General features: G+C 53.1%; 4 protein-coding genes across 8 annotated transcripts; 1 reads left to right on the plus strand and 3 right to left on the minus strand.

The window, feature by feature from the left end:
• Positions 1-6518: 6518 nt before the first annotated feature.
• GPR142 (G protein-coupled receptor 142) lies at positions 6519-15685 on the minus strand. The gene is given in 6 exon segments (XM_073005068.1): positions 6519-11135; positions 12202-12360; positions 13302-13416; positions 15133-15153; positions 15454-15657; positions 15659-15685. Coding segments are annotated over 6 exon segments (1398 nt in total). The 3' UTR covers positions 6519-10263.
• BTBD17 (BTB domain containing 17) lies at positions 11113-26594 on the plus strand. 3 transcript variants are annotated; one of them, XM_073005067.1, is made up of 5 exons: positions 11113-11372; positions 20148-20320; positions 20751-20934; positions 22792-23068; positions 25280-26594. In XM_073005067.1, exons 3-5 carry the CDS (start codon positions 20847-20849, stop codon positions 26352-26354), a joined length of 1440 nt encoding a protein of 479 aa, XP_072861168.1. In that variant the 5' UTR covers positions 11113-11372; positions 20148-20320; positions 20751-20846; the 3' UTR covers positions 26355-26594. The 3 variants fall into 3 exon arrangements, with proteins under 3 accessions (XP_072861168.1, XP_008010071.2, XP_008010075.2); XM_008011880.3 differs by having other exon boundaries at positions 20148-20934; XM_008011884.2 differs by lacking the exons at positions 11113-11372; positions 20148-20320; positions 20751-20934 and adding an exon at positions 20950-21301.
• A 579-nt stretch (positions 26595-27173) lies between these two features.
• Positions 27174-56837, minus strand: KIF19 (kinesin family member 19). Of its 3 annotated transcripts, XM_008011892.3 has the most exons (20): positions 56643-56836; positions 54552-54632; positions 41385-41495; positions 40665-40752; positions 40221-40357; positions 39045-39170; positions 38440-38634; positions 36868-37014; positions 35492-35614; positions 34020-34185; positions 32467-32641; positions 32137-32335; positions 30891-31161; positions 30688-30809; positions 30074-30207; positions 29727-29832; positions 29448-29535; positions 28440-28837; positions 28055-28214; positions 27174-27814 (listed from the first exon to the last, which is right to left on the minus strand). In XM_008011892.3, exons 1-20 carry the CDS (start codon positions 56679-56681, stop codon positions 27684-27686), a joined length of 2997 nt encoding a protein of 998 aa, XP_008010083.2. In that variant the 5' UTR covers positions 56682-56836; the 3' UTR covers positions 27174-27683. The 3 variants fall into 3 exon arrangements, with proteins under 3 accessions (XP_008010083.2, XP_008010085.2, XP_072861170.1); XM_008011894.3 differs by lacking the exon at positions 35492-35614 and having other exon boundaries at positions 56643-56837; XM_073005069.1 differs by lacking the exon at positions 56643-56836 and having other exon boundaries at positions 54488-54574.
• A 10607-nt stretch (positions 56838-67444) lies between these two features.
• On the minus strand, positions 67445-102539 carry DNAI2 (dynein axonemal intermediate chain 2). The gene is made up of 13 exons (XM_037993474.2): positions 102349-102539; positions 99288-99449; positions 96717-96838; positions 94089-94231; positions 92762-92875; positions 83878-84017; positions 82244-82366; positions 78241-78464; positions 72942-73077; positions 72165-72311; positions 70067-70294; positions 68051-68201; positions 67445-67735 (listed from the first exon to the last, which is right to left on the minus strand). Exons 1-12 carry the CDS (start codon positions 102529-102531, stop codon positions 68106-68108), a joined length of 1818 nt encoding a protein of 605 aa, XP_037849402.1. The 5' UTR covers positions 102532-102539; the 3' UTR covers positions 67445-67735; positions 68051-68105.
• Between the last annotated feature and the right edge of the window lie 18708 nt (positions 102540-121247).

Genomic DNA, 121247 nt, shown 5'->3' on the forward strand with positions numbered 1-121247 from the left:
TTGAGGCCAGGAGTTCAAGACTAGCCTGGGCAATATAGTGAGACCCCACCTCTAAATAAAGAAAAACAGACAAAAAACACAGAACCCAGTGCCTGGCACATGGAGACGCTCACAGGCTGTCTGTATTCTGTTAGGTGCCTCCAACGGCGAACTCTGTTTCTCCTGCTTCTACTCTGAACTAAGGCTTAGGTGCTTCACGGAGAATTGAAGTTTGGCAACATTTAACTAATTAATTAAATTATTGCTTAAAGACGGAGTCTCCCTCTGTCACCCAGACTGCAGTGCAGTGGCAAGATGTGGGCTCACTGCAACCCCTGCCTCACGGGTTCAAGTGATTCTCCCATCTCAGCACCACACCCCTGGTTCCCCAACCAGCATCTGGGATTACAGGCACCCGCCACCACGCCCAGCTAATTTTTGTATTTTTAGTAGAGATGGCGTTTCACCATGTTGACCTGGCTGGTCTTGAACTGCTGACCTCCGGTGATCCGCTTGCCTAGGCCTCCCAAAGTGCTGGGATTACAGGCATGAACCACCGTGCCTTCATGAGGTTGGGTAATAGAAGTGACCACAGATTTCATCTAGCTCAGCTTGCATTTTGCAAGTCAGATAACTGAGACTCTGAGATTAGAAAGGACTCTCTCAAGATCACATGGTGAGTGGGTCTGGCGGAAGGGCCTGGAATCCTGGGCTTTTGTACGTGCTTTGCCTCAAATCACAGAGCAGCTTACGTGCCTTTATTAACTTACTTTTATTTTCCTCTGGAAATAATATCAAGTCAAATGGTGTCCTTATAATTTGCAGGTACTAGGAGAGGGCCCTTTGGAAAAGGGTTGCATTAGCTGCCTCCCTGAGGGTTCATGACACAGAAAGTTCTAGAAAAGTGATGCCCCCTGGTTAGGGGAATCAAAACAGGATCAGCTGGCATGGCTGGGTGGCAAGCAGACCCCGGGTTGCTTCCCGAGTGGGCTGCTGCTAACTGTGGCAAATCAAGTCTTTCTCTGTCGGCTGGAGAAGCAGCTACTCTGGTGTGCAGGTACCCAAGGCCTTAGCAGGTGTGGCTGGAATGCCACTGGGTAGGGAAAATGAGGTCTAGGACAAGCAGGAGGCTCTCTTGGGTCTAACTGAGCTGATCCATTCACCTGGGAAGAAGAAGAAAGGAGGAGCCGTGGAGATAAACCAATAGGGCCAAGCCCTTTGTCCTGGCCCCTGGGGACAATCCTGGGGCTGGAAAGTCAAGATCTGCAGAGTTATCCTTCGGTCCCAGGCAAGGGTACAGGCACTCCTGTTGAAAAAACAAGCAAGCAAACCAAACATCGTCCCTGTGAACTGAACCTCCAGAGGTCCCAGGTACTTGGAGGAACTGGAATATGGTGATTCACAGGTTGCCATTCTTAAAGTCAAAATACAGCCCTTAGCAACCAGTCCCGCCTAGCGGCTCCCTACTGAATACATTGCTCTCCCCCAGGGCAGAGCCCTTGGAAATACTCTCCAAGGAGAATGTAGAAAACCTGTCTGCCCCTGTCTCCACTGGCCACACCCGAGGTGCTGTCCCAGAATGAAAGCGCAGCTCTGAGAGCGTGGTCGCCTGGACTGGCCAGGGCTGTGCTCCTACGGTGCTCCCTGGTCAGGGGTCCCAGCCATTTCAATAGGTGGTAGGAGCTCTTCCAGCCAGCCCTGCCCCATCACCTTCCCCGTTAAGCTGTTTCCAGCCCTTTTTCACAATCCTTCGACCTCCCTAGGAGACAGAGTCATTGGGCCCTTCTTTCATGGATACAGAGCAACCTCCTCCCCCAACCCCACACGCAGGGCCTCAAAGTCCTCTCTGAGACCACAGCCTTCCCTAGGCTGTGGTTAAAGCCACTTAAAGCCAACTCACATACCTGCCCCTTCCCTCCATTTAGATGGGTCCCCTCCTCCATCCTACCTGGCTCCCGTGGCACTGCCTGCGCACCCCTCCCTCTGAAGAGCAGTGTGGTAAGGCAGGGGCTGCGGTGCCAGGGCATTTTGGCATGCCTATCCCGCCCTACCCCGCCCTGCCTGCTAAATATATATCTTGGAGGAGTCCAGGAAGGAGCCACCACAGATGTGATTAACTCTTTCACCTCCAGCACCGTGGAGAGAGGGCAGGCTGGAAGGAGCAGTGGGAAGTGGGGGTACCCAAGTCCAGACTAGAGGAGCCCCCCGGCCCAGGATCAGCTGGGGGATGGGAGAACTCGGCCCCTCACACCAGGTTGGGAGGAAGGGGTCCTGGGATTCTGGGAGGGGGCTGGTCTGTGGGAAAGAGACCCCGAGTGCCCTTACTGTCCCCACCCACCCAGCCCACCTCCACTGTTCAGAAGGAGGAAACTGAGTCAGGAAAGCTCAAATCTCATGGCAATCGTCTGGCAAAGTCAGGCCCTGACCCACTTTCTCCAGAAAGAACTGAAAGAAGACCTCAACGCTCTTTTCAAGAGAAGGAGAGGGAGGCCAGGCAGGGAGTGCACCTTCCCCCAGGTGGGCCTCTTCCCAGGCCCCTGAAGTGAGGTGTGCAGGCCTCAGATGGAGGAGGTGGGTGACTCAAGGCAGGGCTCTGGGTTGCCCCTCACCTTCCCCTCTTTCCCGAGTGGCAGCACCCAGCATGGCCCCTCACTGAGAGCTGCCTGTGCGCCCCCTGAAAGGCACCCCAGGGGTTCACTAGGCCCTGCTATCTAGGTTGGGGGGTGGCGGACTGGAGAGGGTTGGGGTGGGGGGAAGCAGGGAGGGGAAAAGACTCTCCCACTTTTGCCTGGTGACAGAGGGAGGGTGTCAGCTCTAGGCCATCTCCAGGAACAGACCCCCAGGGTTCCCTGTCCGCCACTGCTCATGACCCACCCCGGGCTTTGGCCATTGCCCTCTCCTCACCTTCCTGACCCTTTCCCTACCCTGTTGGGTGGGACTCCTGCCAAGGCCCAAACACTCTTGGAGGGCAGGATGCCTAAAGCTGCCGTGCACAGGAACCACTGACCTGGGTGGATCCAGGTGGAACTACTGGGTGGGGCCAGCCAGACCCCAGAAACTCTGACTGAAGCCCTGGGGCTCTGTAGCCTGGCAGGCCAAGCTCCCCAGAGTGGGGAGGGCAGGTGAGCAGAACCCAAGGCCAGCAGGAGGGGCTGGCGGGACCCTGCCGAGGAGAGTGGAGAGAGGAGGAGGATGAATGATGAGAGAGGCCCTTCACGCCACTGTGCACAGGAAACCACCAAAGTCATCTGAGAAAATTGCAGGGCCCTGTAGCCCCGGAGCTGGCCAACCCCAGCTTGGCAGACGTGGCTTTAGGGTGGAGGAGACTGACAGAGGGTACAAAGCCTTCCCACCCAACCAGTTAGTGCTGGCTGACGGCCCGGGGCAGGCTGTTTCTTTGCAATAACTGGGATCTTCCTTTGAACCTGGCTTCAAGGCCTGCCCTCCCACTCCCTGGCCTGATTGTCCAGCCAGTCCTGCAGCGCCCCCTGCTGTCTGAGTTGACAGGGACATGCAAAAAGGGAAGGTGGGCAGAAAACCAGCCAGGGCGCTCAGGCCACCCCCACCGACAAGAAGGCCAGGGAGGAAAGATTTCCAAGACACCCCCATGCCAAGGGCTGTCCCTTGGTCCCTGCCAGCCAGCACCTCTGTCATCTGGCCAACCAAAGGGCTCAATGTTTTCCTCTTTTTTTGAGACCGTCTGGCTCTGTCGTTCAGGCCGGAGTGCAGTGGTGTGATCTCAGCTCGCTGCAGCCTCAGACTCCTGGGCTCAAGTGATCCTCCGACCTCAGCCTCCCGAGCAGCTGGGATTACAGGTGCCCACCACCATGCCCGGCTAATTTTTGTTTTCTTTTTTGTATTTTTGGTGGAGACAGGGTTTCACCACGTTGCCCAGGCTGGTCTCCAACACCTGGTCTCAAGTCATTCTCCTGCCTTGCCTCCAAAGTGCTAGGGTTATAGGCCTGAACCACTGTGCCCAGCTGGCTAAATGCTTAATTTGGAAAATATGGTCTTGCTCTCTGGGCCAGGGTGCTGAACGGATTCTGCATGATCCCTCTGGAAGCTTGTCTCCCTGTCCCCATCATGTCACCCACCCCACCACTGGTAAGCCATCTCCTAGGCCCGGGCATGGCGAGAGGAAGGGAGCCCTGTCGCCTGGTCAGAATCAAGGGACACTCATGTCTGTGGACTTGAGCTCCTATGAAAGATCCCAGAGCAGAAGCGACAGATGTGGTTCCCTTTTATCCAGCCAGCATGCCTCCTCTTTCAGACTGAAAGAAAGAGGGGAAGGGGTAGAGGAGCAGAGCACTCATGGGGGAGGACTAAAGTGAGCATGGGAGTCCGAGAGATGGGCGGAGGCTGCGTGCGCAGTGGGGCCTGAGACCATGCTCTGGAAGCAACCTGGGTGCATTGATATCCATTCCAGAGACAAAAAGAAACATGCTGCTAAGGCCAGGCATGGTGGCTCACGCCTGTAATCCCAGCACTTCGGGAGGTCGAGGTGGGCAGGTCACCTGAGGTCGGGAGTTCAATACCAGCCTGGCCAACATGGTGAAATCCCATCTCTACTAAAAATACAAAAATTTTGTGTGTGTGTGTGTGTGTGTGTGTGTGTGTGTGGGTGTGCTGGCACACACCTGTAATCCCAGCTACTTGGGAGGCTGAGGCAGGACAATAGCTTGAACCCAGGAGGCGGAGGTTGCAGTGAGCCAAGATCGAGATCACGCCACTGCACTCCAGCCTTGGCGACTGAGCAAGACTCCATCTCATTAAAAAAAAAAAAAGAAGAAGAAGAAAGAAAAAGAAAGAAACATGCTGCTAAGGGGGAGTGTGCAGTGATAGCACTGCAAACTGGAGCAACTGGGAAACCCAACAGAGGGAAATAGCTGCTTGAGGTCTGAGCAATGAGGAACCCAGAAAAGGTGCCAGCAGCAGCAGGACACCCCACCAGAGATCCTGCTGGTGGCCGAGGGAAAAGGGGGCCTGAAACCCAATTGTGATTAAGAAAATCAAGAAGGCCAGTGCCGTGGCTCATGCCTGTAATCCCAGCACTTTGGGAGGCTGGTGCAGGAGGATTGCTTGAGCTGACGAGTTGGAGACCAGCATGGATAACATAGGGAGACCTCGTCTCTACAAAAAAAAAAAAAAATTAGCCAGGCATGGTGGGTGATGCACGCCTGTGGTCCCAGCTACTTGGGAGGCTGAGGCCAGAGAATTGCTTGAGCCTGGGAGGTTGAGACTGCAGGGAGCTGTGGTCGTGCCACTGCACTCTAGCCTGGGTGGCAGAGGAGACCCTGTCTCAAAAAAGGAAAAGAGGCCTGTAATTTCAACACTTTGGGAGGCAGAGGCAGACACATCACTTGAGCCCAGGAGTTCAGGAGCAGCCTGGGCAACATGGTGCAACCCCCATTCAGAAAGAAAGAAAGAGAGAGAGAGAGAGAGAGAAAGGAAGGGAGGGAGAGCGGGAGGGAGGGAGGGAGGGAGGAAGGAAGAGAACGAGAAAAGAAAGAAAAGAACCTTTTCTGAATGAAAAGATACTCTGAGTGTGGAAATTAACAGGCCCGCCTCCAGGTACCTGTTCAACAAGGTCGAATCTTCAAAAACTTCAAGATCTTCCAGGAAGAAAGGAGAGATCATGTTTAAAGATCCAAGACTGGCTTTGAGTCCTGCTACGCCAGCCAAGGAGAAGAGAAAGGTGGGGACGGTTCGTATACAGCCAAGAGAAAAGTGACTTTTATTAAAGCCTGGATCCACAGCCAAGGAACACTTGTCTTTAAAATACCCATAGTTTCCCCCGAACCAAATTCATATGTTGAAGACCTAATCCCCAGTACCTCAAAATGGGACTGCATTTGGAGATAGGGCCTTGAAAGAGGTGATGAAGTTCAAATGAGGCTGTTAGAATGCGCTCTCATCCAACCTGACTGGCGTCTTTATAGGAAAACATTAGGACATGCAGGGACACTGGAGGTGTGCACGGAGGGAAGGCCATGTGGGGACACAGGGAGAAGAAGGTGGCCTTCTGCAGGGCAAGGAGAGAGGCCTCAGAAGCAACCCAAGCTGCTAACACCTTCTTCTTTTTCTTTTTAGACAAGGTCACCCTTTACTCTGTCGCCCAGGTTGGGGTGCAGTGGCGTGGTCTTGGCTCACTGCAGCCTCGACCTCCTAGGCTCAAGTGATCCTCCACTACATCCAGTTATTTTTGTATTTGTTGTAGAGACAGGGTCTTGCTATGCTGTTTAGCCTGGTATTGAACTCCTGGGCTCAAGTGATCCCCCTGCCTCAGCCTTCAAAATTGCTGAGATTATAGATGTGAGCCACTACATTTGGTCAATACATTGTTTTGAACTTCCAGCCTCCAGAACTGTAAGAAAACACATTTCTGGCCAGGCATGGTGGCTCACGCCTATAATCCCAGCACTTTGGGAGGCTGAGGCAGGTGAATCACTTGAGGTCAGGAGTTCGAGACCAGCCTGGCCAACATGTGAAAGCCTGTCTCTACTAAAAATACAAAAATTAACCGGGCGTGGTAATGGGTGCCTGTAGTCCTCGCTACTTGGGAAACTGAGGCAGCAGAATCACTTGAACAAAGGAGGTGGAGGTTGCAGTGAGCCGAGACTGTGCCACTGCACTCCAGCCTGGGCGACAGAGCGAGACTCCATCCCAAAAACAAACAAAAACACGGATGTTGTTTAAGCCACCCAGTCTGTGGTATTTTGTTATGGCAACGCTTGAAAACTAATAGAGTCCAGGAAACAATTTGTCAACCAACTTCCAAACAGCAAAAATCATACATAGGCTCGGGAAGAAATGAAAGACACGTGAGCAATAACCATCCTCAGATATTAACAAAGGATGATTGATAGACAGTAAGATCAACCAGCACATCAAACGTGTGGAGGGAATTGTTAGGAAAGAAACTCAGAATCTCAAAAAGGATTTTCTTTAGCTAAGATATTTCAGCAGATGGGTGGGTAGGGTATAGAGGGAGAAGGGAAGAACAATAAACTGAAACCATTTAAGTCTTTCTCTCCTCTAGAAACCAGTTGAGAGATTGGCAGATTTAATAATACTTTTAATTTACATTTCAGTGACGTGCTTACCAAGACGATTACCACTTCATTTTATTAAAGGTTACACAAATGCTAAAAAGAAACCGTTACCTAGTGTGTGTGTGTGTGTGTGTGTGTGTGTGTGTTTTGAGTTGAAGTTTCACTCTTATTGCCCAGATTGGAGTTCCATGGTGCTTCCATGGTGCAATCTTGGCTCACTGCAACCTCCGTCTCCTGGATTCAAGTGATTCTCCTGCCTCAGCCTCCGAGTACTTGGAATTACAGGTACCCACCACCACGCCCAGTTAGTTTTTGGACTTTTTAGTAGAGATGGGGTTTCACTATGTTGGCCAGGCTAGTCTCGAATTCCTGACCTCGAGTGATCCGCCCACCTCTGCCTCCCAAAGTGCTGAGATTACAGGCGTGAGCCACTGTGCCTGATCACCTAATGCATTTTATTAGGAAAATGTGATACTGATTCTCACATCTGATAAGCCCAGCACTAGAAAGTTCTAAGCAATGCAAAAGATCCCCGAGAGTGATCTGCCTCTAATCTTCTGAGATGCCTCTAATCATCTGAGAGCACCTGCAAGGTGTGGGGTGGAACAGACAATGGACCGGGAACCAGGAGACTTGGGTTTGAGTCTCAGCATTGCTCTTGAGCAGCTCTGGGCTAGAGGCATACCATTTAATCTCTCTATGCCTCAATTTCCTAAGTTTGTAAAACAGTTCCAATACTCCGGATGCAGGGGTGTTTGAAAACACGGATATTGCCCTAGCCTGTTGGTATAAGTGAAGTTATAGCAATATTAACACCAGGGTTATGGTGACTCAATGCAAAATTGTCTCAACCAGCCTGGCCAACATGGTGGAACCCCGTCTCTACTAAAAATACAAAAATTAGCTGGATGTGGTGATGGGCGCCTGTAGTCCCAGCTACTCGGGAGGCTGAGGCAGGAGAATCACTTGAACCCAGGAGGCGGAGGTTGCAGTGAGCTGAGATCGCGCCACTGCACTCCAGCCTGAGCAACTGGGTGACAGAGTGAGACTCCATGTCAACAAAACAAAACAAAACTGTGTCTTGAAAGAGCCTCCCCAACAGTTTCTGGAAGTTCCTGGTTTCACTGGTGCTCAGAGACAGGTGAGCCAATCTTGCAGGTGGCTTCCTGGAAGACAGCCCCCCAAGACAGCTGAGGAAGGCATCCTGCCTCTGGCCTAGACCCAGCTGCTGTTGCCACCCATGGAAACACAGATGCTCTTCCCTGATACTGGGTTCTCTCCTGCAGGGTCCCTGCAGGTTGTTCTATTTAGTTCTTCATCCATAGAACTTTGTGCTTGCTTCTCGTGTCCGCTTCTGTAGGGCAGGCTCAGGCTGGGCTGGAGCCGACATTGTCCCCTGCCTGGGGACACATCTGTGTGTGCACATGGAGGTGCAGGCAGGGGGAGTCCTCCATCCTCAACAACTGCTCAGGGTCAGTCTAGACCATCCTGGAGCAGAAATGTTGGGTTTACAGGTCCTCAATCCTTTCTCTGAACTCGGCACCACACGTGTCTTGGAATTCAGAATACGTCAGAGCAGAGGAAGGTGCTGTGTGGATCTAGTGGTGTGTGTTCGATCACTATCTGTGGGGTGTGGACAGCAGTGCATGATCACTCCACTAGCAGTCCCAGGTGGGGCTGGCAGGATTCACAATCACAGGACAACCTCAGGACCAAAAATCACCTCACATCAGTTCAGGTCACATTGTGCCACTACATGTGTTTGTGGCAAAGTTTGGAAACATGTTTTGGTTTTCAGAGCTTTTTGGAGTTGAGAATCATGGCTAACACATTGGAGACCCACATTATCCTCTTTCTGGGTTAGCTGAACCTCCCCGTCTGGACATCCCTGCTCTGGGGAGAAGCAGAGAGGCAAAGTGGAAAGCCAAGCATTGATTCTGCATTGACTGTGTGCTGGGAGCATTGATTCTGCACTGACTGTGTGCTGGGAGCACTGATTCTGCATTGACTGTGTGCTGGGAGCACAAACAGCTCTTTCACTGATGTCATCCCACTAAGAGGGTGGGGGCAGGTCTGAACCTCCCATTCAGGACAAAGGTCAGCTCAGCCTGACCAGGAAGCAGAAAGTGGTACTGGCTGAGCGCTAATGTGTTTACCCACAGCCTGAGCAGGTGGGAGTTCCATCTGCTAATGCCTCCCAGCTGCCTCTCTGGGATGGTGGTGCTGAGACGAGAGAGGGGCCCTGGAGAGGTTCCCTGGAGAGGCTGGAGGTGCTGAGCAGAGCTCCTCATGGCTCTGATCGGCTCTGCCAACTCCCGCTTCCCATTGGTGGAGGAAAAGACCTTTCCCCAAGGGGTGTGGACTCGGGTCGCTCAGCAGAATCTCAGGGTCATCTCCAGCTAGGTCCTCCTTTCCTGTTCTCCTAGGACCCTGGGTGAAGAGACCATTTTCTTTCTCCTCATTGGCAACAACAAAAACCACAGCCCCAGTGCTGGTTCTGGGCCCATGAACCTGTTCTGGCTTAGGGCAGGGAGTAATGTGGAATCAAACCAGGGTGTTTGAGACCTAGGGGGCTGTGTCTCCTGTGGCTGGACAGACATGGGCCTGGGCTCCTCACATCTGATTTAAGATCACCCCTTTCTGGCTGGCCTTGGGGGCTTTTGTCCTCCAAGCAGTCCCCTCCCATTGCTCAGCTCAACCTCTTTGATTCCCCCAGCCTAAGAAATGCTTTAAGTCCTGAAGATCTCTTCCTTTTCAAACTCTTGGCATTGCCACTGGGAGCTGGAGAGGTGATCCATTCAGGGAATGAGAGGCAGGCACCAGGAAAGGGGGGTGGGCTGGAGACAATTCACATCCATCCATCCATCCATCCATCCATCCATCCATCCATCCATCCTTCTGTCCATTTTTCCATCCGTTCAACCAACATTTATCTGCATTCATGATGAGCCAGGCAAAATGCCCCCCTCAAAGGAATGCCCACAGCACTGATGTTATTAGCCTGTTCCTGGCAGTGCCCTTTCATCTTCCCAGGAAATAGGGATTGCTGGTGAAGCAAATGTGAGCGTTGGTTAAGTTGTCCTCCTCTCTACCTGGAGCCACACCCAAACGAGTAGCCTCACCCCCACCCAAGGAAAGCAAGGTGTTGATAAACGTTTTTTGAGCACAACCTCAAAGGCCCCAGTACATGTGGCCATGAGCCACCCTGAGCTCCCCAGCTGGGCCCCTTTCTCTACACTTCTGCCCCTTTGGGGAGTCCCGGAGGCTCTATCACAGGCTTTGCCGCCATGCCCTCTGGTTGTGATGCCAAAGTGCAGGGCAGGTAGGCATCGTGGATGACCTGTCGGACAGTGGCCCGGAAAGTCTTGCTGACAAAGCAGTAGAGGCCAAAGTTGACTGCCGTGTTGAGCATGGCCACCATGTTGGCCACATCCAAGGCCAGGTGGACCCTCCAGTCCCGGTGGACAGGGGCCACATACATGTGGTAGAGCATGACAAAGACCCGGGGTGCCCACAGGAGGGTGAACAGTGTGGTGATGCCCAAGAGGATGGCTGTGCTCTTGCCCACCCGGGGCTGCAGCCCACTCTGGCCCCTCCTCCGTAGACGGTGGATGATGGCCGAGTTGGTGACCAGGAACACACCACAAGGGATGAAATAGACAGTGAGACAGTGAGCCCACTTGAGGACCTCGTCCAGAGTGCTGGGTGAGTCGGCATCTCTCCACACGTCCAGCCACCAGTAGAAGGGGATGCCGGTCAACAGGGCAGCACTCAGGACAGCAGCAATGGCCCGGCGGGTCCGGCCTGGGGACGAGGCGGCCCGATGGTGCAGGGGGTGGCACAGGGCAGTGTAGCGGTCAACTGTGAGCAGGATGGCGATCCAGACTGAGGCGTGGTTGGCAGCAAACTCCAGGATGTTGGCCATGCGCACCACAACCTGGGGCACCTGGCGGGCCAGCAAGGCTCCCTGCAGGAGGAAGCCCGCGAACACGATGACCACCTGGATGATGATATCCGAGGCCGTGAGTGCCAGAAGGTAGTAGTAGGAGGGCTTCCTGGTCCTGGTGGCAAGGCGGCCCAGGGCCACTGCGGTCAGGAGGCTGACTGGTGGCAGCCGAGGTCGGGGAGGGGAGAGGCAGAGGCATCAGAAGAGAGTTCAGACTCTGCTTTCCAAGGTGTCGCCATTGCCCCTCCCCATCTGCGTGTGCAGAGGCTGTGCTGGCTTCTGTTTTTTCTCCTTCCAGATCCTTCTGAAACCCCACTTTGCCCAGAAGGCAACCCAGGCCACCTCTGCCCTGTCCATCCACTGCAAGCCACTGGCTGTACCCCAGTTATACACAGGTAAGTGCACATGGCAGGGTGTCCTCGGAAGCCACCTGTCCTGGCTGGGCGTGCTGGCTCACGCCTGTAATCCCAGCACTTTGGGAGGCCAAGGTGAGCAGATCACCTGAGGTCAGGAGTTCGAGACCGGCCTGACCAACATGGAGAAACCCCATCTCTATTAAAAATTAGCCAGGCATGGTGGTGCATGCCTATGATCCCAGCTACTTGGGAGGCTGAGGCAGGAGAATCACTTGAACCTGGGAAGCGGAGGCTGCAGTGAGCTGAGATCACACCACTGCACTCCAGCCTGGGTGACAGAGCGAGACTCCATCTCAAAATAAATAAAGAAATAAATAAATAAAAGAGAAGCCACCTGTCCTATGGCATTGTCCTTCAAGTCCTTTTTAGGTTTTCTGTGTCCTCCAGAGTGGAGGCGTCCCTGGACACAGGCATGGGTTTAGCTATCAGACTTGGGGAAAGCCCCAGGGCTGAGACCACCCATTCTTCCCATATCCGTGCACCTACCTCTGCCCCCAGCTCTGCTCTCTGAAGGCATGGGCAGCACAGGGAGCTTGGTACTGAGCTCAGCCAGTTCCTATGTGAATTTTGTTATCCTAAGAGGGTGCTCACTGCTGGGGAAAACTTGGGTTTAGCTGTGAGCACCCCAAATCCTAGCCCTTTACTTTTATTCCCCTCCAGTGACCCAGAACACCCTGACAATGGCAAGGAAAGACCAGGGGTCTACGATCCAGGGCCTCAGGGGTCAACACAGAGGACTGGCACCCATTGAAGAAGGGTCCCCATTTCTGGCCAAGCCCAAGTCCCCAGACCCCAGCTCCCCACTCACCAGGCAGCCCCAGGCCCAGCAGGACACTGTAGTAGATGACAGGGATGACGCCAGCTACACACGGGGACCTCTCTGGGATCTCTGGCCAGTGGCTTTCAAACTCCTGGCTCAGCCCACTGCCGTTGGGTGTGGGCAGCAGGGTCACTCGTGGCTGGCCAGCTAGAAGGGGCGGACGGGCAGAGTCAGAGCCTCTGGTCTATTTCTAACCTGGCTGGGCAGCAGCCCCGCCCTGACCTGGGGTCTTTCTAGTCGCCCTGCTCTGTGCAGACCCTCTAGTCAGACCCAGCTGAGTGCACTGTCTGTTGCTGTGAGAATTCTTGACAAGACCACCCTCACCCCCACCCCACCTCACCCCACTCCCTCAGTGGGCCCGGCTCCCCCACTGATGGGAAGTCCGTGGCAGCACGGCCTGCTGCCATAGAGACCACTGCTCCCCATGGGTCCTCACCCTGCCTAGGAGGGGCTCTGAAACAGGATCACGGGGGCACTTGTGGAGATGCAGGCTCCTGGGCCGCCTCTGGGCGGGCTGGGCCAGAGGGTCTGAAGCGGGGTCACAGCAGCTGTGCTTGTCATCAGCATCTGGGCGATTCTGACCCAGGTGATGCCGGCCACACACAGGGACCTCTCTGGGAGTCCCACAGTGGAGGCCCCAGGGCTGCATAGCACCACTCAACAGCTGTCCCCCTCTAAAGAGAGGCTATTGCTAGGGCCCCCTCTTTTCTAAGCTAAAGAGGCCCTCTTCAGAGGTGAGCACCACTAAAGCTGGAATGGCCCAGGTCCACAGATGGGGAAACTGAGTCCACAGGGGTAAGTGGCTGGTCTAGGATGAGCACCGTCCACTCTGGCCCCTGTTCCCCTGAAACCACACTGCACATCTCTTTCAGGTAGAACTCCAGCTTTTCATTTCCTGCTGCAGCCTGGGGGCTCACTGCTCACTCACTCTCAGCTTCGGCCCCTACTCCACCCTCTAGGTCCCTAACCTGCCTCCTGTTCCCTTCTGCCTTCCCACCTGATTGCCCCCAGCACACCGTACTTCAAGATGCCTTACCTGTCTCTCCTCCCTCAAGCCTCATGCTCTGGGGCCCTGAGTCCTGGGTCACCTGTGGCTTTTCCTGAGGGTCCCCGCAGCTCTCTGTCAGCATCGCCAGCTGCACCTCTCACCCCTTGGCTCTCCAAGTGGTTATTTGCCCCAGGATCCTTCCCGAGACACGGAGCCTATTAGTGCAGGGGGGTGGGGCGGGGGAAGGAGGAGGAAGGAATCGGTGGGCGGAGACACCGGGGAAAGAGCTAGGGTAGATGCTGGTAGAGCAAACCAGGGTCCTCTAAGGCGTGCAGGCAGGAGAAGGGGTCGGGCTGGGCAGGGGCTTCAGCTTCAGGAGAGACGAGCTGAGGGTGGCGTGAGGTTCACAGGTCTGTCTACGCCTGGGGGAGCAGGAAGTGAGGAGAAGAGGCAGGATGGCAGGATGGGGGTTCTGGGGGGCTGCCTCCTGCCCCGGGGCACTCTGTGAGCTGGCCTGGGCTCAGCTGGGGTCACATCCTGAGGCTGAGGACTTTGGGGACAGGCAGAAGGACTCGGGGTGCTGACTCTGAGCATCCAGACTGGGAGGGGAGAGAGAAGAGCACCTCTGCGAGGAGTTGGGGGAGTTGTGCCAGGTAGGAGGGTTGAGGCTGCCACAGACAGGGCTATGATCCTAAGAGGCCCAGGGGACCAGGTGTACAGGGTCAGTCCTGCAGTGACCATGGTGGGGGAGATGGAGGCTGCCCCCAGGGGAAGGATGGCAGGCAGTCGTGCACAGGGTGGGGCATGCCCTGGGAGCAGCCAGACCAGGCTGCCTGCAGCCGGTGCTGGGAAACCACAGTCCTGCAAGCTGTTGTTTTCCTGGCCCTAGTGAAATGGATCATCCCTCAAGAATATCAATCCCTGGCAAATAAACACCAGCCGGTGCCGGTGAGCACTCAGAGGCCAGAATCTGCAGCTCTGGCTCCCCTGCCCTAGAGGAAGAGTGACTGGAGCAGCCCACAAGCAGCCACCCGGTACATAGATGCCCCAGACGGCCTTGGGAGGAGAGCTCAGGTCCCCCTGGAATCACCTCCCACGGTCTGTCCTCTGGGAATGCAGCAGAAAATATGGCAGGAAATATAGGGAGCTTCCCAGCTTTGGGAGTTAGATCTCACATCCGAGCCTGGAATCCCCCGCCCCAACACTCCCTCGGACACTCACAGCAGAGGCTCTGCTGCCCCCTGGTGGCCACATCCTGATCCTGCAAGCCTGAAAGTCCCATGGTTTGGCCAGGCACCCCGGGTGGCACAGTGAGACTGGAGAGGGAGCTGCCTGCTCAGGAAAGGTCCTCTGGTGGAGTGCTGGGACCCCAGCCCCAGAAAGTGCAAGGAGCACAGATGACGCCCCAGGTCACCACCTCCTTGCAGTGGGAGGTTAGGGGTGAGAGAAGGCAGGACCTCTCTTCAAGGAGCTGCCATGGGTGAGGGGCAAGGAGGGTCCCAGCCAACATTTACCGATTGCCTACCCTGTCCCTACACCTTGTTTTTTAAATTTTATTTTATGTATAGATATATAGCGAGTTTGGGGTCTCGCGGTGTTGCCGAGGCTGGTCTGGAACTCCAGGTTTCAAGTGGTCCTTCTGCCTTGGCCTCTCAAAGAGCTGGGATTACAGGTGTGAGTCACCATACCAAGCCCACTTTGTTTTTTTGAGGGATGTACACTTGATTGGAAACTTTAAATATTCTTCAGACAGAACACAATGGTTTCAACTGAGGCTCTCACAAAACTAGAGCTCCCTGGATTGAGAGAGAGGAGAGGGAGAGATGGAGGAGGGGGACTAAGTTTGCTAAAATTATGCCCCATGCACGTCCTTCCAGCAACTTAGAATCCCACCCCATAGAAGGTCTGTTCTGGGAGACGGCTGGGTTCACCTGGCAGAAACTGCTGGAGTCCTTGGATGGTCTTTTTTGTTTTTTTTTTGAGACAGAGTCTCGCTCTGTCACCCAGGCTGGAGTGCAGTGGCGTGATCTCAGCTCACTGCAAGCTCCACCTCCCAGGTTCATACCATTCTCCTGCCTCAGCCTCCAAGTAGCTGGGACTACAGGTGCCCGCCACCACGCCCGGCTAATTTTTTGTATTTTCAGTAGAGACGGGGTTTCACCGTGTTAGCCAGGATGGTCTCAATCTCCTGACCTCGTGATCTGCCAGCCTCGGCCTCCCAAAGTGCCGGGATTACAGGCGTGAGTCACCACGCCCGGCCCCTTGGATGGTCTTATTTGGAGGTCCCAGCTTCCCCATGTGACCTGTGGAGACCTCAGCCACCTGGAATGGCTGAGCCAAGAATGCTGGCTTTTCTGTGCATGGGACACTATTGATTTGTCTTCCTCAGTATATGCTTCCGTACCCAGGACAGCAGTGATGTCCTGCAGGGAAGTGGGGTCCCACTGGATCTTGTGCATCCATGGGCAACACCATAATACTCATTGCTGACAATGCTGGGATCCATGGTTCAAGAGGTGGAGCCTGGAGATGTCCGGCTCAGTGCCAGCAGCAGACAGGACAGGGCAGCCAAGTCATCAGCCAGCACACAGCCTGTACAGAGGTGAGAGGCCCCTTCTTGGTGGTGGCGATTCTTTCCTACATGATGTGGTGTCAGTGGCCAGGGTAGGCTGCTAGCCCATGGTGGAAGGGATTCTATCTACCAAGGCAGACAGCTCTGAGTCAGCCTGGGCAAGGTGAAAGATGTTATGAAGACCCAGCCGTACACCTTAACTTTTTTTTCTTTCTTTTTTTTTGAGACGGAGTCTCGCTCTGTCACCCAGGCTGGAGTGCAATGGCGTGATCTTGGCTCACTGCAACCTCTGCCTCCTGGGTTCCAGCGATTCTCCCGCCTCAGCCTCCCAAGTAGCTGGGATTACAGGTGCCCGCCATTATGCCCGGCTAATTTTTTGTATTTTTAGTAGAGATGGGGTTTCACCATGTTAGCCAGGCTGGTCTCGAGCTCCTGACCTCAGGTGATATGCCCACCTGGGCCTCCCAAAGCGCTGGGATCACAGGCATGAGCCACTGCACCCAGCCACACCTTGACCTTTTTGGTCTCTGAAGTCTTCAGCTCTGATCAGTCCAGCCAGAGCTACCAGGCATGAGCACAAAGGTCTCTCTCTTTCTCTCTCTCTTTTTTCCTTCTGCCTCCCCACGCCTCAAGATAGGGTCTCACTCTGTCACCCAGGCTGTGGTACAGTGGTGTGATCATAGCTCACTGCAGTCTCGAACTCCCAGGCTCAAGCAATCCTCCTTTCTCAGCCTCCTGAGTAGCTGGGATTATAGGCATGCGCCACCACACCCAGCTAATTTTTGTATTTTTTGTAGAGACAGTGTTTCACCATGTTGCCCAGGCTGGTCTCGAGCTCCTGGGCTCATGCAATCCACCTGCCTCGGCCTCCCAAAGTGCTGGGATTACAGATGTGAGCCACTGCACGTGGCCAAGGATTCCTTCTTATTTAAGGTTTTTTGTTTATTTGTTTGAGACAGAGTCTCGCTCTGTTGCCCAGGCTAGAGTGCACGGGTGCAATCTCAGCTCACTGCAACCTCTGCTTCCCGTGTTCAAACGATTTTCCTGCCTCAGCCTCCCAAGTAGCTGGGATTATAGTCACCAGCCACCACACCCGGCTGATAATTTGTATTTTTAGTAGAGACAGGGTTTCACCATGTTGCCCAGGCTGGGCTTGAACTCCTGACCTCAAGTGATCCACCTGCCTCAGCCTCCCAAAGTGCTGGGATTAAAGATATGAGCCACCGTGCCTGGCCTCATATTTATCTTTATGTGCTCCCCTGAGTACACGGGTCCTGGAACTTAAACCCATGATTTCCTGTCCCCAATCCAAGTGGCCCAGTGACTCAGGGAACCCTAAGTCAGGACAGGAGGCACTACAGATGCAAAGGAGGATGCCAGGTAGGGCCAGGCTGCGTCTGGAGCCCACCCCTCTGAGGTGTTATCACAGTTCAGTATCTGATCACCCCCTTTGCAGATTCAGAAACTCTTCATCTGATCCCAAGCTTGCAAGAGTTTTCCATTGCTTTTATAATACTAGAGATTCCTTGTCCAAAGGGATCACTTATCACAACGGGAAAAACTTCCCCCAAAAGACAGCATGGGCCGGGCGCGGTGGCTCACGCCTGTAATTCCAGCACTTCAGGAGGCCAAGGCGGGCACATTATGAGGTCAGGAGATCGAGACCATACTGGCCAACATGATGAAACCCTGTCTCTACTAAAAATACAACAATTAGCTGGGCGTGGTAGTGGGTACCTGTAGTCCCAGCTACTCGGGAGGCTGAGGCAGGAGAATCGCTTGAACCCGGGAGGCAGAGGTTGCAGTGAGCCGAGATTGCACCACTGTACTCCAGCCTGGTGACAGAGCGAGACTCCATCTCAAAAAAAAAAAAAAAAGACAACATGGGGTTGTGCAAAGAAAAGTCAAGTAGCCAGGTGCAGTGGTTCACACTGTGGTCCCAGCTACTTGGAAGGCTGAGGCTGGAGGATTGCTTCAGCCCAGGAATTTGAGGCTGCGGTGAGCTATGAAAGTGCCATCACACTCCAGCCCGGGTGAAAGGGTGAGACCCCATCTCTAACAACAACAACAAAATCAGAAGAAAGAAAAGTTAAGCAGAACTCAGAACTCGAAAAATAAATCCTGCCTCTGAGGTTCCTGGTCATAAGACCTCGGACACATGGCTTGGGCTACAAACACTCCCGTCTGGGGCGGGAAGTAACACTCCTCTCTGGGATGGTGCTGGCTTGTGAACTCATCAGACTTGCCTTCAAGGAATTATGGAGCTCCCAGATCCACAGAGCCAATATATGTGTGTGTGTATATATATATGTGTGTGTGTGTATGTGTATATATATGTGTGTATATATGTGTGTGTATATATATGTGTATGTGTATATATGTATATACATATGTGTGTATGTGTGTATGTGTATATATGTGTGTGTATATGTGTGTGTATGTGTATATATGTGTATATATGTGTGTGTATGTGTATATATGTGTATATATGTGTGTATATGTGTGTGTATATATAAATATGTTTGTGTATATACATGTGTATATGTATCTATATATATGTGTGTATATACCTATATATGCAGTGCTGCGGATCCTTCCTCTCAAAGACTTGGCCAAGCACTGTGGCCCATGCCTGTAATCCCAGCACTTTGGGAGGCCAAGGCGGGAGGATCACCTGAGGCCAGGAGTTCAAGACCAGCCTGGCCAACATGGTGAAACCTTGTCTCTACTAAAAATACAAAAATTAGCTGGGCATAGTAATGCACACACATAATCCCAGCTACACAGGAGGCTGAGGCAGGAGAATTGCTTGAACCCAAAAGGTGGCGGTTGCAGTGAGTTGAGATGGCACCACCGCACTCCAGCCTGGGCGACAGAGTGAGGCTCCATCTCAAAAGAAAAATAAAAAAGACTGCTCAGGGCAAACACCTGGCTTCTTCTCTCCCGCCCCAGGACACTCTCCACACATAAACATGCAAGTACACACACCACACACACATATCCACAAATATGCATGCACACACAACACACACACACATATATAAATATGCACATGCACACACTGCATACACACGTGTGCATATGCATAACACACACACACACACAGACACTCCAGCAGTGCTCAGTTAAGAAAATGAGAACAGAGCATGCCTCTATGTGGAAAGCTAGTTTCTAAATCATTCGATTTAGGGCCAGGGATAAGGGAGGTTAGAAATAATGGGAGGTGGGGCCTGCCAGAGATGGGGAGTCAGAGGTGACTCTCCCGGATCTTCTTAATGATCCAGGGCCTCCCAGCTTCCTTCACACTTGAAATGCCACCAATGTAACTCTAGTAGGTAGAGCTTGTCTTGGGGTGCATGTATCAATTGTCTGGGAGTACTCAGAAAATACAGACAGCCAGACCCTGCCCCTGAAAATTCCGGTTCCAAGGTGGAGCATGGGAGATTCTAATGCAGGTGGCTACCCTTCAAGAATGACTGATACAAAATTAGCTGGGCATGGTGGCACTGCCTGTGTCCCAGCTACTTGGGAGGCTGAGGCAGGAGGATCACTTGGGCCTAGGAGTTTGAGGCTGCAGTGAGCTATGATTGCGTCACTGCACTCCAGCCTTGGTGACTGAGAGATTCTGCCTCTGGAAAAGCAAAACAAAACAAAGAATGACTGATGCAGAGGCTGAAGGAGGCTGGAGTTGAGAGGCACAAATATCAAACGACAGTTTTCTGAGTAGCGGGTTCTCTTATCATCAAAAACATCCCTATTGAAAGCACTGTGCTTGGAAGCTGGGATGCCCTCAGGGACAAGGGCTGCCCTGCTGCATGGTGACTCGGACTTGCTGGGTTGAGCCAGGACATGGTACAGCCCATGGGAAGGGCAGGCAGGCAGCCAGTGGGCAAGGGATAGTGGATTTGGACAAGGGGAGCCAGGCATGAAAGTCAGGGCAGCCGGAGGGGTTTCCGCTGGGCTGGAGATCTCCGACTCTGCCAACCCGGACGAGGCAGGTGCCAGACCCAGTTCTTGCTCTCTCTGTGGCTCCAGAGAGGGGGTGGAGCTGTTGGGTCTCTGTGCCAGCCAGAGGCAGAATCAATGCATCGAGCTGGCCCCTGGGATCCAGAGAGCCAGGGAGAGGAAGATTCAATTCATCCCCAACCCAGAGCCCTGCCTCCGAGTCAGATCCCTTGGGAGCCACCCACTTCAGTTAGCCAAGCTCAAAAGAGTCCCTCCCACGAAGAAATGGGGCAGACCCTGCTAGCTCCCCACAAAGGTGAGGACTCACACCATGCCACCACACACACACACACACACACACACACACACACACACGCTTCCGCTGAGCTCCAGACCTCACCTTCCTCTCTCTGTTGCCTTTGTTTTTAGAAGAGCACTCCTCTGCACTAACCCAACTGAGACTGCAACCTAGCTCCCTGCCTCAGTCTCCCGACAGTGGGAGTGAGACACCAGGCCTGCAGCATGCCTCCTCGGAACTCTGGAAAAGGAACAATTACAGGTGGAAAGAAGACAGAAGCTGGTAAAAGAAGCCTTCCAAGGAGGTGAACTCAGAGACCTGAGGCCACTTGGAGAAGGAGAATTCAAGTCAGGAAACAGCAGGGCAGACAGTACCCAGCCTTAGGCTGGCTGGAGCGCAGAGCTGGAAGGTGGCCAGCTCCGCTCTGGGCAGGGGTCGCCCATGCAGTGGTACACGGGGCAGGGGGCATCTGCTCTATGCCCAGCCCTGCCACCTGGCTCAGCTTGCCCCTGAGGGAGGTGACAGTCACAGTCCCTACGGAACTTTCCTACCAGCCCATCACCCTCCCCACAGCACTCCGGGAACCTTCTCCAACAAAGAATGTGCAACTGATACCAGTTACCCATGGGCCCCTATTCGAGAGATGCCTGAGCTTTTCTCTGAGGAGCTGACCCACCCCAAATGCGAGTGGGGGAGGGGTGGGAGCCTCAGCCGCCTCTCCTCTCCTCTTCCAGGCCCTTCCTTTGCAGCCGGCTCACCATGGTGCTCCAGCCACGACGCTGCCAAGTGTGCTCCGTGCCAGGGCTGAGGCCTGGGGTTGGGGGAGGCCAATGGCTGCCAGTGGTCCTGGAGCCCCTCGCCTATTCTCCAGAGAGCCTGAAACTTTCCAGGGAGAGGCACGGCTAGCTCTGCTGGGTGGTAAGGAGATTGGGGGAGGAGGGTTCCGGATCTGTTCCCCTTGGGGGCCCACAGGCAGCACAATAGCCCCCGGGGCTGCCGCTCTCTGGCTTAAGTGGTTGCCTGGGCAACAGCTGGGGCCAGTTTCCACCAATCCATGGAGGAGGCTGAGTGGGGGAGGGAGGCCAGGCAGGAAGGGGGGTGCCGTCCCCTTGTGCTGGATCGTATATAAGGAAGAGGGATGTGAGCAGAGTGGTCTGGGCTTCACCGTCCCTCCAGTGGACTTGGGGGCTGAGCACAAAGATGCCTAGGAGAGGCTACTCCAAACCTGGGTCCTGGGGCAGCTTCTGGGCCATGCTGACCTTGGTGGGCCTGGTCACACGTGCAGGTGAGTGGGCAGTGGGCCAGGTGCGGGGCAGGGTGGAGCAGCAGGACGTCTCAGCCCTGGCTGCACGCGGCCGGCCGGGAGGGGGCGGTGTCCAGCTGCTGGGGAGAGCCCGGGGTGGACTGGACAGCTCCACAGACTCATCTCTCTGAAGGAAGGAGGGGCCAGGCGGGCAGGCGGGCAGGGGTCTTAAAGACAAGAGGACCCTCCCTTGCCCATTGTCCTGGACAGAGGCTGAATGGGGATGCCATCAGCATTCAGGTCCTTCAAAGTGACAGCTGGGGGAGGCAGGGCTGGGAAATGCACTACCCGCTTCTCTCTCACCCTCCCTTTCTCCCTTGGCCTCCCTCTCTCATGCACAGATGCTCTGCTCCTGTGTGAGCCTTCTCTCCTGTGTGCACCACGGGCCTGCATGTGATGTGCGTGCGCGCGCATGTGGCCGGGGCCCATCTGCTGCTATCAGGCCCCTGCCCGCCTCCCTCTGCAAGGCTCCCCTTGCTGTTCTCGGCTTGGGAAAGCTGCTGACAGTTTCTGTAACTGAGTGCACATCCCCATCTGACTGTCATTCTCATCCCTGGAGCATGAGAAAAGGGCTGGCCTAGCCAGCCTCGATGCTCAGTTACCCAGGAAGTTCTCTTCCAGCACCAGCTGGCCCTGTGCACTTTCTCCTGTCCCCTGCTGGCCACCCACAGAAAGTGGGCTTCTGTCTCAGAGATCAGGACCCAAGAGGGAAGGGCTGGGCCTGGAAAACAGCTTCCCTTCCACACCTGCAGCCTCGTCGCACACCCTCTCTCCTGCCACTGCTCTGGCCTCCCTAACACTCTCTCTGCTCCCAGTACCCCAGGCCCATTCCCTTCAAGGGCCTTTGCAGGGCTGGATCCCACCTTGGCACTGGTTCCCTGGCTGGCTCCTTACAAACTGGAGTGCTTATTTCTGTGCGTCTTACCTGTCTGATATGTCAGTTTGTGCTTTTATGAGCATAAGAACTTGGCTTGCTTTGTCCACTGCCATATCCCAAGCTCTTAGGAGAATGTTTAGCATATAGTAAGTGCTCAGTAAATATTTGTTAGTGAAGGCACCACTTCTGACTACTGCTGCAAGGGGTTAGATGGACAGTTCTTTAGGAGGTGAGAAGGGTGGGACCACGAGTTTCCTCAACCCTTGCCTGGGGAGCTGGCAGCACGGAGGCGAGTTCTGGGCATGTTGTCCCAAACCTGAGCATAGCCTCTCCCTGCCTGAATGCGCCCCCGTCCAAGAGCATCCTCTTGGGGTTTGCACCGGCATGACCTTCCCACCCAGCATGTGTTTGTGTGTCACAGATGCATCCACGCGCCTCGTGGGCACAAACAGGTGTGCACACACAGTCTGCCTAGGCCCATCTTGCCCTCTGCTCACACCCATGCATATGTCTCCAGCTGGTCGCTCTCCACCCCCGACTGAGGTCCTGGGCCTGGACGCCCTCTCAGGCTGTGCTGTGCTCCTTCCTGCTGCAGCCCAGAGAGCCGATGTTGGCGGGGAGGCAGCTGGTACCTCCATCAACCACTCCCAGGCGGTGCTCCAGCGCTTGCAGGAGCTGCTGCGACAGGGCAACGCCAGTGACGTGGTTCTGCGGGTGCAGGCTGCGGGCACCGACGAGGTCCGGGTCTTCCACGCCCACCGCCTGCTGCTGGGACTACACAGTGAGCTGTTCCGGGAGCTGCTGAGCAACCAGAGCGAGGCGGTGCTGCAGGAGCCACGGGACTGCGCCGCGGTCTTCGACAAGTTCATCAGGTGGGACGGGGAAGACTAGGGGGAGGCTTCATCCCTTCCTCAGTCCCTGGCTCCTCCACCTACAGGGTCAGGGAAGCCCAGGCCCTTAGAGGTTGTTATGTACGTTTCCCCAGACATCACTGGGATGACAGTGACCCCTGCATCCCTTCGTCCACTGTACAGCTCCCTGTCTTTGCCTGTGTCATCTGCACAGTTTGATGTCACTTTCGGTTCCTGGTAACCCCCTCAGAGCTGTTTCCAAACCTGGCCATGGGACAGCTTTTAAAAACTACAGTTTTGGGGCTGGGCATGGTGGCCCATGCCTGTAATCCCAGCAATTTGGGAGGCCGAAGCAGGCAGATCACCTGAGGTCAGGAGTTCGAGACCAGCCTGCCCAACGTGGTGAAACCCTGTCTCTACTAAAAATATAGAAAATTAGTTGGGTGTGGTGGCGTGCAACTGTAATCCCAGCTATTCGGGAGGCTAAGGCAGGAGAATTGGTTGAACCTGGGAGGTGGAGTTTGGGTTTGCAGTGAGCTGAGATCATGCCACTAGACTCCAGCCTGGGCAACAGAGCAGGATTCTGTCTCAAAAAAACCAACCAATGAACCAACCAAACAAACAAAAAAACTACAGTTTCATGGGTCCCAACCTGGATCATCAGTTTCAGGTCTAGGGTTAAGGCCAGCAATCATTTTTTATTTTATTTTATTTATTTACTTTTTATTTTCCTAAATATTCCATTATAGAGGAATAGTTTTTATTTTAAAGCATCTCTGTGGTTTTGGTGTTTGGCCAGGTTTGGAACCACAGGGCTAGGGAGTTGAAAAAGTTAGACAGCTCTCTCCTGCCTCCTGCCATGGTGCTGCACAGGGAGTGCCATTCACACTAGTGTCTAAGAAAGTAACTCTGTTCTAACGGCTCAGACGAGATGCCTGCAGAATTCCATACATTGCTTCCAAGTTCCAGGCAACAGGAAGGGGGATAAGACAGAAGGGCAAAAAGGGTCTTCCTGTTATCCTGAATCAGTTGCATTTAACCAGCCTTCCTGCAAATCCCAAACTGTGCCCATTGACCAGCAGTTAGTCACATGGCCATGCCCACTATCAGGGAGCCTGGGAAATGTGGTCTTTTATTCCCAGAGGCAATCACGCAGGGGAAAAGGGAGAAATGGATGTTGGGGAAGATGGCTGGCAGTGGCTGCCGCACTCCTATAGGGGCAAGTGCGGTGCCGTGTGCCAGTGGGGACTGGCAGGAAGGGTGAGCAGCGGGACAGCAGCAGATGAAGTGAGAGGGAGAGATACTCAGCACAAGTGATCATCAACAGTAGGAGAGGAAAAACAAAAGGCGAGGTTGCAAAAAAGAAATGCAGGCTCACACCTGCATTCCCAGCACTTTGGGAGGCCAAGGTGGGAGGACTGCTCAAGTCCGGGAGTTTGAGACCAACCTGGGCAACACGGAAAGACCCCATCTCAAAACAAAACAAAACACAGCTGGAGTGTAGTGGCATGATCGTAGCTCACGGCAGCCTGGAACTCCTGGGCTGAAGTTATCTTCCTGACTCAGACTCCCAAGCAGCTGACACTACAAGTGTGCACCACCAAGCATGACTAATGTTTTAACTTTTTTTTTTTTTTGTAGAGATAGGGTCTCGCTATGTTGCCCAAGCTGGTCTTGAACTCCTGGCCTCAAGCAGTCCTCCCATCTTGGCCTTCCAGAGTGCTGAGATTCCAGGTGTGAGCCACTGGCACCCACCTGGCCTGTAGCAACATTCTTTATTCTCCTCTGGTTGTCACAATAACCCTGAGGGGTGTGTGCCACTCCCCCTTTCCCAGATGATTGATTAACCTAAGGTTCATTGAAATTAAGTGACTTGCCCAGACTCATGGCAAGGAGAAGGCAGGCCATGGATCTCAACCAGACTGTAAACCGCAATGGCAGGAGCCACGTCTGTTTTGTTCCGGTCTAGAGCTGCAGGCCTAGTACAGGCACAGTCAAGGCAGGCAATTTCTACATCACCACGGAAACGGAAAGAAGAGCCTGTGAAGTAAGAATGGCCTGGAAGGGTCCTTGAAAGGAAAACATGAGAAGCCTCAGGGTGGGGCTTCCACTGTGTTTGCACCTGAACCATGAAGCTCCAACTCCAGGCCGGGTCCCCTTGGACTCAGAAAAAGCTATGCTGGGAGGTGGGTACCGCCCTGACCCCACCCCACCTCTTGGTCTCTCCCGCAGGTACCTGTACTGCGGGGAGCTGACTGTTCTGCTGACCCAGGCCATCCCCCTGCACAGGCTGGCCACCAAGTACGGCGTGGCCTCCCTGCAGCGCGGCGTGGCCGACTACATGCGCGCGCACCTGGCGGGCGGCGTGGGCCCGGCGGTGGGCTGGTACCACTACGCGGTGGGCACCGGGGACGAGGCCCTGCGCGAGAGCTGCCTGCAGTTCCTCGCCTGGAACCTGTCGGCCGTGGCGGCCAGCGCCGAATGGGGCGCCGTGAGCCCGGAGCTGCTGTGGCAGCTCCTGCAACGCTCGGACCTGGTGCTGCAGGACGAACTGGAGCTGTTCCAAGCGCTGGAGGCCTGGCTGGGTCGCGCGCGGCCGCCCCCTGCCGTGGCCGAGCGGGCGCTGCGAGCCATCCGCTACCCCATGATCCCACCCGCACAACTGTTCCAACTGCAGGCGCGCTCGGCCGCCCTGGCGCGCCACGGCCCCGCGGTGGCCGACCTCCTGCTGCAGGCCTACCAGTTCCACGCCGCGTCGCCGCTGCACTACGCCAAGTTTTTCGACGTCAACGGCAGCGCCTTCCTGCCCCGCAACTACCTCGCGCCCGCCTGGGGCGCCCCGTGGGTCATCAACAACCCGGCCCGCGACGACCGCAGCACCAGCTTCCAGACGCAGCTGGGCCCGAGTGGCCACGACGCGGGCCGCCGGGTCACCTGGAACGTGCTCTTCTCACCGCGCTGGCTGCCCGTCAGTCTGCGGCCCGTTTACGCGGACGCCGCGGGCACAGCGCTGCCCGCCGCGCGCCCGGAGGACGGCCGACCGCGGCTGGTGGTGACGCCGGCCAGCAGCGGCGGCGACGCGGCGGGCGTGAGCTTCCAGAAGACCGTGCTGGTGGGGGCGCGCCAGCAGGGCCGCCTGCTGGTCCGCCACGCCTACAGCTTCCACCAGAGCAGCGAGGAGGCCGGCGACTTCCTGGCGCACGCCGACCTGCAGCGGCGCAACTCGGAGTACCTGGTGGAGAACGCCCTGCACCTGCACCTCATCGTCAAGCCCGTATACCACACCCTTATCCGGACCCCCAAGTAGCCTCGGGGTCGGGGAGTAAAGGCCTGGCCTAGGTGCTCCTTGTGGGTCTGGGAAGGGCAAGGCGAGTGTGGAGGTGGCAACAAGCCTGGTATCCTGGATGGCCAGGTGCCGGCCACCCTAGGGCTGGGGTGGAGTCCAGGTGAGGCGTGGTAGACAAGATGCCTGGTTTCAAGAGCTGATTTCACAGCTGACTTGAAGGAACATTCTTGGTCCTGAATAAACCGATGCTCAGAGTGGTAAGGGGATGATTGAACCACTCAGTTTCCGGGTAAAAACAACCTGGGGAGGATCCCACAAGCCAGGGGGTTTAGGGGTTTCACTCCCCTTTGTTGAGCTTTCCCCCCACCCAGACACAGAACTAGGCTAGGTAAAAGCACCCACGTGGTCACAGCAACCCACCTGCCTGGGAGACAGGGAGTACCCCATTCCCCTTGCAGGGGAGTCAGGGAACGCCCCATTCCCCTTGCAGGAGTTTCCTCACTTTGAGGCTGAGGGGCTTAGCTGGGCAGTTTCTGAGCCCTGACCTTGAGGAGCAACCGCCTCACCTGGGTTGTGAGACTTTCTGGCATCTGGGCCGCTCCAAGTCCCTGATCTCTCCTGGGAGGGTGCCTGGGCAGGTGTGAAGACCAGTGGGATACGGACATAATGGATCTTGCCAGCCCTACCCTGGGGAGAGGCCTCAGGATCTACAACAAAACCCCTCTCCCCCAGGTATTTGTAGGTTGGTGTTATACAGTGAGCCAGGGGTAGATGGGGACGGGGGGGAGGGGGAGTTGGTGGAACCACATTCCAGACAAGGTCAAATTTCCAACACAACCATCAAGACCCAAATGAGATTTTATTGTTAAAAAGGAAAGGGGAGAAAAGGCCACTGCCAAGTAACAAAACCAGATTCCCTCCCTCACCCACATCCCCAATTGTAATAAGTGAAGTGCCTGTCGGCGCCTCCCCAACCATCCCGGATGCCCGTGCCCCACACGTGGGCCAGGAGCCCCGTCTCACTGCCAGCTGCTTTCCTCCATTTCCAAGGCCAAGGCTGCCCTCATGGCTGTGCAGGGTTTTGGCAACAGCATTCTGTCCAGGGCTGGGAGGCCAGGGAGCCAGCCATCCCAGCCATGTCCCCTGGCCTCACCTCTTTTCCCCGGTGGCACTGAAAGCATGGGAGGGTTGGGTAGACACCCCAGTTCCTGGGTCTCAGGAGCCCCGGCCTGCTGAGATCCTGAGCTTCTACTTCCTGGTCATCTCCATCTGCCCAGCCTCCACCTCCCATGCCCTGTTAGGCCCCATTCAGTCTTGGGGGGCGGGAGAGCCAGTTCCAGGCAGGGCCCCTCAGTTATGCCGGGAGCATCCATCTTTGCCATGGGTGCTTGTACCGTGGGGCAGGTGGGGCCCACGGGTAGCCCGTCGAGAACCACCAGCTGGGTTGGGGGGAACAGCCAGGGGTGAGGAGTCCCCCGGGCCTGCAACAGGGAAAGGGGCAGGATCAGTGGTTTCAGAATGCCTCCCCAACTCCTCTCCCATCACCCAGTGGCCTTGAACTCTCTATGGGCACAATGACAAGATGCCAGTCTCATGAATATTCTGCTAGAACCATGCTTCCAGCAAGGGGCAACCAGAGGCGCAGGAAATGCACTGTGTCTTCTCTGCTGCCCGGCCTGGGGGAGACCTCCCCTCCCCATCCCCTCCTTGCCCATACTGACCCGTGTTCTGGCTTGGAGGGAGTCTGACTTTGGCCAAAGGTAGTGTGACCTTTCCCAGATGCCGGATACCAGGGGCTGGGTGCCTGCACACTGGCATCCTGTGGTCTGAGATGCGCTCCGCCTGATGGGACCCCAGGAGGTGTGTCTTGGGGCGGGAGAGCTGTGATGGTTGAACAGTGGGGTGAGGATGAGAGCGGCACAGGGATCTGCTACCAGGATCTGTCCCAGCTACTAGACCAGGCTGGGGACAGAGACTTTGTGGAGGGTGGTGTCTCCAGGTGTGGGGCAGGCTAGAGGTGCCCTGGAGCCTTTGGAGAAATCCAGCCCTCAGGCCCCCAGCTGCTATGGGAGTGCCTAGACCCCCCCACCCTGCGCCTTGCCTCACCCCTTGCCCGGCGACCTCGAAGGATGGGGACCTCCGCTTCCTTCTCTTTGCCTCCAGCGACTCCTCCCTTTTCTTGCCCAGGTTTTTCTTCTGGCCACGCAGCCAGGGCCCAGGACCGTCCCCATGATGCCCGACTGCCCGAGACGGGGCCTCGCCCGTGCTGCTGGACAGGTTGTCCTCACTGGCAGCATGCTGCAACATGGGGCTGGGTGGCCACTTGCAGGCCAGCGGGCCTGGTGACCGCGCATCATCGCCCTCGCTCAGCGAGTGCAGGGATAGGCTGCTGCGCTCTGTTGCAGGTGCCAGCAGGTGTCGCCCCTCGGTGCCCAGGGCCTGCGAGCGCCGCCGGGCGGCCTTCACCGAGATGCACTTGGTGCCAGTCATGATCTCCTTCCTCTCTGCAGCAGGACACAGGGAACCCCCAACCCAAGATCAAGGCCACCTCTTAACAGCCTCCTCTGACATGGCAGACATAGGTAGGAGCCAGACTGCCTGGGTTTCAACCCCAGCACTTTCCAGGGGTTTGCTATGCAAGAAACTTGGGCCCATTTCTGAGCCTCACTTTCATCTGCAAATGGGGGATGGCAAAACTAATGCCATCGGGTTATTTCCAGGATTAATTGAGAAAATGGGCTCAACCTACATTTTCCAGGGGGGAGACATTGAATTGATATTTGCTATTAGAGTGATGACTGAGTGGAGGTGGCGGCGGGGGTGTGGGAGACACCATTCTCCATGCCACATGTCTTTTCTAATTTCCGGTTTTGCCCCGGTCTCTCTAAAAAAGAGACCTTTTTGCCTCAAGGTCTCTCCTTGATGTAGAGAGGACCCTTAAGTGTCCTTGACTGACTAATCCTCAGGGGCAATGGTGCCTCTTCAGAATGTGTAGGACCCAATGCACGGTTGCACTTGGCAGTGAAGAAGGCAGGTAAGGGCTTTGGACTGGGTGATCTGAACAGTTTAGACAAGGCCAGGCGAGGTGGCCAGGGCAGCAGAGGGCACACATACCTTTGTGGGACAAGGGGATCTCCAACAGGATCTCACTGCTGTCGGGGGAAGAGCTGATCCAGCTGCCCAGGCTGTCCTGAGCCGGGGCCTATGAGGTGGAGTGTTGGGAGGAGGGAACCCTTAAACACAGCAGGGACCCCATGCCCCACTCAGCAGAGATAGCGGGGCCTCAGGCTGGTGCCGTTTGGGAAAGGCTCCATCCCAACTGCTGCTGTCCACCCCCGTGTCCCGCACCCACTGCAGCGGAGCTCGTGGGGCCATCAGGTACTGAGAGCTCACCTCCTGCATCACCAGGCTGCCGAGCTGGATGGGAGGTGGGGTGGGCACAGAGGAGCTTTTGGCCTGCCAGGCCCCAGTACCAGCCTTGAACACGTGGTGGCCTTCACTGAAGTTGGCAGAGGAAGATGAGTGGCTGTAGACCAGGCTCTCTCACTGAGGTCCCACCCCCACCCCGGGGAGAAGCTGTCGGTGTGAAAGGAGAGAGAACCCAGGAGTCCTGGCTCCAGACCTGGGCCACCTGCTCCCTCTCATTGCTGCTCCGTATTCACCATTTAGCCTTAGTCTGGGTTGGCCTCTCTGGGACAGGGCACAGGGTGGGGGCTGGGGCAGGTGGCCCCCCTTCTCACCTCTCTGTGCTGAGGGGAGGGAGAGCGCTGTTCCGCAGGCGCTGGGCATCAGAGCTCAGTGTCTTCACACTCTCTGGGTCAGAATCTGGGGTCAGTGAGGTTCCTGCTGGGGTAATTTTGGGCAAGGAGCTGTCCTGGGGAGGAGGGAGTCAGGATGGACAGTTAGAAGATTTGGTCCTGGACTGAATCAGCACAGAGTCACAAAGGCTCACAGGGTGACAAGGGTTGTAAGATGGCCTGGGAGCCCCAGAAGGGCAGTGGGCTGGTGTTTGGGTCCTCGGGGGTAAGCTGTGGTCTGCTAGGCATCCCCAGTGGCACTGCCTGATGCTTGGTCTCCTGGAAGGGCACCTGGGGCCATTTGTGATATCTCAGATGGCCAGCCCTGACCCTCAGACCCTGGGTGGGAACAAGCGATGCCTAGGAGTGCTCAGGGATGAGGGTCTTACTCAGGCTCGACAAGGCTTTGGGTGGGGTAAGAAGGAAAGGGAGTCGACTCCCTGGGGTGCCAGCCAGCCTGGTCCTGTCCCCTCCAGCTGCCTGCAGGCATTGCCTTGGTCATCAGCCCCTCCCTGGGCACACGTGCCCATGTTCAGGCCACCCAGGCGCCCACCCACCTGCAGGGCCCTGGAGGCCACTTGGTCCATGATGGTGGCCCGCTCCAGGCTGCCCTCCTCCAATTCCCGCAGGTACACTTGGTAGAGCTCTTCCAGGCGCTGCGGGACAGCCAGGTTGTAGTCTGCCGGGGAAGGGGCAGGGCTCAGCGAGTGCCAGCGGCCCCCCCGCGGGTGGCTCAGATGCGCGGGGGCGTGGGCCCTACCGTCGATGATCTGCCGCTGGCCCTGGATAATCTCGTCGCAGAGACTGCGGTGCTGCTCCAGGCGGCGCACGGCCTCGTGGCGGTGGCGGAGCGCACCGTCGCGGAGCAGCGCGTGCGACTGCATCTCGGTGTTCTCCACCTCGAGCTCGTGCACGCGGCACAGCAGGCTGAGCACCTCGCGCTGCTCCTCGGAGCCGATGCGCCGGGGCAGGGTCTCCTCCAGGCGCCGGCCCCGCACGCGCAGCTCCCGGCAGCGCTGCTCCAGCGCCAGCTGCAGGAGGCGCACGTCAACACCTGGCAGCGGGGAGAGGGGTCCGATCCGCCGGCCCAGCCCGTCCTCGCCCCTCCAGTGCCTGGACTCCAGGCATCTGTCTGGAGCTCCAGGCTGAGGCCAACCCTGAAAGCTAAATCTTGGGCTTTACAATCAGGGACTACTCCAAGGTGGCCCCTCAGTGTCCACTTTCTTGCCATCCTGACCTCAACCCACCCCTGGAACCAGCTTGGGGGATAGCTACTTAACCGCAGCCCATGTGACCCCCTCAGGGCTCATGACACCCTAAAGCCCCCCTGGTCTGGGTATGCCCCAGAACAGAAGGCAAAAATCTGTTATTGGGAAAACCCTAATTATTATTATTTTTTTTTCTTTTTGAGACAGGGTCTTGCTCTGTCACCCAGGCTGGAGTGCAGTGGCGCTATCCCAGCTCCCTGCAACCTCTGCCTCCCAGGTTCAAGTGATTCTTATTCCTCTGCCATCCGAGTAGCTGGGATTACAGGCATGAACCACCACACCAGGCTATTTTTTTTTTTTTTTTTTTTTTTTTTGTATTTTTAGTAGAGATGGGATTTCCCCATGTTGGCCAGGCTAGTCTCGAACTCCTGGCCTCTCAAGTGATCAGCCTACCTCAGCCTCCCAAAGTGCTGGGATTACAGGTGTGAGCCATGGCGCCCGGCCTGGAAAACCCTCATTATAACATTAGTTACCATTTTTTGAGTCCTTGGTATGTGCCAGGCATTTATGTAATCTTCCCAGCAACCCCATGAGGGCTGCACCATGGACTGCTCCCATTTTACAGGTGGGGAATGTGACACACAGAGAAGTTAAAGAACTTAGCAAAGTCACACAGGATTTGTGGCCTGAGTTCCCAGGTCTCATGGCTACCCCCACCCCGGCCCCTCCGCCTTGCCTCTCAAACCTGTGCACCCTGTCCCCTAAACCCGCTCTCCCTGCCCCCCAAACCCTGGACACCTTCTGCTTGCACAGCTGCTTCTGCTCGCCCACCAGGGCTGCGATGCTCTCCCGGGCTGCAACCACCTCGGGCGGCTCCAGGATGTCCGGCTGGTCATCGCCTGTGTCTGAGTCCTTCTCACTGTCGTCCTTAGCGTAGCACTCCTTCCGCTGTTCCTCCCGCCACTTGAGGGCCCTGCGGGACTTCTCATGCTTCCAGCTGCCACAGCCCCACCCAGAGAGACAGGGCATTCAGGCCATGGGGGCAGAGCACAGTGCACAGCCACAGCTTATGCTCCTGTGTCCCAGGCACAGGGGTGGGGCCTGGAGGGTCCTGGGCGGGGGGCTTACCCAGCGATGGTGAGCAGGTGTCGGGAGGTGTCAATCTGGACCTCCATGGCACGGTTCTCCAGTTCCAGCAGGCGCCTCCGCACATCCATCTGCTCCTGGAAGGCGCTGACAAGCTGCTCCCGAAGCTGTCCCATGCCAGCCTGCTCACCCTGCCCGCTGTGCAGCTGGACCTCAGCTGCCAGTGAGGGTGGGTAAGGTAGAGGAGGAGGCAAGTTCAGCTAGGAAAGCCTGGGCCCACCTGGGGCCCTCCCCTCCCTTTCTTCCCAACTCAGTGCTCCCACTTCCTGTCCAACTATTTCCTCCAGGAAGACCCCCTAGATTACTACATCCTCCCACATCCCACTCCCGCACTGAATCTTCAAGCTGTTGCCCAAAAGCGATTTCCAGCTCCTTGGTATGAACTGGGCTCCTGCTAACCCTTTTTTTTTTTTTTTTTTTGAGACGGAGTCTCGCTCTGTCGCCCAGGCTGGAGTGCAGTGGCCGGATCGCAGCTCACTGCAAGCTCCGCCTCCCGGGTTCCCGCCATTCTCCTGCCTCAGCCTCCCGAGTAGCTGGGACTACAGGCGCCCGCCGCCTCGCCCGGCTAGTTTTTTGTATTTTTTAGTAGAGACGGGGTTTCACCGTGTTCGCCAGGATGGTCTCGATCTCCTGACCTCGTGATCCGCCCGTCTCGGCCTCCCAAAGTGCTGGGATTACAGGCTTGAGCCACCGCGCCCGGCCTCCTGCTAACCCTTACAGCACCTCTGTGCCAACAGTAAAAAGGGGTGCCCTTAGAAACTTTACTGTTTGTGGCCAGGTGCAGTGGCTCACACCTGTAATCCCAGCGCTTTGGGGGGAGGCCCAGGCGGGCAGATCACCTGAGGTCGGGAGTTCGAGACCAGCCTGGCCGATATAGCGAAACCCTGTCTCTACTAAAATTACAAAAATTACCCAGGCGTGGTGGCGGGCACCTGTAATCTGAGCTACTTGGGGGTCTGAGGTAGGAGAATCGCTTGAACCTGGGATTCAGAGGTTGCAGTGAGCCCAGATCATGCCACTGTACTCCAGCCTAGGCAACAGAGCGAGACTCCGTCTCAAAAACAAACAAACAAACAAACAAAACCTTTACTGTCTGCCTCTCTCTTTATATTAGTAATTATTTTTTAAAAAAGAAACTTTACTGTCTGTTGGAAAACCATCACAGCAAATATGCAGGTCTGTAAGGAAACAGAGCCCATTCCGGTGGTGCAGGCATGACCTCGCAGTCCTACGCCAGAGGCCTTAGTGTGTGCCCTGCACAACTCATTGCTCATGTGCCTCTCCTTTGTGGGATCCCACCTACTCTTCCAAGGTGGGTTGTAAAATGGGGTTGTGATCTCTGGCAACTGTCTGAAGCAGAGATCACAACCCCATTTAACAGTCGAATGCTAGGAGGCTCAGAGCTGGTGAGTGCCTAGCCCAACCACCCAGCCAGAAAGAGCCCGATTCTGGATTTAAACACAACATGGCCTGATCCCAGAGCAACGTGAGGCTGCCTGGAGGGGGCTGCCACTCACACAGACCCACAGGCGCACCTTGGATGTGGCGGATGTCACCCCGATCCTGCCGGCCCCGGGCCTGTCCCCGCCCAGTCTGCTCATCAATCTTGCACTTGAGTCGCTGGATCTCGCCCCGCAGGTCAGCGATGATGCTGGTGTACTGGGCGATGTGGTAGGAGACGTTCAGCAGGTTCTGCTTCACCTGCAGGGAACATGTAGGGAGTGGAGGGGATGCAGTCACCCAGGGTGCCAGGCCCTGCCTCCGTGCACTCACCAAGGCCTACCTGCAGGGGCCGCCTTTCTTCCCCCTGCCTCTCCCAGTCTTTCTAGCTGATAGTAGTGGCCTCCTTTCCTCCACTTCCGCAACCTCTTGTCACAGTCACTGCTGAAACTCATCAACCTTCAGTAGCTTCCTGAAGGAATGAGGGAACGTCCTCATTCCTCCACCCATTGTTGAAGGGCCACCCCCATCTCTCTGTTTTTCTCTGGGCTCACCGTTCCTGCATGAACATCTCGCTCCAGTCGAAGACCTGTCCTGCTCTCCCCATGCCCACCACAGATGCTATCCCCTTCCTGCCTTTGGAACCTGTGCCCTCCCTGCTCCTACCCTTCTGGAATGTTTTCTCAGCCTTCAGGGTCCCACTTACAGTCTCCAGAGAGTTCCACTGGACCCCAACAGCCCACCCCCACCTCCTGTTCCTGTTTTGCCCCAGCACCTACCATTGGCATCATTTACCTGCTATTAGTAATATTCTGAACCATCAATGAGCTGTTTCAAGAATGTGTCTCCCGTCCCCCATTGAGGGGTTGGAATAAAACGTAAAGCCCTTAGGACAGCAGCTGGCAAGCGTTAGGTGTTGGGAGAATGTTCCCTGCATGCTATCATACATGTATCCATTCCCACTCCTCTGCACACGGACAGGCAGAAATGGATTTCTAAGTGGATGGCAAGGGTTCCGACATGCTTACAGACAGGTAAGGACACGAACTTGGAAACGGGACAGATCTAGTGTCCATTCTCAGCGCCATCACTGACCAGCTGGGAAGTCACTTAACTTCCTTAAACCTTGCTGTCCTAATCTGTACATGGGAACAGCAGTAACACTGCTGTTTTTTGAGGATCAAAGGAGGTAGCATGTGAAAGGGCTGAGAGCAAGGGCTCAGTGAAGCTTGCCTCCTGTGATGACCGTCATGAAGAGGTACTTTAGAAATGCAAAGGTCTAAATGAGCATATGAAGACGAGGAAGGTAAGAGAAGAGGGGGTGAGGCAGGGGGAGCACAGTCCTGGGACTGGAGGAAGCGGGGACCCTTCGGAGCTCTCGGCTTCCAGGCAGAGGAGCAGGGTTTGGAGGTGCAGGGAAAGTGTACAGGTGACAGTCAACTAGGGAATGAGGCCAGTGCAGCAGTGGCTGGTTCCAGAGAGTGGGGTGGGGTGGCAGGGATCAGCCCAGGGGCTTGAATCTCAGCCCAGGAAGCTGTGCCCTGGTGGACAGTCCAGGGGCCCTCACCCTAGTCTTAATGTTCTTGGCCCGGCCGGCGTACGTCAGGGTGTTCCGGGACTCCTCAAAGGCACTACTCGCAGGACTGATGTGAGCGATCATCACTGTGCGGCTGTTTCCTCCCAGAGAATCCTGGATGGGAGGTGGCTGTGGTCAGTGGGAACTGCCTCCCCAGGCCTTCCTCCTGCCAGGCTGTTCACGATGCCCTCCCTGGCGAGTGCAATCTCTCTCTTTACACTCAAGGGACCCGGCTGCTGAACGTCATATGGCGTGAGGCTTGGGAGGAAGAAAGCCCTGCTCCAGCAATTACCAGCTGTGTAAACTTAAAAAAAGTCCTTCACCTCTTTAGTTCTTTTTTTTTTTTTTTTTTTTTGAGACAGGGTCTCGATCTGTCGCCCAGGCTGGCGTACAGTGGTGCTATCTCGGCTCACTGCAACCTCCACCTCCCAGATCCAAGCAATTCTTGCGCCTCAGCCTCCCGAGTAGCTGGGACTATAGGCGCCTGTCACCACACCTGGCTAATTTTTGTATTTTTAGTAGAGATGGGGTTTCACCGTGGTGGCCAGGCTGGTCTTGAACTCCTGACTTCAGGTGATCCACCTGCCTCGGCCGCCCATAGTGCTGGGATTCCAGGCGTGAGCCACCACGCCGGGTCTTCCTTGCTTTTTAAGGGTACAGTCCTTTTGCAATTGTCCCCACCTCCCCGGCTTCTAGGTGCAGTCATGACGGCAGCTGATGGCAATGTTAAGTAAGCGGTGACTCTGATATTAGACCAGGGAGGCCTCTGACTGGATCCTACTTCCAGCACTTACTAGTGTGAGCCCTTAGGAACGTTACCTAACTGCGTTGTGCCTCAGTTTGCTCATCTGCAAATGTAATCCCTCACACTCATAGAGTTGTTGACAAGATCTAAGGAGTTAACAAAGTGAAGTACTGAATTCAAGAGTCCAGCCAGGAGTGGACACTCAGTGATGCCGCTATAATTTAAGGCCAAGGACACCCCTGCACAAAGAAGGCCACCCCCAAACAGCAGACCTGTGGGGCCATGAGGCTGACTGCCCACCTGCACCCCCAAATCCAGATGGCTCTGACTCACAGCCCTGGGTGGGGGTATCACATGCTCCTCTCCCTTCCCGTTGCCCAGCCTTTGGTTAGGGTTGCCAGATAAAATATGGGATATCCAGTTCAATTTGAATTTCAGATACACAACTAATTTGTTTTAGTATAAGAATATCCCAAATATTGCATGTGACATATTTACACTAAAATAAATTTTGCTGTGTATCCTAAAGTTGGAATTTAGCTGGGTGCCCTGTATTTTCATTTGTTCAATCTGGCAGCCTCACCCTCGGTGCCCAGTACCCAGGCCCAGCTGTGGCTGGTACCTTGAGGAGTCGGGTGAGCTTGCTGTCGCGATAGTTGATGTACTTGTTGCTACCCTTGTCACTCAGGGCGTTGATGCAGTTGCCCAGTGCCAGCAGTGAGCGGTTGATGTGGGCCCCCTCCTTCATGCGCTGCCCACGGTTCTGTGTCTAGGGGGCAAGCAAAGGGCACAAGTGCGGCCTGATGAGGCAGGGGACTGGGTTTCTCCCCAGCCACCCCATTGATGACCTGGTGATCCTGGGTAATAAACCCCCAAGGACCTTGTGGCCGTCCTCCCGCCAAGGCCATTGAGGGCATCGGAGAAGGTTAAGAGACCCGGAGGCCTCTGAACAAGAGTGATGGGCTGACAGCTTCTGAGGAGGGCTGAGATGGCCGGTTCTCCCCAGGGCAGGTGCTGTGGCACAGCCTGACACACAGTGCCATGGATGAGATGGGAGCGAGGTTGCTTTCCAGGCAGCTCAGTTGGGAGCCAGCAGGACCACAGGCACTCCAGAGGGTGCCCCAGGGCGCAGGGAGGGAAGTACGTGCACACGCATGCAGAATGTGCATGGTGGCGGAGGGCAGGCTCCTCTCCTTTTCTTGGGCCTGCAGGAGCATATCAAAGCTGAGGAGGCCCCTCCTGCAGCTCCCTGTAGGAGGTGGCTCTGCCCAGCCTGGCGAAGCCGGGACCCGCTGGCTCCAGTGGCTGAAGGGCACTCTCCTCCCAGGCCTCTCCTCTGTATGCCTTCCAGGAAGCCCCCTAGGCTTTACTGGATGGGAGGGGTGAGTTTCTTGAAACTGCCCCGTTCAGATCCAACCCCACATGTTCAAACACGAAAGACTGTTCATTCTTTCTGGTGCTATCATTCCCCTTGCATTTGTTCCAGTGCCAGCAATGGTGACATCACCCAGCCTCATTGCTCAGGTGACCCTAAAACCCCCAAGACTGCCTGCTCGAGGGAGCCCAGACCTACACCAGCAGGGTGGTGCTGCCACCAAGGCTGCAGAGCCCAGCAAGCAGGGCTTCAGGGGAGGGGACAAGGATGCTGCCACGAAGCCAAGCTCCATGAGAGGGGACAAAGATGCTGCCAGAAATGGGTGACGGGCACCTTCTCCTCTTCGTGATGTGACTGGCTGGGTCCTCTCCCAGGATGTCCCAAGTCACCCCCCAGTCAGGGGATACTTGTCTCTCCCTGCCTCCAACTACTCCTTTGGGTCCATTCATTGTCTTCCCGGATCTCTCTCCTAGGGCAGCCCGTCTCCTTCCCTGGAGAAACCCCCATCCTCTTTCTCCTTCCCACAAGAGCCCCTTGGCTTTTCCTGCGATGCCCTACCCCATCCCCCCCCACCCTGCTCCTCTGGGACGTTCCTCACTTCCTTAACCCAGGGGTCTCCACTCATCCCCGCCACCTCACTGTGACATCCTCCCCGCTCCAACTCCTAGGAAGCTGAGATGCCAGCATCCCTGTCCCCACCTCCCAACCTTTCTCCCCTGTTCCTGTGGTGCTGGCCTCGCATGGGAGTCACCGTCCTTGCCCTCCACTCCTCCCTGGGTCAGCCCTCCCTCCTCTGCCCAGCCCAGGTCCCAGCCTCACCTGGGAGGCACGCTCCGAACCCGCCAGGTCGACCATGAACAGGCGGCCCTGCCGCACCTCCTGCAAGATGTTCTTGACCCGGCTGCGCTGGCGCACGGCCACCTGCAGCACCGCGTGGGAGCGGGAGGACGTCTGGTTGGCGGCCGTGGGCTCCTGGGTCCTCTGCCGGTTCCCCTTCATCAGCAGCTGCATGATCTGGGTGGGAGGGAGCAGAGGCAGCTCTTAGCGACTGCTGGAGATGCTCCAGCACAGAGGAGCCCAAGGGGGCTGGCAGGGAGGGTCCTACTTCTGAGCGGTTGGGAAAGGGCAGGCTGGAATGGGCTGGGCTCCATGCGCCGAGAGGCCTGGGGTGAGCTCGGCTCTCTGGAGGACAGGGTCTCTGGGTAAATGGAGAGGCAGTGTTGCCTGGTTACCCTCCCAGGGTCAGCGTGGTGGGGGCATTGGGGCAGGTGTGAGTCCCCTCCTTGCTGCCACTCAGGGTTCTGCCTGTCTGTCTCAGCCTCAGCTGAGTGGGCAGCAGCCCCCTGGCTTCAGTCCCTGCCCCTCCTGCCCCTCAGGCAGTGAGCTTCCTCTCAGTGGCTCCTGGCTGGCTATACAAAACTCGCCTCCTTGGCATTGATGGTGGAGACTTCGGTGATGCCGGCCACCTGGATCACCCCCTTGGAGTCCTCCCGTAGCTCCAGGTAGCCCAGGGAGGGGTTCAGCAGGTCCCGGATCATCTCATTGTAGATCTGATGGGACAGGTGGGGGAGGGATGGGGGAAGGGAGACTAAGGGCAGGAGATCAAAGTCAAGACCGAGTCCCCTTTCCTTTCGTGCAAGAAAGGGACAAGAGTTCACACTTCCTGAGCCCAGGCTCCTCTCAGAAGAGCCCTGACTGGGAGGAAAGGCCTTTTCTTTCCTATGGGGTCAAGGGCTTCAGCATCCACAGGAAACATCGGGCTGCTGGAGCCATGGTTACAGGAGGCTTCAAAACCAAGGATCACTCCTTTCCAGACAGGGTGGGCACCGGGCAGCACCCTGAGTTTGAATCCCCACCCCCTCACTTACTGTGTGACATTGACCTAGTTGCATGGGGACCTGACCAATGACCAGAACCCCCTTCCCCCACCCAGTGAGGAGCCCTGTTCATTGCTAGGCAACCCCTGTGCTCTTTCTGGGGGCACCCCACCCCATAAAGCGAGTCTTGCTGGCTGAATCAACACCTTGTTGGCCAGCAGCTGCTGGTGCTCTGCCTCACTGCCTTCTTAAGATGTCACCCAGGAGATTATCAGCTCCTGGAGGAGCCAGACGAAGTCCAACCTCCCACCTCTTCTGGACTCCATGTGTTCCCCCAGCCCCTGATATCCCATCACTGTCTGGTGATAGTACTCCCACGGGGTGGGCACCAGGAGGCTGTGGCTGGGTGGCAAAGGCCTATAGGTTCCAGCCTGTATGTGTATGTTCAGTTTTCACTGTACCCACGTACACAGAGTGGCTGGAGGCAGTCTGGCAGGGCAGACAGGGTCTGCTCTAAGGAATGGGCCCGTGAGGATGGTGAGGTGGTGAGCCTGGCACAGAGCAGAAGCTGCAGGGTCCGGCGTTTGAATCCCCACCCCCTCGCTTACTGTGTGACATTGGTCTAGTTGCCTAACCTCTCTGATGAGCCTACAATGTTTGTAAAGTGGAGCTCACAATAGGCATGTGGGAGGGCAGCAGTGATGAGTGCCCTGAGAAGCTGCCCAGTGACCAGCCCCAGGGAGGTGGGCCAGCCCCATATGAGCCTGGACTGGGGGGACTCACCTCCAGGTAGGACATGGAGACCTCATACTCCATGTCGTTGCTGGTCTCCTCGATGGCACGGAAGAGGTCATTGAGGGTCCGAACGTAAATGCCGGGCTCCTGGTCTGTGCCCAGCATGGTGTAGGTTTTCCCACAGCCTGGGGCAGAACAAGGTGGAGGGTGACCAGGGTGGAGTCGGGAGGGAGGCTTTGCTGGGCAGGCACTCCTGGAAGCCGGGGTTTGTCCTCAAGGCTGGGCCCTCTCAGATGGCCAGGGAGGTGGTGGGGAGCAAGGCGGATGATGCCCCTGGCTCGGGATGGGGCTTCTGGGGCTGGAGGGCCCTGGGTGAGATTTGGAGCGACCACATCCTTGATTCCTGTCCCAGCTGGGGTCAGACTAGTTGGAGGGTGACGGGGATTACAGGAATATTGCAGTCCTTGCCCACAGTCTGGGTGTTCCCCTCACCTGTGGGGCCATAGGCAAAGACAGTGGCATTGTAGCCTGAGATGACGCCTTCGATGAGGCTCTTGGTGGTGGCCTGATACACCATCTCCTGTGAGGAAGGAAGCCTGTCAGGGGCCGGGACACAGGCGGGGCACAGCACAGGCACCCACTGGCTCATCCTGACCTCTGATAGGAGAGGTTTCTGTCCCTGGAGCCCCAGCCCCAAGGTGAGTGGGGGTGGGGGAGGGAATGTCTCTGCTTACACTCACGGTGGAGGACGCCAGGCTGAACGAGAGCCCAGGACACCTGAGACGCCTCCCTGCACAGCTGCCTCCTGGCCCCCAGCCCTGAGGATGCATCACATCTGTTCCTGGAAGCATCCCGCAGATGGGCAAGATGGGGGTCCCCAAGGAGGGTGTCAGCTTCGCTGAACCAACCCTCTGTCCCTGTCCTCGCACCAGATGGCCGTTAAGCTCCTTTTCCAGCTCGGTAGGAGCCAAGCGAGGTGTACTGTGTAGGGTGGTGTCTGAGTGCCAACGCCAGTGCATCCGTGCAAGAGGCCGGGTGTGTGGGCCTTGTGTGCATGAGAACCTTCCTGACTGGGGAGGGCTCAAGGAACAGAGGGTGAGCAGGTGGAGTGGAGGCTGAGGTTCAAAGGCAGGGACCCTGGAGGGCCCCTTCTGAGTGGGGCTATGGGTAGGGAGGGGCTCCTGCATGTCTCCAGCCCAGGCCCTCCCTCACCTGGGTGGCAGTGAAGTCAAAGGCCACGTCAAACAGGTAGGACTTCTCCCGGGAGCGATGTGCCCGCAGGATGTCGTCGGGATCCTCCATTGGGTCCATGAGAACCACCATCTGCAAAGGTCCCCAGAGGGAGGCCCACGGTCACCTGGGATCCCTGGGTCCCCACGAGGTCAACCCTCAGGGATTAACAAAGTTAACCCCTTTGTCGATCAGAGTTAACAAAGCCCTCCTGGGCTCTGACCCTAGCCCAGGACATGGGCAAGGGATGGGAGGGGCCAGAGGCCAGAGTCCAGGTCCCAGGTCCCACTGGAGGTAGGTCTCAGAGCCACAACCCAAACCTGTCCTCTTCAGCTTTCCCGTGTCGGGTCAGGCTCGCCATCACCTGGCCTTGGATGCCCAAAGGGGACACCTTCCTGACAACAAGCAATTACCCCTACAAGGCCAGTGCAGTCCCAGGGGAGCAGAGCACACACAGGTGATGCCCAGGCTACCCTGGGGGCCTGCCCCTCACTGCAACACCACCCCCCACGCTGCCTCTGCCAAAGAGGAGCAACAGCAGAATGGAGGGCATCTGTCAGGGTTCATTTCGTGTCAGGACCTGTTGCAAGCACCCACACACACAGTGTCTTTTATTTATTTATTTATTTTTAAGACGGAGTCTTGCTCGTTGTCTAGGCTGGAGTGCAGTGGCATGATCTCGGCTCACTGCAACCTCCACCTCCTGGGTTCAGCGATTCTCCTGCCACAGCCTCCCGAGTACCTGGGACTACAGGCGCATGCCACCTGTATTTTTAGTAGAGATGGGGTTTCTCCATGTTGGCCAGGCTGGTCTCAAACTCCTGACCTCAAGTGATCCACCCGCCTCAGCTTTCCAAAGTGCTGGGATTATAGGCATGAGCCACCATGCCTGGCCTCACATAGTCTCTTTTAACCCCAGCCATGACCCCAGGCTAAGGCCAGCTATGACTCCCACCTTACAGATGAGGAAATCAGGGTCCAAAGGAGTCACACCCCCCAGGTCGTCACACATCAGCAAGAGGAGACCCAGGGTGCCAACCAGGCTCTGAGTTCAAAGTCCACTGACTCCTATCCACCTCCTATAGCCCTGCCTGCCCCGCCTCACCCCTTCAGGGCAGACCCTGGGGCAGGGCAAAGAGTCGCAGGCAGCTGGGTGAGGGACGAGGTCAGCACGCTGGGCTTGGGGAGCTCCGCTCGCGACTGAGAGGGGTGAAGGAACTGCACCAGTGGCCCTTTGCAGCTTTGAGCCTGAGCTGGGAGTGGAAGGGAGGCAGAGGAGCTTGGGCTGGCAGCCAGGACAGGGCACGGGTGGGCCAATCCCAGCTGGGGCTCCCCTCCCTGCAGGGTAGAAGTGGCAGCACTGTGTGTGTGTGTGTGCGCATGTGCACACCTCCTGGCATGTGTGTTGAGACACAGAAGGGTCCTGGCCGGGTTCTTTCCCTCCTCCAAAGGTGACTGAGGGACCCATTTTCCACTCTGACCCCGCCTCTGCCCCTGTGCCCTTGGTGTGTGCTGAGCCTCATCCTGAGCTCTGTGCAGAGATGCAGAGGAAGGAGGCTGCATCCTTGCTGGGGGCCCTAGTCTAGGGTAGGGGTGGGGACAGAGTCAATGCCAGACTCGTGGAAATAACAGGAGACATTCAAAGATGCGTGGGAGGGCTTGAGTTTGGAGGATTTAGGATGAGGGGAGCAGGGGCAGCAGAGGAGAATCAGGGCAGGCGCTGAGGCCCTTGTGACCTCTTATTGGCAGTCGGGCCTGGGTGTAACCTGCCTGAGCCTCCGTCTCCTCCTCTGTCAGAAGGGACAGCAGCGTGATCCACCTGCAGGGCTGGGAAGACCCTGGAACAACGTGTAACGTGCTTGGGCACAGGGCCGGGCATGTGCCAAGAGCTCAACAGTCTTTGTTCAAGGGGCTGTTAAGAGGGCAGGGGTGGAGCCTGAGAGTGGCCACCTGCTCCCTGCACCCATGACTCTGCCATCAAGTCAAGGCCCACAACCCCACCCTCACCATGGAGAAGGTCACTGGGATTCCACGGGTCCTGCACCTGCCTGAGGTCCCTTTGGACCATAGTCCCTGTCCTTCTCATGCACCACCCCCAACCACTGCACCGTGGAGGTGCCCCCTGAGAAGCAGCTGGCACCTCTAAATGCTGCTCTGTGCCTGGGGGTGCCTGGGCTCCCTGGGGTCCTGGCTCATGCCAGCCAGGGGAAAACGAGCCACCACTGTGCTCTTCATGAGAAGGGAGGACGCTCCCTGGGGCCATGGGTGCTGAACAGAGTGCATGACGGCAGCCTCAGCCAGCATGGGCATCTCATGGGTCCCCTCTTTCAGTGGGAGGGAAGGGGGCGAGGGAGGTAGGGCACGAGCAGCCTTCATTTCCAGCCCCTTCCTCCCAGCACAGAATCACCATGATCATCGTGACTGAACCCTTCAACTTGAGTCATCACGATGATGATTCTCAGACGGGGAAGTTGAGGCACAAAGTCATGTTGCTAGGAAATGGCAGAGCCAGGACTGGGGCCTGGCTGTCTGGATCCTGGCTGGCACTCTGCCTACCCTCCTAAACCACCTCTTACGCACACACTTCCACCCCTACTCCCACGGGGGGCCTTGTGGGGTAGGGTAGGTAGGGGAGTTCCCATCCTATTCCTCAGTAGTTCCTATAATTCCAGGAAGTCCCAACACCCACAGTGCGCATTAGCCTGACCTAATTCAACCGGGGATAAGATACTGTCCAAGGAGCTAAACCGAGTCCTAACAGCGGGCAGGGCACTGAGGAGGGTGGGCTGTTATAGGGGTGCCCCATGGAAGCAGAGACAGGGGCTATGCTCCCTTCCTGGGTCAGCAGGGGAGCCAGGGCTGGTGACAGTCCCAAAAAGGGCTTGGGAACAGACAAGGCATGAAGGGTGGCCGCTCCGGGGTGAGGAGAGGTGGTGAGGGAGCAGCAGGCAGCAGAGCTGTGAACACAGCCGGGCTCCGTGTATCCAGGAGGTCCTCGTAGGTCCCTCTGGGTTCACCCAGATCGAGCTCACGGATTTAGGACGCCCAGTCCCAGGAGGATGACAGCCCTGGGGCTCCCAACAGACTCCCGCAGCATTCTACGTGTGCCCTGGGTCAAACCCCCTTCCTTCCCCACCTGGACTCCTAGCGTAGGCTCATACCTGTGCTCATTGCATCGAAACTAACCTATCACTGTCAGGTATCTGGCAAGGCCCCTTCTGGGATTCTCAGTGGAGGAGGGGAGAGGGAGGCGGCTTTCCAGGAGGCCTGACCCTGGCAGCCTCATGTGGAACTCTTTCCCAATCAGATGGGATTCCAGGTCAGCCAGCTACAGGAGAGAGTTCTAGATAGGATGGACCAGGGGGCTTTGTGTGGAGAAAAGAATGAGGCCACTCATTCAGGCTCCCTGCCAGCTGGCCAAAAGCTAGGTGGTCACAGTGAGCCTCTTCCAGGATCTGGACCCTGTCCCAGGCCCCAAAGCTAGCAGCATGAGCCCTGCTCTAGTGTCAGACCCGACTGAAGGTAAAACCTGGCTCCAAGTTCCCCAGTACAGGTTCCTATGGGATGCAACCAGAACCCAGCCAGCTGCTCCCACTCTTATCTCAATGCCAGCGGTCTCCTGTGGACACAGGCAGGACCAGTGGCTGGAGGAGCACCCCCTGGGAGAGGGGCCTTCAGTGCCAGGGAGGGTGAGCGGCATGCACCAATGCCCATCCCACCCGTGACCTTCAGACACTGCCAAGTTCATGGCGTCCTGGGCATTTGGTTCCTTTAGCTAACCAGGCTCCTGCAGTACAGTCAGCACAGCTGCCATGATCCCCGCTTAAAGAGGGCTTTGTCTGGGTTCCATCTGTCTGTGCTCCAACCCCCGCCCCACCCTCGAGAGCATCACCCTATTCCTGTCCCCTCTAGCACACAACGGAGCCCTTGTGCCCCTCCACCAGATGAGCTGGAGCTGAGCTGGCGAGGGGTGGGGACAGGTGCTCTGAGCTGCCCGGGAGACCAGCGCGGGGTGTTCAGGCCAGGTCAACACACTTGCTGAGCAAGGTTTCAGGGAGAGAGTGCAAAGGGAGCCCAGGTTTCCTGCCTTCCGACACTCAAGGATCATTTCAATAACCAGGAAAGTGCGGGAGTACAGGGAGGCACCTAATCCCACCCCTAGAGGAAGACTTCCTGGAAGAGGTGGCACTAGCATTGAGTCCTAAAGAATGAGAGACGTGGAACGGAGAGAGAATTTTGGACAATTACATGAGCAAGGCAAAGAAGCGATGGGCAGGCTGTGGCACTGGTTCTCAGCTCAGATCACTGGGGTTTCTTGTGAGAAACACAGGGTCAGGAAGAGAGGGCTGGAGCTTCGCCTTCCATCCTCCATGCCAGGGATCTTCACTGCACAGACCTGGGAACTGATGTGTGCATCCACAGAGGCCAGCGCACGAGTACCTCACCCACCCAAGCACCCCTCACCCCCATGAGCACACGCAGTCCCTACTCGGGGAGGCTCCTCTACGCCTCTGAGCCTCCCTGTAAAGGCTCCCCTGGTTGGCACACAGCAGATGTCCAAGGGACGTGTGCTGAATAAAGCTGCCATTTATGGGGAGTGGTGATTGTGCCAGGCATGGTGCCAATGGCTTGGCGTGTGTTTTCCCTGACAGCTTAAGAGTGGGCACTCTTGCTAGGCATGGTGGCCCATGCCTGTAATCCCAGAACTTTGGGAGGCTGAAGTGGGTGTATCACTTGAGGTCAGGAGTTTGAGACCAGCCTGGCCAACATGGCAAAACCCCGTCTCTACTAAAAATACAAAAATTAGCTGGGCATGGTGGCACGTTCCTGTAGTCCTAGCTACTTGGGAGGCTGAGGCAGGAGAATCGCTTAAACCTGAGATGCAGAGGTTGCAGTGAGCCAAGATTGCGCCACCGCACTCCAGCCTGGGTGACAGAGCGAGACTCTGTCTCGAAAAAACAAAAACAAACAAATAAAAAAAGAGAGGACACTCTTATTATCGCTTGCCTGGAGATGAGGAATTGGTTGGATTAAGTAAATGACCTAAAGCCATACTGCCAAGTGCAGAGTTGGGCAGATTCAGAGCTGTGGGTCTCAGAACCCAGCCTGCCCACCATGCCTCTCCAAGTGCACCAGTGGACAAACAGCTGCCTGGCTGGGGGGAACACCCGCTTGTCACAGGTGGAACTGTGCCTCCCCCCAGCCCCCCGGATTTCATGTTGTGAAGTCCTAATGCCCAGTGCCTTAGAATGTGACCTTATTTGGAAATGGGGTTGTTGCAGGTGTGATCAGTTGAGGAAGGATGAGGTCATATTGGAGTAGGGTGGGCCCTTTATCCACTATGACGAGCGTCGTTATAAAAAGGGGAAATTTGGGCACAGATCTGCGTAGAGGGAAGCCGCTAGGAAGAGACACAGGGAAAAGATGCTCGTCTAAAGCCAAGGGGAGCCAGGCACGGTGGCTTACGTCTGTAATCCCAGAACTTTGGGAGGCCGAGGTGGGTGGATCACCTGAGGTCAGGAGTTCAACAGCAGCCTGGCCAACATGACAAAATCCCATCTCTACTAAAAGTACAAGAATTAGCTGGGTGCGGTGGCGGGCGCCTGTAGTCCCAGCTACTTGGGAGGCTGAGGCATGAGAAACGCTTGAACCCAGGAGGCAGAGGTTGCAGTGAGCTGAGATCATGCCACTGCACTCCAGCCTGGGCCAGGGAGTGAGACTGTGTTCCATAAATAAATAAATAAATAGCCAAGGAGAGAGGCCTGGAGCAAACCCTTCCCTGCTGCCGTATGGGCTGTGGACTTCCGCCTCCAGAGCTGTGAGACAGTAGGTAGCTGTGGTTGAAGCCACCCAGGGTGTGGCACTTTGCTACAGCAGCTTGCAAACTAATATGACATCCAAAGCAGGCTCACCTGCCGTAGGGAGCTGAGGGCTGCCACACACCAGGTGGGGCTTCAGCCAGCCCCTCCCCCAGCCTTAAGCAGGTGGGCTGAGCGTGGGCATTCTCTCTCACGGCCTTCCGGGGAATGTATTCTCATGCTCACCGCACATGGGGCACCTGTCTCTGGGAGGTTTCAATGGGAACTTTGCTCATATGGGAGGTGGACAGCTTCATGCCAGAGCTCTGCCCCTCCACGCCCATCTGCCGCTGCAGCTCCAGGCTTCCAACTCAGCAGAGGCTCTGGCTTGAGACTTCATCTCCATGGCCTCCTCTCCCAGCCCTGCTCTTAGTTCAATGCAGATTTTGACCTTTCCAGAGTTCCAGATGGAGTCGGAGTCTTTGAGCCTGGAAACTCAAGATCCCGTAGGGAAGTGGGGGCCTCAGGCCAGGGAGAGGAGGTCTCCTCCATAAGCTGCGTACCCATCAGGGGACCAGGCTCATCCCAAGCATCTCCTCGGTGAGAAATACTTTGCACATAGCATGTCACACTACTAAGTTGCAGCTGCATTTATCAGCTTTGCAGTTTTAACAGGATTTTTTCTGGCCCTCAAATGGCTGAGCACGGACCAGGCTTTCTCAGGCTTGGCACTGTTGACATTTTGGGCTGGATCATTCTTTGCTGTGGGGGCAGTTCTGTGCATTGTAGAATGTTGAGCAGCATCCCCGGCCGCTACCCACTAGATGCCAGTCGCACCCTTCCCCCTGGTTGTGACACTGCCAAATGTTCCTGGGGGCAAAATAGCCCTGGTTCAGAACCACTGACTTAGATCATTCCTCCTGCAGCCTCCAAGGCTAATGGCAAAAATCTCCGAGGGAGGGGGTACCACCAATGAGGCTCAGTTTGACATTGCTGTGTGACTTTTAGGAAGCTCCAACACTTCTCTGGGCCTCAAGTTTTTCCTGGTTAGAAGTCAGGAGGACCAACAGGGCTGTAGCTTTGAGAGAAGAAATCATATTATATCAACACCCCCATCCTAGTCAGGAAGCCTCAGCAGAGAATCTGGCTCTGGCTTTATCTGCAGCAAAGGGGGGCCAGGCCACAGCCCCTTCATTCTTACAGGTAAAAACAAACCAGAACAAAACCTGATTCTAGGTGGACAGCACCCTTGTAAGGCTGTTCTGTTTTTGTTTTGTTTGTTTTGTTTTTGTTGTTGCTGTTTTTAAAGGAGAATTTGCCGCTGGTCACGTTTCTAGTTGTAAACATACCATCCTGGGAGTCCTCAACAAAGGCAACGTTGATCCCAGGAAGGGTATCCTTGGGGCCTGTCAGCCTTCAGGCTGGATGGAGAAGGCCAAAGTTGACCCTGCTGAGCTTATAAAGCTTAGCTTCATGCCCAGCTGGCTGCTTAGGACACAGCCACACCTGGCCGATGTCCTGGGCAGATCCCCACCTTGTTATAGGATTCTGAGACCTGGAGGCTTAGGATGGGGAGCATGTATAATCGAGAATATACTAGGGCTGTGTCTCTCAAAGGGTCTGCAGATACCTTCCCCAGAGTCAGCCAGGGAGCTTAGAAAATGCAGATTCTCAGGCACTTCCCACACGCACAGAGTCAGAATCTGGGGGGAAATGGGCCCATAAATCTGCATGTTAACAAGCACCCTTCATTGTATCCATCCAGACACTGAGTGTAAGGATCCTTGCAACCTAGAGGATTGTGCATAGCAGCCAAAAAGTGAGAACAACCCACATGCCTATCAACTGATGAAAAGATAAACAAAACACAGTGAATCCACACCTCCGACATTATTCAGCAAAAGGAGTGAAGTTCAGGTGACTGGATACAGTGGCTCACACCTGCAATCCCAACACTTTGGGAGGCCAAGGCAGGAGAATTGCTTGAGCCCAGGGGTTTGAGACCAGCCTGGGCAAGATGGCCAGATCCCATCTCTACTAAAAATTAAAAATCGACTGGGCATTGTGGCATGTGCCTATAGTCCCAGCTACTCAGGAGGCTGAGGTGGGAGGATTCTTTGAGCCCAGGAATTCAAGGTGGCAGTGACAAAGTGAGACCCCCATCTCTTAAAAAAAAAAAAAAAAGGACTGAAGTTCTGGTAGGAGCTATAATGTGAATGAACTTGAACTTCAAAAACATTAGGACCAGTCGGGCACAGTGGCTCATGCCTGTAATCCCAGTACTTTGGGAGGCCAAGGCGGGTGGATTACTTGAAGTCAGGAGTTTGAGACCAGCCTGGCCAACATGATGAAACCCTGTCTCTACTAAAAATACAAAATTAGCCAGACATGATGGCACACACCTGTAATCCCAGCTACTCGGGAGGCTGAGACAGAAGACTCACTAGAACCTGGGAGGCAGAGGTTGCAGTGAGCCGAGATAGCGCCACTGCACTCCAGCCTGGGTGACAGAGCCAGACTGTGTATCATTAAAAAAAAAAAAAAAAAAAAATTAGGCCCACATAATACATGATTCCATTCACATTAAATGCCCAGAATGGGCAATATGGAGATGGATAGTACTTTAGTGGTGCCTGGGGCTGGGAGGGGCTGGGGACACAGCGGGGTGGCTAAGCAGGGAGAGGTAAAGAATCCCAACCTCCTCCGCCAGCCACTCTCCACCAGCTCAGCTCTTCAGGGCAACAGGGCCAAGAAGCGTCCAGATGGTCGGTGTGCAGGGAGTTTCCCCCCTCGCTGCCCCCAGGCAGGCAGGTGGGCTAAAGACAGCTGCTCCCACAGCACTCCCAGGCTTGGGCTGACATCTGTCACCTTATACTTTATCTTTCCCAACAGCCTCCAGTTGCGTGGCTGCAGCACCCCCCTTATATTATCTCCTTTAATCCTCTCGACAGCTCTGAGGGTGGGTGGGGCAGGTTTCCTGTTCTCCTGTCTTCTGATGAGGGAGCAGAGGCCCAGGGAGAGTTTCAACCTGCCCACCAGTATGCGGCCAGGATGACATGGCAGGGCTGAGAAAGCCTGGGTGCTCTGGTTCGCGGGTCCCAGGCTGTGTCGCCCCTGTTCTCGGGAGCCCAGGGCTCCTCTTGCCTACATTTCTCCTTTCCATCCTAGGAGTCGCACTGTCTGGCCCGATGTCCCCCGGTGGCCCTTCTGCCTTCACTCCTCTTTCCCTTCCCACTCTCACCCTGCCCCCCTGGCCAAGGCCCCACAGTTGGGCCTGGTGGGAGCCCTTACCTGGCTCCACAGCACCCCGGGAGCAGAGGGGGATGGCAGTTGGACTTCCAGCAGATAAAATGCTAATGATGGGATTATACACATGGTCCGTTGACTTAAATCCTGCAGACAAACACAGCCTGGGAGAGCTGGGAGGAGGGCCCACGGGCTGCAGGCTTTGGGAGGGATGGGGGACGGAGGAGCTGGCTGTTTGGTCTGTAGTTTTTTCCCCCACCTGGAATGCTGGGGCCCCACCAGCCTCTCAGGCTGTCCCTGGCTCCTCTCGGGCCCCAGAGGTAAATGAAACCAGGCCTACCTGGTGCTTCCCCACTTCCTGGGTTTACGTGTTAGGGTCTGATCTCACCCCAGGAGCTACTAAGACATGGAGCTCCTACCATACTTCCAGGAACACACACACACACACACACACACACACACACACACACACACTGAGGTGTCCATCTGGGAACTGTCCTGAGCGCTCTGACACAGGAAGAGGGAGCAGGAAGGCTCAAGGGCCAGGTTTTGTTTACCTCTGGGACCCGAAACCATCCCATATTTCAGCCCTTGAGATACATTCACATTTATTAACCCCTATGTAGACACGTGCCGGGCACTGTGTTATGCACTGTGCCTACGTTAACCACAGGGACCCTCTAAAGAAGGCGTTGTGACGACTAATGGAATTGAATGGGGCCCTGGAATCACAGGCCTTCCAAGGCACCTGGACTATCCCCATTAAAAATCCAAACCAGCTGGGCGAGGTGGTGCACACCTATAATCCCAATAGTTTAGGAGGCCAGGGCGGGTAGATAACTTGAGGTCAGGAGTTCAAGACCAGCATGGTCACCATAGCGAAACCCCGTCTCTACTAAAATTAGAAAAAATAGCTGGGCATGGTGGCACACGCCTGTAATCCCAGCTACATGGGAGGCTGAGGCAGGAGAATCGCTTGAACCCGGGAGGCAGAGGTTGCAGTGAGCCAAGATCGTACCACTGCACTCCAGCCTGGGTGACAGAGCAAGACTCCATCTCAAGAAAAAAGGAAAAAAAAAAAAAATCCAAATCTGAACTCCAGCTTCCCCAGAATCCAAGCACCCTGGGCTCCTATCCCAGAGGACCCTCCGTCTGTGGGAATGTCCCCTTCTGCCAAGCCTCATTGCCACAATCTCCCTCCTTTGAAGTGTCCCCAGGAGAACAATGCCCAGACTAAAGAAGGCTGTCCTAGGACCCCTCATGGTGGCCCAGCCCAGTGGGTTACTGCATCCCCAGCCTACCTCTCCCCACTCAGGATGCACATGTCCTGGCTCAGCTCCCAAATACACCAACTTGCCCATGGGGCCTCCAGGCCTTAGGAGGAATGATAGAGCTTCCACTGGCCAGCTGGCCCCATCAGTGAAGCTGATGAGGACTGGACCCCCGAGCCTCCCTGTGGGCCAGGGCTGTGGGCAACCTACAGAGCCACTGGAGTCGGGTGAAGGTCGGGAGGTGGGGGGACTGGTCAGGTCGGCGTCAAGGGTAAGGGGGGTCCATGTCCATTTGTTATTAGGAGGGTCCCAGCCTGGTAGTTATGACTGCTCCTGAACTGCAGTCCTCCATTAGAAGGGCTGGGCTGGGTCCCTGGTGTGAGCCAATCTTTGAACCCACTGGGGACAGAAGGAGCTTAGGGCCAGAAGCCCGCAGGAAGTTTGCATGGAGAGCCCTCCTCAGTATCAACACAGACAAGACTCTCTGCACCTCCAGCTGACAAAGGAGCAGCCCTGTTAGAACCGCCCAGCTCGGAGGCCTTCTCGGAGGTGGAGGCGTAGCTTGGCTGGATTAGGCCAGACCCAGAGAGGGAGCCCCTCCCGCTCCACACGCAGGGATAGAAAGGAACCAGTGTTTGCCATGTGTGGGCACACAATGGGCTGTCCCCTTGACAGGGAGCGTTTCCATCAGCACCAGTTAATATTTATCAGCCCCCATGCAGGCTAGGAGCCAGGAGTAGCAGAAAGAGAGTCAGCATTGTCCCAACCCCAAGGACCTGATGTCTTCGGGACAAGTTGGACAAGCAGAGTGGCTTTGCCTGGAAGGAGGTTTCTCCTCCTGAACTCTATGGCTCCTCTCCTGGGCCAATCCAGCAGCCCTGGGGAATTTCAGTCTCTAACAGACGTTGATAAATGACATCTATGAAATTCTTCCTACGTGCCAAGCACTGGGTAAGCAAGTGCATACATTAGCCTACAAAGACCCTCTAAAGAAAGCATCATGACGTCTGTCTCCACTTACACATGAGGCAACTGAAGCTCCTGGAAGCAACCCCGTCCCCTCCCCCCCCGCCCAAGTCTGCACAGCTGGCAAATGGCAGAAGTCCTCAAACCACTGTTGATGTGCATTCATTCTGCTCCAGTTGAGCCTGACCCATTTAGACAGGGTCTTCCCAGTCATCCCCTGCTTTCCCCAAGGTCTTTGAGGAAGCCCACCCTTTTCCAAGGAGGAGTATGGGAAAAGAAATGAGGACGCGCTACCCATGGCTCTACTGTGCCCACAGTTCCACTATCACTGCTGAAGAAAGAGGCTTGAGTGGGCCCCTCGCCCTGGGGAGCCCAGAGGCAAGCAGGCATTGGAAGTGTGCCATCCGCCTCTGGTTTGCTTATCCTGGGCCCAGGACTTCATGAGTCCAGCCCATGGGACCTGAGCCCAGGCGCCTCAGGTGCTCCCGTGTGCCTTTCTCTGCATTGTGCCGTGCCACCCAACTTCTCTGAGCCATTAGCACAGCCTACCACCACGATGCTCCTACCTGGGCACCAAGCCCGCCCCTGGTGCCCCCACCACTGTGCCTGTGCGCATCCCAGCACGAGTCCTCAACTGCCTACCCGAACAAACATCCTGGCCATGGTCTACAGGGTATGTGGTTTGGCCCAGCCCATTTACACCTCTTGCCCCTTTCCCTCCTCCTTGAGCCACACTGGCCTTTTCTCAGCTACCCAATTGCATCCCAGTCCCTCTCGCCACAGGCCCTTTGCACATGCAAGCCCCTCAGGTCAATATTTCTCCCCTCATGCACGCTACTAATGACCTCTTCTTCACCCTTTATGTTTTCAGCTCAAGCACAGTTTCTTTTTTTTTTTTCTTTTTTCTTTTTTCTTTTTTTTTTTGAGACAGAGTCCCACTCTGTCGCCCAGGTTGGAGTACAATGATGCGATCTCGGCTCACTGCAACCTCCACCTCCTGGGTTTAAGCGATTATCCTGCCTCAGCTTCCCGAGTAGCTGGGACTACAGGCACGTGCCACCACGCCCAGCTAATTTTTTGTATTTTTAGTAGAGATGGGGTTTTACCATGTTGGTCAGGATGGTCTTGATCTCTTGACCTTGTGATCCAGCCTCCTCGGCCTCCCAAAGTGTCAAGCCCAGTTTCTTAAGGAAGCCCTCCCTGACCTCCAGGCTTACGTCTTATCCCCTCTTACCTATTCTCATGCCACTAAGCATTTCTTTGCAGCCCTTGTTAGCTGCAAACTCATGTTTGTTTGTGATGCAATTCTTTGATGAATGCCTCATCTCTCCACACTAGACTTAAGGTAATGGAGACAGAACAGGGTCTTTTCTGTTTACCACAGTTTCCCAGTTTCTAGCACAGTACCCAGCATGCTGCTGGTACTTGATAAACAATTATTGCCTTGTGTGCCCGCCTTCCTCATCCTGGTGACATGAGGACCAAGATTGCAAACAGAGAGCCAAGGATTTTGCCACATGTGAACACCCTAGGGGCGAGTTTTAGCTCTCGACCATATACATATGTGCTCTGTGGGCAGTAGGCATATTAGGGTAGGAAAGTCAAGCAATGGGCATATGAATGGTAAAGGATCAGGGCCCACCCAGGTAAGGGAAGCTCCCAGTTGTCCTTGGATCTATCTAGGAAGGCTTCCTGGAAGAAGGGCCCCCAGCTTCCTGGGTGGTGTCATCAATAGCACAGTCAAGAGTTCAGGGAGTAGAGGAAGGATGGTGCTGCAAGCCACAGGGGCCCTTTCTGCCCTCACCAGGTGAGTTGAGCCATCTGAGCAGACCTCTGTACTGTAGCTCCTGCCGCAGCGCCCTGCATACCTGCTCATCCACTTTATGGGCGATGAGGGTAGCTCCTTCCTCCAGCTCTGCCACGCTGATGGGCCGGACCCGAAGTGCCACCTGGGAGGGAAAACCAAGCCCCTGGGATTAGAGGGAGAGGACCATACTGGCCTTAGAGAGACCCCAGGCAAGAGCCCCTGGCTTCTCTAGCATTCAGCCATCTCAGGCCTGCTTTGTCCTAAGGAAAACTCTGCCTAGGTCAGAGGACAGCAGGTCCACAGAGTGTTGGACTGTGTCTGAGTTGATGAGTCTCCCCAGGAGCCCTGGCCTCCGGGAGAGCCCCAGGGGAGAGAGTTGTCTGCTCCTCCAGCCTGCCTCAGCCTCCTGCCCAAATAAAACACTCGCAGCTCCCCTGGGCTTGAACTTGGGGCCCCAGCACTGGAGCAGCCTGTCTGTGTTTCTGTGAATGATGTGCTGCAGGGGCAGGTGCAGGCACCGCTCTGGGATGAGGCCTGGTAGGTGCGATGGAGCAGGGAACATCCCCCATCATCCTAACAGCCTGTGACCACATTCCTACGCCGAGGAGAGTGTCACCTAGAGCCCCCACCTCTGTCTGTCCTCCAGCCAGTGCGAAATGGGTCTCATCCTGTGCGTGAATCTCCCTAAAGAAAGGGGTAGAGTGGAAACATGTGTTCTGCTGATCAAAGGGAAACAGCTGCTGGGTGTGGGGGTAGAATGAACGGCCCTCTGGCTGAGTGAAGACTCCTTCAGGCTTGGCGTGATGGCTCATGCCTGTAATCCCAGCATTTTGGGAGACTGAGGCGGACGGATCCTGAGGGAGTTCGAGACCAGCCTGGCCAACATGGCGAAACCCCGTCTTTACTAAAAATACGAAAATTAGCTGGGCATGGTGGTGCATGCCTGTTATCCCAGCTGCTCGGGAGGCTGAGGCAGGAGAACCACTTGAACCTGGGGGGTGGAGGTTGCAGTGAGCTGAGATCGCACCACTTCACTCCAGCCTGGGTGAGAAAGTGAAACTCTGTCTCAAAAAAAAAAAGTCACTTTCAGAGGGACCTACACTGCCTGACGGGGTCATCTTTATTGGCCTCTTCAGCCAAATCCCACTGGCAGGAGGGGAGAACCCTTCGTCCCTGCTCCCAGGGGCACACAACACACGCCAAGGCCAACCATTTTCAAAGAGACACATTCTAAACAGCCAGAGAGGAAGTGCTAGAGCCCAGGGCTTGCGTGGGGGCTGGAGCCGAGGCTCCTCTTTGGAGAAGCAAGCCCACACTTGACAGACAGGGGACTCCGGGGGCAACATTATCCTCCAGTTACCTTACTGTCCACCTTCTAGTGATGAGGGCCCTTCTCCAGATCTCAAAAATTAGGGGATGAGGAAGGGGCTTGCTGAGAGAGACACCTACCCACCCACAGTCAGTGGTGGCCTCAAGGTCACTGAGTCATCCCCCTTGTTGCTCCGGCTTGGGCACCACTGATAATCAGGAATTCGACCTTCTCCTCCACAGACCCACTCTCACCTCCCCATCTGTCCCAGGCCCCCGGGCTCTGGGACCATCACAGCTGCATCTAGCACTTCTCTGAAAGATTTAGAGTCCGGACTTGGACAGCATCTGTGTTGCAGCCCAAGAACCAGGCACTCCGGGCCCCAACCTGATACCAGGGGCCCTTGTCTTCCTACTGGTGATCCCCTTTAAACTCCTGACCTCACCAGGGCTGGGGCAGCCTCTGCTTAACCGGGAACCCCCCACCTTCCGTCTGGGGGCAGTTAGGTCAAGCCCTCCCTGCGCCTGGCGTTTCTGAATGACAGAACAGAGATTCATCTGCACACGCTTTGGGGGCGGGATCCCCCAATGGGAGGGTGGAAAGGTGGGGGTGGGGTTGAAGTTGGGGTCATTTTCAGGCTCAGGAAAGTCTAAAAAGGCCCTAGTGCCTTCCTGACACCCATCCTGCAGGACTTGGGGAAAGTTGCTGTGAAGAGTCCCGGCCCTGGCCGTTGCCTGCCCTCTCAGTGGGGTGGCGGCGAGGGGACAGGACTCTCTGTCTGCTGGAGGCCGACTGAAGTAGACCACGGAGCGGGGTGGGGAGGAGGGTCTGAAAGGGTCTCACCATAAGTTGCTGGTCCTTGGAGTCCCCGCTGTCCTTCATGCTTGCAGCAGATGGAGGGGCTCAGGCCGCGCCACCAGGCATGGCCCAGCCGCACCCCCACCGCCGCCGGGTCGCGTCCGCCCGCTGCTCGCTGTCCGCAGCCTCGCCCGCTGCCTGACAACCCGAAACCAACAACGCGCCAGCGGCCAAGGACGCTGACCGGAGGCGGGGCGGGGGGAGGGCCCGGACGGCGCCGCCCCGCCCCCGGCGCCCGCCCCTCCCCGCGCTGAGGGCGAGAGTAGGCCGCCTCCACCCGGGAGGCCCCCGATCCTGCGCCGCTGCGCGACGATGTGTGCCCGGCTGTGAGGCCCTACGGCCCTCCGTGCGTCCGTGCGTCCGCCTGGCGCCTCCGCGTCGGTTCGCTAACTCCTGCGCGCCCGCCAGCGCCCCTCGGCTCGCGGCGCGACCCCGTGCCACTGCCCTTTAGGGCGCGCCCCGCCGCCCCTTGGGGCACACGCATCTGTAGCCCGCCCGTCTGCCTGTCTCTGGGGTCTCCAGAGCGGCGGCTGGCAGCCTCGGGTTTCCATGCGCGCCGCGTGCATAGCCACAGGTGCCTCTGGTGTGGGTGTCTGCACCCACTGCGCATTGGCATGGGTGGTAAAAAGTTGTCCCTGTGCTCAGGCCACCGCCCAGTGGTATGGAGCGAGCACCTCTATTACCTGGGGCGTGCTACAGAAGAGCCTGACTCAGTGCACCCCACTAGCAAACAAGTCTCTACCCCTGAACCCAGAATCTAGGTCACGATGACTGGGTCCGTGTGCCCTGCTGGCTCCCCGCCTGCTGCTGGAAGAGCCACAATACTGTGCAAGCAAGTCTACGTCTGACGCTACCGCCTCCATTCTTGGCGACAATAACAACGGTTGCACTCCCAGGGAACACAGGGAAAAGTTTCCTGTCCTCAGGAGGCCCTGGGAAAACGGGATTTGGGTCCCAGCTCTGCCTCCAACTCGCCCAGCCACCTGGAGCTGGTTTTTCCTGCCTCCCTGGGGCCTCAGTTTCCTGGAGGATGTTGGAGCACCTCCCGATTCTGATGTCCATCCTCTGTGTCCTCTGCCCCCACCGAAGCTGAGCCCGGCAGCCCCAAGACTGGGAGAGGAAGCCACGATGGGGTTCACTTTCCAGGGAAGGGGCTGGGAAAGGAAGCACTCATGTCCCCAGGGCTGCCTCAGACTGCCTGGGGCCCCTCAGAGGCGGAGCGTGATGCCAGCCTGTGCCCTGGGACTGGCTTCCCCGGCTGCCCCGGAGGAGCCTGTGTTGGGAATGGTTATTAATAAACAGCAGCAAGAAGCAGTCGTCAGCCTTGGCTTTAATAAATAGATAAACCCAGGTAAAGCTTGGTGGAAACCAAACTCTCCTGCAGGGGATCCCAGATTTTGTCCTGTTCTTTGGCCTAGGCTGCCCCTCAGGCTGCACAGTTTGCAAATGGACATGCCGTGACAAGAATCGGGTCGGGTTTTTTGCTTTTGTTTTTTTAAGACAGGGGTTCACTCTGTCACCCAGGCTGGAGTGCAGAGGCACAATGGCACGATCATGGATGGCTCAGTCATGGATGGCTCACTGCAGCCTTGATCCCTCAGGCTCCAGTGATCCTCCTGCCTCAGCCTCACAAATAGTTGAGACTACAGGTGCGCACCACCATGCCTGGCTAACTTTTTATATTTTGTAGAGACAGGGATCTCACTATGCTGTCCAGGCTGGTTTTGAACTCCTGGACTCAAGCAATCCTCCCATCTCAGCTCTCAAAAGAGAATCAGGTAAGTTTTAGGGGTGTGTTGTGTTTGCATTTTAGACTCCTGAAAAGAACCTATTTGGATCAGTCAAAGAGGCCCCTGGTCAATTGAGCTATCGCTGTTTTCCTTTTTCTTTTCTATTCCTCCACATGCATCAGTCCCATCCAGAATGGCCCAGAGTTGTTTTTGTGGTTTTGTGGGTGGTTGTGTGTGTGTGTGTGTGTGTGTGTGTGTGTGTGTGTGTTTGACAAGATCTTTCGCTCTCTCTCTTTTTTATCTTCTGCCTCCCCAGCCCTCAAGACAGGGTCTCACTCTGTAGCCCAGGCTAGAGTGCAGTGGTGCAGTCACAGCTCACTGTAGCCTGAACCTCCTGGGCTCCAGCGATTCTCCTAACTCAGCCTTCACAGTAGCTGGGATGACAGGCGCATGCCATCACGCCTGGCTCATTTTTTTTTTTTTTAAATTGTTGTAGAGGCAGGGTCTCGAACTCCTGATCTCAAGTGATCCTCCTGCCTCAGCCTCCCAAAGTGCTGGGATTACAAGTGTGAGCCACCGCACTGGGCCTATAGCGATTGATGGGTAAAAAATAAGAAGCTTCTTGACTGGGCACAGTGGCTCATGCCTGTAATCCCAGCAGTTTGGGAGGCCAAGGCGGGCGGATCACTTGAGGTCAGGAGTTCAAGACCAGCCTGTCCAAATGGTGAAACCCCGTCTCTACTGAAAATACAAAAATTAGCCAGGTGTGGTGCCAGGCACCTGCAATCCCACCTACTCAGGAGGTGAGGCAGGAGAATCGCTTGAGCCCGGGTGACAGAGATTGCGATGAGCTGAGATCGTGCCATTGCACTCCAGTCTGGGTGTCAGAGTGGGACTTCACCTCAAGAATAAATAAATACATAAATACATAAATAAATAAGAAGCTTCTAAGCAACAAATCCCCACCCATCTTACATAAAGACTCATCACAAAGTCAGCTGTGTTCTCAAACAGTGTCCTCTGCTTGACTTCTGGGTTTCGTCAATTAAACCACTATCCCCTTTGTACCCACCCCTTTAAGGCACTTTTTACTGCCTCTTTTTTCTCATCTTCTACATTTAACTCCTGAAGGTTCTACATCTGCAAATGTTTCTTCTCTTCATCGTCTCTTGCCAAGCCCTGGGCTCCAGTTTTTACCCCTTCTCACCTGGACAATGTCATGGCCTCTTGCTGTGCCCTGGCCCCACCGGTTTTTGTTTGTTTGTTTGTGTTTGTATTTTTTGTTTCTTTGAGACGGAGTCTGGCTGTGTCACTCAGGCTGGGGTGCAGTGACGCAATCTTGGTGCACTGTAACCTCCAGCTCCCGGATTCAAGTGATTCTCCAGCCTCAGCCTCCTGAGTAACTGGGATTACAGGTGCCCACCACCACGCCCGACTCATTTTTGCATTTTCGGTAGAGACGCGGTTTCACCAATTTGGCCACAATGGTCTCGAACTCCTGACCTCAGGTGATCCACCTGCCTCGGCCTGCCAAAGTGCTGGGATTATAGGTGTGAGCCACTGTGCCTGGCCCCAGCCCCACTTTTGAAAGGGGAAGAGATCTGACAACAGAGACCTTTGAAAGGGGAGAGATCTGACAGGCAGAGACCTCCTATGTTCTCTAACACAGAAGTAAAGGCAGACACCTTACTCTCCACAACCTTCTTTTCAGCCTCCTGCCCGGCTTCATTTAAACTCGTTCTGTTCTGTGGGCTTGGCCTTCCACTCACCTTCACTGCTTGCTTATTCCCAAATGTATACTAGAGCCAGGCCCTACACTGGGGTCTTTGCTTGTGCCAGTCCTCCAACCTGGTATACCCTTTCCAGCTTACTTCTGTCAAATTTCTCTTCATCCTCTGTATCAGACCCCTCCTCTCCTGGTCCACGCAACTCTCATTATGCCCTTACAGAGCCGGAATCAAAGTAAGCCTTGCACAGGCAGAGACCTAGGCACTTGGTGTATGCTCAGTCCGTGTGTTCTGCATCCTGGTCCTGCCCTGGAACCCGTTCCTGTCCCTCCTCTCCACTCCCATCACTGCTGCCTGCATCCTGGGACTTCACAGTTTCTCAACTGGATGACCACATACACTGCCTGGTCTCTTGCCCTGGTTTCTTTGCCTCCAGTTTGGCTCCATTCCCTCACTGCTCTAGGATAGATGGGTGTCATGACCTTACGTGAAATCCTGCCATGGTGCCCCATTGCTTTCTGTTTGGGGTTGGCCCTTTAGCCTGTAGTTGCAGCCTTCCCTGCTTCCTCTTGGCTCATCCCCTCCTACCACCCTTGCTCTGGCCATACTCAACCACATGTAGTCCTCTGCATGAGCAGCTCTTCTCTCCTCCCTGGGCTTTGTTCCAGCCGCTGTGTCCTGGAAGTCTGTTTCCACTTATCTATCTGGCTAACTCCTTCTTCCAAGCTCATCTTACATGTCACTTCCCCTTTCCTTGGGGGAACTGCCTCTTCTCTAGTCCTTGTCATTCTGGTGGAGCCCATCACAGCATCCTGTTCCACTCCCAGCCATGGCAGAAGGCATGCAACCCAGGCTTGGCCATGGTCATAATGATTGGTCCAAGGGGATGGGCTATGACCCACATTAGGCCAATCAGAGCCTTTCCCTGGAATTTTGTTATACTGGGAGGGAGGAGCTCTCTCCTGCCTTTGGGATTACTGGCTGAGATGACTAAAATCGGTGGCGGGGAGGGTGGTGGGGGTCATATCTAATTCCTCCCCTTATCCAGTGAAAGCAGCTTCACTAAAGCAGAAGTGCATAAAACTGAGGCAAAGAAAGAAGCTGTGCAGAGAGATACCAAATGACAACATCTGAGTTGCTGGATCCAGCCACACCTGAAGCTGTTAGCCCTGGTCTTCCAAGTTTCCTGAGCCAATAAATATTCTTTCTTGGCTTTAGCTAGCGTGGGTGTCTGAAACATGTGACCAGGAGTCCTGACAAATACAGGGGTGACAGCCTGAATCCCACTGGATTAGGTCTCTCTCTCTCTCTCTCTCTCTCTCCCCCTCTCTCTCCCTCTCTGTCTCCTCTGTCTTGCTTTGTCACTCAGGCTGGAGTGCAGTGGTGTGATCTCAACTCACTGCAACCTCTGCTTCCCGGGTTCAAGCAATTCTTATGCCTCTGCCACCCAAGGAGCTGGGATTACAGGAAGGCACCACCATGCTGGCTAATTTTTGTATTTTTAATAGAGATGGGGTTTTGTCATGTTGGCCAGGCTGGTCTCAAACTCCTGGCCTCAAGAGATCCACCCGCCTCAGCCTCCCAAAGTGTTGGGATTACAGGCATCAGCCACGGCACTCGGCCCAGGTCCTTTTTTCTATATACTTCTCTGTAACAGCACTCACCACTGGAGATCAGAACCATCTGTCCATTTGTCTCAGCTGAGGGGCTGGCTCTGTCTCCCAGGCTGGTATGCAGTGGCACTGTCCTGGCTCACTACCACCTCTGCCTCCTGGGTTCAAGTAATTCTCATGTCCCAGCTAATTACAGGCATGTGCCACCATGCCCAGCTAATTTTTTCTATTGTTAGTGGGACAGGATTTCACTGTGTTGGCCAGGCTGGTCTCAAACTCCTGGCCTCAAGTGATCTGCCTGCCTCGGCCTCCCAACGTGCTGGGATTATAGACATGAGCCACCCGCCTCCGGCCAAGCTGGCTCTTAACTTGGTATTTCCAGTACAGTGTCTAGTGAGAGTTTAGTCAATGAATGGCTGAGAAAATCTACTCAAGCGAACCTGCCCACACACAGCAATAGCATTTGATTTAGACCCGCATGCAGACATTTAAGATCCTTGCAAACAGCTGGCAGCTCATCAAAAAAGGGATTTAAGTCAGATGTGATGGCTTATGCTTATAATCCCAACGCTTTGGGAGGCCGAGGCAGAAAGATCTCTTGAGCTCAGAGTTTGAGACTAGCCTGGGCAGCATGGGGAGACCGCCCCTGTTCCCACCACCATGCTGTCTCTAAAAATAAATAAATTAATTAATTAATTAATACATAAATAAAGAAGCTAGGCATGATGGCGCACACCTCTAGTCCCAGCTACTTGGGAGGCTGAGGTGGGAGGATCACTTGAGCTCATGAGGTTGAGGCTGCAAGTCAATTATGATTATGCCGCTGCGCTCCAGCCTGGGCAACACAGCGAGACTGTGGAAAAAAAAAAGAAAAGAAAAGAAAAGAAAGAAAGGAAGGGAGGGAGGGAGGGAGGGAAAGAAAGAAAGAAAGAAAGAAAGAAGGAAAGAAAGAAAGAAAGAAAAAGAAAGAAAGAAAGAAAGAAAGAAAGAGAAAGAGAGAAAGAAAGAGAAAGAGAGAGAGAGAGAAAGAAAGAAAAAAGGAAGAAAGCAAGAAAGAAAAAGAAAGAAAGAAAGAAAGAAAGAAAGAAAGACTTACAGCCTCAGCTTCACCTCAGTCCAGGAAACTAAGGTTTAGCATGCACCTGCAATCTGTCCGTCTCACTCCAATGGGCACAACCTCTCTTGCTTAATAAGAAGGCTGTTGCTGCCAAAACAAGTGTAGATGGCATTGGTGACCATCTCCAAGTAGCAATAATATTTTCTTTTTTCTTTTTTTTCTTTTTTTTTTTTTTGAGACGGAGTCTTGCTCTGTCACCCAGGCTGGAGTGCAATGGTGCAGTCTCAGCTCACTGCAACCTCCGCCTCCCAGGTTCAAGCAATTCTCCTGCCTCAGCCTCCCAAGTATCTGGGATTAAAGGCATTTGCCATCATGGCCAGCTAATTTTTGTATTTTCACTATAGACAGGGTTTCACCATATTGGCCAGGTTGGTCTCAAACTCCTGAGCTCAGGTGATCCGCCCACCTCGGTTTCCCAAAGTGTTAAGATTACAGGCGTGAGTCACTGCGCCCGGCCTGGTATTTTCAATCAGAGATATATGACATTCTCCATCTTCCCCTGAACCCACCTGCAGTTGGAAGCCACTGGTTTTGATAAGCCCTGAGCACTTTCTAAAGCCCGTTAGCCCTCTAGAGCTCTGGGGCAGCCTGGGCAAAGTCCCACCTCCTTCTGTTCTGGGCATGGCTACTCACAGGCTTGGCTCCTGGAGCTACAATGCAGGAGGTGAAATAGAAGACAGTTATTGGGAAAACAAAGCATGGATTGAGGACTTTTCTCTTAAACCCCAGCATCTTCTTCCAAAGTTGGGGTGCAGATGCTGAAAGGACCCCAATAAACAAATTCACAAGTCATTCTAGTAGCTCCTCGTACTAACCTAGAACTTGCCACCGGCCATGAGGGCTGTCCCAGGTGGTCGTCAGATGCTTCTAAGCGAGGGAGGTGATAGACGTTTATTGAGCACTTCGTTTGAATCCAGTGGCTCATGTGTTATTTCATTTACTCGCCCAAATATTCCTGAAGGTAGATAGCAGAGGTGCAGAGAGGTAAGTAATTCCGTGGCCATCACCCCACTCCAAGCTGCCATCTCTTTTGCCTGACACCACAGTGTGCTCCCAACCAGCCCCCAGGTTCCCCCCTCCAGGCGTTCCTCCACCAGCAAATGCTTCATCAAACCACACCCCTGCTTCTCAGTGATCTTTGGAGCAAAGTTAAAATCCTTGACATCAAACCCTGCCCCAGCAGACTCTTGCTGTCCCTGGCTGGTTCCAGGCTCTAGCCCTTACTCACTCCAGCCACACTGATGACTCCCTGTTGGTCAAACAGAGCGGCACTGGCTTCTTTCCTCCTTCCGGAATTGTGTGTGCAGCTGCCCTGCCTGGGGTGCCCCTCCACACAGATGTGCACGTCATCACACACATGCACACAGATGTGCTCGCATGTGTACACACATCTCTGCCTCATGCTTGTTCTTAAGGTCTCAGCTGCATTGTCGCTTTCTCAGGGAGGCCTCCTGGTCAGCTCCTTCTTCTCTAGAGTCTAGGTTAGTTCTTCCTGTTATCCCTCTCACGGCACCCTGTACTCATCCTTAGCATATACTTTGCACAACTGTCGTTCTGTAGGTATCTGCCTATCTATCAGCTTTCCCTGCCTCCCATTGGTATACAGGCTCTGGGAGGCGGGGCCTGAGTCTGGTTTATTCTCCACTCGTGGCCAGTGCCTGGCACAGGGCTGAGTGTAGGCAACGTTACCCGGACGGCAAGCTCCTGAGCTGGGTTCGGACTTCCTGCCTGGAAACGCCATGAAAACACTGCCTCTATCTACACTTCCCACCAGTGCTGCAGGCTCCCCCAGGACCTCAGCACACAGAGAGGCTGCCCAGGGGTCTCTGGATGCTGACCCTGGTAGGCCCTCAGTAGTCACTTAAAAAAATTTTTAATAGGCGGAGTACAGCGGCTCAAGCCTGTAATCCCAGCACTTTGGGAGGCCGAGGCAGGTGGATCACTTGAGGTTAGATGTTTGAGACCAGCCTGGCCAACACGGTGAAACCCCGTCTCTACTAATAATACAGAATTAGCCAGGCATGGTGGCGGGCACCTGCAGTCCCAGCTACTTGAGAGGCTGAGGCAGGAGAATTGCTTGAACCTGGGAGGCAGAGGTTGCAGTGAGCTGAGATCGCGCCATTGCACTCCAGCCTGAGCAACAAGAGGGAAACTGTCGCAAAAAATATATATATATTTTTTTATATAATATTTTTATATATAATAATATATATGTATAATATGTATAATAATAATATACATATATATGATAAAGATGAGGTCTCCTTAATTTGCCCAGGCTGGTCTTGAACTCCTGGGCTCAAGTCATCCTCCTTCCTTGGCCTCCCAAAGTACTGAGATTACATGTGTGAGCCACTGCGTCAGGCCAGCAGTCACCTTTGCCTCCTACAGATTCCCGGTGAGGCCAGCATGGGAGGTCAGTGAAGGTCATCGTGCGGGTTGGCAGCATTGACATTGCACCCACTGAGCTCGTGCTGCCCTTTGCCGGGTGCCATCTGCGGGGCTCTCCTCTCCGCTTTCACAGCCGCTCCTCAAATGCCTCTTCAAATGCTGTGCTTGCCCCGTGGCATTCTCTGCACCCACGAGGGACCTGCTGACTCCAGCAGGCGGCCTCCTTTTGCAGGCACAAGCCAAAGGTCAAAATTCCAGTTCAGCGAACGAAGGTCCTCCTGCGTTCGAGCTCATGGTGCCAGTCTCTTCCCGGGGCCTTCAGTGTGCTCAGGTGAGCGTGTGCAGAGCCCGTACTTTCTCTTGGGACACTCCACTTGGGTAGATTTTTCTCTGAATTGGGCCTCTCCACCGTGACTCCACTGTCCAAAATGCAGGATGCTGAGCAGGTCCCTGTCTCTACCCACTCAATGCCAGGAGCACTCCCCTCACCGGTTGTCCCCGGCCACTGACAGATGTCCTGCTGGGGGCAAAATCTTCCCCAGTAGAGAATCGCTGCTCTAAGTAGGGCGCTCCCGAGGACAGCACTGGGGCTCTGTGTGTCCCTGCGCAATGAGGGGCCTGCTGGCCCCTTGTGGCTCCCTCTGTCTGAGGCTGGAATGACAGGGAGCGGAAATGGCCCAGCCCACTACTCTTACCAGGGTCCTGGGAGTGCAGTGTGCATGGTGTAAGCTGTAGGGCTGGGACTCTGGGCTGAAGTCTCAGCTCTGCCACCCACTCCCTTTAGACTCAGCAAGTTACCCCGTCTCTCTGTCTCGCCTGCCACATCCATAATGTGCGGATTGAAGATAGTGAGATCACTCCTGGGGTAACCTGAGATTGTTTTTATCAAGGTTAACCACAGTCGACAACTCAATTTTTCTCTTTGGGTATGAGAGGCAGCTGGCCCTGGGTCCCTCCTCAAGGAGATTATTTTATTTATTTATTTTTGAGATGGAGTTTCGCTCTTATCGCCCAGGCTGGAGTGCAATGGCATGACCTCAGCTCACTGCAGCCTCTGCCTCCCAGGTTCAAGCGATCCTCTGCCTCAGCCTCCCGAGTAACTGGGACTACAGGCATGCGCCATTAAGCCCGGCTCATTTTTTTGTATTTTTAGTAGAGATGGGGTTTCATCATTTTGGCCAGGCTAGTCTTGAACTTCTGACCTCAGGATCCACTCGTCTCAGCCTCCCAAAGTCCTGGGATTACAGGCGTGAGCCACCATGCCTGGCCATTTTATTTTATTTTCAAGACAGGGCCTTGCTCCATTGCCCAGGCTGGAGAGCAGTGGTGCAATCGGGGCTCACTGTAGTCTCGAGTTCCTGGGCTCAAGTGATATTCCCACCTCAGCCTCCTGAGTAGCTGAAATTACAGGGGTGCGCCACCACACCAGGCTAATTTTTGTATTTTTTATAGAGAGGGGGTTTCCCCATGTTGCCCACGCTGGTTTCGAACTCCTGGGCTTAAGTGATTCTCCCACTCTGGCCTCCCAAAGTACTGGGATTACAGGTGTGAGCCACTGCACCCAGCCAAGGAGATTCTTAACGTGGGCATTTTTCTTTCTTTTTCTAAATTAGAGATGCGGGTCTCACTATGCTGTCCAAGCTGGTCTCGAGTGATCCTCCTTGACTCCTGGGCTCAAGTGATCCTCCTGTCTTGGCCTCCCAAAGTGCTCAGGTTACAGGCGTGAGCCACGACACCCGACCAACACAGGCATTTTTCAAGGGCACTTTGGGTCCCTGCCAAGGTCACCTGCCATCCACAGGATGATGATGGTCAGGGCATTGTTCCTCATGCAAGCCTGGCGCTGAGGTGCCTTCTTGACCTCCTGATGTCTCTGGTAATGGTCACTGACTGCTCTGTTGAGCTGTGGTTTCAGGGCACCCCCAGGGCAGCCCACTTCCCACCCTGGAGTCCCCGAGAGGCCTGCGCAGCCTCTGGCCCACGGTTGATGACTGTGGGCAGGGTCAGGAATGAGCTGCCTGGGTTCCCGTTCCCGCTCTGCCCTGTCACAAGTTCTGAGACTTGGGCATGTCCCTGTACCTTTCCTGGAACCTCCTGTGTAGTGTAAAGATGATAGGAGCACACAGTTCCAGGGATGTCGTGAATGAATTACACGAGTTAATGTCAAAGGCTCTGGGTGCGGGATGCATCACACATACTAACTCACGGCATTGTTATGATTCATTTAATTTTAAAAGAATTCGGATAACAGAAAGCATTCAGTTGCAGCAGAACAGCCAAGCTCATCCCGCCCGTCCCCTCCCACACACTTGGAGGCTCCTGTCGTGGCAATGTGTCCAGATGGTCAGGGAACTGCCTGGAAAGGCATTTTCAAAGTGGACAGACTTTCTGTCCTGATTTGTAGGTGGACGAGGCGGGTTGATCATCAAGGAGAAACCCTTCCCCGCTCCCGAAGGTCTTCCTGAGGCCCTGCCATGGCCATGCAAGTCTGGTTGAGGGTCTGCAAGATTACAAACAAAAATGATTGCTGGGGAGCCTATGAGAAGCTGAATCCCAGGCAACATCCAGGGCCAGGACTAAGGCGGCCTCGGCCTTGGGGTGGGCTCAGGACGGCTGAGACAAGGGGGCAGCCAGCTCCGGGACAAGTCCTGCCCCTTCCCTCCCTCCAAGGGGTGGCTCAGGACTCAGTGCCCAGTGAGTCAGTAGGGGCTAGTGATTTGTAGGGGTGGGAGTCAGGGTCCGATGCTCCCCACACACCACCCAGTGCTGCTTTAAGGGGGAGCCCAGCCCCCCACTTGTGAGAGCAGGGCAATACCAAGAGGTGGGAAAGGAAGGCACACAGGGACAGCGTCGCAGTCGAAGGCTGACTTCTAGGCTAAATCTTCTTCCACTTCTTCACTCTTTCCTTCCCCCGCTGCTTCCTCTCCGTCCTCCACTGCCTGGTCTTCCTCTGGACTTGGTTGCTGCTGCAGGGGAAAGACAGCACAGAACTGTTGGTGTTGGTGGGGGGGGGCAGGCCTTCCCCACTCCCCTGGGATGTGAACCCCACGAGGCCCAAAGCAGCCAAATGGCTGAAGCCTGGGTCGCTGAGCACTCTGGAACCTGTGGTGCCAGCTCTGTGGCTGGCGAGGGTCCAGCTGGTGCAGAAGATGGGCAGAGCTGGGGGAATCTGGCAGACGTGTGTACATGCCTGGCTTCTGCCATGTGCAGACTGGGAGGTCTCGGGCTAGCTCCTCCAGGAAACTCCCTCACCCATAGAGAGGACGCGACACCTTGCAGGACTGTGGCCAGGATTAGAAATAGTGGGCATAAGGACCCAGCCTATGTAAAACGGCTTCAGTACCACACGGTACTTTGTGACCACCAGTGTTTTGGGCCAACTGCAGACTAAGAGAGAGACAGGAAGTGTGTGGCAGGCAGGAGGAGGAAGGGGCCAAGTTCTGTGAACCTGAACCCCTTCCAAGGCTCAACTTCTTCATGTAGAATGTTCAAGCCATGGTGAGAAGCACCTTTTGGGACTTATGTCACAAAGCATGGTGCCTGCCAGCCACCCTTGCATTGTAAAAGGTGGCCAGTGTCATCTTTGCTTTCCACAGGGCTGGATAGGCCAGGAGTGGTGAGTGGGAGGAGCCCTGGACAAGGCATCAGAATCCAGGATTCTAGTTTTGCCTCCACCAGAAGTGGAGGGAGCTCTCTGCCCGACCTGTATTACCCAGTGTGAGAAGAAAACATCTCATAACCAAGTACCCTCAAATGCAAAATGCACCTGTGGAAATCACAACTTTAGACCAAGGAGGAGGGAGGCAGAAGAGGAAAGAAGTCACAAGGTGGAACCAATTATCTTCTCTGTGTGCTCATGTGCCATCCTTCACTCTGTCCACTCTATCAGGGGCCAAGAACTTGCCATACAGCTCTTCTTGCAAGCAGGCGTCATGGGTGGGTGCTCTGTGCAAATACACTGGACCCTATCTCAGCAGGGCCCACACTTGGTTTAATGCTCTATTGTCACTATTTTAAAATTCTTAGTACTTTTTAAACGAGGGCCCTCACATTTTCATTTTGCAGTGCCCCCAGTCCCCAAGTCTGCAGCCAGTCTTGATACCCACTGTTTCTTTTCCTTTCCACGCTGCTCTTTGGTTCTTTCATACCTTGGCATCTTATCTGTGGGGCCTAAAGGAGGTGACCCAGACAGACAATGTCTTTTCTTCCTCTCTCTGCTGGTACAAAAGAGGGCCTGGAAGGTGACCACACACCATCTTTATAGCAACATCTCCTCATTTTCCAGATGGAAATGAAGGAAGCAAGAAGTGAAGTGACCAGCTCACGTGATACAGCTAGAAAGTGCTTTAGAGCTGGGGCCATGGGCAGATGAACTGACCACAGGTCACACTCCTGACACCAAATCAGGGTAAGCCAGCATGACGTGCACACTGCTAATGTTACAGCCCTTCCCTCCAGGGGTCTCAAGGTCCATTCCTCTCTGACAGCTCACTTACCTCTAGAACCCTTGTTCAGTCACTCAACACACATGTTCCCTCGTTCAGTCACTCAACACGCATGTTCAAGATGTGCCCTCTCTGGGAGGAGGGAGGATACCAGGAAGCATGGAGTATGGTTCCTGCCTGTTAGGAGCCTGAAGTCTGTTTGGAGACTTAAGATTCTTTGGAAGGAAGGGAATGATTCTTCCCATTCGCCAGGTGAATAAATTAAGGTCCAGCAGGTAAGGCTACTTTCTCGAGGTCACCCAGGAAGTCAGCAAGCAGAAGCAGAACCCAAGTGCCATGTCTCCCACCCAGTCCCCAACCCACCCAACCCCTGTCCAGGCCCCTACAGGCATTGGTGTCAGCTTTATGGCGTCTGCCTCCTTCTTCTTCAGCTCTGCGAAGATGATGTCAAAGAACTCCTCCTCAGCCCTGCTGACCAGCACCTCCAGGTCTATGGCCAGATCCTCGTCCGTCTGCTCCTCGTCCCTGCCCTCCGCCTTGCCCTTCTCCTTCAGCCGCATCTCCCGGTGCCTGGCCTCCAGGATCTTCTCTCGCCGGGTCTCACGCTCAAACATCTGCGTACATAGGGACAGAGAGAGCCGGGTGGGGAGAGGGCGGGACGGCAAGCGACTTCAGTGCAGGGGCCAGGTGGGGCTTCTGCTGAGCCTCCTCATTCTCCATACAGTCCCTGTACTGTAGAGGTCTGTACCCAGGGCTGGTGTCAAGGAAGGAGGGCTGAATATTGGGGTTGGAAGGCTGCAGCAGGGACGCTGAGTTACTCAATGCCAAGGAGCGTGGAGTTGCAGGACCACAGACAGAAGAGCACCCTTTGGGGCTATGAAATATGGCAGACTTGGCCCAACAAGGACCAGCTCAATAGTGAGATCCCAGTCTCAGGCAGAGCCAGGAGGCTCTCCCAGCCTTAGCACAGGGGTTTTCCTTTTTTGTTTTGTTTTGTTTTGTTTTTGGGAGGGAGTTTCACTCTTGTTGCCCATGCTGGAGTGCAATGGCATGATCTCGGCTCACTGCAACCTCCGCCTCCTGGGTTCAGGCAATTCTCCTGCATCAGCCTCCAGAGTAGCTGGGATTACAGGCATGCGCCACCACACCCAGCTAATTTTGTATTTTCAGTAGAGACGGGGTTTCTCCATGTTGGTCAGGCTGGTCTCGAACTCCCGACCTCAGGTGATCCGCCCACCTCGGCCTCCCAAAGTGCTGGGATTACAGGCATGAGCCACTGTACCTGGCCCTAGCACTAGCGGTTTTCAATTCCACAGTGTTCCCCATGGTTCTGGGGAGTTGCCTACAGGGCTGCTCACTGGGGAAGGGATGTAGGAATGGATCTCAGTCCCCCTCTTCAAGCCCCTTCCATCTGGCTTCTCTATTGGCATTCTACTAAGCCTTCAGGCCAGGCGCAGTGGCTCACACCTGTAATCCCAGCAGTTTGGGAGGCTGAGGTGGGAAGATTGCTTGAGCTCTGGAGTTTGAGAATAGCCCGGGCAACATAGGGAGACCCTGTCTCTACAAAAATTAAAAAATGAGCCAGGCATGGTGGTATATGCCTGTGGTCCCAGCTTCTAGGTAGGCTGAGGCGGGAGGACCAATTCAGCCTGGGGGGTGGAGGCTTGAGTGGGCCATGATTGTGCCACTGCACTCCAGCCTGGGCAACAAAGCAAGACCCTGTCTCAAAATAAAATAAAATAAATAGATACAATAAAAATAAAATAAAATAAAATAATTAGGTCAGCCACGGTGGCTCATGCCTGTAATCCCAGCAATTTTGGAGGCCAAGGTGGTCAGATCATCTTGAGGCCAGGAGTTCAAGAACAGCCTGGCCAACATGGTGAGACCCTGTCTCTACTAAAAACACAAAAATTAGCTGGGCGTGGTGGTGTGCACCTGTGATCCCAGCTACTCAGGAGGCAGAGGCAGAGGAATCGCTTGAACCTGAGAAGCAGAGATTGCAGTCAGCCGAGATCTCACCATTGCACTACAGCCTGGGCAACAGAGCATGACTTCGTCTCAAAAATAAATAAATAAAAATAATTAAATTAAATTAAAATACAATATAATACAATAAAATACTAAGCCTTCATTTGAAAGGTTCTACCAAAAAAAAAAAAAAAAAAAAAAGGGTTATTTGAAACTAGACAAACTGACCAAGTCAAACCTCTTTGATTTACAGGTAAAAAAAACTGAATCCTGGAGAGTGAAGTGACTTACTGAAGCCCACTTAGCTGCCCAGCAGCTGAGCAAGGGCAAATGGACACGCCAACACCTATTTATGGAGCCCATGTCAGCACACCGCACTGCCTCCCCAGAAATGTGCACACATGTCCCAGAGGGTGGGAGGGAGGGGCCATCTATTTTTCTGACTAGCCTGCTTTTCGGTGGGGCCAGGTCGGGACGTGCTGGAGGGGTTCTCCCCAGGCAGGCGGTGCTTACCGAAGAGGCTACGTTCTTCTCATTCCTCTGGAGGGTAGAGAGCCCAGGCGAGACCTCCAGCAGGGTGGTTGTCCCCAGCTGGGATCCGCAGGCGATGAAACACCCATTGTCCTGCACCCGGAGGCAGAAGAGGGCCTCGTCACACACCTGTTGAAGGGGCCGGGCAGACCCAGGTAGAGGAGAGAGAAGCAAAGTTACATGTGTCTGATTAATTGGCCCCTGGGGAGGCTCAGCCACTTGGCTCTGTTCAAACACCCTCAGGGACGCCTCTGCCCCACAGGATGAAGTTCAAACTCGGAGACTGGCTGTCAAGGTCCCTGGCTTCCCTGCCTCATCTCCTGCCCCACCCCTTCACTTCTGCCTTACAGTCACCCTGTGGTTCCCCAACGCCCCCACCCTTTCATGGCCCCAGCCAGCAGGGCTCCGCTCTGGCCACCCTGATATGAAGGGGAAGGTCCAGCAGCCAACCCCCAGGGGCTCTGAAGGAATCAGCCTGTGGGCAGGAGACGCCAGGTACCTGCTTTTGTTTCTTTTTAAATTTCCCCCAGGTGGTTTTGTTGTGCCACCAGGGTGCCAAGTCCCCCAGGCCCCTTAACCTTTGTAGGAGCACGCACTCCAAAGCAATCTCTGCAGTCAGCCTGCACACGGCTCCCCCACAGAGGCCCAAACACACCTGGCCACGCAGTGCACACGTGCTCACAGTACCCCACACTCACACCCACACCGGGGCCTGGCTCCCTGAGGACCTGGATGCACGGGGAGGGATATGCGCGTGACCTTCAGGCTGAGGGCGGGGTCGCACTGCTTGAACACAAAGTCCCAGATGTCCAGGGTTCCGTCCATCTTGGTGGTAAAGAAAACGGCCGGCCTTATGGGGCTCCAGGCGGCATCAGTGAGGTAAGCCATGTGGTACCTGTGGGAGGTAGCCCACAGCATGGTTGGAGGGACAGAGGCTTCTGAGCCACAGCTCGGCTCATTTGGTCCCTTCTGGGCTCCAGGGTATCAGAGTCTTGCTAGGCAGGAAGTTCTTCCTTGTGTCTGACTTCTAGCTGTGCTGACCTCACTCACCCACAGCTCACAGGTTGCTTTTTTTTTTTTTTTTGAGACAGAGTCTTGCTCTGTTGCTCAGGCTGGAGGGCAGTGGTGCGATCTCGGCTCACTGCAACCTCCGCCTCCTGGGTTCAAGCCATTCTCCTGTCTCAGCCTCCTGAGTAACTGGGATTACAGGTGCCCGTCACCACACCCAGCTAATTTTTTTATTTTTACGAGAGATGGGGTTTCACCAAGTTGGCCACGCTGGTCTCGAACTCCTGACCTCAGGTGTCTAACAGGCTGCTCTTTAAAGCGTTCTGGGCTGGTCATGTGCAGTGGCTCATGCCTGTAATCCCGGCACTTTGGGAGGCCAAGGCAGGAAGATCGCTTGAAGCCAGGATTTTGAGACCAGCTTGGGCAATATGGTAAGACCCTGTCTCTACAAAAAATAAAAAAATTAGCCGGGTGTGGTGGCAAGCACCTGTGGTCCCAGCTCCTCGGGAGGCTCAAATGGGAGGAACGCTTGAGCCCAGGAAGTCGCGGCTGCAGTGAGCCATGTTTGTGCCACTGTACTCCAGCCTGGGCAACAAAGTGAGACCCCATCTCAAATAAAATAAATAAAGGGCTCTGAGCACAGTCCTTCCTGTGGGCTGGCCACTGGCATTTCTCTGCTGCTAACTCCAGGCTGCAGGCACGTGTTGCTGTACCTGGTCCCAGCCCTGGGACTCACGGATGGGAGTCAGAGGAAGGACATACCCAGAAAAGCTGTTACTACTGAGATGAGGAGAGTGGCATTTCCTACTTTGTTTCATGTGGATTTTCAAGAATTTCTTCAGTAAAAATGGAACATTTTTTTAAAAAGAGACACACGCACGTGCACACACAGTGGAGCCTCTAGATTTTCACCCAGACCTCTTCTCCCTGCATTGCAATATAGTTGTAGCTGGGCCCCTGGTGGGCAAGGCAGAGACTACATTTCCCAGTCACCTTTGCAGCTGAGTGTGTTGACCGGTAGGCCATAGTGGGAGAAATGATCAAGACAAAAGAAAGAATCTGGGCTGGGCGCAGTGGCTCATGCCTGTAATCCCAGGACTTTGGGAGGTTGAGGACGGTGGATCACCTGAGGTCAGGAGTTAGAGATCAGCCTGGCCAACATGGTGGAACCCCACTTCTACTGAAAATACAAAAATTATCCAGGGGTGGTGGTGGGGGCCTGTAATCCCAGATACTCAGGAGGCTGAGGCAGGAGAATTGCTTGAACCCAGGAGGTGAAGGTTGCAGTGAGCCAAAATCATGCCACTGCTCTCCAGCCTGGGCAACAAAGAGACTTCACTTAAAAAAACAAAAACAAAACAAAACAAAAACTGGAGGTTTTTGGACAAACAATGAATAAGTTTTAGTATAAGTATATACCAAATATTGCATGGGATATACTTATACTAAAAATATATATATATATATATATTTTTTTTTTTTCCAGATTTAACTAAGTGCCAACTATTTTTTTTTTTTTTTTTTTTTTTTTTGAGATGGAGTCTCACTCTGTCACCCAAGCTGGAGTGCAGTGGCATGATCTCGGCTGGTCTTGAACTCTTGACCTCAGGTGATCCACCCGCCTCGGCCTCCCAAAGTGCTGGGATTACAGATCTCAGCTCACTGCAAGCTCCGCCTCCCGGGTTCACGCCATTCTCCTGCCTCAGCCTCCTGAGTAGCTGGAACTACAGGTGCCCGCCACCACGTCCGGCTAATTTTTTGTATTTTTAGTACAGACGGGGTTTCACTGTGGTCTTGATCTCCTGACCTTGTGATCCGCCCGCCTTGGCCTCCCAAAGTGCTGGGATTACAGGCGTGAGCCACCGCGCCCAGTGTTTTTTTTTTTTTTTTTTTTTTTTTTTTTTTTTTAAAGACTGAGTCTCACTCTGTCCCCCATGCTGGAGTGCAGTGGCATGATCTCAGTTCACTGCAATCTCCAATTCCTAGGTTCAAGCGATTCTCCTGCCTCAGCCTCCTAAGTATCTGGGATTACAGGCATGCACCACCAAGCCCGGTTAAATTTTTGTATTTTTATTAGAAACGGGGTTTCACCATATTAGCCAGGCTCATCTTGAACTCCTGACCTCAAGTGATCCTCCCACTTCAGCCTCCCAAAGTGCTGGGATTACAGGCAGAAGCCCACCGCACCCGGCCCAATGCCAAATATTCTTATTTGCTAAATTTGTCTAACCCTATGCAGGAGGAGGACAAGGGAGACCCAGGTTCTAGGACACAGGTCCATCAAGTCCCTCTAGGAACCAGCCCTGCGAAAGGCCTAACGGTGCTGTGCTTGACACCCTGACCTTGCTGTTCCTTTCACACAGCCCTGGCAGCCTGCAGGAGCTGAAGACATCGGCAAGGCTCCTATATAACCTGTGAAGGGCTTCATGTCTACTGGGAACCCCCTACTTGCTATGAGGCCTGGAACTGTGGGGAAAAGAAAGAGAGATCAGACTGTTACTGTGTCTATATAGAAAGAAGTAGACATAAGAGACTCCATTTTGTTCTGTATTTGAGATGCTGTTAATCTCTGACCCTACCCCTAGCCTTGTCCTTGCAAGAGACATGTGCTGTGGTGACTCAAGGTTTAAAGGATTTTGGGCTGTGCAGGGTGTGCTTTGTTAAACAAGTGCCTGAAGGCAGTATGCTTGTGAAAAGTCATCCCCATTCTCTTAATCTCAAGTACCCAGGGACAGGTACACTGCCAAAGGTCGCAGGGACCTCTGCCTAGGAAAGCTAGGTATTGTCCAAGGTTTCTCCCCATGTGATAGTCTGAAATATGGCCTCGTGGGAAGGGAAAGACCTGATGGTCCCCCAGCCTGACACCCGTGAAGGGTGTGCTGAGGAGGACTAGTACAAGAGGAAAGAAGGCCTCTTGGCAGTTGAGATAGAGAAAAGCATCTGTCTCCTGCCCATCCCTGGGCAATGGAACATCTCGGTGTAAAACCCAATTGTATGTTCTATTTACTGAGATGGGAGAAACCGCCTTAGGGTGAAAGGTGGGACTTGCTAGCAATGCTGCTCTTTATGCACTAAAAAGGTTTATGGAGATGTTTGCATATGCATATCAAGGCACAGCACTTTTCCTTAAACTTATGTCACAGAGATCTTTATTCATATGTCTTACTGCTGACCTTCTCCTGCCACTTCCCTTTTTCTAAGATGGTAAAGATAACGACCAATAAATACTGAGGGAACTCAGAGACTGGTGCCGGAGTGGGTCCTTTGTATGCTGAGCACCGGTCTCCTGGGCCCACTTTTTCTTTATACTTTGTCTCTGTGTCTCATTTCTTTTCTCAAGTCTCTCGTTCCACCTGACGAGAAACGCCCACAGGTGTGGACGGGCAGGCCACCCCTGCAGGAACAATGCACTGCCCTTCTCAGCCAGCATTCCTACCCCTGTAGAATGACAGCAAACCAGGTTTCTGCTCCCAAAGCAAGGACTGGCTGAGTCACAAGCCCCGGGGAGCTTCTTAACAAGCCCATTCCTAGGCTAAACCTAAGATTCTGTTAGTACCCCCAGGGTTAGGGCTGGGAATCTGGATTTTTAAAAAATCACTCCTCAGCCAGGCACGGTGGCTCAGGCCTGTAATCCCAGCACTTTGGGAGGCCGAGGCAGGTGGATCACCTGAGGTCAGGAGTTCGAGACCAGACTGGCCAACATGGTGAAACTCTGTCTCTACTAAAAATACAAAAATTAGCTAGGCGTGCTGGCGTGCGCCTGTAGTCCCAGCTACACGGGAAGATGAGGCAGGAGAATCGCTTGAACTCTTGCAGTGAGCCAAGATCGTGCCATTGCACTCCAGCCTGGGGGACACAGCAAGACTCAAAAACAAACAAACAAACAAAAACTCCTCCCAGGAGATTCTGATGCAAACAGATGTGGGAAGCACTGGAACCAAAGATGCTCATTAGGGTTGATGGTGGCACTGACATTGCAGCAGTCTGTGGCTCTGTGGGCAGGAAAGGAACCCCAGGATTTTTTTTTTAGCAAGAGAAAAAAGGAATTTATTTATACATCGGTGGACAATATCCACGGGAGTGACCGGCAGTGAGTGACTCAAGGGGGTGGTTAGAATTCGGGCTTATTACCTAACTTAAGAGATGAAGAGGAGGAGGAGAAAGGGCACTTTTAGGCAAGGTACATGGGCCCTAAGAAAAACGGAGGGGGATGTGATAGTCCCAGCTTCTCTGGTCTAACCACTGTGCTCACAGCTGTCTCAAGCTCCTTGTCTCTTGCTCCCCTCAGAGGAATGGGCACTGAGCAAGACAGGCTATGCCGCATTGCTGAATCGTACTAAGGCACCCACATTTCCCAGCCAAGCTTCCTGGGTTCACACCCCAGCTCGGCTCCTCACTAGCTAGAAGAGCAGGAGCGAGCGGCTTGGCCTCTCTGTAGCCCATTTCCCTGACATGAAAAATGAGATGAGGAGAAGAGCAATGCTGCCTCCTCCTAGGGGTATTTTGAGGATTATGAAAATTAAGCCAGCCAGGCACAGTGGCTTATGCCTGTAATCACACTTTGGGAGGCTGAGGTGGGCAGATCACCTGAGCTCAGGAGTTCAAGACCAGCCTGGCCAATGTGGCGAAACCCCATCTCGACTAATCATACAAAAATGAGCTGGGCATGGTGGCAGGTGCTTGTAGTCTCAGCTACTTGGGAGGCTGAGGCAGGAGAGTCACTTGAACCTGGGAGGTGGAGGTTGCAGTGAGCCGAGATCACGCCACTGCATTCAGTCTGGGGAATTAAGCAAGACTGTGTCTAAAAAAAAAAAAAAAAAGGAAAGAAAATTAAGCCATGGCCATTATTTTTAGCAGCTGGGTGGTTTGAAGCCTGTCGCTTTGTGGAGTGGCTGGAGCAAGTCACTTGCTAACACGAGTTCGGGTGTTTGTGGAAGGCTTTTTTCTCCATTTTACATATGGAGGCTCAGGACTCCCCCGGGCCCAGCTGGGCCCCCTCCATCCCCTCCCGTCCCCTGCATCCCCTCCTGTCCCCAGCATTGCCTCTTACTTGGTCCACATGATGGACGATTCCCGGCTGTCTTCAGACCAGATGCGGGCTGTCCAGTCACCGACTGTCAGGAAGTTCTTCGGGTAGAAGGGGTTTCTCTGGAGGGCGTAGATGGGGCCATGATGGCCCGGGAAGGTGCACACGATCTTCTCAGCTGACGTCTTGGCCTTGCGGTTGCAGGAGATGATGATGCCCTGCTCAGTCCCCACCATGAACTTGGTGGGCTGTGGAAGGAGTGACGGGGGAGGGGAAGGCTCCATGAACCATCAACTCGGATGAGCGGGCATGGACAGGAGCCTGCTTGGGGGGTCTGCAGGCCCTAGAAAGGCCCTCAGATCAAGCCTCGGCAAGGGCTGTGGCCCCTCCTGGAGAGCTGTCCCCACTCTTCCCGGGCTCCTCAGACCCCACCTTTCTGGAAGTTGCTCAAGGAGCCTGTGCTGAATGAAGTCCTCCCTGGCTCCTCCAGTCCTGGAGGGTCACCACTAGCCCCTTCTGCAGAGCATCACTGTGTCCTCGAAGCATTTGGCCATCAAGATCCTGAATGTTTGTTTACAGAGTGAGTAAAGAAGACCCAGGGAGGGGACGCAGGGTGGTCCACCCAGATCACTCACAGGATGGGCAGAGCCTTCCCTGGCAGGACAGTGACATTTGTCGTAGCATTGTCCAGGCTGGTGTCCCTGAGAACTCAGAGTAGGTGACCAACCAGCACTCAGGAAGCCACCTGGCAGTCAGTGATGTAATTCGTCCCCCTAATGCTGGTGGGTGAGCTCTTTGAGGGGCGCAAGCTTGTCTGACATGGGTCCATCGCCTACAAACTGAGCTTTAGGAGTTACTCACTTTACTGCAGACTGAATGCACAAAGGCCGGTCTCCTGACTCCTGACCCAGTGCTCCCTCTGCGTCTCTGAGCATGACCCCCTCCGTCATGCAATACCCTGCCTTGTCTACTGTTCCATGTCTTCACTTCCGGGCTAGACTGGACAACCTCCACCAGCAGGGCCTGCGCCTACAATGGCGCTGTGTCCTCAGCATTCCAAATGGAAAGAACAGCTGAGTGAGGCAGGGGAGGGGCACGCTGAGGGGAGGGCCTTTGTCAACGGGCTCAGATGTCCTCTCCTGGTGGTGAACCTGCCCCTGTAGAGCTCCCAGGTTTTAGGAAGAGGTTGCAGTGAGCCAAGATCATGCCACTGCACTCCAACCTGGCCTACAGAGCAAGACTCCACCTCAAAAAAAAAAAAAAAAAAAAAAAAAAAGAAGAAGAAGAAGAAAGAAAGAAAAAAGAAAAAAATGAAAAAGAACTCCTAGTTTATTTATTAATTAAGACAGGATCTGGCTCCATTGCCCAGGCTGGAGTGCAGTGGTACGATCTCGGCTCACTGCATCCTTGACCTTCTGGGCTCAAGCAATACTCCCACCTCAGTCTCCCACGTAGCTGGGACCACCAGCACACACCACCAGGGTCAGCTAATTTTTGTATTTTTTGTAGAGACAGAGTCTCCCTATGTTGTCCAGACTGGTCTCAAACTCCTAAGCTCAAGCGATCTGCACACCCCGGCTTCCCAAAGTGCTGGGATTACAGACCTGAGCCACTGCACCTGGCGTCCCCCCCAGGTTTTTTATTTTTATTTTTTAAAAAACGTATTGTTTTATTGTGCATTTTCTTCTACCAGAAAATTACTAAAATGATAAACATAAAATCTCTAGAAAATACCCAGAATATGGCCAGGTGTGGTGGTTGAGGCATGAAAATCAGTTGAATCTGGGAGGCAGAGGTTGCAGTGAGCAAAGATCATGTCACCGCACTCCAGCCCGGGCAACAGAGTGAGACTCTGTCTCAAAAAAAAAAAGAAGAAGAAAAAAAAAATTAGACTGGCGTGGTGGCATGCGCCTGTGGTCCCAGCTACTCAAGAGGCTGAGGCTTGAGCCCAGAAGGTAGATGTTGCAGTAAGCTGAGATCACACAACTGCACTCCAGCATGGGCAACAGAACGAAACCATGTCTCAACAAAACAAAACAAAAATCTGGGCTTCAAGTTGGGTGTCAAGGGCAAGTGAGAAGACCAAGCTTGAAGGTCCAGAGAAGAAAGTATTCAAGCTGACTGCACGCTGCCCGTCAGTGAGCTGAGGAGAAAGGCCACCCAGATCCGAGTGGCCCATCGTGCCTCCGGCCTCAGACTTCGTGGCGGGCTGTGGGTGGACACCCTGGGCCTTAGAGTTGGAACCCTGGGTTTGAGTCCCGGCTTTACGAGGTACTAGGACTCACAACGTAATCTCACGAAGACTCATCGTGTGTATCTGGCAAGTATGGATAAAAACTTTACCCCACGAAATGGTTATAGGCGATTGCACGAGCTTATGAAATCAGGCAGCCACAAGTGTTCAGCACACCGTGTACACCCTGCAAGGGCCAGACATGGAGGAGATGGCCCTAGTTGTGATGTGGTCGCATGTCTAGCACTTGGCCTAGAAAGCCTTGCCTCTGGGACAGAATGTTCTCCTGAGCCCTTGCCACCCCAACCTCCATGCCCAGTGCCTTGTCCTCTGGGGAGGGGTCAGTGGACTTGTCTCCTCATCCCACCAACATTCATCTCTCAGCCTTGAGCTAGGGTTGCCCAGGCAGGTTCGAGGCCAGAGCCTCCCAAAGCCCTAGGAATGATGGCACATGACCCCGAAGCAAACAAGTGACACCTCCAAGGGGGAACCAGGCCTGGGTTGCACTGAGACATAAACCAAGACTCAGCCCAAGCCAAAAACCAACAACAAGGGAAAGGTATCTTCTTATTCTAGTGAGGAAGTCTTCCTTTACTGCTTCTAGAAGCTTCCCTCCTCTAACACATTTGCATTATGCTCAAACTTTGATATTTCCTGTTTTTCTTTTATTTTCTTTGTTTTTTTGAGATGGAGTTTCTCTTGCCCAGGCTGGAGTGCAATGGCACGATCTTGGCTCACCGCAACCTCTGCCTCCCAGGTTCAAGTGATTCTCCTGCCTCAGCCTCCTGAGTAGCTGGGATTACAGGCATGCACCTCCATGCCCAGCTAATTTTGTATTTTTAGTAGAGATGGGGTTTTTCCATATTGGTCAGACTGGTCTTGAACTCCCAACCTCAGTTGATCCGCCCACCTTGGCCTCTCAAAGTGCCAGGATTACAGGTGTAAGCCACCGTGCCCGGCCCTTTTTTTCTTTTCTTATGTAGGGATAGGGTTTTGCTATGTTGCCCAGGCTGGTCTTGAACTCCTGGGCTCAAGTGATCCTCCCACCTCCCAAAGTGCTGGGATTACAGGTGTGAGCCACTGTGCCTGGCCTCACATTGATACTTTTCTTCCTTTCTTTTTCTTCCTTTCCTTCCTTCTTTTTTCTTTCCTTTTTTTCCTCTCTCTCCCTCTCTTTCTTGCTTTCTTTTTTGGTAAAGATTTGGGGGGTCTTACTATGTACCCAGGCTAATCTTGAATTCATGGCCTCCCAAAGTGCTGGGATTACAGACGTGAGCCACCCTGCCCAGCCTGAACTTTGATATTTCTTTGTCATTCTTTCTCAGTTACTGAACACCGAGACCATGCATGTGCTCTGGTTTTCCAAGGAGCCTGGTCTGACCTCATTTCCCCAGAGGAAGGCAGGTGACCAGCCTAGGGCCCCAATGCCAGGCAGGGCCAGGACCTGGGTTGGAGTCCAGGCCTCCCTATGTTGGTCCTGGGCGTGACCTTCCCCAGGAAACAGGGCTTTTCTGGAATTGTCCTGTCAAAAGATTGCCCTCTGTGTTCAGCTGGGCCACGGGGCCAAAAGATGACTTGGTGCCATGACAACGGTGTCCTTCTTCGAGAAGCTCTGCTGCCCCCTGCTGGAAAGTTGTTGTAAAGGCCACACACGTCTCGGATGGGGGCAGTGAGGTTGGCCTCCCTGGGCTGGTGCTGGGTTCCACAAGCACCTGATATCCTAGCAATGGCCTGTCTTTAGCCCTGGCTGCCCTGGCAGTGCAAGTCAGGGAAGGGACAGCAAGGGACACTCACCAAAGTAGATTCGAACTCCAGGGAGATGGCCCCCAAGGCATTTTCCAACTGCTCCTTTTTGGTGATGTCCATGATCACGACCTCAGTGGGCTCACTCATCTTTCGGATGTCCCACCACATGACCTGGCAGGAGGTGGGACGACAGTGAGACTTCGGGTCCCTGTATTTCCCCTGGCTTTTGCCTTTTCCACCCTCGCCCCACCTTCCTGGGGTCAGCCACTGGGCCACAAAAGATGGAGCTCCCAGCAATTTGTGGGAGCAAATACACTTTGAGGATTGCTGCTCTGTTCACAGTTCCCACACCTGGCTGATCATCAGAGTCACCGACAAGCTTCATACAACCCAGATGCTGAGGCCTTGCCCTCGACCTACTGAATCAAAACCTCCAGGTGCAAGGCCAAGAATCCGTGTATGCCAACACTCCCCTCAATAAGGCGATATCCAGCAATGTTAAAAATGCATGTGTGCAGCCAGCCGTGGTGGCTCATGCCTGTAATCCCGGCACTTTGGGAGGCCGAGATGGGCGGATCACGAGGTCAGGAGATCAAGACTATCCTGTCTAACATGGTGAAATCCTGTCTCTACTAAAAATATATAACAATAATACAAAAATTAGCCGGGCGTGGTGGCGGGCACCTGTAGTCCCAGATACTAGGGAGGCTGAGGCAGGAGAATGGCATGAACCCAGGAGGCGGAGCTTGCAGTGAGCCAAGATGGCGCCACTGTACTTCAGCCTGGGTGACAGAGCAAGACTCCATCTCAAAAAAAAAAAAAAAAAAAAGCATGTGTGCTCTGACCTAGAAGTCCCACTGCCAGCAATGTCTGCTGTAGATGTATCCCTGGATGTGTGCAATAATCTGTGTATTAAAGATGCTCTTTGCTACATTTTTTGGGGGGGTAGCAACAAAATATTAGAATCCATATATAAATTATGGTACACCCACAGGATGCAATTATTAACAGGCAGGGGGCGGCGGTGTATGAAACATGAAACTATCTCCAAGGTACACACAATGAAAAACATCAAGTACAGACTAGTGTGTAAAGTGTGCAAAAAGAAAGAGTGAAGAAGAGAGATGTGTTTCCTTGCATATGCAGAGACTAGCTCCGAAGGCAGACACAGGAGAGGGAGGGAGAGGAGGAAGTGCAGGCAGAGGTGAGAGGAAGGCATTTTCTTTTTTGCACTCTTTAGATTCTATTCTGAGGGCATGTATTATCACTACTCAATTTAAAAATAAAGTACATGACCGGGCGCGGTGGCTCATGCCTGTAATCCCAGCACTTTGGGAGGCCGAGGTGGGTGGATCACCTGAGGTCAGAGCTCGAGACCAGCCTGGTCAACATACTGAGGCACCATCTCTGCTAAAAATAAAAAATCAGCCAGGCATGGTGGCAGGCGTCTGTAGTCCCAGCTACTCGGGAGGCTGAGGCAGGAGAATTGCTTGAACCCAGGAGGCGGAGGTTGCAGTGAACCGAGATCGCACCATTGCACTCCAGCCTGGGCAACAAGAGTGAAACTCCGTCTCAAAATAAAATGTGTTAAAGGAAATGTCCCCAGGGATTCTGATGGGGAACCAGGGACCAGTTGCTGCCTCTCCCTTCCGTCCCCTCCCCAGTGTCTGGCTGGCGGGTACCTGCCCATCTGTGGATGCTGAGAAGCACTCGGTGCCCGTCTTCGACTGCAGCCAGATGGTGCCATACACAGGGTCTCGGTGGCTGAACTCAATGGTGGATAGCTCCGCCACCAGACTGCCCTTTCGGGTGTCCCAGCAGGCTGGTGAGGAAGGAGATGAAGAAGGAGTGGAGGGGGACACAGGCTTCCTTCCTTGGGGCAGGGAGCAGGGGAGCGGGGGGGCTGCTGCTTCTGGTTTGGCAGATACGTGGTGTTTTAGAATCACGGCTTGGTTCCAATCAGCCTGAGTTTCCTACCAGCCCCCACAGACTCTGTGGAGAGACTCCCAGAGTGCAAGCTTCATTCAGATCCTTCAGTTCCTCCCTACCCAACACTGGGCCCTGGGAAAGCCTCTGGGGATAGCATAGGCATAGTGGCAGGGGAACACATGAGGGTGGTCAGGGAAGGCCTCCTGGAGGAAGTAACAGGTAGCTGAGATGGAAGATGAGCCTCAAGGTGGAGGGAGCCAGGCGAGAGGAGAGCCGAGTCCCTACCGCAGGGAAGAGCACGTGGAAGGGCCCCATGTAGGTGACTCTCTCTGCTGCATTAGCTCTTTCCCTTTTATCCTTTGTGCCTCTGCTGCCTCTGTTGGAAAGAAACTCCCAGAGGAGCTTTAGCCTTTACTGTGATCTGTTATTAGTGCTTTGCCAAGAAAGACAGGAAGGTTATCTGTCCTTTGTCCTGTTAGATTTTGTTTCCATTTTCCCATGAATGCACAATGAGGACTCACCCTGTCACACAGAGCTGTTTCTAGGAAAGGCCATTTTGTAAAATAACAAAAGTACTTAGTTCATAAGCTTTGACTTAGTATTTCTCCAAGTCCAAGGCATTTGCCCCTGAACTAGGCTGGTGCAGAAACACGTTTCCTTGGACAAGCCTGCTCAGCCAAGCACAGCGGCTCATGCCTGTAATCCTAGCACATTAAGAGGCTGAGGCAAAAGGATTGCTTGAGCCCAGGAATCCAATACCAGCTTGGGCAACATAGTGAGATCCCGTCTCTACAAAAAATTTAAAAACTAGCTGGGCATGGTGGCACATGCCTATAGTCCCCGCTACTCGGGAGGCTGAGGTGGGAGAATTGCTTGAGCCTGGGAGGTTGAGGCTGCAGTGAGCCATGATCATGCCACTGCACTCCAGCCTGGGTGACAGAGCAAGACCCTGTCTCAAAAAATAAAAATAAGCCAGGTGTGGTGGCTCACACCTGTAATCCCAGCACTTTGGGAGGTTGAGGCAGGTGGATCACTTGACGTCAGGAGTTCAAGACCAGCCTGGCCAACATAGTGAAACCCCATCTCTACTAAAAATACAAAAAAATTAGCTGGGCATGGTGGTGGGCATTTGTAATCCCAGCTTCTCGGGAGGCTGAGGCATGAGAATCGCTCACGCCTGGGAGGCGGAGGTTGCAGTGAGCTGAGATCACATCACTGCACTCCAGTCTGTGCAACAAAGCAAGACTGTCTCAAAAACAAAACAAAACATAAAAATAAATAAAAATAAAAGATAAGCCTGCTCTACTTTGGCAAAGCAGTGCTCAAGGGTAGGTCCCACTGGGTCCTACATGGTCCCCAGAGGGGCCCTTCTTGGAGCAGTGGAGCGCCAGAGTCTGGGCTGGTATGAGCCAGCATGAAAAACCACGGAAAGAGGTTATGAATAATGAGTGAGGCAAGGCTCCTGAATTAATCATGGCAAAGTGGCACCACTTCGGTCTGTTAGAGCTCTGGCACCCAGATAATTTGGCAGGGACGTTTATGGGAGCCCGGGTCTATTCCACAATCTGAAAGCTCCCTTGGGCAGGAGGCAGCAGGTCTGAGAGGGAGATCCGGGTCTCAGGAAGCAGCTGACAACAGGGTTTCGGAGGAGGAGTTTCTCAGCATCCTGGCTCTCACTCCCAAAGAAGAAGCAAAAGTATAAGAACATACAGAGGGCCAGGCGCGGTGGCTCACGCCTGTAATCCCAGCACTTTGGGAGGCCAAGGCGGGCAGATCACGAGGTCAGGAGATGGAGACCATCCTGGCTAACACGGTGAAACCCCATCTCTACTAAAAATACAAGAAATTAGCTAGGTGTGGTTGTGGGCGCCTGTAGTTCCAGCTACTTGGGAGGCTGAGGCAGGAGAATGGCATTAACCCAGGAGGCAGAGCTTGCAGTGAGCCGAGATCGCGCCACTGCACTCCAGCCTGGGTGACAGAGCAAGATTCTGTCTCAAAAAAAAAAAAAAAAAAAAAAGAACATACAGAGGGGGAGGGGTGGGGAATGTTTTTCATGCCCAGGGTCAAGACTGGCCTGGGTGTAGTCGTGGGTTGGATGTCTGATGACTCCAGGGTCAAGGGAACAGAGCAAGTAGGGACATTCAGAGCCAATCCAGTTAGGTGACTTCTGATCTCACTAGAGATTAAAAAAAGCAGTTTGGGCCGGGTTCAGTGGCTCACGCCTGTAATCCCAGCACTTTGGGAGGTCAAGGTGGGTGGGTCACTTGAGGCCAGGAGTTTGAGACCAGCCTGGCCAACATGGCAAAACTCCGTTTCTATTAAAAATACAAAAATTGACCAGGCGTGGCGGCATGCACCAGCCACTGGGGAGGCTGAGGCAGGAGGATCTCTTGAACCCAGGAGGCGGAGGTTGCAGTGAGCTGAGATCGCATCACCGCAGTCCAGCCTGGGTGACAGAGCGAGATTCTGTCTCAAAAAAAAAAAAAAAAAAAAAAAGGGCTAGGCGCAGTGGCTCATGCCTGTAATCCCAGCACTTTGGGAGGCAGAGGCAGGCAGATCACGAGGTCAGGGGTTTAGACCATAAACACAGTGGCTAACACAGTGAAACCCCATCTCTACTAAAAAAAAAATACAAAAAATTAGCTGGGCGTGGTGGCGGGCACCTGTAGTCCCAGTTATTCGGGAGGCTGAAGTAGGACAATTGCATGAACTCAGGAGGTGGAGCTTGCAGTGAGCCAAGATCGGGCCACTGCACTCCAGCCTGGGTGACACAGCAAGACTCCATCTCAAAGAAAAAAATAATCAGTTTTCCAGGTGTGCCATCAGCAAAATCCATGAAGTAAGGACCTCCAAAAATTCTCTCCTCCATAATAGCAGTGAGAAAACTGGCAAAAATGGTCACAATCAACTTTTTCAGAACTCTGGAAATTAGCCAGAGGCTTAGGGCAGTCGGGAGAATGTTTATTCAAGAAAAACAGTAGAATCTTGGTAAAAACAGTGGCATTTTCACTTGCCCTAGTTAAGACTGCACACTCTGCAGTTCCGTGGTGGCCTTGAAAATTCACATCCTACACTCCCGATGAAAAACAGTAGCCTGGTGCCACAAGAGGGAGCAGAATGGGCTGGAGCTCCTTTCAAGTCTCATGCCCAAAGAACTGTCATTATCTGAGTGTCTGGTGGTTCCCTGATAAGGCTCCTCTTGCAAGGTTGGCTGTAATTGACTTGGTTCAGTCTTTGCCTGGTGTGAAAAGTCTTTTCATCAGGGTGTAATTGCAGGCAACTGACTAACTTTGCAGCTTCCTGAGGGAGTGGATAACAGGTGGGGCAAGGAATAGACCGATGAAAAAGCTTAAAAGGAAAAGCTGGGCCGGGTACAGTGGCTCACGCCTGTACTTTGGAAGGCTGAGGCAGGACTGCTTGAGGCCAGGAGTTCACAACCTACCTGTTCAACATAACAAGACCCTGTCCCTATTTTTCTTTCTCTCTCTCTCTCTCTCTCTCTCTCTTTCGAGACAAGATCTCACTAAGCTGCCCAGGCTAGTTTCAAACTCCTGAACTCAGGCAATCCTCCTGCCTCAGCCTCCCAAAGTGTTAGGATTACAGACGTGAGCCACTGTGCTCAGCCTCTATTAAATTTAAACAACAACAGTAGATAAATACAAGGAAAAGCTGAAGCATGATGTGTCCACGGGGCTTTGAAAAGATCTGACGTATTCCTGGGAGTCTAGAAAGTCACAAGCATGGATAGTGCTGGGTGCACGCCCAGAGCTGTGTCATGCTCAGGAAAGCTGATAAAGCCCTAAACTCTCATCTCTGGCTGACCTCATCTCTGCACAGACACTAAGGCAGAGTTGACAACTGCCTGGCTGAGTGTGAAGGCATGCTCACACATGCACACAGAGCCCCTTGGCAGAGAAGGGGGGACTTTTTGGTGACAAATGCTTAAGGAAATCTTTGTCCAATCATTAACTAATCACTAAGCTAAGCAGAGACTATAAGTGGTCACACGTGACAGAGGATACAGACTTTCCAGAACTAGCTAAGAAAATTCATTAATGAAACAAAGAACAACTACAACAAACAGCAACAGCACAAGCTCTGGGAGGTGTGTCAATCTGATTTGCAAAGTTGCCACATTAAATCATACAAAAAGTATAGTTTTTAATAAAAAAAGTTACAAGACATGCCAAGAAATACAAATGTGTGGCCCAAACCCAGGAATAAAAAAGCAATAAATAGAGACTGTCCCCAAGGAGCCCAGATGTTGGACTAACTAGACAAAGGCCTCACATCAGCCGTGCTAAACATGTTCAAAGAAGTAAAGGAAGTCACGTTGAAAGAACTAAAGAAAAGCCTGAGATGATATCTCACCAAATAAAAATTACAAATAGACAAAAATTATTATCATTATTATTTTTGAAGACAGAGTTTCGCTTTGTTGCCCAGCCTGGAGTGCAGGGGCATGATCTCAGCTTACTGCAACCTCCGCCTCCTGGGTTCAAGCAATTCTCTTGCCTCAGCCTCCCAAGTAGCTGAGATTGCAGGCACACTCCACCACACCTGGCTGATTTTTTTTTTTTTTTTTTTTTGTATTTTAGTAGAAACAGGGTTTGACCATGTTGCCCACACTGGTCTTGAACTCCTGAGTTCAGGTAATCCTCCCACCTCAGCCTCCCGAAGTGCTAGGACTACAGGCACGAGCCACCACATCCGAACAAGACAGATATTATTTTTGAAAGAAAGAACAAAATAGAAATTCTGGAGTCATTAACCAAAATAAAAATATAGTAGAGAAGCTACAGGATGGCATATCTGAGCAGGCAGAGAACCACTGAATGTGAAGATGGGCCAATTGAGATTATGTAGTCTGAGGAAGAGAAACAAAAGAGAACAAAGAAAAACAGAGTCTAAAGACCTATGGGAGGGCCGGGCGTGGTGGCTCAAGCCTGTAATCCCAGCACTTTGGGAGGCCGAAACGGGTGGATCACAAGGTCAGGAGATCGAGACCATCCTGGCTAACACGGTGAAACCGTGAAACCCCGTCTCTACTAAAAAATACAAAAAACTAGCCGGGCGAGGTGGCGGGTGCCTGTAGTCCCAGCTACTTGGGAGGCCGAGGCAGGAGAACGGCGTGAGCCTGGGAGGCGGAGCTTGCAGTGAGCTGAGATCGGCCACTGCACTCCAGCCTGGGCCACAGAGCGAGACTCTGTCTAAAAAAAAAAAAAAAAAAAAAAGACCTATGGGACACCATCAAGCATGCCAACATACACATAATGGAAGTCACAGAAGGAGAGGAGAGACAGAAAGGGTAGGAAAGAATATTTAAATAAATAATGGTTGTAAATATTCCATACTTGATTTTTTTTTTTTTTTTTGAGACAGAGTCTTGCTCTGTCACCCAGGCTGGAGTGCAGTGGCATGATCTAGGCTCACTGCAAGCTCCACCTCCTGGGTTCATGCCATTCTCCTGCCTCAGCCTCCCAAGTAGCTGGGACTACAGGCGCCCACCACCACACCTAGCTAATTTCTTGTATTTTTAGTAGAGATAGGGTTTCACCATGTTAGCCAGGATGGTCTCGATCTCCTGACCTTGTGATCTGCCTGCCTCGGCCTCCCAAAGTGCCGGGATTACAGGCATGAGCCACCGTGCCCGGCCCATATTTGATTTGCTTTTAAAAAAATCTACACATCCAAGAAACTCAATGAATTCCAAGTGGCATAAACTCAAAGATACCCATACCTAGAAACATCATAATCAAAGCTGAAGCCAGAGACTCTTGAAAGTAGCAAGAGAAAAATGACTCATAATATACACAGGATCACCAATAAGATCAACAGCTAAAGTTGGGTGCAGTGGCTCACACCTGAAATCCCAGCACCTTGGGAGGCCAAGGTGGGAGAATTGCTTGAAGCCAGGAGTTCGAGACCAGCCTGGGCAACATAGCAAGACCCCATCTCTACAAAAATTAAAAAATAAAAAAGTAGTTGGGTGTGGTGATGTGCACCTGTCGTCCCAGCTACTCGGGAGGCTGAGGTGGGAGGATTGCTTGAGCCCAGGGGTTTGAGGCTGCAGTGAGCTATGATCATGGCACTGCACCCCAGCTTGGGTGACAGAGTGAGACCTTGTCTCTAAAAAAAAAAAAAAGAAAGAAAAGAAAAAAAAAGAAATGATAAGGGAATTAAAATGGCACACTAGAAAATATGTAACACAAAAGAAGGCAGTTATGGAGAAAGAACAAAAAGATTTCAGACATATAGAAAAAAAAAGCAAAATGGCGGATGTAAACTTTATCAGTAATTAAATTAATGTAAATAGATTAAACTCTCCACTTAAAACCAGAGATTGACAGAATAGATTAAAAGGAAAAAAACCATGATCCAGGCTGGGCTCGGTGGTGCACGCCTGTCATCCCAGCACTTTGGGAGGCCGAGGTGGGCACATCGCTTGAGGCCAGGAGTTCGAGATCAACCTGGCCAACGTGTTAAAACCTCATCTCAAAAATACAAAAATTAGCTGGGCGTGGTGGCCGGCACCTGTAATCACAGCTACTTGGGAGGCTGAGGCAGGAGAATCACTTGAACCCAGGAGGCAGAGGTTGCAGTGAGCTGAGAGCACACCACTGCACTCCAGCCTGGGTGACAGAGTGAGATTCTGTCTCAAAAAACAAACAAACAAACAAACAAAAAATCTATGATTCACCTGTATGCCAGCTACATGTAATCTACAAGAGACATACTTTATTTATTTATTTACTTTTTATTTTTTTGGGATGGAGTCTCGCTCTGTCACCCAGGCTGGAGTTCAGTGGCAGGATCTCGACTCACTGCAATCTCAGCCTCCCAGGTTCAAGCAATTCTCATGCCTTAGCCTCCCAAGTAACTGGGATTACAGGTGCATGTCACCACACCTGGCTACAAGAGACATACTTTAGATTCAAGGAGGCAAACTGGTTAAAAGTAAAAGGATGGGGAAAGATATACCATGCAAACGGTAACCAAACAGAGCTGGAGTGCCTGTCTCAAAGACAGACAGACTTTGAGATGAAAAATGCTACTAGAGACAAATAAAGACATTACATACTGATAAAAGGGTTAATTCACTAGGAAAACTTAAGAATTATAAACATGTGCATGTACCTAATAACACAGCCTTAACATACAGGAAGCAAAACCTGACAAAATTGAAGGAGAAATAGACAAGTCAACAATAACAATGGCAGACGTCAGTATCCTCCCTTCAATAATAGACATAGCTACTAGGTGAAAGATCAACAAGGAAATAGAAGTCTTGACCAGCACTATAGACAAGACCTCCTGGACATCTATAGAAAACTCCACCGGACAATAAGCAGAATATAGTCTTCTCGAGTGCTCATGGAACATTCTCCAGGATAGACAATATGCTAGGCCATAGAACAAGTCTCAATAAATTTTAAAAGATTGAAATCAGGCCAGGCGTGGTGGTTCATCCCAGCACTTTGGGAGGCCAGCCGAGGCGGGTGGATCGCTTGAGCCCAGGAGTTTAAGACCAGCATGGGCAGCATGATGAAACCTTGTGACTACAAAAACTACAAAAATTAGCCGAGCGTGGTGGCACACGCCTGTAGTCCCAGCTACTCGGGAGGCTGAGGTGGAAGGATGGCTTGGGCCCAGGAGGTCGAGGCTGCAATGAGCCATGATTGCACCACTGCACTCCATCCTGGGCAACAGAGTAAAACTCCATCTCAAAAAAAAAAAAAAAAAAAAAAAAAAAAGAAAGAAAGAAAAAGAAAAGAAAATGATTATAAGGGAATACTGTGAACAATTATATGTCAACAAACTAGACAACTTGATGAAATGGAAAAGTTCCTAGAAGGACAGAAACTACCAAAACCAATTAAAGAAGAAACAGAAAATGTGAAGAGGATCTATAACAAGTAAAGGGACGGAATTGTAACTTTTAAGCTTCCAATAAAGAAAAGCCAGGGACCAGATGGCTTCACTGATGAGTTCTACCAAACATTTCGAGAATTAATACCGGCCAGGCATGGTGGCTCACACTGGTAATCCCAGCACTTTGGAAGGCCAAGGAGGGAGGATCACTTGAGGTCAGGAATTTGAGACCAGTCTGGCCAACATGGTGAAACGCTAACTCTACTGAAAAAAGACAAAAATTAGCCAGGCGTGGTGACATGAGACTAATCCCAGCTACTTGGGAGGCTGAGGCAGGGGAATCACTTGAATCTGAGAGGTGGAGGCTGCAGTGAGCCGAGATCGCGCCCCTGCACTCCAGCCTGGGTGAGGCAGCAGGCTCTGACTAAGAGCCTGGGTCCCGGCCAGGCGCAGTGGCTCACACCTGTAATCCCAGCGCTATGGGAGGCCCAGGTGGGTGAATCAACTGAGGTCAGGAGTGCGAGACCAGCCTGGCCAACATGGTGAAACCCCGTCTCTACTAAAAATAACAAAAAAATTAGTCAGGCGTGGTGGTGGGCACCTGTAATCTCAGTGACTCAGGAGGTTGAGGCAGGAGAATCGCTTGAACCCAGGAGGCGGAGGTTGCAGTGAGCTGAAATTGCACCACTGCACTCCAGCCTGGGCAACAGGAGTGAAATTCCATCTTAAAAACAAAAAACAAAAAAAGCCTGGGTCCCTCCTTACCTATCTGTCCATTGTAGCAGCCACCCAGGAGCACGTGGGAATCTTTGGGGTTGAACTCCAAGGTAACAAGTGGAGATGATGGCTTCAGAGCAAGTTCAGGCTTATTGGGGTTTTCTATAAAGCAGAAAAAAAATATCCCATCAGGCCTGGAAAGAAAAGGACAGGATCAACAAGTTTCACCCCTTCTGCGGGTGAGTAGTGGGGACATGGTGGCAGGGGGGGAAGCCTGGAAGCCCCTCCATTCTTTCTCCAGGCTGCACCCCCTGGTCCACCTTGGCCAGAATCTGGCATTCTTGACCTAGGGGCTTTGCTGATGGTTTTTATTTTTGGTGAACAGGATTGGGGTGTGCCTATGTGTGTGATAATTATATTTCTAGTCCAATTCCCAGGTTTGGTGTCAAATGAGGTTTTGATACTAAGGTTTTTACGTAAAGTCAGCTCTCTGCCAGTTTCTTCAAACCAGGTCTGTGGACCGCAGATAACGACGGAGTCCACCCCATGGGGCTGCTGCCAGAACTCACTGAGCTGCTGGGGTGTGGGGCGTTAGCTCTGTGCCTGGCACCTACACATTTATTTTAATAATGCTGCCAATGAAGGGAAGCTGGAGAGCATGAAGCCACCACCACCCTCTCCCTGCCTGTGTCTTGCCAGCCCTTCTGTAGACAATGGTTTGTGCTAATAAAGGGACACGCTGCTCCCAGGCCATGAATTAAAGCAAGTGTCAGGACAGACGGGACAAAGGCCCAAGTTCCATTCCACTGCCCTTGAGTCCCTTCTCAGTCTGCTGGGCACTCTTTCCATATATTCTTTTTTGTTGTTGTTGTTGTTGAGACAGAGTCTCGTTCAAGCGATTCTCCTGCCTCAGTCTCCCAAGCAGCTGGGATTACAGGCACCCACCACCAAGCACAGCTAATTTTTGTAATTTTAGTAGAGACGGGGTTTCATCATGTTAGCCAGGCTGGTCTTGAACTCCTGACCTCAGGTGATCCGCCTGCCCTGGCCTCCCAAAGTGCTGGGATTACAGGCATGGGCCACCGTGCCCGGCCTAATATGCTCTTTAGGAGCTAAGAATTGAGATCCCATGGGGTCAGGTCTTCATGCCTCGAACTAAGAATCTGGAATTGGAGGGGGTTTCCTGCTTCTGATTTCAGGCTCTGCCTGAAACCAGACAAGGGAGGAAGGAGAAGAGTGGCTTCCTCCTCGACTGTGGGCCCCTCCCTTGAGGTACCAACCCCGTGAGTGTCCTTGACCTCCTCCCCCTCCCTCCCACTCCTTGGCTTGTGCTGGTCCCAGCCCTCAGTCCTCCCAGGACCCCGCTGCTTCTCACCCAGGTCCCAGATGTATGAATCACTGCTCATGCCCACAGGCGCCCGCTGAAAATCCAAGCAGGAGTATGCCACTGCCAACTTCCTGTTGCCATCAGGGTGCCAGGAGAGGTGCGTGGCAGCCCTCTTGATTTCCTGGGGGTCCCTGCAGGGGAGAGGGAAGAGAGCAAAAGGCAGAATGTGAGGCTCCCCAATTTCTCCTTTTTTTTTTTTGTCAGATGGAGTCTTGCTCTGTCCTCCAGGCAGTGGCATAATCTCGGCACACCGCAACCTCTGCCTCCTGGGTTCAATCGATTTTCCTGCCTCAGCCTCCCGAGTAGCTGGGATTACAGGCGCCTCCCACTACGCACAGCTAATTTTTGTATTTTTAGCAGAGACGGGGTTTTACTGTGTTTCCTAGGCTGGTCTCAAACTCCTGACCTCAGATGATCCACCCACATCGGCCTCCCAAAGTGCTAAGATTATAGGCATGAGCCACCACGTCCGGCCCCTTGAATGATTTCTAATGCATCATCCTGCTCGGTTAGTCCATATATGAGGTAGAGCCCCGCAGGGCTGGAGGGCAACAGGAAGGGCAGCCTCTGTCCCGCTGTGCCCTCTCCTGCACACCCCTTGCTGACAGCCATTGGCCCTGCTTGCACACCGTGAGTCAGCCCTGCCTCAGAAGAGTTCTTTCTTGCTGTGCCGGGACTGGGCTAGGTCCTTCCCAGGCCCCTAAGTCAGCCATGGTAGTGAAATTCCCCAGAGTTGGGATCTGAGGCAAGTCATTTCCAAAACACCTTTTACTCCTCTAGCCCTGCGTCACCCAGACCCAAGGTCTGACCCCTGCCCCAGGTAGAGAGGCTTCCCCTCCACATTCCCCCGGCACCTCCCACCGCTCTATTCCAGCCTCCTGCTCATCTCCACTCATCTGATTGGACAGCCTTGCTTTTTTCTTCACGGTCAAAACTGAGGCCACAGAGCACAGTCCTTCCCACTTCCACCCACTTTCCGCAACTCCTTCCACCAGGCTTCAAGGCCGAGGAGTCCCTCTTCCCCAGTCCTCTCCCCATCCCTGTTCCCAAGCTCTCCTTCCTATCAGCTTCTTTTGTACACCCTACAAAGGTGCTCTGGGATGGGGTATTCAATTCCCGGGGCTGCTGCAATGAGGTCCCACAAACTGGGTGGCTTCAAACAACAGAAACTGATTCTCTCACAGTTTCGGACACCAGAAGTCCAAAATCACAGATATTCTCCTCACATCAAGCATGTAAACATACATATACATATATATATATACACATACACATATGCATATATTTATACACATATGCAGATGCTCCTTGACTAATGATGTTGGCTACATCTGATAAATCCATAGTACATGGGAAATATCAGGAGCTGAAAATGCATTGAATACACCTAACTGACCCAGCATCACATCTTAGTCGAGCCTACGTGCTCAGAACACTTATATTAGCCTAGAGCTGGGCAAAATCACCTAACACAAAGCTCGTTTTATAATAAAAAGGTGAACAGCTCATGTAATTTTCTGAATACTGTACTGACAGCAAAAACTAGAATGGTTGTATGGGTACCTGAAGTACGGTTTCTACTGGATTTGTATTGCTTTTGCACCCTTGCAAAGTCAAAAAATGGTTTAAGTTGGGGACTGCCACAAAAAGTGGCACTCTGCACACCCTGTTCTGCACCGGCTTTGTTTCCATACTGAATCCTGGAAATGACTCCATATCAGCACATAATAAGTTGCACTGCTTTTTTTTTTTTTTTTTTTTTGGGACAGAGTCTTGCGCCATTGCCCAGGCTGGAGTGCAGTGGTGCGATCTCGGCTCACTGCAACCTCTGCCTCCTGGGTTCAAGTGATTCTCCTGCCTCAGCATCCTGAGTAGCTGGAATTACAGGCGTGTGCCACCACACCCAGTTAATTTTTGTATTTTTAGTAGAGATGGGGTTTCGCCATGTTGGCCAGGCTGGTCTCAAACTGACCTCAGGTGATGCGCCCCCAAAGTGCTGAGATTACAAGCGTGAGCCACCACGCCCAGACTGCCCCGCTCATTTTCCCAGCTGCATGGCATTCCGTCATGTGAGTGTACCAGAACTGCTAGAACCAGTCCCCTATAAATGGACTTAGCTTGTTCTAGTCTTTGGCTGGCATACATCCTCTGTAGTGAATATCCACACCTGCAGTGATTTCACACACATACACACACATACACACACACACCCCCGTGGGATGAATCCCTGGTGTCAAACTGCTATCCTCTGGGGTTATTCATGGATATACTGGCATGAGTGCAGGCCACAGCGGGGGCCTGTTTGCCCACAGTGCTGCTAGCTGCTCACGCTTGGTACTTGCACTTACTCTACACTGCAGGAACACGCTCCAGTTGTACACAGATTGGCAATTTCACTTTCTCTGGAGTCTGTACTCCCTTTCCATCAACCAGACCCGCCCCCAGAGCAGGGCCACTTCTCTGCTGGGTGCCTTATCACTATGTGGCTTATCAAGCCCAGAGCACAGAGAGTGCTGCACCCAGGGCGTGCAGCAACTGGCAAGGAGTTGCCTTTGGGGGCGCCCATGCATGGGGGTGACCGAGGGTGGCCAGACACCTGCCTGGCTATGGTGCTACCTGAAAACATTGATGGTTTTAGCTGAAGGGGCCTCCTCCATCACTTCCACGGCCTCCTCGTCGTTGAAATACTCTTCATAGATGTCAATGGCATTGTTCTGCTTGATGCAGTGCTCCATGATCTAGGGTGGACACATCAGAAGTTCTTAGTGGTAAGGGGAGGTCCTTTCAGATTGCCCAGGCCTGCAATGGAGTCTGGGAGGGACAGGTCATAGCCAGGGGCCTTTTCCCATCCACTTAACCATGTGCTTTCAATGGGGGAATTTTCACTTGGTTCTTTTTTTTTTTTTGAGACGGAGTCTCGCTGTGTCGCCCAGGCTGGAGTGCAGTGGCCGAATCTCAGCTCACTGCAAGCTCCGCCTCCCGGGTTTATGCCATTCTCCTGCCTCAGCCTCCCAAGCAGCTGGGACTACGGGCGCCCGCCACCTTGCCCGGCTAGTTTTTTGTATTTTTTAGTGGAGACGGGGTTTCACCATGTTAGCCCATGTTGGGATGGTCTTGATCTCCTAACCTCGTGATCTGCCCGTCTCGGCCTCCCAAAGTGCTGGGATTACAGGCTTGAGCCACCGCGCCCAGCCCTCACTTGGTTTTTGGGGGTAAAATAATATTACTTTTTATGTACAAAGCATAGAAATACATGCAGTGCATGAACAGATATACAGTATGTCTATGGCATTAACATTTGATGGGCCGGGTGCGGTGGCTCACACCTGTAATCCCAGCACTTTGGGAGGCTGAAATGGGTGGATCACTTGAGGCCAGGAGTTTGAGACCAGCCTGGCCAACATGGTGAAACCCCACCTCTACCAAAAATACAAAAGCAAATTAGCCAGGCATAGTGGCGGGCGCCTGTAATCCCAGCTACTTGGGAGGCTGCGGCAGGAGAATTGCTTGAACCCGCGAGGTGGAGATTGCAGTGAGCCAAGATCATGCCACTGCACTCCAGCCTGGGTGACAGAACGAGACTCTGTCTCAATAACAACAACAGCAACAAACATTTTATGGAGGTAGGAGGCCATTAGAAAAAACACGAGGGGCAATAATGAAAAAAAGGTTGAAGAACACCATGCTAGCCAAACAAAATTATTATTATTATTATTATTATTATTTTGAGACAGAGTCTTGCTCTGCCGCCCAGGTTAGAGTGCAGGGGTGCAATCTGGGCTCACTGCAGCTTCTGTCTCTCAGGTTCAAGCAGTTCTCCTGCCTCGGCCTCCCGAGTAGCTGGGACTACAGGCATGCGCCACCACACTTGGCTAATCTTTGTATTTTTAGTAGAGATGGGGTTTTGCTATGTTGGCTCAAACTCCTGAGCTCGAGTGATCTGCCTGCCTCGGCCCCCCAAAGTGCTGGGATTACAGGTGTGAGCCACCAAGCCCAGCCCAAACAAAATTATTAATCGCTCACCATATATATATATATATGTGTGTGTGTGTATAAAATAATATATATATTTAATCACTCACCATATATATATATGTGTGTGTGTATGTGTATATATGTGTGTGTGTGTGTATATATATATATGGCACTCATCTCCTTCTTCCTGTCCTTGCAGACAGCTGGTTCCTCCACCCAGAATGCCCTCCCCTTTATCCCTTTATTGCAAATGTCCACCAAAGGACAACCAAGCCCTGCCACTTCTTCCTGATCCCTTCAGCAGGAGATTGACCCTCCCTCCTCATGGAGTAAAAGGACAAGTCACCCTTCTCTTTCAGCATTTCTTTCTTTTTGTGTTATCTGGTGATGTCTCTGTATTTGTCTTCGACCTCCAATGGACTGCAAACTCTTTGGGACAGGATGTATAAGAGATTCTTTTTCTTTTCTTTTTTTTTTTTTTTTTGAGATGGAGTCTGGCTCTGTCGCCCAGGCTGGAGTGCAGTGGCCGGATCTCAGCTCACTGCAAGCTCCACCTCCCGGGTTTACGCCATTCTCCTGCCTCAGCCTCCCGAGTAGCTGGGACTACAGGCGCCGCCACCACGCCCGGCTAGTTTTTTGTATTTTTTAGTAGAGACGGGGTTTCACCGTGTTAGCCAGGATGGTCTCGATCTCCTGACCTCGTGATCCGCCCGTCTCGGCCTCCCAAAGTGCTGGGATTACAGGCTTGAGCCACCGCGCCCGGCCTTTTTCTTTTAATTTAAATTTAAAATTTGTTTTTCCTTAAAACAATTTTTTTTTTTGCACTGGCAATTATGTAGAACAATTATGTGAGATTCATTTTGCAACCTCTGCTGTGCCTGGCAGAGGCTTGAAGCTCAGTCCGAATTTGTCAAATGAATGAATGATCCCTATTGGCTGCTGGGTAGGGCACCTTGGGGGTCACCTTTGCCCAAGGTCAAACTCCTCTTAATGCCTGGTCAGCCCTTGTACCTGCCTGCCTTCCCTGTTGGTCTGCGATTGGGACCTCTGCCTGCTCCCAGACAGAAGGCTCCTTGAGGCAGCAGCTGGTTCCCTTCCCCCAGCATCCACACGAGCCTCACAGGGAGGGCCAGGCACAGCTGGGCACTGCCCCCCTCGGGGAGCCGCAGTGCTGGATGGGGCTTTCGCAGCTGGGGCGGGAGGAAGCCTTACAGAGCCGAGCTGCATGATGGCGTTCACGTAGTTCTCATCTTTCTCCACCTTCTTCCGGAAACGGATGGTCTGCTCCAGCTCCAGGGGGTTCACGTCCTTGGGCCAGCCCCCCTCGACATGGTTAACTCCCCGGGTCTCCATCTCAAACCGCTCTGTGTTGGCCTAAACAGAGAGCCGCAGGAGGGAAGATGTCACCCTGGTATACTCCCAAACCCTCGGCCGCTTCTGCAATCCAGGTCCCATGCGGGCTCCCAGGGCTGGATGCGGAGGCGCCCTGGCCAAAGCCACAGTATTTTCAGATGCAGGCGAGGAAATTCCTGGTGCTCAGGTGGGCACAGGTAGCTGCAACAGCGCAACCCTGTGGAGCTAAGCAGCTTTGCAACTGGTAGCTGTGGTCATGAAAATCCAGTTTTGACCTTATCTGAATCCTAATGGACCGGAGAAGCCTGTCCATCTGCTCTGTAAGAATCCAAAGAAAAGGCGAATAATTGGCCAGGCGTGGTGGCTCACTCCTGTAATCCCAATCCCAGCACTTTGGGAGGCCGAGACAAGCAGATCACGAGGTCAGGAGATCAAGACCATTCTGGCTAACATGGTGAAACCCCGTCTCTACTAAAATACAAAACATTAGCCGGGCATGGTTGTGGGCACCTGTAGTCTAGCTACTCGGGAGGCTGAGGCAGGAGAATTGCTTGAGCCCCGGAGGCAGAGGTTGCAGTGAGCCGAGATCATACCACTGCACTCCAGCCTGGGCGACAGAGTGAGATTTGGATTTGCTTTGCCTGTCCTTTGTAGCAGGGAGGACAGTTTTACACGCGGGTCTCGCCACTTTCCCTTCTTTCCTTTCTTCTTTTTTTTTTTTTTTTTTGAGATGGAGTCTCGCTCTGTCGCCCAGGCTGGAGTGCAGTGGCATGATCTCGACTCACTACAGCTTTTTGTTGTTGTTGTTGTTGTTGCCCAGGCTGGCATGCAATGGCGCAATCTCAGCTCACTGCAACCTTCGCCTCCCAGATTCAAGTGACTCTCCTGCTTCAGCCTCCTCAGTAGCTGGGATTACAGGTGCTCGCCATCATAGCCAGCTAATTTTTGTATTTTTAGTAGAGACAGGGTTTCACCATGTTGGCCAGGCTGGTCTCGAACTCCTGACCTCAGGTGATCCACTGGCTTCAGCCTCTGGAAGGGCTGGGATTACAGGCATGAGCCACTGCACCTGGCCAGTACAGTTTTGACTTCTCAGGCTGAAGGGATCCTCCTGCCTCAGCCTCCCAAGTAGCTGGGACTACAGGCGTGTGCCACCACATATGGCTAATTTTTGTTTTTGTTTTTCTTCTGTAGAGACGGTGTTTCACCATGTTGCCCAGGCTGGTCTCAAACTCCTGAGCTGAAGTGATCCTCCCGCCTCTGCCTTCTTTTCACTTTATTTTTAAAAATTATTTATTTATTTATTTTTAGAGACAGGGTCTTGCTCTGTTGCCCAAGCTGGAGTGCAGTGGTACGATCACAGCTCACTGCTGCTGTGAACTCCAGGGCTTAAGCAATCCTCCTGCCTCCACCTTCCAAGTAACTGGTACCACAGGTGCGAGCCACCACAACTGGCTAGTTAAAAAAAAAAAAAAAAAAGTGTAGAAATGAAGTCTCACTATGTTGCCCAGGTTGGTCTCAAACTCGTGGCCTCAAGCATCCTTTCACCTTGGTCTCCCAAAGTACCGGGATTACAGGCCTGAGCCAGCATGCCCAGCCCTTCCTATTTTTAAGAAATTGTGGCAAAATACACGTAACATAAAATGTACCACGTAACCATTTTAAAGTGTACACTGCAGCAGTGTTATCATACACAGGGCTGTGCAACCATCAACCCCGCCTAGTTCCAAAACTCTCACATCACCCAGAATGGAAACCCCATCCTCATGAAGTCACTCCCACCTCCTTTCCATTTTTAAGCCAGCTCTCACGAAAGGCAAAAGTCTGGATCAGCACCATAGGAAAGGTTAAAAAAAAAAAAAAAGGTCTGGAAAAGGCAGAGCTGCTGGAAACGACAGGAGGGCCCCCCAGGGTGTGGCCCACACGGCGGCCATTCTGCTTATTGGCTACACCACAGCCACAGGCCTTCTCATCCCCGAGACAGCAGCTGGTCCTGGGAGAGAAGCACCTACTTCATCTGAACTCTGAGTCACTGAAACCACCCACACCCACCTGACTGTTGGACGTATTTTGGCCAAATCACGTGATTTGGTTATCGTTTTATCTCAGCAGTTGTCGACCTAATTAGGGTGAATCACTTAGTCCATAGAGACAGGGAACTCTCTGGCTTCTGAACACATGACCACGACCCTCCAGGTAAGTTCTCTTATCATGGAGGCCCCTCTGGCCGGAACTTTCTGTGGGACACTTCCCTTTTCTCAAGCTGGGTAGTTGCCTGTAGATATGAACCTCTGCTCCCTCAGAATATCTCTCCCAGGCTGGGCACAGTGGCTCATGCCTGTATTCCCAGCACTTTGGGAGGCCAAGGCGGGAGGACTACTTGGGCCCAGGAGCTTGAGACCAGCCTGGGCAACATGGCAAAACCTTGTCTCTACAAGAATTACAAAAATTAGCCGGGCATGGTGGTGCACACCTGTAGTCCCAGTTTCCAGGGAGGCTGAGGTGGGAGGATCTATTGAATTCGGGAGGCGGAGGTTGCAGTGAGTCGAGATTGTGCCACTGCACTCCTGGAAGACAGAGTGAGACCCTGTTTAAAAAAAAAAAAAAAATCTCCCAGCTACACCAAATATCCAAAACAACTCTGGTAAGTGTCTTCGAGGTGAAACAAGAGCTCTTGGGAGAGGGAACATTGTGATTTGCCCTCCCCTGGCTTGAGGAAGGCTGGTGCTGGGTCTTCTTCTGATCCTGGGCACTGCGTGGAACTCAGGGGGAGCCTCTAACCTCACTTCCAGCTTCTGTACTTGGTTCACTCTAACTGGCTTTCAGGTGGACAAGGACCCCCAGAACCACTCACCTGCCCCAGCTGGCCGCCCTGCCTGGCCACACCTCACAGGCCGGGCCCCGTGGGGCAGGGACCCACCTCATGTTCTGACATGCTGACCGAACACTGGATGCCTGTGTCCACTGGGTTCCGCTCCACGAACTGCTCGGCCAGCTCAGGGTTGGGCATGATGTCGATGTTCAGCTCAGCCTGGCGGTCCGAGAAATTGCACTGCTTCCCGAACTCGCTGCGCTTCTTGACGTACACGTACACAATCTCCATGGTGCCAGCTGCTGGGGGGAAGAGGGAGGGTGTGGGGTGAGGGACCCCACCGGCCCCTTTCCCATCTCCACAGGTCCTGCCGGGACAGCTCCAGGTTCTCAATCTGGTTGGGGCAGGAAGCAAGGGGTGCTAGGGAGATCCTAGGAATTTGTCCAGAAGCTGCATCTGCATTTTAAAAAATCCCTAGTGCCGACTATATGCTAAGCATTACCCTATTTAGCTCGTGCAATTGTTCTCTGAGGAAGGCAATAAAAATAATCATTTCGGCCAGGCAAGGTGGCTCACAACTATAATCCCAGAACGTTGGGAGGCCAAGGCAGGTGGATCACCCGAGGTCAGGAGTTCAAGACCAGCCTGGCCAACATGGTGAAACCCCATCTCTACAAAAATACAAAAATTAGCCGGGCATGGTGGCTCACACCTGTAATCCTAGCTACTCAGGAAGCTGAGGTGGGAGAATCACTTGAACCTGGGAGGAGAAGGTTGCAGTGAGCTGAGATTATGCCATTGCACTCCAGCCTGGGTGACAGAGCAAGACTCCATCTCAAAAAAAAAAAAAAAAAAAAAAATTCACCATTTTATTTGAGGGCGTTTGATGCTTAGATGCCCTCAGTGACTTGCCCAGGGTCCTATAGCTAATACATGCTGCAGCTGGCCTGAACCAATTCCAAAACTCTTACCCACCAAATGATACAGTTTTTGTCTTTTGTTTTTAGGTTTTTTTCTTTCTTTCTTTTTTTTTTTAGACAAAGTCTCATTCTGTCACCCAGGCTGGAGGGCAGTGGTGTGCTCACAGCTCACTGCAGCCTCAACCCCTTGGCTCAAGTGATCTCCCACCTCAGCCTCCCAAGTAGCTGGGACCACAGGTGTGCAGCACCATACCTGGCTAAGTTTTGTATTGTTTTGTAGAGATGGGGTCTCGCCATTTTGCCCAGACTGGTCTTGAACTTCTGGGCTCAAGTGATCCATCTGCCTCAGCCTCCCAAAGTGCTGGGATTATAGGTATGAGCCACTGCACCCGGCACAGTACGGTTTTCACTGAATCAGGGTTTACTGACAGGCAGGAGGAAATATTGATGGTGATGACGTTGGACTAAACTCCCTGCCATGCTGGGCATGAAACACACAGGACAGATTTGAGACCCCTGGGCCTCTTCTTGAACCCTTCCTCCCCAACCCAATGGCCCAACTCCCCACCCAATTGTCCAAAAGGCTCATTGGTTGCCAGACTCTGGCCTCCACCACTCTCTGGGCGCCACCCTGGAAATCTCTTCCCTCCAACCAGGACAGAGCTGAGAATCCACCCCAGACAGAGAGAAAGCCAGGGGCTTCCCCAACAGGCGGGACACGGAGGCCTTTGGGAAAGCATCTGACATGTGCTGCTGGCCATGGGGCACAGCAGGGAATTGGGAAGTGGGCTGGGCAGGGCCCTGCCTTCAAGTTCTGGGCCTGCCGTCACCAGCTGCGTGACCTGGGCAGGGCCACTTAGTCTGTCCGAGGCCTGACACACCCACAGGATGCTGAGAAGTGAAATGAAAGTGCTCCAGTGGCATCAGACGTGGGGTTCACAGGCCATGCGAGGAAGGGTTTCTCACTGATGCTGATTAGAAGTTGTAAAAACGCAATGGGCTGGGCCATTCCCACATATTGCCCTTGAACTTTCTGACTCCTCCATGACATCACTAGACCCCACTGGGTCTGAAGGCTTGCTCAGTGAGTTCAATGGCTGGCCCTTGACCTGTGTGCCTGTCACATCACACCATGGCGTTAGCCAGAGATGTCCATCTGCTGGCCACCTGGGCTTTCTGAAATTGTGCCTTTGATAGCAAGTTCCCAGGGGCTCAGATTGTGGGTCCGTGCAAGGCTGCTGGGGTTGCAGAGCCCTAGGACAAAAGATGTGGCTGAGTGGCTGGTGCTGGTGTGGGGAAGATAAACTGAAGGAGAGCTTGCCTTGGTAGATGTACAACCAAAGGCCTTTCAACGCCCAAGAGATTAGGTGAGCAGGCCAGGCATTGTGGCTCATGCCTATAATCCCAGAACTTTGGGCGGCCGAGGCCGGTGGATCACTTGAGGTCAGGAGTTCAAGACCAACCTGGCCAACATGGCAAAAACTTCTCTCTCCTGAAAATACAAAAATTAGCCAGGCATGGTGGCGTGCACCTGTAATCCCAGCTACTCAGGAGGCTGACGTAGGGGAATCGCTTAAGCCCGGGAGGTGGAGGTTGCAGTGAGCCAAGATTATGCCACTGCACTCCAGCCTGGATGACAGAGTGAGACTCCATCTCAAAAAAAAGATTAGGTGAGCAGGTTTGCCTGTGAGCAGGTTTTGCTATTATTTTTAAGTTTTAATTTTTAATTTTTATGGTTACATAGTAGGTGTATATATTTATGGGACACATGAGAGGTTTTGCTATAGGCATGCAATATACAATATACAATCATGGGAAATGGGGTATCCAGCTACACCTGCAAGCATTTATCCTTTGTGTTACAAACAATCCAATTATACTCTTTCAGTTATTTTTAAATGTATAATTAAATTATTTTAACTATAGTCACCTGTTGTGCTATCAAATACTAGATATTAGTAGTCACATTATGGAGAACGGGGTATCCATCCCCTCAAGAATTTGTCCCTTGTTAGTTTTCTTTTTCTTTTTCTTTTTTCTTTTTTGAGATGGAGTCTCGCTCTGTCACCCAGGCTGGAGTGCAGTGGCCGGATCTCAGCTCACTGCAAGCTCCCGGGTTCATGCCATTCTCCTGCCTCAGCCTCCCGAGTAGCTGGGACTACAGGCACCTGCCACCATGCCCCGCTAATTTTTTATATTTTTAGTAGAGATGGGGTTTCACTATGTTAGCCAGGATGGTCTCAATCTCCTGACCTCAGTCTCAATCTCCTGACCTCGTGATCCGCCCGCCTCGGCCTCCCAAAGTGTTGGGATTACAGTCATGAGCCACCACGCCCGGCCTATTAGTTATTTTTAAATGTACAATTAAATTATTATTAACTGTAGTCACCTTTTTGTCCTATCAAATAGTAGGTCTTATTTATTCTTTCTTTTCTTTTCTTTCTTTCTTTTCTTTTCTTTTTTTTTTTTTTTGAGACGGAATCTCATTTTGTTACCCAGGCTGGAGTGCAGTGGTGCGATCTCTGCTCACCGCAACCTCTGCCTCCTGGGTTCAAGTGGTTCTTCTGCTTCAGCCTCCCAAGTAGCTGGGATTACAGGTGTGCGCCACCACACCCGGCCAACAATGTTAACAAAAACAGAAGCTGCAGACTTGGAGAAAATATTTGCAAATTATTTATCTGATAAAGAACTTGCATCCAGAATATGGAAAGACTGACCAGGTTCCCAGCACTATGAACAACAGTTTCCAGCACCACTCCTAAAAGAGTGATCACAATTCTCATTAAAATTTCCTTTTATGAGACAGTGTCTTGCTCTGTCACCCAGGCTGGAGTACAGTGGCATGAACACGGCTTGCTGCAGCCTCCACCTCCCAGGTTCGAGCAATCCTCCCACCTCAGCCTTCTGAGTAACTGGGACCACAGGCAGACACTACCACATTGGACTAATTTTTTTTTTTTTTTTTTGGTAGAGGTGAGGGTCTCGCTACATTGCCCAGGCTTGTCTCAAACTCCTGGGCTCAAGTGATCCTCCTGCCTCAGCCTCGCAAAGTGCTGGGATTACAGGCACGAGCCCATTTTCAAGATGAAGAAACTGAGGCCTGGAGAGATGAAGTATTAATACAGCGTCTAAGGTCACAGTTCTTCAGTTCAGGCAGAACCACCAGGCATGTCTGACTCGAAAGCAGTGATCGTTAGTCCTGACTGCACATTTAGAAACACCTGGAGGGCTTTATGAAATCACAATGCTGAGTTTGAACCCCAGAAAAACTACATCAGAATCTCTCATCAGTATTTTTTTTTTTCTTTTTAATTCTCCAGGCAATTCCATGTGTAGCCAAGTTTGAGGACCACTGATTTAAAGTGAGGGACCTTAATCTCTCAACCAGCGTTTCTCAAACCTGGGATCTTCCTTAAAAATATACAGACTCCCAGGCCTCTCTCTTGTAAATGCTGAACTAGATGCCTGGGGCAGGGTCTAGCATCGTGTTTTTCACAGTCACCCTAGATGAACATGATTACCAGACCTGTGTCTAACCTACCTTCTCCCGCCTCCAGGGCTACAAAGAACCAGACCAGTGGGCCCTGGCCACTGGCCCCTGAGAGGCAGGGCAGGAGCTGTGTGCCCCTAGAAGCATGTGCCAGGGGAAACTTGGACCCTGGAGGAGTGGGGCAGCAGGTGGGGAGAAGGAGGGTAGGAAGGTTAACCCTTTGCATCCATATACATTGTTCCTTGAAGACAGTGCCACCCCCATCCCACTCCTAGCCCCGGAGCAACTCAACCTCAACCACTGTTGCAGAAAGAAAAAAACCACTGTTGCAGAAAGTGGTTTTTGGTTTTTTGTTTGTTTGAGATGGAGTCTTGCTCTGTTGTCCAGACTGAAGTGCAGTGGCCTGATCTAGGCTCACTGCAACCTCCGTCTCCTGGGTTCAAGCGATTCTCCTGCCTCAGCCTCCCATAGCTGGAATTATAGGTGCATGCCACCATTCCCGGCTAATTTTTTTTTTTTTTTTTTTTTTTTTTTTTTTTTTTTTTTTTTTTTTTGAGATGGAGTCTCACTCTGTCGCCCAGGCTGGAGTGCAGTGGCCGGATCTCGGCTCACTGCAAGCTCCGCCTCCCGGGTTCACGCCATTCTCTTGCCTCAGCCTCCCGTGTAGCTGGGACTACAGGCGCCCGCCACCTCGCCTGGCTAGTTTTTTGTATTTTTTAGTAGAGACGGGGTTTCACCGTGTTAGCCAGGATAGTCTCGATCTCCTGACCTCGAGTGGTCCACCCGCCTCGGCCTCACAAAGTGCTGGGATTGCAGGCGTGAGCCACCGCGCCCAGCCTTGTCTTCTTCCCTTTCTTGTAGTTTGGAAATTCTCTTTCCTGGGTGGAAGCAATGGCTTAGAGGGCACAGGGTGGGATGAGAAGCCCAGATTGTATCGGGGGTGCCGCAATGTGTTTATCCCACGTGGACAAAGCTAGGGCCTTGTGAAAAAGCATGGGAATCCCGTGGCATCCTCCCCTTTGCCAACGAAGTGTGAAGCACCTGTGCCTCCCACATGGTGCTGCACGCCTCAGGCAGTTAGGGCTGCCTGTCTCTGTCTTTTCAAAGACAATTGCTGCAAGCCAGCTGGCTCCTAGGGGACACAAGGAGGCTGAAGAGAATGAGGAAACTCCAGGAAGACAGAAATAGCCTCTTTAGTCCAGATCAGACTTTTAACAGCTTTGCTTTCCTTCTTGGTGCTTCCCAAGGCCAAGTCCCGAGCGAGAACAGAAGCATTGTCTTGTGTCTGGAGGCAGACAAAGGAGACATTTAAAGACTGGCCCGGTGACGGGAAGACAACCCATTCAAGGACCCAGAGCAAGCTCTTTCTCATAAGCTAGCAGGGTACGCAGATGAATAGCGGGGTCAGCAGAGGGCGTCTCAGGAGGTCCCCCCCAACCTCTTGTGAGACAAGTGCTAGAGGGTGAGCTTCCCCAAGCAAGGCCTGAGTAGGGGTGTCTGCATGGGGGGACAGAGTGGGGACAGGAGAGTCACTGCCCTCTGGGAGTTTTGTGGGAAGATCCTCCCCCCATGGGAACCTAGAGTCCCAGAGGTGTGCAGGACACCACCGTGAGTCTCAAACACAGGAACACACAGAATCAGGGACGCTGTGGTCCCGACATCAAAGATTCAGGCGTCTCCCGCATCCCCAGGGAGGCAGTCAGATGGGAACCTTCGCTGACTATAAAAACAAAACTTGTCTTGTGCAGTGCGAATGAGCAAAGTAATTCCTGGAGAGAACCTCCGGTGGCTTAAGGGAAAGTGTGTTTTCCAGGCCGGGAGGGAGGCCAAGGGAGCAATGGGGAGGAGGAGTGTCAGCGTGGGAGACTGGGAAGGAGGCAAGCTGGAAGGTCAGCCCTCCGCATTGAACTCCCTAGTGGAATAAGGAGATGAGAACATTTTCCTCTTCTTCCTGGTCCCTGACGCAGCCCCTACTGGGTTCCCGGGACTGGTGGGCCTGCATGGCACCTGGCAGGAGAGGGCTTCCTTCCCTCTTTCTTTGTTGTTGTTGTTTTTGAGACAGTCTTGCTCTGTCACCCAGGCTGGAGTGCAATGGTGTGATCTTGGCTCACTCCAACCTCTGCCTCCCAAGTTCAAGTGATTCTTGTGCCTCAGTCTCCCGAGTAGCTGAGATTACTGGTGCGTGCCATCACACCCGGCTAATTTTTTTGTTTGTTTGTTTGAGACGGAGTCTCACTCTGTTACCCAGGCTGGAGTGCAGTGGCCTGATCTCAGCTCACTGCAACCTCCGCCTCCCAGGTTCAAGCAATTCTCCTGCCTCCACCTGCCACGTAGCTGGGACTATAGGCGTAAGCCACCGCACCTGGCCAGAATTTTTGTATTTTTAGTAGAGATGGTGTTTCACCATGTTGGTCAGGCTGGTCTCAAACTCCTGACCTCAAGTGATCCATCTGCCTGGGCCTCTCAAAGCACTGGGATTACAGGCGTGAAAACCGCACTGGCTTTCCTTCCCTTTCTTATGGCCTTGTGCACTTTCTGGAATTCCAGGGTCCTGAGGGACTCACTGTACCCTCAAAAGAGGCAGACCTCCCTAGAAAGCCCCCATTTGTTTTCTCCCAGGGTAACACTAAGCATGGCTGAGCACCCCAAGGAAGGTGAAGGCTGAGGGCAGGACGAGGTGGCAAGAGGTCCTCAGAATTGGAGAGCGATGGGAGTCAGTGTCTACCCGCCCTCACCACTACCTTGTGGTCTCCTTGATGGAAAGACTGTGGTCTTTTATTCAGTCCAGTCCCCAGGGCCTGGCACACAGAAGGGGCCCAAGACTCCTGTCACCTTCTGCGTTAGTGACTGTGATAACAGCGCCTACCAGGCTTCTCTCTACAGCTCTCTCCCCTGTTCCTTCTCTGCTGACCGTGACAAACAAGCAAAGAGGATTCGAGAGGAAAACACGTAGGGTCTGAAAGCTGGGAGAAGACGCACTTCTGTGGTTCAAGAGAATGTGGTAAACCTTGACCTTGAACAGAAAGGATGAACCGCACACGCTCTGGAGGAACTCACCGACTGACCTCGATCACACGAGAATGCCAGCTCCAAGGTTGAGGAAGAAATGAAAGAAAGCACTTAAAACACCTGCCACCTAGCAGGTGTGCGATACTGTTAATTTACGTCCCTCTATCCTGAGCAGAAAGCTCTCCTCTTAAAGGGCCCATCTTCCCATCACCCTAGTCCAAGGCTGTTTTTTTCCATCCATTCAGCTGTAAATCCTTCAGAGGTCTCCAGTCCATTCCAGGGCACGGACTGTATCAGGACCTGGGCGGGTAGGAGGGTATGAGGCAGGGTGTTCAGAAGCTGCAGGGTCCTGCGACTCGGGGCGGATCCAGGGCAGCGAGGATTAAGGGGACAGAGAGCACTAGGAGCGCTAGTCCTGACAGCCACCATCCGGCAGAGCTATCCAGAAGGAAGCCCCCCAAGAGGAATTTTTGGCCCTCTTGGTGATTATTACCCTAGAAGTCTCTCCCTGTCACTCTCCACTCTAGTCTTTAGCCTCCGACGTCCTCCTGGCGCCCGCCCCTTACCCTGGGTCCGCTCCTCCTGCTTCTGGGTCTCTGGGAAAGCGCCCAATCCACGGTCCCGGCTCCAGTGCTTCTCAAACGGCGGCGTTTACCGGTTGCTTGGCAACCCGGCCTGGCTCCGGACGCGCGGGGCAACGCGGAAGGACCCCGGAGCACGTGACTCCCGTTCTGCCACGTCGGAAGCGCCGCCCGTCCGTCTTCTTTTTGGAGGTCTCCGGAGTTAGGAGAAGAATTAACCAATAAGTTGGTAACATACCAGTAATGATCATGAACATTTGTAGGGGCGTTGCCAAAGCGCTTATCCAAACCTACGTTTGTATGCATTTGCATCGAGCAAGGTACCCAGAAAATGCAAGTAAGAATAGTCAGTGCTTGGGAAGCCCTGGTCCCTGGGTGGTTATGGCGGGCTCTGCTTACGATCTTGGCTGAGTGTGTTGTTATGCCTTCCTTCAGTTTCCGCATCCATTCAGTGGGAAGTATAACCGCCCCCCACCCCCGCCCCCCGCTACCATCCTTCCTGCACTTTATGTAACAAACACACCTTCCTGCACCACCAGTATGGAAACTCCTTGGGAGTAGAAGCTGGGGATTTTTACAGCTTAGCTGGGTGGTTGGCACGAAATGTACTAGGTTCATTGAATGAATGGATGGATGAATGAATGAATGAAACGAGTCATGTTTCTCAGGGAGTTAAGGCAATTGAGATCATGCAAATTAAAATAAGGGAATTTGGGGCTAGAAAAAAATGAATTTGAATCCCCGTTTGGCTACCTACTAATCTCATGACCCCGGACAAATTCCTTTCCTTTTCTAAGACTCAGCTATCCTCATCCGCAAAGTGGCAGGACAGTGGCGGTGCTCATTAGATCATGGGGAGGATTAAGTGAGAGACAACACAGGGGCGTGTCCAGCCCCGTCCAGAGCTACTGGTGCCTGAATGAAGGCAGCTCGGGGAATGGGGTTATCCGGAGTTCAGACGCTGACATTGGAAATTTGGACTGGGACAGAAGAGGAGTGCGTCATCCAAGAAGTGGGATTGGGGTTGGAACTGGGCCTTGAAAAATGGTTATGAGTTGCAGGGAAGAGGAGTGGGGAGGGCGTTCCAGATTGGGGGAGGGCATGGCTTGAGCAAGGAAGGAAGGGGCAGCCGTCATGGAAGAAAGGCATTTTGCGAGGATGGTGGGTGGATCAGTCTGGCTGGGGTCGAGAGTCCCTGCAGGGGAAAAATGAGAGAGGAATTTGCAAAGGTCAGCCGGGGCCAGTCTGTGGGGGGTCCCAAGAGAGGCAGGCTGAGGGGCCCAGACAGCTTTCCATGGGAAGCCCTCAGCGGGTTTGGGATCTGTGAAAGAACAGGCAGGAAGCAAACATTTCTCTCCCACTTCCCAACTTCTCCATAAACGTGCTGTCACCACTACCCACCTGCCTTTAGTGGGGCAGGTACAAGGAAATTCCCAGTGAGACAGCACCTTGTGAGGCCACACTAATGAAAGACAAGTCCCTAAATGACTGCTGCCACCAACCTCTCCTGATCCGTTCTGGCTCCCACCAGTTTCTCGGGACAAAGAACTCTTAGGGGTGGGTGCTGAGGGTCCTGACGGGGGCTGGGTGGAGGAGCTCCTAAAAGCCCCACTGAAATGACTTTGTGTGGTCAGAGGTGAATCGGACCCAAAGTCTCCAAGAGTAGGAAACAATCCACTCCATGATGAGGCAGTGGCTGGCTGGGGTTGCAATCCCAATGCAACCCTTTCCACTCCACCTCCAGCCCTGGGGAGCCGAGGGCTTTCTGAAGACCCATTATTTTGTGGGTGGGAAAATGGGTTAGAAGGGGAAACAGGAAAAGTTGAACGGAAACTGCAGCCACCTTTACCGTAGTATCCAACAATTTAGTATAGGCTCCCCACCCCCACCCTCACCCAGAAGGCTGCAGGCCGCCGACCACAGAGGGCAGCTCTGTTCACTGGCCAAACAGTCACCCCTTGGCAGGCCTGCCTCAGCATGAGGTCATACAATTAGGAGTATTCACAAGAACCTAGTTTGAAAACAATTGCGGTGCCTCTCAGATCTTCACCCAATCACAGTATAATTGGCAACAGAAATTCTTTACTGAGAGCCACCCCTGGCCCTGGACATCCCCAGGCACTGCCACAACCCATTGCACTGCTGTGTCCCCTTTAGTCCCACCAGTCTCTCCTGATCCGTTCTGGCTCCCACCAGTTTCTTGGTGTGTGTGGTGAACTACACATAAAATTTTGTGTGTGTGGTGAACTACGCATACAATTTACCATCTTAACCATTTTTTAGTGTATAGTTCAGTGGTATTAAGTTCATTCACATTGTTTTTGGTCTCGCTGTGTCATCCAGGCTGGGGTACAGTGGTATAATCATGGCTCACTGCAGCCTCGACCTCCAGGACTCAAGAGAGCCTCCCTCCTCAGCCTCCCACGTAGCTGGCAACACAGCTGCACATACCCATGCTCGGCTAATTTTTTTCATTTTTTGTAGCCACAGTGAAGAGGCAGGACTTGATTCTGGAGGCAGAGCTCAGACACCAGACCAGACTGAGGACTAGCTGAAACAGGAAACAGGCAGAAGCAGCTCTCCGTAAGACACATACACCAGTGTGCCCTGTCAGTTTACCATTGCCATGGCAACACTCGGAAGTTATCCGTTCCTTCCATGGCAATGACCCAATGACCTGAAAGTTACCACCCTTTTTCTAGAAATGTCTGCATGATCCACCTCTTAATTTGCATGTAATTAAAAATGGGCATAAATATGACTGCAAAACTGCTTCTGAGCTGCTAGTCTCTGCACACTGCCTACGGGTAGCCCTGCTCTGCAGGAGCAGCCATGAGCTGTAGCACTGTCACCTCAGTCAAGCAGTTTTCCTCTACCACCGACTCACCCTTGAATTATTTCCTGGGCAAAGCCAAGAACCCTCCTGGACCAAGCCTCAATTTGGGCCTTGCCTGCCCTGCGTCATCCCTATGTTGCCCAAGCTGGTCTCCAACTCCTAGGCTCAAGCGATCCTCCTGCCTTGGCCTCCCAAATTGCTGGGATTACAGGTGTGAGCCACTGCACCCAGCCTATGTTTTACCTTTCTTTTCTTTTTTTTTTTTTTTTGAGACACGTTCTCCCTCTGTCACCCAGGCTAGAGTGCAGTGGTGCAATCTCACCTCACTGCAACTTCCGCCCCACCCCAGCTCAAGTGATCCTTCCACCTCAGCCCCCCGAGTAGCTGGGACCACAGGTGTACACCACCATACCTGGCTATTTTTTTGTACTTTTTGTAGAGACAGGGTCTTGCCATGTTGCTCAGGCTGGTCTCAAACTCCTGAGCTCAAGCGATTCACCCACCTTGGCCTCCCAAAGTGCTGGTACTACAGGTGTGAGCCACCACACCCAGCCCTATGCTACCTTCTTGAAGGCAGAGTATCTACATAAATTATTTGGAATCCTGCATGAGAGATTCGTTAGTCACTTTTTTAGACTTAACTTTGCTTGGCTCATAATGTGCAATACAATAACATTTGGTAGAAACCATCTGCTCTTCCCACCAATGCTGAAAACAAGCTGCATGTGGTTTGCTGGAGTGAAGTGCAGGCAGCTCGTTGTGCCGGCTGGCTGCTGTGGCACCCCTTCCCAAAGCGTCTGCCTGCCTCACCAGCTTCCTTCCAGGACTGTGAGTGCCTAGAAAGTGGAGACCTCATTCTATTCATCTTCATAGTCACAGTTCTTGTGGGAGGGCCTGGTTTGTAAAAGCTTCCCAGGATGGGATTCATCACATCAGTGGCAAGCCCACCAAGCCGTCGTGTTGCTAGCAGTTAAGTAACACTAGTTGCACTTTTGCTAACGCAGACCAGATCTCTCTCTGCCGTTCTGCCACCCCAGGGCAAGTCTCCCTTGCATTCTTGTTTTTTGTTTTGTTTTGTTTTGAGACGGAGTTTCGCTCTGTCGCCCAGGCTGGAGTGCAGTGGCATGAACTCGGCTCACTGCAAGCTCCGCCTCCCTGGTTCAAGTGATTGTCCTGCCTCAGCCTCCCGAGTAGCTGGGATTACAGGCATGTGCCACCATGCCTGGCTAATTTTTGTACTTTTAGTAGAGATGGGGTTTCACCATGTTGGCCAGGCTGGTATTGAACTCCTGACCTCAGGTGATCCACCCACCTTGGCCTCCCAAAGTGCTGGATTACAGGTGTGAGCCACCATGCCCAAACTCCCTTGCATTCTTTCTGGAACTGTAGTCCTAGGGTCAGTCCTGCTGAGCCCTCCTCAAGGCCCCTTGCCCTCTCTTTTTCTAAAACTCTGAGCAATATTTGACTAACCAGAGGCAGCTGTACTTGCCAAGGGACATGCTCCACTCATGCAGGTGTGACTTTTCTTGGGAAGTAGGGGGCACCAGAATGAAAAAAAGTCATTCATAATCCATGTCCAAAGAAAGCAAAATAGGAGAGTGGAAGACAGATCAGGAGCCATATCTGAGTGCATTTCTGGGGTCAACTGGAAAAGGAGACTTTGGAAGGATTGAAACTCCTTTTTTTTTTTTTTTTTTTTTTTGAGACAGAGTCTTGCTCTGTCCCCCAGGTTGGAGTGCAGTGGTGCGACCTTGGCTTCCTACAACCTCCATCTCCAAGGTTCAAGCAATTCTCATGCCTCAGCCTCCTACAGAGCTGGAACTACAGATGCCTGCCATCATGCTCAGCTTATTTTTGTATTTTAGTAAAGAAGGGGTTTCACCATGTTGGCCAGGCTGGTCTCAAACTTCTGGCCTCCAGTGATTCACCTGCCTCGGCCTCCCAAAGTGCTGGGATTACAGGTTTGAGCCACCACAGCCGACCCCCCGCCTTTTTTTTTTAATTTTAAATATTTTATTTATTTTTTGAGACAGAGTCTCACTCTGTCCCTCAGGCTGGAGTGCAGTGGTACAATCACTGCAGCCTTGACCGCCTAGCTCAATTGATCCTCCCACCTCAGCCTCCCGAGTAGCCAGGACCACAGGTGCGTGCCACCATGCTCAGCTAATTTTTGTATCTTTAGTAGAGACAGGGTTTCACCATCTTTTCCGGGCTGGTCCCAAATTCCTGGGTTCAAGTGATCCTCCTCTGGCCCCCCAAAATGCTAGGATTATAGGCGTGAGCCACCGCACCTGGCCAGAAGCTCTTTTAAGGCATTTTGGGAAGACCCCACATCCTTGTAAGCCCTGGGGGACTAGCACCTTCTGCTTCTCTGACAAGGCACCTCTATCCTGCCTGAAAAGCCCCCACTGCACAGCACATGTGCTGGGAATGGTGGAGATGGGAATGCTGGAGAGGGATGGGGCAATCGCAGGGGAGGTGGAATCAGATTGCTCTCCTCCCACTCTGGCTGAGACCCGGGAGACTGTGGAGTCAGGGTGTGGGGCTCTGGGTCACCACAGGGCATCCAGAGTTTGAGGGAGTCCTGGAAGAGGCTGTGCCAGGCTGTCAACCACAAACTTCAAACATTTCTCCCTGGTTAGCTTTTCTTTCTCTCCTCCACAGGAGGACGAACCTCTCCCTTGAGAGCCAGGCAAAGGCTAAGACTTCTTTCCCAGTCGCTTGGGCTCTCCAGCCCTTGTTCTACCTGGGGTGGTTTGTTGGTGTGGACCACCCCATGCCCCTCTGTGAGGCCTCCCCTCATCACTTCCTCTGTGCCAGCTCTCTGGTTTCCCTCCTGCTTCTTTGTTCTTTCTCAGCTCTTTCTTCTGCCTGCTCCTTATTATTATTATTTTTTTTGAGATGGCGTCTGGCTCTGTTGCCCAGGCTGGAGTGCAGTGGCGTGATCTTGGCTCACTGCAACCTCAACCTCCCAGGTTCAAGTGATTCTCGTGCCTCAGCCTGCTAAGTAACTGGGACTACAGGCATGTGCCACCACAGCTGGCTAATTTTTGTATTTTTTTTTTGTAGAGATGGGGTTTTGCCATGTTGGCCCAGCTGGTCTCGTCTCAAATTTCACCACGTTGGCCCAGCTGGCCTCAGCCTCCCAAAGTGCTGGGATTATAGGCTCAGCCACCACACCTGGCCTGCTCCTCAATTGTTGGGGTCCCAAACTGGACTCTGCCCAGTCTTTCTGGGCTCCTCCACTCTCTCCTTAGCATTAGTGACTGTATCTATGTGTTGTCTCCCAGATCCAGGCCTCATCAGTCCAGACTTTGAGTTGCCTGCTTGATGTTGCCCTCTGATGTTACAAAACCCTCTCAAACCTATCAGCAATGAGGTCCTCTTCTCCCCATTAGCTCCTCCCCGGTGTTTGATGCGTTACTAGCACCGGTTTGTCTACCTGATCACCTAGGACTTAACAGCTCTTGATGGGTTCCTATGAAACAGGGTGACAGACGTGTGTATGACTACCATGACCATGGGCGCTGACTTGCATTCACCTGTTCAAAGACAAACATGAGTGCTGCTTCGTGCGCATGAGCCTCAGGAAGGCATTTGCATTGTGCTTTCAGAAAGCACCCATCAAATCGACAAATCGTTGGCAGGTGGGAAGAGTTTTTTTCTCTTTTTTTTTTTTTGAGATGGAGTCTTAGTCGCCCAGGTTGGAGTGCAGTGCAGAACACAGACCTTCGTGGTGAGTGTTACAGCTCTTAATTATGGCACGGACCCAAAGAGTGAGCAGCAGCAAGATTTATTGTGCAGAGAGAAAGAACAAAGCTTCCACAGTGTGGAAGGGGATCCGAGTGAGTTGGGTGAGGGGTGACCGGCTTTTATTCCCTTATTTGTCCCCTCCCATGTTCCATTTTTGTCCTATCAGAGTGCCTTTTTTTCAATCCTCCCTGCAATTGGCTACTTTTAGACTTCTGCTTATTAGTGCATTTTACAGAGCACTGATTGGTGCATTTTACAATCCTCTTGCTAGCTACAGAGTGCTGATTGGTGCATTTTTACAGAGCACCGATTGGTGCATTTTACAATCCCCTTGCTAGCTACAGAACACTGATTGGTACGTTTTATAATCCTAGCTACAGAGTGCTGAATGGTGCATTTTACAATCCTCTTGTAAGACAGGAAAGTTCTCCAAGTCCCCACTCGAGCCAGGAAGTCCAGCTGGCTTCACCTCTCACTGCCACCATGCCCAGCTAATTTTTGTATTTTTAGTAGAGATGGGGTTTCACCATGTTGGCCAGGGTGGTGTTGAACTCTTGACTTCAGGCGATCTGCCCGCCTCAGCCTCCCAAAGTGCTGGGGTTACAGGCATGAGCCACCGCGCCCAGCCAGAGTGTTTCTTCTCAATGGGATTCTGGTGCTGACACAGTCTCCGCTCTTCTCTGTACTCCTGCATTGGTGGTTGAAAGTGGAACACATTTTTGTTGTTGTTCTGTCAGACCAGCGGCTTTTGGGTGATGGGTATGTGGGGAAACCATTGGCTTCCAGGGGCATGAGCCTATTGCTTTGGTTCTTTTATTTTTATTTTTTGAGACATGGCCCTTGCTCTGTCACTAGGCTGGAGTGCAGTGGCACGATCACAGCTCACTGTAGACCTGCCAGGGCTCAGGTGATCCTCTCACCTCAGCCTCCCACGTAGCTGGGACCACACACAGGTGCACACCACTACGCCTGGGTAATTTTTGTATTTTTTTTTTTTTTTTTTTGTAGAGACGGGGTCTCACTATGTTGCCCAGGCTGGTCTTGGCTTCCCAAAGTGCTGGGATTATAGATATGAGCCACTGTGCCTGGCCCAAAAGTGGAGCGAAGTTTTAAAGAGTGACAAGAAGATGTCCAAGATAAAGCATGAGGTAGAAAAAGCAATTGCAGAACAATATGTATAGTGTGACTATATTTCTGCACACACAATTAGGACAAAACATGGAGAATGTGAACCAAACTGGTCCTGGTATTTTGCTCTGGGTTGATGGATTATAGGGGATTTTCACTTTCTCACACATTTTTGTAAAGTTTGAAATGTTTGCACCACACACATTCTTTTGTAATCAGGAGAGACGATGACGGGCTGGGTACGGTGGCTCATGCCTGTAATCTGAGCATTTTGGGAGGCTGAGGCAGACAGCTCGCTAGAGTCTAGGAATTCAAGACCCAGCCTGGGCAACATGGTGAAACCGCATCTCTACAAAAAAAAAAAAATACAAAAATTAGCCGGGCATGGTGGTGTGCCTGTAGTCCTGGCTACTGGGGAGGCTGAGATGGGAGTTTGGCTTGAGCCCAGGAAGTGGAGGCTGCAGTAGCCGAGATCGCACCACTGCACTCCAGCCTAGGTGACAGAGCAAGACCCTGTGAAGAAAGAAAAGAAAAGAAAAAAGAAAAAAAGGAGAGAAGAGGAGGGAAAGAAAAGGAAGGAAGGAAGAAAAGCAAGAAAAAAAGAAAGGAAGAAAAACGATGACAATTAAAATAGACAAGCCGAAACAGGAGGCCCAAGATTCCAGGAGTTTAACCAGATATCCAGATGAGACCCTAAATTTGTATGTAAGCAAGTCAGTGTTGATAACTTTCCTTGTCTTACTTGCTAATTTGTAAACTACATGAAGTCAAGGACCCTGATTGCCTTAGATACTTCTGTAGTCCCGGAATTTAGACAACGTGGTGTTGTACTTAGCCAGGGGCCAGCAAACTGGAAACTACTGGAAAATAGAATAAATATTTTAGTTTTTTTGGGCCAAGAGGCAAAATGAAAGATATCACGTAAGTACTTACTTTTTAAATGTTTATTTTTTTTTTAAGACAGGACCCTGCTATGTTGCCCAGGATGGTCTTGAACTCCAGGACTCAAGCAATCCTCCTGCCTCAGCCTCCCAAAGTGTTGGGAATACAGGTGTAAGTCACCATACCTGTCATAGGTACCTATATGACAAGAAAGGAAACCAGTTTCCACAGATTGATTGATTGATTGATTTTGAGACGGAGTCTTGCTCTGTTGCCCAGGCTGGAGTGCAGTGGTGTGGTCTCAGCTCACTGCAACCTCTGCCTCCTGGGTTCAAGCGATTGTCCTGCCTCAGTTTCCCAAATAGCTGGGATTACAGGCACCCATTACCATGCCTGAATAATTTTTAAATTTTTAGTAGAGACAGGGTTTCATCATGTTGGCCAGGCTGGTCTTGAACTCCTGACCTCAACTGATCCATCTGCCTCGGTCTCCCAAAGTGCTGGGATTACAGGTGTGAGCCACAGCACCCGGCCGATTTCCACAGTTTTTTAATTGATGAAAGAAAAATGTTATAATAATTAAGTACAATTTTTTGGTAATAGAGGTCTATTAATGAGAAGAACGGAATCTTTGGGGAGGGAGATAACATTTTGCCTAATTGAGGTTCACAGTTAGTGTTCTCGACCATCAAAATTACTTGCAGGCTGGGCTCAGTGGCTCATGCCTGCAATCTCAGCACTTTGGGAGGCCAAGGCAGGTGGATCACTTGAGGTCAGGAGTTTGACACCAGCCTGGACAACATGGTGAAACCCCGTCTCACTTGAATCACTTGAGCCTAGGAGGTGGAGGTTGCAATGAGCCGAGATCGCACCACCACACTCCAGTCTGGGTGACAGTGAGACCCTGTCTCAAAAAACAAATATATAAATACATAAATAAATAAATAATGGATTAATTGCTTAACACAGGAGCCAATAACTAGAGCCGGTGAGCCCAGCTTGGCCAGCTGCCCTGGAAGGCCTGTGAGTATAAAATAGTTTTTATATTTTCAAATGATTAACAAAAAAATCAGACATTCTCAACTTTTTTTTTTTTTTTCTTTCTCCCAGTCTTTTCTTTTTTTTTTGAGTTATTAAAACACACACACACACACACACAACCAAAAGAACTGATGAGAGGAGGACAAAGCGTCGGGATCAGCTAGAGACTGAGCAGCATGTGCAATAAGGCACAGGTCAGGCCCCTAGCTGGGTCTGTGGAGCAAGGTGGTGGGAAGTCCCGAGGCCTTTGGGCATGTGGGGTCTGCAAAAGGAGATGAGGTCACTTAAAAAAAAAAAAAACATATACTGGCCGGGCGCGGTGGCTCAAGCCTGTAATCCCAGCACTTTGGGAGGCCGAGATGGGCGGATCACGAGGTCAGGAGATCGAGACCATCCTGGCTAACATGGTGAAACCCCGTCTCTACTAAAAAAATACAAAAAACTAGCCGGGCGTGGTGGCGGCGCCTGTAGTCCCAGCTACTCGGGAGGCTGAGGCAGGAGAATGGCATAAACCCAGGAGGCGGAGCTTGCAGTGAGCTGAGATCTGGCCACTGCACTGCAGCCTGGGCGACAGAGCGAGACTCCGTCTCCAAAAAAAAAAAAAAAAAAAAACATATACTGTACACATCTATATGAAATGTCCCATGTTGGGGGAGTAGGACGAGGTCATGGGAGCTGGTCCACTTTCTCCTCAGACCAGCCTCCCTGCAGGCTCACTGGCTTGGCAGCACAGGGACCCCTGCAGCTGGCTGTTGTCTTCTGTAGAGCGAGGGAAGGTAACCGTTTAGTTCCCACCCATGGTGGGCAGAGGTCAGTGGAGGTCAGAGGCATGGAGATGGCCACTGCTTGGCTAGGAAATCCCTGTGCCTGGTGCTGGTGCCTGGCATACAGTCTGCTTTGCTGTCTTCTTTCTACCTTTTTCTTCTTTTTCTTCTGGGATGGTGACTCAGGATCTTTGGCTGAGGCCTTTTCTTGAGACAGAGACTTGCTCTGTCGCCCAGGCTGGAATGTAGTGACACAATCTTGGCTCACTGCAACCTCCGTCTCCCGAGTTCAAGCAATTCTCATGCCTCAGCCTCCCAAGTAGCTGGGATTACAGGCGTGCACCACTACGCCTGGCTGATTTTTGTATTTTTAGTAGAGATGGGGGTTTCATCATGTTGGCCAGGTTGGTCTCGAACTCCTGACCTCAAACAATCCAACTGTCTCAGCCTCCCAAAGTGCTGGGATTACAGGCATGAGCCACTGCGCCCTGCAGTATTTATTTTTAAAGATGGGGGTCTCACTATATTACCCAGGCTGGCCTTGAACTCCTGGGTTCAAGAGATCTTCCCGCCTTTGACCCCCACCTTGGACCCCCAAAGTGC

The sequence above is a fragment of the Chlorocebus sabaeus genome, chromosome 16 (genome assembly GCF_047675955.1).
Source record: "Chlorocebus sabaeus isolate Y175 chromosome 16, mChlSab1.0.hap1, whole genome shotgun sequence".
NCBI lineage: Eukaryota > Metazoa > Chordata > Mammalia > Primates > Cercopithecidae > Chlorocebus > Chlorocebus sabaeus.

Bases quoted from the DNA above. Each gene is read 5' to 3' on its own strand.
- BTBD17 (XM_008011880.3), top strand. From the start codon at position 20,847: ATGGCTGCCAGTGGTCCTGGAGCCCCTCGCCTATTCTCCAGAGAGCCT. The intron at 20,935-22,791 runs GTAAGGAGATTG...TTCCTGCTGCAG, and splicing joins ACGGCTAGCTCTGCTGGGTG to CCCAGAGAGCCGATGTTGGC. The intron at 23,069-25,279 runs GTGGGACGGGGA...TCTCTCCCGCAG, and splicing joins GTCTTCGACAAGTTCATCAG to GTACCTGTACTGCGGGGAGC.
- KIF19 (XM_008011892.3), bottom strand. From the start codon at position 56,681: ATGAAGGACAGCGGGGACTCCAAGGACCAGCAACTTATG. The intron at 34,186-35,491 runs GTGAGGGCCCCT...TGTTCCCTGCAG, and splicing joins CCAAGAACATTAAGACTAGG to GTGAAGCAGAACCTGCTGAA. The intron at 32,642-34,019 runs GTGCGCCTGTGG...CCTCACTGGCAG, and splicing joins TGACATCCGCCACATCCAAG to CTGAGGTCCAGCTGCACAGC.
- DNAI2 (XM_037993474.2), bottom strand. From the start codon at position 102,531: ATGGAGATTGTGTACGTGTACGTCAAGAAGCGCAGCGAGTTCGGGAAG. The intron at 72,312-72,941 runs GTCACGCGCATA...CCCCTTCAACAG, and splicing joins ACCCCGCCCTCAGCCTGAAG to GTGTGTGACGAGGCCCTCTT. The intron at 70,295-72,164 runs GTAAGCACCGCC...CTATGTACGCAG, and splicing joins AGAAGAACGTAGCCTCTTCG to ATGTTTGAGCGTGAGACCCG.